At 43.0% G+C, this 144,179-nt stretch overlaps 2 protein-coding genes across 6 annotated transcripts; one reads left to right on the top strand and one right to left on the bottom strand.

The window, feature by feature from the left end:
* Positions 1-8,023: 8,023 nt before the first annotated feature.
* Positions 8,024-13,171, bottom strand: SLITRK2 (SLIT and NTRK like family member 2). Its single transcript, XM_056537598.1, has 2 exons — positions 12,954-13,171; positions 8,024-12,716 (listed from the first exon to the last, which is right to left on the bottom strand). Exon 2 carries the CDS (start codon positions 12,671-12,673, stop codon positions 10,130-10,132), a length of 2,544 nt encoding a protein of 847 aa, XP_056393573.1. The 5' UTR covers positions 12,674-12,716; positions 12,954-13,171; the 3' UTR covers positions 8,024-10,129.
* Positions 13,172-13,327: 156 nt separating this feature from the next.
* On the top strand, positions 13,328-115,054 carry LOC130290249 (uncharacterized). Of its 5 annotated transcripts, none has more exons than XR_008847540.1 (3): positions 13,328-13,448; positions 98,002-98,156; positions 114,347-115,054. XR_008847540.1 is itself a non-coding variant. In XM_056537601.1 (3 exons), the coding sequence occupies exons 1-3, from the start codon at positions 77,926-77,928 to the stop codon at positions 114,422-114,424; spliced, it is 666 nt and encodes a 221-aa protein (XP_056393576.1). In that variant the 3' UTR covers positions 114,425-115,054. The 5 variants fall into 5 exon arrangements, 3 of the variants coding, with proteins under 3 accessions (XP_056393577.1, XP_056393576.1, XP_056393574.1); XR_008847541.1 differs by lacking the exon at positions 13,328-13,448 and adding an exon at positions 36,930-37,194; XM_056537601.1 differs by lacking the exon at positions 13,328-13,448 and adding an exon at positions 77,926-78,358.
* The last annotated feature ends 29,125 nt before the right edge of the window (positions 115,055-144,179 follow it).

The following is a 144,179-nucleotide window of genomic DNA, read 5'->3' on the forward strand; positions in this document are numbered from 1 at the left end:
GGAGGGGGAGGGAACGGGGTAGCACTGAGGTCATGGCCCTAACTTATTGTTTTAAACACAGAGTGCCTCCAGATTTTTCACTACTACAACTCCCAGCATGCCTTGACAGCCAGTAGATGTCAGGGCAAGCTGGGAGTTGTAGTGATGAAACAGCTTGAGGCACCCTGTATAGATGGGCGGAATTCGGCCCCCCCAGCAGGCACCAGTGACGTTGCGCCTGCTGGGGAAGTCTGCCTGGTAAGTGAGCACACTACCAGGCAGACAAAAAGGCATTTTTAATATAGTAAAATAAAATTTAAAGGCAGGGAGAGAGTTAGGGATAGATAGATGGGCAATAGGCAGGGACAGAAAAAAAAGATGTGGGAGCTACTCTTTAAACCATAATCAACAAACAGTGCTACAGACAGTCCAGATCTGTGAAACATGTCAATGGCTAAAAGAACTGACAAATCAGAATGGTTCCATGATAACTTGTCATTTATTCATGTAAATCTCTTCTCATTCTACAGTCCTTCTCAATACTGTGTGCATATAGAGCTGTCCTAGGCCGTCCTACTTAGTCTTATGTGTGCCTATAGAGCTGTCATAGGCAGTCCAACTCTGTCCTATGTGTGCATATAGACCTGTCCTATGCAGTCCTACTCAGTCCTATGTGTGCATATAGAGCTGTCCTATGCAGTCCTACTCAGTCATATGTGTGCATATAGAGCTGTCCTATTCAGTCCTACTCAGTCTTATGTGTGCATATAGATCTGTCCTAGGCAGTCCTACTCAGTCTTATGTGTGCATATAGATCTGTCCTAGGCAGTCCTACTCAGTCTTAAGTGTGCATATAGATCTGTTTTCGGCAGTCCTACTCAGTCTTATATGTGCATATAGAGCTGTCCTAGGCAGTCCAACTCAGTCCTATTTGTGCCTATAGAGCTGTCCTAGGCAGTCCTGACTCAGTCCTATGTGTGTATATATAGCTGTCCTAGGCAGTCCAACTCAGCCCTATGTGTGAATATAGAGCTGTCCTAGGCAATCCTACTCAGTCCTATGTGTGCATATAGAGCTGTCATATGCAGTCCTACTCAGTCTTATGTGTGCATATAGAGCTGTCCTAGGCAGTCCTACTTAGTCCCATGTGTGCATATAGAGCTGTCCTAGGCAGTCCTATGTGTGCATATATAGCTGTCCTAGGCAGTACTGACTCAGTCCTATGTGTGCATATAGAGCTGTCCTGGGCAGTCCTACTCAGTCCTATGTGTGCAAATAGAGCTGTCCTGGGCAGTCCTACTCAGTCCTATGTGTGCAAATAGAGCTGTCCTAGGCAGTCCTACTCAGTCTTATGCATGCATTTAGAGATGTCACTCTCTGAATAAAATCACTCACATAACTGCTTTGCCCCAAAGATAGAGATTTAAATGAATAAATGAAGGAATCCTGACACTTTTTGCACCAAAAGCTATATTTTTATCTGTTCAGTTCCTCCTTTTCTATAACATGATGTCTGCAGATTGGACTGCATTTTAAGATTGACAGGTCCCCTTTAAGAACAACCTTATAAAACAGAAAATGTAGATAATCTGACAAAATACCAAGGATATAAAACAATGCAGGTCCTTGACAATGACTTATGTAAAGATTACTTAGCAACCAAGATTCAAGTGTTTCCGTGAAACTGGTCGCATGGATATTAGTACAAGAAAATAAAATAAAAGGAAGAGTTATTTAATAACTAATAATAATGAACATGTAAATGCAACATTACAGTAAGATGTACTAAAGGGGTTTAAGGATATAAATTGAGATGAGCGAATTTTTGAAAAATTTGATTTGGCAGATTCGCCGAATTTTCCAAAAATAAGTTGTTTCGGTCCAAATTTATTTGCAGCGAATATCTATTAAAAATGGCTATTTCTGGCCTACAGAGAGCCTCAATAGGGGTGTAGAACACTATAGCTTGCCGTGACACGCACAGGGTGTGTGCTGGGTTAGTGAAATAATACTGTTATTCAGTATGACATGCAGATTCTTTTGGAAATGTCCTTCATGCCATGAGAATGTAGTGACAAGAGTTACCTTCCATTCTGGACTTCTTACCTGGCTTTTATGTATAGCAATTATTTATTTAAATTATATTAAATATTATTTAAACATTTCCAAGTCATTTTTCATAAATTATAAAACATTTTCAAACAAAGTCTGCAAACTACAAGGCTCTTATAACAGCGATCAGCTAAGTGCTAAACATTGTTACATGATGTGCATTACAGACAGAGCTGTAGCTAGCTCTTTTTGCTCCTGAGGCGAGAACAGAAAATAACAGTGATCAGCTTAGTGCTAAACATTGTTACATGACGTGCATTACAGACAGAGCTGTAGCTAGCTCTTTTTGCTCATGTGGCGAGAACAGAAAATAAGTGATCAGCTAAGTGCTAAACAATGTTACATGATGTCCATTACAGAAAGAGCTGTAGCTAGTTCTTTTTGCTCATGAGGCGTGAACAGTAAATAATATCTATCAGCTAAGTGCTAAACATTGTTACATGATGTGCACTACAGACAGAGCTGTAGCTAGCTCTTTTTTCTCCTGAGGCGAGAACAGAAAATTGTGCCCCCCTCCCCCAAATTTTGGCTTGGGGGGCCCCTTGGGAAAAAATCTTAGCAGGATACCCTTACCAAATAATCAGAGTAATTCTCTTTTTTTTTTCTTCCCCATCTGGCACAGGACATCATGGAACCTGCAACACAAACTTATTAATATTAGGCTCTGCACTTTTCAAGCATTATCCTCCCCTTTTCCCTACAAATGAATCCAGCCTTCCCACAATGCACAAGGGGGGAGATTTATCAAAACCTGTGCAGAGGAAAAATTGCCCGATTGCCCATAGCAATCAGATCGCTTCTTTCATTTTTATCATGGCCTTTGCAAAATGAATTAAGAAATCTGATTGGTTGCTATGGGCAACTGGGCAACTGGGCAATTTTTCCTTTGCACAGGTTTGATAAATCTTCACCAATGTTTCCAGCCTCACTCAAATGCTTCCACCCCCCCCCCCTCCACAAGCACACAAAATGCCTTCTGCATTACCCCACACAGTGACAGAGGGGTGTACATGGGTGACAGGGGTGTACATGGGGTGTACAGGGGTGACAGAGGGGTTTAGAGGGGTGACAGAAGGTTGTACGGGATAAGAGAGGGGTGTCCAGGGGTTACAGAGAGGTTACGAGCCGTGACAGAGAGGTGTAGAAGAGTGAAATAAGGTTGGGGGTGCACTACCTGAAGCTGAGTAGGCCTCTGTCAGCACTGCCCCTACTCCTTCCCTCCATCCACATCATTCTGCTGCAGGACCAGGGAGAATACAAAGTCCAGAGCTGCTCCACAGGAGAGGGAGAATACACTAGGATTGGAGTTGCACCATCACTCATCCCGGCACTGCACACAGACTTCCTCCTGCCCGGCCTGCATGCCTGTGACTCACAGGTGCACAGGCCTGGGCAAAAAAAATCAAAAAATATTAGCGTCATATTTCCCCACCAGAGTGTCCTGCCTCAGTGTAATGTGTGCTGGACCCCCCTTGCACCCCCTTGCAACAGCGCACCTGAGGCGATTGCTTCACTCGTCTCATCAGAGCTACAACTCTGATTACAGAACATACAAGTGCAAAAAACACAAACTTCAAAAAGCACTAAAACCTGTGCTATCAAAAAAGAGGTGGTATTATATGTAACAAGGTCATCAAGGTTGGGTTTAAAAGGGGGGGGGCAGTTTTTCATAGTATCTAGGCCCTTAAGACTGATGTACTACACCCAAAATTGCACTTTCTCTCTCAATCTCACTCCCTTCCCTATCAGTGCTTCTAGGAAGGATTTTGGCTTGAGGTGAATCGCTGCTGTTCTGTTCAACACACTGTCCAACACACTGCTCTCTGTCCCTCTCTGTAATAGAACGCTGATGTGACTAGGAGGTGAATCGCTGCTGGGAAAAAAAATTCTGTGCAACACACAGCGCTGCCTGCCCCTCTCTATCTCTCTGCAATAATAGGCTGAAGTGACTGGATGCAAGATGGCTGCCGATTATGTAGGGCTGTGACATCACAGGGGTGGCTGTTTTCTGATAGGCTGCATGCTGTATGTGATTCAGGGTCATCCCGCCTACCCATTTTCCCGCCTTCCCAGGATTCCTTTGCCCCATGTCCTCACATATGGATCCGCCATTTTAGATGCCCTGAAGCCTGGACCGCACTAAATGAAGTTTAATGAAGTGATTTGTGCAAACGAATCACGGTGATATTCCAGTTGGTTGCAAATCATTTTTTTTCTGAAATTCGTAATGAATTCGTCAGATTCGATTCGCTCATCTGTAGTTATAAAGCATGAAGGTTATACTTCGTATAAATAAAAAAAATAAAAAAATAAAATCATTTCCTAGTACACTTTATTATATCTATGCCTCAAAGGAAATAAAATGGTTTAGGTCATGTAGCCTGTTAGCTTTCATAGCTCCAATACCCATTATGTAACTGTAATATAGGGGAATACTAATGGGGAGATTGATGAAGCTGTTTTACAGTAAGATTCTCTTTGTTGTCCACAACAACCAATCAAAGCTTAGCTTTCGTTTCTCATGATAAAATGAAAGTTAAGCTGTGATTGGTTGCTATTGGTAACTATGTAAATCTTAGTACAAGACAGCTTGATACCTAGAAAGGAGCTCTTATTAGTGATCCTTAGGTCAATTGTAGATAGTGGTAATACGGCCACATACTTGCACCTACATGGCTGCAGCAACAACTGGACTCTGCATAATTTAACTTAAAGGAATACTCCCCTGTCCCAGCGTTCGGAACATTTTGTTCCAAACACCGGGGCAGTGATGTACCCCTTTAAATCACCATGGGATTCTTTTGTAAACTAAGGGTGGAGATCTGGATGTTATGTGCGTAATATGGACACTTAAAGGGAACCTGTCACTTAGATATACTGTAGATGTTGCTATGCAATAATATGTGGATATCAGCAGTCCCATATATTATTATTAGTTTTTAATAACTGTCCTTTGCAATATGCTAATTAGCCGCAGTAGAAGCACAGGCTGATGACAGCGCTTGTGGATATCGATCCATGCTGTCAATCACATCTCTTTAGGTGTGAACTGAATAGGTGCGAATACAGTTATGGACTAGTTCTAAATGGTTGCCAATGACATCCAAATGACTTTTGCAGCCAATTTACATATAGTGCTGGACAATTTATACAAGGGACACTGACATTCACAATGGTAAGAAAAATTTAATTAAGGTCTATTACATCTTGATGATTTTTATGTAGCATAAATCTACAGTAAGTGACAGGTTACCCTGAAAGGGTTATTCCAACCAGAAGCGAAGCATTTATCACTTACCCACTTATTGTTTTTGGCAGAAATGCCCCTGTAAAGAAGCCTGTAGTCTCTAGATACATTTTTTATTTTTATTTTTTAGTTTCCACGTACAACCTAGGACTAGATTAAAGGATTTGTCTTACTAAGAAGAATCCTTTTAAATCAAAGTGTTTCCATTGGACATCTAATGTTCAAAGCTTTGATATCAGAAACCTTGGTCAATTCGAGACACTGCTTCTGGCTATGTGTTTTCAGCAGTGGGTCAATGAGAATCTGAGAGTCAAATAAGTGATTTTGTTTTTTAGAAAAAAATTATAATAATATTAGATCCCAATTTTTCAAATAAATAACCAACCATATAATTCATACAGTGAGATGGACCTCCACTTTAACTTATAGAAAGGGGATCTCAAGTGGTGTCCACTTCTCATATGACATATATTTACCTTAATGGGTTATCCAGGAATAGAAAAACAGAGCTAATCAAAAACAGCACAACACCTTCCCTCAGGTTGTGTGTGGTATTACAACTTGGCTCCATTCACTTCTATGGAATTGAGGTGCAATATCACACACAACCCAAGGACGGGCATGGTGCTGTTTTTGGAAAAAAAAAATCTGCTCTATTTTTATAATTCTGGATAACCCCTTTAATAGGGAAACATGAAAACATTTTTTGTCAGACAAATTTAAGAAGAATAAAAAATACCTTCTTTGCAATATGTGTATTGTATGCATTTTAATTAGCAATACATGATGCTTAATTCTGCATTATACAGTATAAAGGAAGTGGCCTAGGGCCAATGTTCTTTTTCAACAGACTCAGAATAGTCAAACAGACCCATCGACTTCATCACTATATTTTCTAGGATATGCAGCTAAGTAGCAGATTTCTACAGCTATTTAAATAGGACCACTGTATTGCTAGAGCCCAAAATAGAAGGGAAATTTTATGTGCATCAAAGATATAATTCTTAAAGGGATACTGCTGTTTTATACTGTACTTATGAAAACATAAAACAAAACAGATACATGATCATCTGCATCAGTGGTCTACAAATTGTGAACCTCCAGATGTTTTAAAAGTACAAATCCCAGCATGCCTGGATAGCCTTCAATATGGTAGCCCATGTTAAAATCTGTCAGGACATGCTGGGAATGAAAGTTTTGCAACATCTGGAGGGTAACTGTTTGGAGGCCACTGATCCACATACTGTAATAGAAATGAGATCAATACTAATAGATAAAACAAACAATAAAAAGCAAACAATACATGATAAACAAACAAACAAATTGTTTATTACACCAGATAGGGTGTTAAATACTATTTAAAGGGGTTCTCCGGTGCTTAGACATTTTATGCCCTATCCAAAGGATAGTGGATAAGATGCCTGATCGCGGGAGTCCCGCCGCTGGGGACCCCCGGGATCATGCACGCGGCACCCCGTTTGTAATCAGTCCCCGGAGCGTGTTCGCTCCGGGTCTGATTACCGACGACCACAAAGCCGGCGGCGTGTGATGTCACACCTCCGCCCCCGTGTGATGTCACGCTCCGCCCCTCAATGCAATCCTATGGGAGGGGGCATGACAGCTATTACGCCCCCTCCCATAGGCTTGCATTGAGGGGCGGAGCGTGACGTCAACACGCTGCCGGCCCGGCCTTGTGGTCGTCGGTAATCAGACCCGGAGCGAACACGCTCCGGGGACTGATTACAAACGGGGTGCCGCGTGCAAGATCCCGGGGGTCCCCAGCGGCGGGACTCCTGCGATGAGGCCTCTCATCCCCTATCCTTTGGATAGGGGATAAGATGTCTAAGCACCGGAGAACCCCTTTAACTATTTACTATTTTAACTACCAAATATGAATAAACTCCATTGACTGCTAGGTATGGCATTACGTACGGTCTTATTGTCCTACAGCAGTATTCTACTCTGAGTGCCCGGACCTACTGAAGGTTGTAGATTTACAAAAGCTGAAATGGAACAGGTTAGAGAACACTGGGCTAAGGGATTGTGGACATATAATGGCTTCACCACATGCAGTAGACATGTCATGTAATGCCCTAAAGTATCTATATTATGCTGCATGGTCCATACGTAGCATCAGAGGCAAAGCTTGTAGCTTTGAAGCCCCAATGCAGAATCTGCAACAAGGCTCCATATGTCAATTATTGTACTGCTCTCTTACAGGACAGATATGCTTTGGGGCCCCCTTAGGCCCTAGGGCCCTGGTGCGACTGTTACCTCTTCTACCTCTATAGCTACACCCCTGCATGGCATGGTTATGTGGTCTTGTTGTATTATTTTACTCTCCCATTCCTCCCCCATTAACTGAATACAAGTAAAAATACTTAAAGGTGTTCTCCACTGCCCTGTCTTCTGGAGCTCCGCTCACAGCATCCGGAAGCTTATTACTCCGGACGCTGTGTGCAGGCTTCCGTGTTCGAGGCCGCCCCCTCGTGACGTCACGCCTGCCCCCTCGTGACATCACGCCGTCCCCCTTGTGACGTCACACCCGCCCGCGTGACATCACGAGGGAGTGGCCTCGAACACGGAAGCCCGCACACAGCGTCCGGAGTAATAGACTACCGGCCGCTACGAGCGGAGCTCCAGAAGACAGGGCAGTGGAGAACCCCTTTAATGAAAATTTTGGCATATGATTTTAAGTGCAAATACTAAAACCAGAAACTTGTTAGACACTGTCCACACACTGTTTGCATCCTGTCGAAAGATGTTTTTTTTGTATTAAAAATTTGAAAAAAAGGCATCAAAGGATACCTACCCTGTTACAACCTATTGCCATTGACTTCTTTTTTATTTTATTTTTACAAAATAAAACAGGATCTATTTATCTATTTGGACCCTGTTTTAATGGTAAACCAACATCCCCCCCCCCAAAAAAAAAAGAAAAGGCCCTTTCTACTAAAGTATGATGTGAACCCAGTCTCATGTACTCACTGCTCAGTCCCGGAAAGATAAGCTAATAACAACCTGACATGTGAATATCCCACCACCATTCTCCTTTGACCATACATATAGTCTGGTATGACATATTTTAAATAAGCTCTTCAAATCTGACATATGAAAGTGTATAGCAATGCAAGGACATCTGAATGCTGCATTATATTATATAATCTACCTCCATGACTGTTTTAAGCATTCCCAATGTGCTTTAAATAACAATTTCTATAGAAACAGACTGCAGGCTTGGTGAGTGAGATGTATGTTGAGGAGGGCACAGATCTTTCCTACACTGCTCTTAGGGCTTCCTGTGATTAGAATGAGACAGCAATTAAACACAGCAAAATGCACATTTACAGAATAATTTAGAATATGTTAGAATTTTGAGAAATTCCTAAAACAGTCAGCAGTGTCCACTTCAATCTCGGCATGATAATAACGGATTATTATGTGCAGTAACCTATTTATGAAAAGGAAACAGTGTGCTTCTTTCAGAGTCCATCAATTGCTTTAGTAAAGATTTGAAAAGCTTGGCCTACTTTATATGCAGATCACCATCCCAGTTGCATAAGGATTTACAATAGACAAAAACAAAACTGTTTTTGTTTTAAATAATGGGTGTTTGTTTAATTCCCACAATTATGCCTGCATAGGAAATGTTTACTGACTAGTTAAGATGTAGATATCGCTCTTTGATCATTTTAATTGTGCAATCAATTGCCTAAAATATACATGAACTGCAATTAATGCTATAGCATCTCCAGATTGCTATATAAAGCATTCCCACCTACAACACAGTCTAGAAAATTCAAAAAATAAAAAATAAAATAAAAAAATGCCACCGCCAGTCAAACACTTGTTGTATAAGTTGTATATTATAAAAAAAAAAAAGCCATCCAAGCAGAAATACACAAATATTATTTCATATCATTTAACTCTTGTTTAATTAGGAAAATAGTCTTAAAACAATTAATAAGCATTATCAGTAGAGCTGGAGAAAGTAAGCAAGAACTATATATATATATATATATATATATATATATATATATATATATATATATATATTCCCTTTCAAGGAAGCATTTCTAAATTTCTAGATCTCTACACTTGAAATGTACATCTTGAAGAAAATCCTAACAAGGGAGAGATGTCAAATCTAAGTAAACCCTTTTTTAAATGACTTTTCAGTGTCCAAGAAATTATGGACATTTTTTTTTTCACCTTTTTATCAATGTCATGTAAAATACAAAAAGAGATTGTTCTTAATCTTTTATGGGATATACAATATATATTCTTTTCTGAAATACTGCACATTAAAATATATTCATGGTATAAAAGCTAAAAGCAACATTTAGGTTACTTAAAGTGCAAAGGCACTTTAACTCAAAAAAGTGACGCCCAGTGGCTGCAGTAGGTAATTGATTTGTAACAGAAACAGGTTATTTACATAAGGAAAAAGGAGTTCAGTTCAGCTTCAGAGAGCTTCTAGCTATTGTTTAGGACATTAGATCGAAGATCCGCTCTCGTATTAAACATAAACAGAGAAAAGAAAAAGTCAAAGTGATAAAAAAAACAATCAAACAAACATTAATTTAAAGGAAAGTGTTTCTAGAAGTATAATGTAGAAATAATTTAAAGAAAAAGAAAAAAAAGGATACATTGTCCCCAAAGCCAATGGTTATACAATGTATCTGTACCTGTGTAGCTTAAAAAAGGCATACCGTGTATGCACAATTGCTTCTGACATTCCATATAAACAACAAGCACGAAGCAATGTTTCTCTTTCTTCAGAAATGTTGCCTACAGCTGACTTATTGCAGTTTGCTTTTCCAAAACCTCAAGGTAATCTGGCTCAGATTGCATTTTTCCTTGAAGGAGAAGATGCTCCTGTTTAGTTTGTTCTGCAAAGTATTTTCTGGGGGTGCCATATAAAACAGTTTTATTTATCCTGTCCTGGTTCTGGCGCCTTGATTCATATGCAGGCATGAGCTGCCTTTTAGGCAAGGTGCAAAAGTTATAATGAACCACCCCTCCACTGGGCAATTCCTTAACCCTCTCTGAAATATTCTGGTACAAAAGTTCTGGCTCTGCTGTAGCAGAGGACTTTTCCAGCAGTTCAGTTGTGCTTATTGTGTATGCAGATGGGTCCTCTTTTTTGTGGTCCAGTTTGCTGTAACTAAACTCCTGTAGGTTTCTGTAGTATGCAACAGGGTCTCCTTCTTTTTGCATGTAAATTGGATTCTGGCACATTTGTCCCACAGGTGGCGGGATGTAATTGTACACATGGGCCTCAGTTTTATCATTGGAATTAGTGTTGTATGACCCATATTGCAGTTGAAAAGAATTGATATCTAGATTGTTTGCACTGCTGCTTGGAACACTCTGTACCCCTTTTCGTCTTTTTAACACAAAGACAAACAGGCCGGCCCCAAAGCATACGGAGAGAATAAAAACCACTAGTAATCCCAAAATGAGCACTGACAGAGGAACCTCAGTGTGCAGTTCTGGATAAGGACTCGGTGATATACCCGAAGGATGTGGGGTGTAGGTTTTGTGATTGAAAGATAACACAGTTGCATCAGCCAAATGTGGGTTCTCTGGGCATATTGCCTCTTTAGACACAATCCTCAGATGCTCTCCGGCATGTTTAAGTGGTGACTCACATGTAACTTCCTGAACAACCACAGTGGAGCTTGACTGCTCAATCCAGTTTTTCAGACCTAAAATATCACATGTGCAATCCCAAGGGTTTTCCTGGAGATCTATCTGTATGAAGGCAGTGAGCTGATCAAGAACTCCCTTTACAGGCAGATATGAGAAATGGTTGTTCCTCAGATTTAATCTAGTGAGGGCAGTACCACCAAACACATTATCAGGCAATGATCTCAGTAAATTGTTGTTCAGAAATAAGAGCTGTAAGTTGCTCAGAGCATCAAATGTACGTGGAAAAATGTCCTTTATTACATTGTACTCTAAGTAAAGATATTGCAAACTGTACAAGCCTTCAAACATGGATGAATATAATATTTCAAGGTAATTGCCATTAAGATAAAGTCTGCGCAAGCTTGTAAGGTTAGAAAAGGCACCTTCTTGTATGACTGCTATTCGGTTATTCCCTAAGTGTAACAAATCCAGTGAATAAAATTCTAGAAGATCAGTCTTATAAACAATTTGTAGATAGTTACCTGTCAGATACATCTTTCTTGGGTTGCTGGGCTTAGGTTGAAGATCTGAAATGTTGCTGATTTTCCTCTCTTGACAATTGACAGTTAAGCCACTATCAGAGGTCTGAGACGTGCAAAGACAACTTTCTGGACAGCTTTGAGGAACTGGAGATTTGGTCTGATATACCATGATAGGCCCAAAAATCTGCCTATCTTTGGATACTGTGACTCTAGGAGTGGGTCTGTTCCGGGTTTTGGGGGGTCGACTGGCCTTAGGTGCTCTGGTTGGGCTCACTGCAGGGTTAAAGGTTGGAGGCATTCGTTGTATGCGAGTATCTGGTAATGCTGGATGTGCAGGTCTCTGATTTGTATCACTTGCACTTTTCCTAGGACACAAATCTTGCCTTGTAAGCTGTGTAACATCTTTTCCATGCAGTCTAAAAGGAGTCTCGCAAACAATCTCTCCCACAAATACAGTGATGGTATCTAGCCATGCTTTAAGAGGAATCAAATCACAGGTACAATTCCAAGGGTTCTCCTCCAGTTGAATCTCCATGATGCCTCCAATGTGCTCAAGGACACCAGCAAAGGGCAACATTTTGAGCCTATTGCCCCTCAGATCCAAATGAGTTAAAAGTACAAAGCGAAAGACGTTGTTTGGGAGCGATAACAGGAGATTGTCATTTAGAATCAAGACTTTTAATTTATTCAGTTTGCTGAAAGCACCAGCTTCAATAACACTGATGAAATTGTAATCTGCTTGCAGATATTCAAGACTCTCGAGGCCCTGGAAAGTTTCCTCTCTTAACACTTCTAATTTATTATTATTGAGATGTAATCTTTTCAGTGTCTTAAGCCCATTAAAAGCACCAGTTCTGATTTCCTGAAGCTCATTGTTGCCCAAATGTAGAGTCACTGCATTCGAGTAATTGACAAACTCATTTGGGTATAGCCGGCTCAGTAAGTTGCCATTAAAGAAAAGCTGATAGATTCTTGACTGGGGAGGCAGCAGCAAACTGACGCTGGTGAACCCTTTATTTTCACAATTGATATTTAGTACATTCTCCTTCTCCTCACACAGACAGCGGATCTTGCATATATCTTTGGCAGTTTTTCGACTCTCTGTCTTTAAGATTGCAGTCACTGACATAACACTCAGCAACAAAATGCTGTTCAGCATCTTTATATTCCACAGATCCAAGATCTGGTCCCTATTGTAAAACCTTTAAAGAAGACAAGAAAGAAAAAGAAAGAAAAAAAAAAACAAAAGATTTGTATCACACACTCAAGGCAAAGAACAAATGTCAAAGTGCATGAAAGACTATCCAAATGCCTGCTTCTAGAGCTGCCTAATGAACTGGAAGCCCCCACTTTCTCTGTTCCCACACCGATCCTACAGCTTCCCAGTGATTCCCAGTATATTCTCTGAAAACGTGGAGAAATATTAACTGTGTACTCACACATCAGGAAAGCATGAGGCTTTTCTTCCTTGTAAGTCCGATGCGGGTTTGCATATCAAAGCATGCAGTTCCAGCTCAGCTCATTTGTCCCTATCCATGATCTCTTGGGAAATGTGGGGAGAAGTTATCTGAGTGGGAGTCTGCCGTGACTGGGAGTAGTTGCTGCCGTGGCCGCCTTCCCTTCTCTGCTTCCTATGAGTGGGTTTCTGTAGAGGCTTCTGCTCTGCAGGCTCACTCGGACCGAGAGAGGATGACGTCACGCTCTGGAAATTTGTTGCTGGGGGAGCACTGCAAACACGTTGTGCCTGTCTATTGTGTTCGCTTGTAAAGCTCAAATGTGATCTGTCCCTTTCATTATAGGAAAGGGAGTGTAAAACTCATTGTGATCCTTGGATGCTGTCTGTCTGAGAAGGAAGAGTATCCTCTCAACCCCCTCCCATCTTCTTAAATACTCCTGATCATCAGTTTAGGCTGCACTATATAGAGGACAATGCTGTAAGTTTATTTTTCTTCATATACTGCTTCTCCACAGATGGATACAAATGGTTACTGTCTAAGCGTGTCACCTGTTCTGGCATGCCTGGTGTGTAGAGCGGTGCAGCATATGCATTGGGAATCTTTGATATGAGGACTGATCTGCATGTCTGTATTAATTATTGTGCATGTTTGACCTACTGAAACTAATGGACATAAAAGCTGATTGTATTTAACTGCTTGTATATTGACTGCTCAACGCTGACGCCGACTGAAATGTTTGCTGTATGATGGGCTGTCAGATATAGAACTGTTTTTAGCTTAAATAAAAAAAAAAACAATAATGTTATCCTAATTTGTATAAGTGTCTATTTATCTGTGGTAACAAATGAGTTAAAATATCTCTGAATTCCCAGACCCAAATGCAAGGATCTGGGTGTCCAAGTGACCTTTGGCAACCAGTAATGAGAAGGGGCAGGGAAGAAGTCAAGAATTGATGGACAGCTTTTCATCCTCAAACATGATTTTGCCCTCTAATGGGACCACTGGGAGGAACCGAGAGATAGGTCCCATAGTCTAGATGTAATTATGTGTAGACGTAGAACATCATCATCTGTGTGTTGGACTGTAGAGTATTTGGATCATTATTACAGCAATTACTCTCTGTGGTGTCAGTGATGCTTATATTAACAGATATGTGGCTAGAAGCTCATTAACTCCAGTTAGTGTAGACTCATAAAACCTTCCCTTGTTGTAAGCCTATTGTGTATTAACACACAGTAACCCTTCGCATCCTAACACTTTGTCGATTGTCAGTGCAGAAAAATCCCAGTAACCCTCTATTTTCTACGGAGTGGATGCAGAGAGCTATTTAGCTTGCAGGAGATTCACTGACCTTGCAGGAATGTAGAAGAGCTCAGTCTAAATATCTAAGACATGATTATTGCGATTGACTACATAGGGAGAAAATGGGTTAGCCAAGGTTAACTTTGTAATAAAAAAAAGTATTCTGACTTACAGTAAGTGCAGGCCAATGTAACAGCATGAAAGAAGAGTGAAACTCTAAACATGGAGAATTTGAGGATATTTCTAAGGTTATCCTAGTGGGTATGAAAGAAAGCATTATTTATAAAGAGAGGCGAAGAATGCAGGTTTTCTTGATGTTGGCGCCAATGCACAAACCCTTGCTGCATTAATGTAGCCCTGCCTGGCTTAACTCTCTAAACTGCTTTCACACAAAGTAGTGATCAGTGAAGTGATTGTTTCCTGGCCGGATGGACTGTGGGTGGTAGAGAGAAATACAGGATGACATTTACAGGGTTGTTTGGCATCACAGATAAAGAATGCAAAAATGTACTCTCTATATATTTCTAGGGGATATTCATTTATCAGCTACGCAAGGACAAGCGTGGCCATTTGTGCATTACATCCTGATATATGTAATTACTGTAAATATCAGATTCGTTTAATTATAGTTTTGCATTAGGCTCAAAATTCTAATGAGATCTCACTGCAAAGTGTTCTTAGTCGTAGCAGATTTGTACCACTTGCCTTTCTTCTCAGCTTTTAACTGAAGCACATTCTGTACCAGGCTTTCAGTAACAGATAGGACAGGAGGGGGAGTTGCAAATGTTATCCCTACCAGAATTAGACCTGCTTTGGCCACCCACCTGCTAGTTCTATTTGGGCGTGCAAGCCAACCAGATTTATTTATTTCAGCCATTTATCTAAAACAGTCATTCAGTTTGCCTTTCGGAGATATACCTGTACATAACAAAGTTTTATTTTATATTGAGCAGCAGCAGGATTGAGGCAGACTTGTGTGATACAGACCACAGCCCACATATTGATAATGTGAGTCCCTGTCAGAGAATGCTGCTATTGAATCACAGGAAGCTGCACCACCAAGCTTCAGCTGCTTGTACGAAAGAACATCTTAGAGTGTCTCTTCTCTAGAATATCTCTGTTCTCTTAGAAGGAAACTAGCCTTTTTTTAAACAAATATGTTGTTTATTGATGCCTATCGCTAGTCTGACCATTTCAGCATATAGGCTACCAACCTATGACCTTATTCTAATAAACTTTATAGGTTACTCATTTAGTGGTCTTCTTTAAGAAACAAAGAATAATAACATGTAAGACTACGGTATGTCCAGCAATCATACGTTCCAACCGGCAAAATAAAGGAAATTTTCACTTTTTTTTTAGTGGTCAGACCAGAAAAGATACATTTTATGTGCAGTATTATTCTGAATAATTAGAGTCTGCAGAATCTGTCAATCACTACAGTCCCAGATATGTTTAACCATCATTTCTATAATAGGGCACTCACACATTTTTGGTTTGTACAAGTCAATGTTAATAAAGTGTTTTCAAAATGCTTCCATTTAACAATGGCTTCAAGTAAGGCTATGTTTACACTTGTCTTGAGAGTATCCTTCAGATGTTTAGTCATCCTTTTCAATATTTTTGACAGCAAGAATAGCGTGGCATGCATACAAGGGTTACATAAACCTAAATATTCCATTTCTCCTCAATTGCTATCCTTATCTTGATTCCTGGTGTATTAGGATATTCCAAACACAACACATTGCTATCAACAGTTAAACAAGTTTTAAAGGGGTACTCCGGCACTAAGACATCTTATCGGGATAAGATGCCTGGTCGTGGGGGTCCCGCAGCTGGGGACTCCTGTGATCTTGCACGCAGCACCCCGTTAGAATCAGTCACTGGAGCACGTTCGGGACTGTTTCTAGTGGGGTGCTGCGTGCAAGATCATGGGGGTCCCCAGTGGCAGGACCCCACAATCAGGCATTCTTATCCCCTATACTTTGGATAGGGGATAAGATGTCTTAGCGCCGGAGTACCCCTTTAAAGTATAAAAAACTTATACCCTATCTGCATTGCCTGATCGCAGGAGGGGGGGGGGGGAGGGTGTGTCTGACCATGATCTCCCATATGGCGTCCTGCTCTCCTCATGAATGTAGGCATGTGAACCACCACACAAAGCTGTGGCCATCATGCACCACCCCCCCCCCATGTATCTCTATGGGAGAGATGGAGATACAGCATCTAGGAATCTCCAGCTTTCCTATAGAGATGCATGGAGGGGGTGTGTCAGCCACAGCTTCACACCTCATTATCACACCTCATCTATGCACAGAGCTGGGGCACTGGGCGGGAGATCAACACTTCCTTCGGATAGGGAATAAGCTTTATTTTGCTGGACTTCTCCTTTAACACCTTAACGACACAGGGCGTACATGTACATACAGGTACACACTTGTCACGGTTTGGGTGGAAGATGAGCTGAGCGTACTTCAGACCTGATGAGTACCAGCTGCAATCAGTAGCTGGTACTCACTGCTAATGTCAGACATTGATGTGATCACCAATGTCTGACATTATGTTGGTTATTAACATAATGTTCCCCCCTTCCAGTTACATAGGGGAGGCTGATTTTAGGACCTCCACAGTTCAATGGCAGGGTCCCAATCACCTGCCTCCGTGCCATCCTGATGGCTTATTACTTCTTCAGGCTCGGAACTCGTGTCAAATGACGGACATCACCAATCGCAGTGATCAAAGTTGATTGCCGCGTCTAAAGTGCAAGTAAAAGTATCCCGGCAGCTCAGTTGGTCTATTCAGTGCTGTTGCGGTCAAATCGCAGATTTCCTACCTGTCTCCTCTCTGTTCGATTGTCGATAAGCAGGCTGTAGCAGCAGAGCGCCAATAACACTGATCAATGTTATGCTATGGCATAACATTGAACAGTGTATGCAATCAGAATATTGCATGTAATAGTCCCCTATGGGTACTAAAAATGGTGTAAAAAAAAAAAAGTTAATAAATGTGATTGAACCCCTTCCCTAATAAAAGTTTGAATCACCCCCTTTTCCCATAAAAAAATATATTTGTAAACAAAAATAAACACAAACATATGTAGTGCCACGTGCGTAAATATCCAAACTATAAAAATATAATTCAATTAAACCACACGGTCAATGATGTACATGTAAAAAAATTCTAAAGTCCAAAATTGCGTCACTTTGCATACCCCCAAAAAATGTATAAAAAGTGATCAAAAAGTCCAATAAAAAAGTGGTACTGATAAAAACTTCAGACCACAGCGCAAAAAATGAGCCCTCATATAGCCCTGTAGACGAAAGGCGTCAGAATAGGACAAATTGAAAAATTAAAAATTTTAAACATTTTTGTACAAAATGTGATAATTTTTTAAAGCAATTAAAACAAAATCAAACCTAAATAAGTTGGGTATCATTTTAATCATATGGACCCACAGAATAAATATAAGGGGTAATTTTTACCAAAAAGTGCACTGTGTAGAATCAGAAGCCCCCAAAAGTTACAAAATGGCACCTTGAAAAAATTTGCCTCACAAATATTTTTTTCTGGTTTCACGGTAGACTATGTGGTGAAATTATTGACAGTATTACAAAGTAAAATTGGTGGCACAAAAAACAAGCCCCATATGGGTCTGTAGGTGAAAAATTTAAAGTGTTATGATGAGAGAAGGAAAAAACGAAAGTGCAAATAAGAAATGGCTCTGTCCTCAAAGGGTTAAAGGGATACTCTGGTGAAAACCTTTTTTCTTTTAAATCAACTGGTGCCAGAAAGTTAAACAGATTTGTAAATTACTTCTATTAAAAAAATCTTAATCCTTCCTGTACTTATTAGCTGTTGAATAATACAGAGGAAATTCTTTTCTTTTTGGAGTTCTCTCTGATGACATCTCGAGCAGAGTGCTCTTTGCTGACGTAATTATAATAATAATAATAATAAGTCTTTGTTTATTGTTGTCCTTAGTAGGATTTGAACCCAAGGCCCCAGCACTGGAAGGCAGCACTGCTAACCACTGAGCCACGATGTTGACCTTAGCATACATCTGCTATGCACGGTTGTTAAAATGGACAGAGAAGTCAGCAGAGAGCACTGTGCTCGTGATGTCATCAGTGTTCCAAAAATAAAGGAATTTCCTCTGTAGCATTCAGCAGCTAATAAGTACTGGAAGGATTAATATTTTTTAATAGAAGTAATTTACAAATATGTTTAACTTTCTGGCACCAGTTGATTTAAAAGAAAAAAGGTTTTCAATGGAGTACCCCTTTAAATCCCCATCATTTCCCAATTTTTAAAATAAAATTATGAAAAAAAAAAAAGCATTAAAAAGAAAATGTCTGAACTATTAACATATATTATTAATGAAACCATACGGTGAGTGGTGTAAATGTAAAAAAAAAGTCCAAAATTCCTAATGTCTCTTTATATACCAGAAAAAGTTAATAAAAAGCTATCAAAAAGTCCAATCTAAAAAAAAGTAGCAATGAAAACGGATAATGGGGCACAAAAAAATGCTCTCAAATAGCCTAAAGTATGAAAAATGAAAGTTTAACCCCTTAAGGACCAGGCCATTTTACACCTTAGGACCAGAGCGTTTTTTGAACATCTGACCACTGTCACTTTAAACATTAATAACTTTGGAATGCTTTTACCTATCATTCTTATTCCGAGATTGTTTTTTCGTGACATATTCTACTTTATGTTATTGGTAAAATTTTGTCGATACTTGCATCGTTTCTTAGTGAAAAATTCAAAAATTTGATGAAAAAATTTAAAATTTAGCATTTTTCTAACTTTGAAGCTCTCCGCTTGTAAGGAAAATGGATATTCCAAATCATTTTTTTTCACATATACAATATGTCCACTTTATGTTTGCATCATAAAATGTACGTGTTTTTACTTTTGGAAGACACCAGAGGGCTTCAAAGTTCAGCAGCAATTTTCCAATTTTTCACAAAATTTCCAAAATCACAATTTTTCAGGGACCAGTTCAGGTTTGAAGTGGATTTGAAGGGTCTTCATCTTAGAAATATCCCACAAATGACCCCATTATAAAAACTGCAGCCCCCAAAGTATTCAAAATGACATTCAATCAGCATTTTAACCCTTTAAGTGTTTCACAGGAATAGCAGCAAAGTGAAGGAGAAAATTCACAATCTTCATTTTTTACACTCGCATGTTCTTGAAGACCCAATTTTTGAATTTTTACAAGGGGTAAAAGGAGAAAATGTATACTTATATTTGTAGTCCAATGTGTCTCCAGTAAGCACATACCTCATATGTCTATGTAAAGTGTTCGGCGGGCGCAGTAGAGGGCTCAGAAGCGAAGGAGCGACAAGGGGATTTTGGAGAGTACGTTTTTCTGAAATGGTTTTTGGGGGGCATGTTGCATTTAGGAAGCCCCTATGGTGCCAGAACAGGAAAAAAAAACACATGGCATATCATTTTGGAAACTAGACCCCTTGAGGTACGTAACAAGGAATAAAGTGAGCCTTAATACCCCACAGGTGTTTCACGACTTTTGCATATGTAAAAAAATTTAAAAAAATTTCACTAAAATGTGTGTTTCCCCCCAAATTTCACATTTATGCAAGGGTTAATAGCAGAAAATACCCCCCAAAATTTGTAACCCCATCTCTTCTGAGTATGGAGGTACCCCATAAGTTGACCTGAAGTGCACTATGGGCGAACTACAATACTCAGAAGAGAAGGAGTCATATTTGGCTTTTTGAGAGCAAATTTTGCTCGGGGGCATGTCACATTTAGGAAGCCCCTATGGTGCCAGGACAGCAAAACATACCCACATGGCATACCATTTTGGAAACTAGACCCCTTGAGGAACATAACAAGGAATAAAGTGAGCCTTAATACCCCACAGGGGTTTCACGACTTTTGCATACATAAAAAAAAAAAATGTCACTAAAATGTGTGTTTTCCCCCCCAAATTTCACATTTTTGCAAGGGTTAATAGCAGAAAATACCCCCCAAAATGTGTAACCTCATCTCTTCTGGGTATGGAGGTACCCCATAAGTTGACCTGAAGCGCACTACGGGCGAACTACAATGCTCAGAAGAGAAGGAGTCATATTTGGCTTTTTGAGAGCAAATTTTGCTCGGGGGGCATGTCGCATTTAGGAAGCCCCTATGGTGCCAGGACAGCAAAATAACCCCCACATGGCATACCATTTTGGAAACTAGACCCCTTGAGGAATGTAACAAGAGGTACAGTGAGCATTTACCCCCCACTGGTGTCTGTCAGATCTTTGGAACAGTGGGCTGTACAACATTTTTTATTTGCACAGCCCACTGTTCCAAAGATCTGTCAGACACCAGTGGGGTGTAAATTCTCACTGCACCCCTCATTACATTCCGTGAGGGGTGTAGTTTCTGAAATGGGGTCACATGTGTTTTTGTTTGTTTGTTTTTTTGCGTTTGTCAAAACCGCTGTAACAATCAGCCACCCCTGTGCAAATCACCTCAAATGTACATGGTGCACTCTCCCTTCTGGGCCTTGTTGTGCGCCCCCAGAGCACTTTGCGCCCACATATGGGGTATCTCCGTAGTCGGGAGAAATTGCATTACAAATTTTGGGGGGCTTTTTTCCCTTTTACCTCTTGTCTAAATGAAAAGTATAGGGCAACACCAGCATGTTAGTGTAAAAAAAAATTGCTGGGGTAGACCCCAACTTCACCTTTTCATAAGGAGTGAAAGGAGAAAAAGCCCCCCAAAATTTGTTAGGCAATTTCTCCCGAGTACGGCGATACCCCATATGTGACCCTAAACTGTTGCCTTGAAATACGACAGAGCTCCGAAGTGAGAGCGCCATGTGCATTTGAGGCCTGAATTAGGGATTTGCATAGGGGTATTCTACGCCAGTGATTCCCAAACCGGGTGCCTCCAGCTGTTGCAAAACTCCCAGCATGCCTGGACAGTCAACGGCTGTCCGGCAATACTGGGAGTTGTTGTTTTGCAACAGCTGGAGGCTCCATTTTGAAAACAGTGGCGTACCAGACGTTTTTCATTTTTATTGGGGAGGGGAGGGGGGCTGTGTAGGGGTATGTGTATATGTAGTGTTTTTTACTTTTTATTTTATTTTGTGTTAGTGTAGTGTAGTGTAGTGTAGTGTTTTTAGGGTACAGTCACACGGGCGGGGGATTACAGCGAGTGTCCCGCTGCGAGTTTGACCTGCCGCGCAAAATTTGCTGCATTGCAAACTTGCAGCCTGATACTCACTGTAAGTCCCTGCCCATGTAAATGTATCCTGTACATTCACATGGGGGGGAACCTCCAGCTGTTGCAAAACTACAACTCCCAGCATGCACAGTCTATCAGTGCATGCTTGTAGTTATAGTTTTGCAACAGCTGGAGGCACACGGGTAGGGAAACACTGAGTTAGGAAACAGACAATGTTTCCCAACCAGTGTGCCTCCTGTTGTTGCAAAACTACAACTCCCAGCATTCTCAGGCATGCTGGAAGTAGTAGTTCGGCAACATCTTTAGAGTAAGATTTTGCCGAACTACAACTCCCAGCATGCTTGGAGTTGTAGTTTTGCAACATCTGGAGGACTACAGTTTGCAGACCACTAACACAGTGGTTCCCAATCTGTGACCTTCCAGATGTTGAAAAACTACAACTCCCAGTATACCAAAACTGTCCAGGCATGCTGGGAGTTGTAGTTCTGCAACATCTGAAGGGCCAGATGTTACAGAACTACAACCCCCAGCATGCCTGGACAGTAAGGGCATGCTGAGGATGTGTAGTTTTGCAACATCTGGAAGGGCACAGTGGTCTCCAAACTGTGGACCTCCAGATGTTGCAAAACTACAACTCCCAGCATGCCCAGACACCAAGGGCTGTCTGGGCATGCTGGGAGTTGTAGTATACAGGATCCCAATACAGCAATGCATGTCGCTTTACGGCGACGTGCATTGCTGTAAAGGGCCCGAAAATCCACTCACCTGTCGCCGCCGCCGCCGCCGTCTTCATCACCGGGATCCGGGTCTTCAGGGACAAGGTAAGTACCGGGGTCGGGCCCCAGCACTCCCCCGTCGCCCGCTGTGTCCTCCGGTCTTCCTCCCGTCCTCTCCGGACTTCCAGGGGCCGGGCAGGGCCGGAGGAAGTAACCGCCCCCCCCCCCTGCGATTGGGCGGTTAACTAACCAAAGAACGCAGGGGATCGGAGGAGTTGGCAGGCTTGCCACCTCGCTCCTATACTTTAGCATGGTCCTGGCTGTCTGTGACAGCCTGGATCATGCAAAATTACCGGGCGGTCGCGTCCCAGAGACCCGATCAGCCCGGTATCGCCGCAGCTCGCAAGGGCGATTTCCCTTGCGATTTGCGGCGATCGCCGACATGGGGGGCCTACATGGCCCCCCTCGGCGTTTGCCCTGGATGCCTGCTGAAGCATTTCAGCAGGTATCGGGTACCGATCTCTGCCCGGCGAGCGGCAGGGACCGGAAAATGCCATGATGTCCTGGGACGTCATTGGTCCTTAAGGCACAGGGTGCCATGACGTCCCAGGACGTCATTGGTCCTTAAGAGGTTAAGGGGTATTGCCGAAATTTTTTTTTTTTTTTAGATCAACTGGCTCCAGAAAGTTAAACATATTTGTAAATTACTTCTATTAAAAAATCTTAATCCTTTCAATAATTATCAGCTACTGAAGTTGAGTTGTTCTTATCTGTCTGGAAACAGTGCTCTCTGCTGACATCTCTGCTTGTCTCAGGAACTGCAGAATAGAACAGAACAGAGCAGAATAGGTTTGCTATGGGAATTTGCTTCTACTCTGGACAGCTCCCGAGACACGTGTCATCAGAGAGCACTTAGACAGAAAAGAACAACTCAACTTCAGCAGCTCATAAGTACTGAAAGGATTATGATTTTTTAATAGAAGTAATTTACAAATCTGTTTAACTTGCTGGAGCCATTTGATATATATATATATATATATATATATATATATATATATATATATATATATATATATATATATATATGTTTTTTTTCCTGGATAACCCCTTTAATTATGGTCAGAAGATGACAATTTTAAGCATACTCATTTTCTTCCAAAAAGTTTTTAAAGTAACATTAAGGCTATGTTCACACAATGGAATTCTCGTACGGAATTTAACCCCTTAATGACTCCGTACGGGATCATTAACATTTTCTTTTAATAGTTCGGACATTTTGGCACACGGCGATACCAAATATGTCTATTAAATTTATTTTTTACGCTTTTTGGGGGTAAAATAGGAAAAAACTGACGTTTTACTTTTTTATTGGGGGAGGGGATTTTTTACTTTTTTTTTACTTTTACTTTTACATTTTTTTACTTTTTTTTTTTACACGTAAATAGTCCCCATAGGGGACTATTCATAGCAATACCATGATTGCTAATACTGATCTGTTCTATGTATAGGACATAGAACAGATCAGTGTTATTGGCGATCTTCTGCTCTGGTCTGCTCGATCTCAGACCAGAGCAGGAGACGTCGGGAGCCGGAAGGAGGAAGGTGAGGGGACCTCCGTGCAGCGTTCTGAATGATCGGATCCCTGCAGCAGCGCTGCGGGCGATCCGATCATTCAATGAAATCGCGCACTGCCGCAGATGCCGGGATCTGTATTGATCCAGGCACCTGAGGGGTTAATGGCGGACGCCCGCGAGATCGCGGGCGTCGGCCATTGCCGGCGGGTCCCTGTCTGCGATCAGCAGCCGGGATCAGCCGCGCATGACACGGGCATCGCTCCGATGCCCGCGGTTATGCTTAGGACGTAAATGTACGTCCTGGTGCGTTAAGTACCACCGCACCAGGACGTACATTTACGTCCTGCGTCCTTAAGGGGTTAAGGTACTCACCCCTGGGGAAAACACCTATAATGCAGTGTGTTCCTAAACAGGGAGCCTCCAGGTGTCGCACATAGTGCACAGCACAGCCAGGGGTAACAGTAATGCAGAGATGTATACACATTGCTGTTTTACTGTATATTCTTGCCGGGCATGAGATGTACAACATATATCTCTTGCTCAGCATCAGCTGTGCTCAGGGCTGTATAGCTCTGGGCACAACTTAATCCCAATCTCTGCAGGGACAATATTCTGAACTGCCCTATGCTGCAGAGGAAAGTAGTGAAGCTATGCATTACTACTTTTCCTGTGAAAAAAAAAACAACAAACAAGTAAACTTAGCCATAACAACACCACTTTTGGCTCTAGACTAGCACTAGACTCTAGTTCCAAAATTTATTCATCATTGATAATGATAAAGGTGTCTTCCTAACATGAAACCTTGGCAAAAATCATAATATAACTCTTTACTGTGATATTACTTCTGATGACGCTGCAGTTTTTTTTTCTGTGCATACATAATAGTACACTGATACTGGGAACATTGCATTCTTGAATTTTATCCTCAGCCTTATATCCCAATGGGGAATAAACTAATAACACTGCATAGGCAAGGATAATGGAGATGGGCAGTAATTACATGTTAAGAATTGCTGCATAGAGCGGACTTCCATAATACCTGTCATACTGATGTTTGTGAGAATATCCAGACAAAGACATATATATATATATATATATATATATATATATATATATATATATATATATATATATATATATATATATCTCATTTACATACTATAGTTAATAAGAAATTTTTATCTTAATTTTTATATTCATTTTGGCTACTGTCTAAAAAACATGTATGATTTCGGCCTAAGGCCATGTGTACACATAATTTTTGGTTCTGTCTTTTTAGCCGCAAAAATAGACAGCTATGCTTTTTTCTCAAATAATGGTGTTTAAAAAACATAGTACCGTAAGTCATTTTTTCATGGTGAAAAATTAATTAGCTGTCTTGTAACCATAAATTGGCCTAATAACAGCAGTTTTTTTGGCACAAAAGATGGTCGAAGAAAAGAAGTGGAAACATATCCTTAGGCTACTGTTACTTTTTCAATAATAATAATAATAATAATAATAATCCAGAGAAGTTTTAGATGCAGACATTTTAGGTAAGGCCAGAAAAATTCAGCATGGTGGTGCTTCCTTGATAGTTCCCATACTTCATTTTTCTTGAAACACTGTAAGGGTCATGATTTTTGGATTTTTCTGCACTAGTTTCACACCCTATTGCGCAGTTGGTGCAGCTGGCCGGCATGTATGATGACATGTGCCCCACTACATACATGCCAGCCTATATTAGTGTACTGAAAAGGAAAGGTGCTACATAGAAGGTGTAAAAGAAGATGACAGTTAGAGATGAGTGAAGCTGACAAACCCGAATTCGTTATGAATTTTATAAAATATTCGATTTGCAACAAATTTGAATATCAAATTGCTTCATTAAACTCCATTTACTGTGGTCCAGGCTCCAGGGCATCTAAAATAGCGGATCCACATGTCAGTACATGGGGAAAGGAACGCTGGGAAGGCAGGAAGGGAAGTAGGCGGGATGACCCTGAATCACGTGCAGGATGCAGCCTGTCAGCAGCCAGTCACCCCTGTAATGTCACAGCCCTATATATTCGGCAGACATTTTGTGGCTCGTCATATCATTCATTACACTGCATAGAGATAGGACGGACAGCCTGTGTGTGTTACAGCAGAAAAGCTTGTTCCAACAGCATTTCACTTAGTCACAACAGCGTTCTGGTGGACAGAGAGCAGTGTTTTTTTCACTGAAAAGGATTTTTACTGCATCCATAAACCTCCCAGTCACTTTCTTCAGCATTGTATTACAGAGAGGGGCAGATAGCTGTGTGTTGCCTCATACATTTCAACAAGCTGCCTCAACTTCATAAACCTTAGCAGAGGAGGCAGGAATACTTTTTCAGCGCAATTCTGTGTCTTTGTTCCACAAAAAATCATCTGCTGGTTACACTAGTCTGTAGATGGTATAATACACAGCAGTCCATTCCTAAAAGTCTTTGACAAAGTGAAATTTTGTGTTTAGTACACAGCTTGTTTGTGCTGCAGCTCTGTTGTGTTCTGCTGGTGTTGTGCAAAAATACTTTTCTTTTTTAACCTCTTAAGGACGCAGGGCGTATGCATACGCCCTGCATCATGTGTCATTAAGGACGCAGGGCATATCCATATGCCCATGCCAGCAGGCACCCCATGCAAACACCGGGGGGGTTCCTGAGACCCCCCATTTCGGCGACCGCCACAAATCGCATGTCAATTCAGACCTGCGATTTGCGGCTCTTCCGGGTCAATCAGGTCTCTGGTGACCCGGTGACCTGGAAAAAAAGGGTAAATGGGGCTGTCCGAGACAGCCCCATTCACCCTTACCCAGCAGGAGTGCCGCCTCACGATCACGTGATTGATTGGTCAGAACGGGCGGGGGTCTCCTACCTTCCCCTGGTCCGGTGGGGGTCCCCTCAGGATCGGTGGTGGCGGTCCTGGCGGCAGGAGCGGTGGCAGCAGTGGCGATGGTCCCGGCGGTGCAGGCGGCAGGAAACAGCAGGAGGTGAGGCCTGTTCAGGAGGTGAGACCTCCTGCTGTTGCTTAACAACAGCTTGCAGCATGCACAGCCAAAGGGCATGCTGGGAGTAGTAGTTTTGCAACAGCAGGAGTTCCAACTACAACTCCCAGCATGCCCATTGGTAGTCTGTGCATGCTGGGGTTGTAGTTATGCAACAACTGGAGGCACATTTTTTCTATGAAAAAGTGTACATCCAGCTGTTGCATAACTACAACACCCAACATGCACAGACTACCAAAGGGCATGCTGTAAGTTGTAGCAGTGTGCCTCCAGCTGTTGCAAACCTACAACTCTCAGCATGCCCATCAACTGTCAATGCATGCTGATTGTTGCAGTTTTGCAACAGCTGGAGACACATTGGTTGTGAAACCTTGTTTGTTACCTAACTCAGTGTTTTGCAACCAGTGTGCCTCCAGCTGTTACAAAACTACAACTCCCAGCATGCACTGAGAGACTGTACATGCTGGGAGTTCTAGTTTTGCAACAGCTGGGAGGCACACTGGTTGCGAAACACTGAGTTAAGTAACAATTTCTGTGTTTCGCAACCAATGTGCCTCCTGCTGTTGCATAACTACAACTCCCAGCATGTATGGTCTGTCAGTGCATGCTGAGAGTTGTAGTTTTGCAACAGCTGGAGGTTTGCTCTCTCCCCCCATGTGAATGTACAGGGTACATTCACACGGGTGGGTTTACAGCAAGTTATCTGTTGCACGTTTGAGATGCGGCAAATTTTCCACCGCAGCTCAATCTCCCTGCGAGAAACTCATTGTAAACCACTTCCCATGTGAATGTACCCTAAAAACACTACACTACACCTACACCAAATAAAAAGTAAAACACTACATACAGTCCCTACACAGCCCCCCCCCCCAATGAAAAAAAAAAAAAAACGTTGTGTACAGCACTGTTTGCAAAATGGAGCCTCCAGCTGTTGAAAAACAACAACTCCCAGTATTGATGGACAGCCACTAACTGTCCAGGCATGCTGGGTGTTTTGCAACAGCTGGAAACACCCTGTTTGGGAAACACTGCCGTAGGGTATTTTTGTGGTGGATTTAAATCCCCAATTAAGGCCTCAAATGTGCATGGCGCTCTCTCACTTCAGAGCCCTGTCGTATTTCAAGGAAACAGTTTAGGGCCACATATGGGGTATCTCCGTACTAGGGAGAAATTGCATTACAAATGTTGGGGGGCTTTTTCTCCTTTTACCCCTTATGAAAAGGTAAAGTGTGGGTCTACGCCAGCATGTTAGTGTAAAAAATAAATAATTTTTCACTAAATTGCTGGTGTTGCCCCATGCTTTTAATTTTCACAAGCGGTAAAAGGAAAAAAAGAGCCACAAAATTTGTAACGCAATTTCTCCTGAGTACAGAAAAGTGCTCTGCGGGCGCAGGACATTGCTCCGGAGTGAGAGTGTGCCATGTACATTTGAGGTCTAAATTTGTGATTTGCACAGGGGTGGCTGATTTTAAAGCGGTTCTGACATAAACACAAAACAATAAATACCCAGATGTGACCCCATTTTGGAAACTACACTCCTCAAGGAATGTAACAAGGGGTATAGTGAGCCTTAACACCCCACACCTGTTTGACAAATTTTCGTTAAAGTTGGATGCGAAAAGGAAAAAAACATTTTTTTCACTAAAATGCTGGTTACCCTACATTTTTCATTTTCACAAGGGAGAATAGGAAAAAAGCCCCTAAAATTTGTAGCTCAATTTCTTATGAGTAAGAGCATACCCCATACGTGGGTGTAAAGTGCTCTGCGGGTGCACTAAAATGCTCAGAAGGGAAGGAGCGGCATTGAGCTTTTAGCAAGAGAATGTGTCTGAAATTGGAGGTCATATGTGTTTACAAGGCCCCCATAGTGCCAGAACAGTGCCCCCCCCCCACATTTGACCTCATTTTGGAAACTACACCCCTCATGGAATGTAATAAGGGGTACAATGAGCATTTACGCCCCACAGGTGTTAGACAGATTTTTGGAACAGGTGCCTGTGCTGCACTTCCATTGAACACAAAAGTAACAGCTTCAAAATCACACACGGGGGAATACTATAATATCAAATCCAATAAGTCTTGTCAATCATCATATATCATCTATCTAAAAAACTGTAAATGTGGCAAACGATATGTCAGACGAAGAACTCAGCAACTACATCAACGTTTAAACCAACATTGGAGCAACATTAAGAGAGGGTTCTTGAATCATGGCCTATCCCGACATATTTCACAATCTCACGAAAGGAGAAGAGAATAATATCTCCATCCTGCCAATCGAGCACATTCCACCTTCAGTTCCCAATAGATTTGAGGTCTTGGTCAGAAAAGAAATGTATTGGATTTACACCTTGCATTCATTGCAATCATATGGTTTACTTGTTGGGGACGGAGAGCGTATGGATACGCCCTTGCGTCCCGTCACTTAAGGACAGAGGTCGTACCTTTACGCCCTCTGCATTTCCGGTCACCGCAGCTTGCCGGGCGGTGATCAGAACAGGATGCCTGCTGAAATCATTCAGCAGGCAACCCGTGACATCGCCCAGGGGGGTCATGAGACCACCCCATATCGGCGATTGCTGCAAATCGCCGGTCAATTCAGACTGGCGATTTTCAGCGATTCCGATCCCCGCTGCTCACTGGGCGGTGATCAGAATGGAATGCCTGCTGAAATCATTCAGCAGGCATCCCGGCACATCGCCTAGGGAGGTCCTGAGAACCCCCCCCCCCATATCGGCGATCACTGCAAATTGTCGGTCAATACAGACCGTCAATTTGCAGCATTTCCGGGCATTCAGGGTCTCCATAGACCCGGTGACCCGGATGTAAAGGGTCACGTGTGGCATAGCACACGTGACATAGCTCACTTCAGAGTTAGCTGTGAGAGGAATCAGTGATGATCCTCCCACAGCCCTCTGATTGGATGGTCTGTACGACCGTCCAATCAAATGTTTTGGCGGAAGGGAAGCACCCTCCCCTTGCCCTCCAGATGCCCAAGATGCCCTAGTTGTTGTTGTAGAGCAGAGACTATAAGGTGATTTTGTTAATCCCTCCCCCATAATGTGCCATAGGAGCCCCCCTGTAGCCCCCTGTCCCCTTGTCCTGTGAGGCATAGGGATGTTAGGCAGGGACAGCTTCTTATAAGCAAATAAAAGTAAAAAAAAGAATTGGTGAAATCCCCCCCCCCCATACTGTACCCGAGGAGCCCCCCTGTAGCCCCCTGTCCCCTTGTCCTGTAAGGGATAGTGTTGTTAGGCAGGGACAGCTTCCTATAAGTAAAAAAAAAAAAAAAGTAAAAAATAAATAAAAAATTCCTCCGACTGCGGGCATTTTTTTTTCTTTGCATGCCCCAGTCCTTACAGAAGAGCTGCAGCTTACCCCCATATATTTTATCTGGGGTGTAAGCTTTTTTTCCCCCTTATTCGCTAACTTTGGCCGGACCCTCTTCCCTATAAAGAGTGTCCGGCCACCCCACTGCATTTTTTGGGGGTTAATAAGAGTTTTTTTTTTAGCACCTTTTTGGGGGATTTGCGGTCCGTGCCACCAGTAGCAGGGCCGTGCTGTGTGGACGGACCGTACCCCTGTGTCCGCCTGCCCTGACCGCTGACAGTAATATATAACTGATCAGAATTTTTTTTAAGGGTTCAGGCAGTAGTGTTGCTCGCGAATATTCGCGATGCAAATTTAATTCGCGAATATCGCATATTCGCGAATTCGTATCGCTATATTCGCGAATATAGCACTATATATTCGTAATTACGAATATTCGTTTTTTTTTTTTTTTATTGTTTTTTCCACAGTAAACATCACAGTGATCACCCCTGTCTGCTTCCAGCTTGTGTGGTGTAAAGAAGGCTGTAATACTACTGTGTGAGACTGGCGTGCAAATTTTTGCATATGCGGAAACTTGCATATGCTAATTTTCGCATATGCAAATTTTCACGTATGCAAATTTTGGTTTATGAAAATTTTTTCATACGCAAATTTTCGCATATGCGAAAATAAAACGTCAATATTACGAATATGCAAATTTAGCGAATATATGACGAATATTCGTCCATATATTCACGAAATATCGCAAATTCGAATATGGCCTATGCCGCTCAACACTATCAGGCAGGTGCTTTTTTATTCCCTCCCTCTCCCCCCCCCTTTTGGTGTCTTCTGCGCCCCCTGCCGCCACTGAGCCCACATCAGTGGCGCGCACAACTGATTAGGTATACGCTCTTTGTCGCAGGGTTTTTTGCGTTAGAAGCACACCCTTTTTTTTCTTTTCCTTTTTTTTTTTCTCTGTTAGGTTTGATATAAAGTAGAACCCCCCCCCTCACACATATACACAAAGTAAAACACTCACACACACACATATACACTCCCCCCTTCCCATAAGTGTTAGGCAATGGCTCGCAGGGTGTTTTCAGCGGAGGAGGCATATGTCTAACTTGCCTCTGACTCTGAAAGTGCCAGTGAGGGCGAGGAAGACCCCACTTTCCTGGTCTCTTCCTCGCTCTCCTCATCATCTAGTGATGATGAGCCCCCAAGGCAGGGGAGACGCTGCCGTGCGAGACCACAACCCCCCATGCAACTTACCCTGTGCCCCATACTAGTACTAGCGATCCTATCGCCACTACTAGTATGGCGGCCCACCAAGCAAGTCCTCCGGTACCCTCTACCGGTGAACCTGTCTGGACTACCCCAGAGAACTTTGAGCCTGTGATTCCTGGGTTTGTTGGCAACCCAGGAATGCAAATTTTAGTCATTATTTCAGTGACAACTTTGTCAACATGATGGTGAAACAGACGAACCTGTATGCCCAACAGTTTGTCGCCACTCAACCGGGCTCGATTTTGGCTAAGCCCAATGGCTGGTCCCCAGTCGATGCAGCCGAAATGAAGACCTTATAATATACCTTAGAATATACGAGGGTCGAGATTCCCGTATTGAAGCCCCAGAATGTCCCCCCATTCTGGGTGTCAGCAGGAAGATTGTGTGGGACCTTTTGCACCCACTACTAGATAAGGGTTACCACCTTTACGTGGACAACTTTTATACTAGTATCCCTCTGTTCAAATCCCTCGCCGCCAGATATATGTCCGCTTGTGGGACCGTGCGGACGAATCAGAGAGGCCTTCCGACCTATCCCCTCCAGGCACCAATCCCCAGGGGTGAGTCCTGTGCCTTTTCCCATGAAAGCCTGTTGCTGGTCAGGTATAAGGACAAGAGGGATGTCCTTATGCTCACCACAATTCATGGGAACGGCAGCACCCCTGTCCCTGTGCGAGGTACCGTGGCACCGGTCCTCAAGCCTGATTGTATTCAAGACTACAATCAGTATATGGGGGAGTTGATTTTTCTGATCAAGTCCCCAAGCCATATAATGCCATGCGCAAAACCCGGGCATGGTACAAAAAGGTTGCAATCTACATGGTCCAGGTTGCCATGTACAATGCATTTGTACTATACCGGAGCGCTGGCAGCACAGGGAGATTTCTCAAGTTCCAGGAGGTGCTCATAAAAGCCCTGATCTTTGGCGGTCAGGGGGGAGCGGCCCCAAGCACTTCCGGAACTGGAGGTGTCAGGATCGTCCCCGGCCAACACTTTCCAGGTGAGATTCCCCACATTGGAAAGAAGCGGCGATCCCAGAAAAAAATGCAGAGTGTGTCGCTGGAGGGGTATTCAGAAGGACACCACCACTCAGTGCGACACTTGCCCCGATCATCCGGGCCTCTGCATAAAAAATTGCTTCAGGGAGTATCACACTTCCATGTAGCACAAAATTTTTAAATCATCTTTCCCCATTTTAATTCCTCATGATTTGACCAAAATGTACCAGTCCAGAGCACATTGTCCACCAAATTTTAACCCCCCCCCCCCCAAAAAAAAAAAAAAAACTAAACCCAATAACATAATACCCTATATAAGACCTCTGGTGGTATTGGGTCATGTATCAGAGTCATTTGCATCAGGGGTTTTCAGGTTACACAGCGCTCTCTCTACACCTGAGCAGGCTGGGCATTTGGAGTAACAGAATAGGGATGGCCACACACATCACATTTCCAGAATGATGAATCAGAGTATAGGGTTTGGGGCGGGCATAATTTTTACTTTTGACTATACTCTGGGGCATCATTCTGGGTACCCAATTTGCAATTATTATGAAAATTGCAATTTTCATTTTTCAAAAAATTACCCTTCATCCATTCCTGGAAAATAAATCTAGGAAACGCCCGCCCATTCAAAATGGTGTCACATGTGGCTGTGTTTTTTTTTTTTTTTCTTTATATTCCTCTGAATGTATGTAACCATCAAGCCTCAAATGCGCAGTGCTCTCTCCTCCCCTGAGTGGTGTGCGCATTTTCTGTTTCAATAATTTTTATTGAGCAAAAATGTTTGTCAATTTTCATAAATAAAAGGAAAATCATGAACAAATGCACATCATCAATGTCACAGGAAAAATGTTAGCATTCATGATACAAAGATATTGGCATTGAAAACATATGAGAAATGTATCTCTGACTCAGGTGTGACATTGACATTAAAAGAAACACAAACTTGTAAGGAAAAGGAGCATACAAACAATATTAGTAATGCAGTGCAGAGCCTGTCATCCTATGGATTGCAATACAGTTGAACATAAAGAAACAAAGACATTGTCCACTGATCTTCCTAAGGCAAACGCTCTAGTTCTGTCGAACGTATGTAGAGTAGGTATGTTCGTTTTACGGCTATGAACTACAGTGACTAGCTTGTGCTCGGACTAGGTCAGTAAAATGAGAGTATGGGAGGTGCTGTGTATAAGAGACAGACTTAGGTGCCAACTTTAGCGCATATTAAGAGTAGAGTACGAGGAGAAAAGCCAATACGCCCAATGCGTTTTCGGTGTGTGCATTTTCACCCAAAAAAAACATTCCCATAATGATGAAGCAGAGCATAGGGTTTGTGGCGGGCACACATTTTACTTTTGCCTATGCACTGGGTCATCATACTCCATACACAGATAGTATATCAGTTGGAAAATAGGAATTATCATTTTTCCAAAAATACATTTCATCCATACCTGGAAAATGAATTTAAGAAACACCCAACCATTCCAAATGTCCACTTTACCCCTATAAAGATTAATCAGGGGTTGTACTTTCTGTAATGGTGTTACATGTGGGTATTCCTTTCTTTTATTTTCCTCTGAACGTATGTAACCGTCAGCTACTGATATGCCATAGGCCTCAAATGTGAACACAGCTCTATGAGTCTTGAGCCATGTTATGTGCCTGCACAGCATGTTACGTCCACATATGGAGTATTTTTTTACACAGGAGAAATTGGGTTAAACATTTTGGGGGATTTTTCTCTGATTAACCCTTGTAAATTAGCAACTTTTTTGGTAACAACAGCATTTTTGTGAAAAAAGAACACACCTTTTGGTTTTACAGCCCACTGATCCAAAAACCTATGACGAGTAAATACTCACAGTACCCCTTGTTACGTTCCTTGAGGGGTGTCATTTCAAAATTCAGATCACTTGCCAGGTTTTTTCTTTTTTCTTTTAGGTCAGAACCTCTGCCATTGCAGGGCCCCCTTAGGCCTCAAAGGTGCTCGGTGCTCTCTCACTCATTAGCCCAGTTGTGAACCCGCACAGCACGTTACATCTACATATGTGGCATTTCCTTACTTGGAACAAATTGGGCTCCAAACATTGGGTGGCATTTTCTCCTATAATCCAATTTAAAAATGAAAATTTTTGTGTAACAGCAGAAATTCACTGTTAAAAATCTGATTTTTTAATATTACGGCCCACTGTTCAAAAAACCTGTGAGTTGTAAATACTCACTGTACCCCTTGCTACGTTCCTTGAGGGGTGTACTTTCCAAAAAGATGGCACAGTTGGGGGGGAGATCCTCTGTTCTGCCACCATGGGGGCTTTGAAAATGCACATGGCCCCCAACTACAATTCCAGCCAAAACAGCGCTCCTTCTCTTCTGAGACCTGTAGTGCACTAGCCGAGCAATTTACGTCCACATATGAGATATTTACTTATTCATGAGAAATTGGGCTACAATTTTTTTTTTTTGGGGGGGGGGGGGGGTTGTTTAATTACACCTTCTTTAAATGAAAAATGTGGGGTAACACGAGAATTTTAGTGTTAAAAATAAAATTTTTCACTTTTACAACTGTTCAATAAACCTGTGAGGTATAAGTTCTTACTGTAAGGCTTATTGTGTTCCTTTAGGGGTGTAGTTTCCAAAATGGTGTCACATGTGGGGGGTTTCCGCTGTTCTGGCACCATGGGGGCTTCCTAAATGCAACATGCCCCCCAAAAACCATTTCAGCAAAATTCTTTTTCAAAAAGCCAAATTTTGCTCCTTGCCTTCTGAGCATTGTAGTGCGCCAGTAGAGCACTTAACGTCCACATATGGGGTGTTTTCTTAATCGGGAGAAATTGGGCTTTACATTTTGGGGTCCATTTTCTCCTATTATCCCTTATGAAAAAGAAAAAATTAGGGTAACACCATCATTTTAGTGTTAAAAATCAAATTTTCCATTTTCACATCCAACTTCAATGCAAAGTCGTCAAACACACGTGAGGTGTTAAGGCTCACTATACCCCTTGTTACGTTCCTTGAGGGATGAAGTTTCCAAAATAGTATGCCATGTGTTTTTTTTTTTTTTTTTTTGCTGTTCTGACACCATTGGGGCTTCCTAAATGCAACATGCCCCCAAAAAATCATTTCAGCAAAATTCTCTTTCAAAAGGCCAAATTTAGCTCCTTGTCTTCTGAGCATTGTAGTGCGTCAGCAGAGCTCTAAACATCCACATATGAGGTATTGCCATACTCGAGAGAAATTGGGCTACACATTTTAGGAGTCTTTTTCTCCTGTTACCCCTTGTAAATTGTCTAAAAAAGGGGCTACAAGAACATGTCAGTGTAAAAAAAATTGATTTAGATTTTTTTCCTCCACTTTGCTGCTATTCCTGTGAAATACCTAAAGGGTTAACAAAGTTTCTGAATGTCATTTTGAATACTTTGAGGGGTACACTTTTCATAATGGGGTCTATAATGTTTTTTTTTTTGTTTTGTTTTTTTACAGAAAGGCCCCTCAAATCCACTTCAAACTTAACTGGTCCCTGAAAAAATCATTTTTAGAATTTTTCATGAAAATTTTTAAAATTGCTGCTTTATTTTGAAGCCCTCTAATGTCTTCAAAAAGTAAAAACATGTCAACTTTCTGATTCCAACACAAAGTAGACATATTGTATATGTGAATCAAGATATAATTTATTTGGAATGTCTATTTTCCTTACAAGAAAAGAGTTTTGAAGTAGAAAAATAAAAATTTTTCTAAATTTTCATGAAATTTTTAAATTTTTCGACAAGAAATGATGCAAGTAACGCCGAAAATTTACCACTAACATAAAGTAGAATATGTCACGAAAAAACTATCCCAGAGTCAGAATGAAAAGTAAAAGCATCCCAGAGTTATTAATTCTTAAATTGACAGTGGTCAGAATTGCAAAAAATACTCCTATCCTTAGGGTCAAAATGGGCTCCATCCCCAAGGGATTAAATGAAATCACGGAATTAGTTTTTTCTCACTTTATGCGTTAAAATTCTAATACTATGCTGCTTTTTCTTTTTTTGCCCTTTTAAGCCCCCTGACTATTCACTAATTATAAAAAATATAAAATTAATCCAGTCCATCAGAATATTTTTTAGCTGAATATAATCAACTGTCAAGAAGCCCTTGACCGGGACCCGGACCAGCTGTGTGTCGCTGGTTTTCTATTTTCTTTTCCATGCTGCTCCCAAAACATTTAACGGGGACCTGGGATTTGCCTCTCTGCTGGTGCAGCCGGCTGTCTCCCATGTCTGTCTGTGCCGGAGTGCAGACTGGTTCCGTGCATTCATGGATAATCCACATGCACCAGATTTGCTGCTCACTCAGATAACAATACAGTGTTTGCAATATAGTCAAATTATCATTGTGACCATTCTATTCCGGTTTCCTCAATGTATTTTTAATATACTGAGCACTATGAATGTCAAAGTGTTATGTTGTCCTTTTTATTATTATACATTTTTGTATGTGTATGTTTTTATAAAGAAGCAACTGTTATTGTGTTAATAGGTAAACTCATTAATTTGTTTGCGGGCTTTTTTCATATAAATATGACACGTTGATAGCTGTATCAATCAGAGGACCTGAGGAAGAGGGGGTCCCACCCCTTGAAACATGTAGTCCACAGCACTTTGAATGAATTTTAATTTTTATTGAATAATTTCCACTGTCCGACTTGAATTTCTTCTGACCGCCCTGAGGACTTCAGAGATGGGCACGATCCAGGCAGCACCCGGGCTACCCACCCAGAGATTGGGGATTCAAGCTTCAGTAGGTGTTATGCTCTGAGCATAACACCACCAGGTTAGCACAATCATATTGTTGCTAGTGGTAACCCCTTGACTGTCGAAATAACGGCACATGATTGCGCTTTTGTCAGTTTTTTTCTTCTTGTTTTCGCATATGTCTTTTTTTCTTAGGGATTGTGAAGCCCTGGTGTCTACTCATGCTGCTGCCAACTCCAGGCTGTGCCATTCGGACACTATATGGTCTCCTCATGCTTCAGCAAACTCCAGGCTGTGTCATTCAGCCAATATATGGTTTACTGATGCTGCTGGGCCTGGGTCTGAGCCTAAACATTTTTTTATGGTAGCACTAGCTACCCTAAATCTTCAATTTAAATTTCAAAATTAATCGTTATTTCTTAGGGATTGTGAAGCCCTGGTGTCTACTCATGCTGCTGCCAACTCCAGGCTGTGCCATTCAGACACTATATGGTCTCCTCATGCTTCAGCCAACTCCAGGCTGTGTCATTCAGGCAATATATGGTTTACTGTTGTTGCTGGGCCTGGGTCTGGGAATATGAAATTTTGTTATGGTAGCACTAGCTACCCAAAATGTTCAGTTTAAATTTCAGAATTCATTTTTTAATCTTAGGGATTGTAAATTTCTAGTGTCTACTCATGCTGCTGCCAACTCCAGGCTGTGCCATTCAGACACTATATGGTCTCCTCATCCTGCAAACACCTCCACACTGTGTCATTCAGCCACTATGTGGTCTCCTCATGCTGCCAACACCTCCACGATGTGTCATTCAGCCACTATATGGTCTCCTCATGCTGCCAACACCTCCACGCTGTGTCATTCAGGCACTATATGTCTCCTCATGCTTCAGCCTCATCCAAGCTGTGTCATTCAGCCACTATATGGTCTCCTCATGCTGCCAACACCTCCATGCTGTGTCAATCAGCCACTATATGGTCTCCTATTACTGATGCCACCGGCAGTGATTCTAAAAGCGATGCCTGTAATCTGCATGTCATACTGAATAACAGTATTATTTCACTACCCCAGCACACTCCATATGCGTGTTAGAACACAACAACGTTTTCTACACCCCTATTGAAGCTCTCGGTAGGCTAGAAATAGCCATTTTTAATATAGATTTGCCACGAATAGATTTGGATCAAACCAAAATTTTTCGAAAAATTTGGCAAATCGTCCAGATCCAATTTTTCTAAAGTTTGCTCATCTATAGTGTTTAGTAATTCTAACGCAGCAGGGAGATGAGGGTGGTATACAATGGTTCGATGTAGGTCTCAGATGTTGACTTCGCTTCCCCAATCAGTGATTGGCTGCAAAGATCTCAAGATATGCCATTGAGCTCTCTAATACTTCAGAATAACTGCACCCAGCAGGGGATGAAGGTGGGTGTTAATAAAACAGGCAAGACCAGTGCTTCACTGGAGTCTGCAGGCCTCAAACAGAGCAGTCATTCACCCTGACCAAATCCAGTATTTAATGGTTCAAACTGATCCTCTCAGCAAATTGTAAGCAGAGCTGGTATTTTTGTAGAGATTTATGCCAGCTTGGCAGAGAATAAATTTGTTTAAATGCTCTCTTGAGCAGGAGATCCAGCGATAAGCTTATGCTTTGTTCAGCAGCAAGCTCCAATCCCCCAACAAATTAAAGTTAACATGTGTACAGGGTATACGCATAGCCACACACACACATATATATATATATATATATATATATATATATATATATGTGTGTGTGTGTGTGTGGCAAAGTCAAAACATGAAAAAGTTGTCAGTCACATTTAGGGTCTATTCACACGTACAGTATCCTGTGCATATTTGATGCCACATATTTGAATCTGCAGATTTAATGCTGCAGAGCTCAATTTAAATCTGCAGGCTAAAATGTGCAGCTTCAAATAAACAGCATTAAATATGCGCAGGATACTGTATGTGTGAATACACCTCTAAAGTGACAATTTACAAAGTATACAGTTCCTGCAAAGAAAAACATTTCCATAAAAAGAATATTATGATTTGTGGAGTAGGTTGGAAGAGGTTGAAAATCCCTTAAAATGAGAATGACAATCGCATTATGGCTGATGTAGTTATTTTACAGCAGACAGATGTTACATTGTAGTAAAATGTATTTGGAAAAAGAAACAATCTCACCCAAACAATGATGTTGAAAAACATGTGTACCTTATTATTCCACAATGATTTTCATTTTATCTTCTCTGTGGACTTAAAATAAAAAGTATGCAAAACCTGGGACTCTGGTTATGTGATAAAAATGTATATTCATTCTAGGGACTGGAAAAAAAAAAAAACTATGGTAAATCTATGTTTATTCACTTTGCCAATTATCTTTTTTCACACTGTTAGAATATTGCACTTTTATTTTGCTGCTGCCAGTTTATGTAAGACATTTCTATGCTCAATGGATATGGGTACATGGTATAAGTGCCTAATATTTTAGAGATACAGTAATGTTAAGATCCTCCTCCCTGGTTCTGCTAAACTGAACTATGGTGCTGTAAACAAAACTACACGAGGGATGGGGTGTTGAGTATTGAGTATTACATTTGGAATAGATAAAGCTCAATATGAGTACAATACACTCATGTGCTTCATCCTATCTGTATACAATTGCTTTCATCGGTAGTGCTGACTCTGCAGGTCCTCATACAGATTTATGTTTCCCTTTTGTACCTCATAATTTTCCCAGATCTTAATAGAATTACTAAAAATAATTAGAATTAGAAAATTCACGTAATTTTACTTATCTTTGGAAACTGTGTCTTTATGTACTTCTGAGGCATTATCTATTTGTCTGCAGTTGGTGAAGATGGATAAAGGAGGATTAAAGAGATATTTGTCCAAAAACTGTGTGTTTAGCATATGTATTACATATATAGCACAATATTTTTATTCCCAGACCCAGGCCCAGCAACATCAGTAAACCATATATTGCCTGAATGACACAGCCTGGAGTTGGCTGAAGCATGAGGAGACCATATTAAAGCACTTGTGCTGGAGTGTTAGTGGAAATAATATAGAACTTGGTTCTAAAGCACTCCAGTGGAAAGCATTTTTTTCTGGTGCCAGAAAGTTAAACAGATTTAGTAAATTACTTCTATTAAATAATCCCAATCCTTCCAGGCGTTACTCTCCTACTTGCAGCGCTCCGGTCAGCGAGTCTAAATGGGAGCGCTGCTCTGTGTCCCTCGGCAGGGATGCGATCCCCGTGGCGGGACGTGCCCGTCCGTGGGTCGCATCCCGTGTTACTTACCGGCCCCGTCCTTCTGCTCAGTCCCGCCGCGCCGGGTCTCTCAGATTTAAAGGGCCAGTGTACCATTAATTGGTGCCTGGCCCAATTAGTTCTAAGCACTCCCCACTCCATAAAAACCCACTTCCCCTTCCTGTCCCTTGTTGCCTTGTGCCCTGAGAAAGCGTTTCTGTGTGTTCCATTGCCTGTGTATCCAGACCCTTGCCGTTGCCCCTGACTACGAACCGTTGCTGCCTGCCCAGACCTTCTGCTACATCCGACCTTCCTTTTGCCTTGTCCTTGTGTACCGCGCCTGTCTCAGCAGTCAGTGAGGTTGAGTCGCTATCGGGTGGAACGACCTGGGGGTTACCTGCCGCTGCAAGTCCATCTCGTTTTGCGGCGGACTCTGGTGAAAACCAGTAACCCCTTAGATTCCGTTCCCCTGGTACGGCCCACGCCATCACCTCACCGACACAGAGGATCCACCACCCGTGTCCTCCCCGCATACCAGTCCGGATCCTGACAGTAGATCCGGCCATGGATCCCGATGAGGTCCCGCTGCCCAGTGTCGCTAACCTAACCTCCATGGTCACCCAGCAATCACAGCAGATCGCGCAACAAGGACAACAGCTGACTCAGTTGACCGCTATCCTGCAACAGCTTCTGCCGCAACAACAGCAACCATCTCCTCCGCCAGCTCCTGCATCTCCTCTGCAGCGAGTGGCTGCTCCCAGTCTCTGCCTGTCTCTTCCAGACAAGTTTGATGGGGACTCTAAACTGTGCCGTGGATTCCTGTCCCAGTGTTCCCTACACCTGGAGATGATGTCAGACCAATTTCCTACAGAACGGTCCAAGGTGGCGTTCGTGGTCAGTCTCCTGTCTGGAAAAACCTTGTCATGGGCCACACCGCTCTGGGACCGCAACAATCCTGCCACTGCTACAATCCAGTCCTTCTTCTCAGAAGTACGTAGTGTCTTTGAGGAGCCAGCCCGGGCTTCCTCAGCCGAGACTGCTTTGCTGAATCTTGTCCAAGGGAGTTCTTCAGTGGGCGAATACGCCATCCAGTTCCGCACCCTTGCCTCTGAGCTATCCTGGAATAATGAGGCCCTCTGCGTGACTTTCAAGAAAGGCTTATCCAGTCACATCAAAGATGTCCTTGCCGCACGAGAAATTCCTGCTAACCTGTCTGAACTCATCCATTTGGCCACCCGCATCGACATGCATTTCACGGAAAGACGCCAGGAGCTTCGTCAGGAAAAGGATCTTGTTCAAACCAGGCGGTTTTCCTCCCAGGCTCCTCTCTTCCAACGTCCTTTGCAATCTGTTCCTGTGCCTCCTGCCGAGGAGGCCATGCAAGTGGATCGGTCTCGCCTGACCCAACAAGAGAGGACTCACCTTAGGAATGAAAACCTGTGTCTATACTGTGCCAGCACCGAAAATTTTCTAAAAGATTGTCCTATTCGTCCTCCGCGTCTGAGAAACGCACCCACTCACCTAGTTAACGTAGAAGAGTCGTTGCTAGGAGGGAATTCTACCTCTTCACGATTGACTTTACCTGTGCGGATTACTATACCCGCTAATGCTACCTCCTTCTCCGTTGTGGCCTTCTTGGATTCGGGTTCAGCAGGAAGTTTCATTGAAGCCTCCCTAGTCAACAGATCCAACATACCAGTTACCCGTCTTGTCAAACCTCACTTCATTTCATCCGTCAATGGAGAGAGACTGGTCTGCACCGTGCGTTACCGCACTCAACCGCTACTCATGAGTGTTGAAGTTCACCATCATGAACATATTGAATTTTTTGTGCTACCCAACTGCACTTCTGAAATTCTTCTGGGTTCACCCTGGCTCCAACGTCATTCGCCTAGCCTCGACTGGGTCACCGGGGACATTAAGAGCTGGGGATCTTTTTGCCACAAGCGATGTCTCCACCCAGTTTCTTCCTGCCAAGTCTCCATGGCTACTCCATTGCCAGGTCTTCCTAAGGCCTATCAGGACTTTTTGGACGTCTTTTGTAAAAAGCAAGCAGAGGTCTTACCTCCACATATACCCTATGACTGCCCTATCGACCTGCTCCCTGGTACCACACCGCCCCGTGGTAGGATTTACCCACTTTCTGCCCCGGAATCACAACCTATGTCTGAGTACACACAAGAAAACCTCAAAAGAGGTTTTATTTGGAAATCTTCTTCTCCAGCTGGAGCTGGATTTTTCTTTGTCGCTAAAAAAGATGGATCTCTCTGCCCTTGTATTGATTACCGCGGTCTCAATAAACTTACTGTAAAAAATTGCTATCCTCTGCCTCTCATCTCCGAACTCTTCGACCAACTGCGAGGCGCCAAGATTTTCTCCAAACTTGATCTAAGGGGCGCATATAACCTCATCCGTATTCGAGCAGGCGACAAATGGAAAACCGCCTTCAATACCAGAGATGGTAACTTTGAATACCTAGTCATGTCCTTTGGTCTATGCAACGCCCCAGCAGTTTTTCAGGACTTTGTTGATGAGATTTTTTGAGACATGCTGTACTCCGGTATGGTAGTCTACCTTGACGACATCCTCATTTTTTCCTCCAACCTAGAGGAACATCGCATTCATGTTCATCAAGTGCTCCAGCGACTACGCCAAAGTCAACTTTACGCTAAAATTGAGAAGTGTCTATTCGAACGCAGCAGTCTTCTCTTCATGGGATACATTGTGTCCGGACAAGGTCTTCAAATTGACCCTCATAAACTTTCTGCGGTAATGGATTGGCCTCGTCCCACTGGCCTGCAAGCAATCCAAAGATTTCTCGGATTTGCTAATTATTATCGTTAATTCATCTCCCACTTCTCCACCATCGTTGCTCCTATTGTAGCACTGACTAAGAAAAATGCTAATCTGAAATCCTGGCCGCCACAGGCGGAGGAAGCCTTTAACCACCTCAAAGCCACCTTCTCCTCTGCTCCAGTCTTGTCCAGACCAGATCCTCAGAAGCCCTTCTTCCTCAAGGTTGACGCCTCCTCTGTTGGAGCCGGAGCTGTTCTCCTTAAAAAACCTGCTAAAGGAAAAAATGTCACTTGTGGATTTTACTCCAAAACTTTTTCTCCTCCAGAAAAAAACTATTCCATTGGAGACCGTGAACTATTGGCGATTAAGTTGGCCCTTGAGGAGTGGAGACATCTTCTGGAAGGATCCCTTCACCCCATCACCAGCTATACAGATCACAAAAATCTGTCTTATCTCCAATCTGCCCAGCAGCTAAATCCTCGCCAGGCTAGGTGGTCGCTGTTTTTTGCCCGTTTCAACTTTCAAATCCATTTTCGTCCTGCTGACAAGAATGTCAGAGCTGATGCTCTATCTCGTACCACCGATGCCTCTGAAGCCGAGACCCTTCCTCAGCACATCATCCCCCCTGAGTGTCTGATCTCTTCTGCTCCTGCTTCTCTGGTGCCTACCCCTCCAGGAAAGACTTATGTTCCTCCCCGTCTTCACCTCCGGATCCTCAAATGGGGCCATTCTTCCCTTCTGGCTGGTCACGCTGGAATCAAAAAGACTTTACAGTTGATTGCCAGACACTATTGGTGGTCCTCCTTGGAGAAGGATGTGACCAATTTCGTACGAGCCTGTACAGTATGTGCACGTGACAAGACCCGTCGTCAGAAGCCTTCAGGTCTTCTCCATCCGCTGCCGGTGCCTGAACAGCCTTGGTCCCACATAGCCATGGACTTCATCACTGATCTTCCTGTATCCCATGGCAACACTGTCATTTGGGTGGTTGTTGATCGTTTTTCCAAAATGACTCACTTTATTCCGCTTCCAGGCCTTCCTTCTGCGCCACAGTTGGCAACGCGATTTTTTCTGCAGATTTTTCGTCTTCACGGGCTTCCCACGCATATCGTCTCGGATAGAGGCGTTCAATCTGTGTCTAAATATTGGAGAGCTCTCTGTAATCAATTAAGGATCAAATTAAATTTCTTGTCCTCCTACCACCCACAGTCCAATGGTCAAGTGGAGAGAGTGAACCAGATCCTTGGTGACTACCTGTGACATTTTGTCTCCTCCCACCAAGATGATTGGGTCGACCTGTTACCCTGGGCTGAATTCTCGTACAATTTCAAAAACTCTGAGTCATCCGCCAAGTCTCTGTTTTTTGTGGTGTACGGCCGTCACCTGCTTCCCCCCCTCCCCATTCCCACTTCATCGGGAGTTCCTGCTGTAGATTAATTGACTCAAAAGTCGCTCTCTCTGGCCTCTCATCGAATGAAGAGACATGCGGATAAGAAGAGAAGAACTCCTCCTGTCTTTGCCCCTGATGACAAAGTGTGGCTCTCTTCCAAATATATTCGGTTTCGTGTCCCTAGCTACAAGCTGGGTCCACGTTACCTCGGGCCATTTAGAGTCAAAAGTCAAATCAACTCTGTCTAATACAAGCTCCATCTTCCTCCTTCTCTTTGTATTCCTAACTCCTTTCATGTATCCCTTCTCAAACCTCTCACTCTTAACCGCTTTTCCCCCAAGGTCACTGTTCCTGCTCCTGTCACTGGGTCCTCTGACGTCTTCTCGGTAAAAGAAATCCTAGCCTCCAAGGTCCTCAGAGGTAAAAAAAAAATTCTTGTATACTGGGAGAATTGTGGCCCCGAAGAGAGGTCTTGGGAGCCCGAGGACAATTTCCTCGACAAGGAGCTCCTCCATAGGTTCCTGGGCTCCAAAAAGAGGGGGAGACCAAAGGGGGGGGGTACTGTAACGCCGAGTGCTCCGGGCCCCGCTTCCTCTCCGGAGCGCTCGCGGCGTTACTCTCCTACTTGCAGCGCTCCGGTCAGCGAGTCTGACCGGGAGCACTGCTCTGTGTCCCTCAGTGGGGATGCGATCCCCGTGGCGGGACGTGCCCGCCCGCGGGTGGCATCCCGTGTCACGGCCCCGTCCTTCTGCTCAGTCCCGGCACTCGCTGCCCCGCTCCTTAGGGCGCGCGCGCGCCGGGTCTCTCAGATTTAAAGGGCCAGTGCACCATTAATTGGTGCCTGGCCCAATTAGTTCTAAGCACTCCCCACTCCATAAAAACCCACTTCCCCTTTCTGTCCCTGCCGGATATTGTTGCCTTGTGCCCTGAGAAAGCGTTTCTGTGTGTTCCATTGCCTGTGTATCCAGACGCTTGCCGTTGCCCCTGACTACGAACCGTTGCTGCCTGCCCAGACCTTCTGCTACGTCCGACCTTGCTCTTGCCTTGTCCTTGTGTACCGCGCCTGTCTCAGCAGTCAGTGAGTCTCTATCGGGTGGAACGACCTGAGGGTTACCTGCCGCTGCAAGTCCATCCCGCTTTGTGGCGGGCTCTGGTGAAAACCAGTAACCCCTTAGATTCCGTTCCCCTGGTACGGCCCACGCCATCACCTCACTGACACAGAGGATCCACCACCCGTGTCCTCCCCGCATACCAGTACGGATCCTGACACAGTAATTATCAGTTGCTGTATACTACAGAGTAAGTTATTTTTTATATTATTTTCTGTCTGACTACAGGGCTCTCTGCTGACACCTCTGTCCATGTCAGGAACTGTCTGGAGCAGGAGAGGTTTGCTAAGGGGATTTGCTCCTTCTCTGAACAGTACCTTACATGGACGAAGGTGTCAGCAGAGAGCAATGTGGTCAGACAGAAAAGAAATTCTAAAAGAAAAGAACTTCCTCTGTAGTATACAGCAGCTGGTAAGTACTGGAAGGATTCGGATTTTTAAATAGAAGTAATTAACAAATCTTTCTAACTTTCTGACACCAGTTGATTTGAAAAAAAAATAATAATAATAATAATTCCATCAGAGTACCCCTTTAAGGATGCAGGGCCTCATGTAAACTGAGCGTGCTTTATACCAAGTAAATTCCTGACAACTCTGATCAGTCCAATGTCTGGCATGAACCTTTTAAACGTCACAATCAAATTTCTAAATTTAGCTTGCCAGTAGCTCAAGGTTGCTGGACCACCTCAGTGAAATTGTCTCTTACCTTCCTCCATCCCGTCTGATTTTTTTTCTGGTTTCACTGTAGATTTTGTGGTAAAATGGTCCCCAAATCCAAAAGTCCTCTGGACTCTCCCATGTCTTGGGGTGTGCTAAATGTGTGCCTAATGTCAAATGCCAAGTGCCTTCTCTTCTGTTCCCTATACAAAGAAGAAAATGCCCTGGCAGTAGATACCTTATTAACCCCATGGGATTTTAGCCTGACTTACATTTTTCCCCAAACACCATGTTCCAGAGGGTGCTGTACAAAACCCAGCAAGACTGGACACCAAAATTGCACTAACTCATTTTGGCCCTGCCGAGTTTGTTATGTCATTTGTTTCAGTAAGCAAATGTCAGTATAAGACTGTTCACTTCAGGCAGAATCTGGGGTCTCAGGACAGCCAGTTTGCCATAACCTGCAGAGCCTTAGGCTGACAACCTGCAGGTTGTTAGCTCACTTTTAGAGTCAAGGCTCCCTTTTGCAGTCTGAGCCAGGTAAATACCAAGTCCCATTACTCTAAAGATGCATTGAGCAGCTCTATCGGCTTCATTTCGGGATTATTACTTTTTTAACCTTGTGGTGAAGAGGCTCATTAAAGAGGTCATATCATAAGCTATGACCCAAGGTTCCTGGTCTAGTGATACCAGGGTCACACCAATAGTTTCTAGGATATCTTCTTTCAGGAAGGAATTCATCTACTTTCTATGGCTGTGCACAATTAGAGAAAGAAAGCCGGCAATACTTCTATAGCTTGGTGGACGAGAGAAACTTAGCTAGCTAATACCTACATTCTAGTCAACCTGTACCTCAGGGTCTCATGGCTTATTTTTCATGTCCATTTCGAATTCTGTGCTTGAGAGTTCAGCCTTTTCATTAGATCATTTGAAAGATTTATGAAACCTTGTGTAGAGTGAAAGTGGTGTGGTTGGCCATAGCGTACTCTGAGGAGGTAAATGTACAATCAAAGAGAACACTAAGATAACACATCCTAGATCTGAATGAATGTTCTAAACGTATGAAATACTTTCGTCTTTACAAAGTTGAATTTGCTGACAACAAAATCACACAAAAATTATCAATGGAAATCAAATTTATCAACCCATGGATGTCTGGATATTGAGTCACACTCAAAATCAAAACGAGGCTCAGTAGTGTGTATGGCCTTCACGTGCCCGTATGACCTCACTGGGTATGCTCCTGATCAATGCCTGGGCATGCTCCTGATGAGGTAGCGGATGGTATCCTGAGGGATGTCCTCCCAGACCTGGACTAAAGCATCCGCCAACTACTGGACAGCCTGTGGTGCAATGTGGCATCGGTGAATGGAGTGGGACATAGTGTCCCAGATGTGCTCAATCGGATTCAGGTCTGGGGAACGGGTGGGCCAGTCCATAGCATCAATGTATTCCTCTTACAGGAACTGTTGACACACTCCAGCCACATGAGGTCTAGCATTGTCTTGCATTAGGAGGAACCCAGGGCCAACCGCACAAGCATATGGTCTCACAAGGGTTCTGAGGATCTCATCTCGGTACCTAATTGCTGTCAGGCTACTTCTGGCAAGCACATGGAGGGCTGTGCAGCCCCCCAAAGAAATGCCACCCCACACCATTACTGAGACACCGCCAAACCAGTCATGCTGGATGATATTGTAGGCAGCAGAACATTCTCCATGGTGTTTCCAGACTCTGTCACATCTGTCACATGTAATCAGTGGGAACCTGCTTTCATCTGTGAAGAGCACAGGGAGCCAGTGGCGAATTTGCCAATCCTGGTGTTCTCTGGCAAATGCCAAACGTCCTGCACAGTGTTGGGCTGTAAGCACAACCCCCACCTGTGGACGTTGGGCCCTCATACCACCCTCATGGAGTCTGTTTCTGACCGTTTAAGTGGACACATGCGCATTTGTGGCCTGCTGGAGGTCATTTTGCATGGCTCCGGCTGTGCTCCTCCTGCTCCTCCTTGCACAAAGGCAGAGGTAGCTGTCCTGCTGCTGGGTTGTTGCCCTCCTACGGCCTCCTCCACGTTTCCTGATGTACTGGCCTGTCTCCTGGTAGCGCCTCCATGCTCTGGACACTACACTTACAGACACAGCAAACCTTCTTGCCATCTTGCATTGATGTGCCATCCTGGATCAGCTGCACTACCTGAGCAACTTGTGTGGGTTGTAGACTTTGTCTCATGCTACCACTAGAGTGAAAGAGTGAGCTACCCCTAGAGTGAGTGGACAGTGTTATTTCACAGAATTGTGATTGACTTTGAGTTACATTGTGGTGTTTAAGTGTTTGCTTTATTTTTTTTGAGCAGTGTACGTCCTGAGAGATGGCCAGACAATGAAGCGAGCACAAGCTTATAGCAGTTGGGGACCCACTGCTAATGGCGGACATTAGCGATCATGCTGATGTTCTCCATTAACCTTTCAGATGAATACTGGTGAATTCTTCAGATGAATGGCATCTAAACCATTAGGGAGGATTACAGAGACTCATCGGACCACTACATTGTGATTGTGGAAAGCCAATGAGTCAAGATGGTGTCTGGAGTCCTAGTTACCAGCTATTTTTTGTTGTTGTTGCCGCTGTATATTTTATGTTAAAACAAAAGGTGTTATTACAAAGTACAATTGGTTGCACAGAAAACAAGGCATCACATTTCTCTGTAAATGAAAAAGCAAAAGAGTGATGGCTCTCAAAAGATGAAGAGAAAAAAAAATGGAAATTGTGTCCTCAATGCCAAAATGGGCTGTGTCCTTAACCCCTTAAAGGGGTACTACCATGGAAAACTTTTTTTTTTTTTAAATCAACTGGTGCCAGAAAGTTAAACAGATTTGTAAATTACTTCTAATAAAAAATCTTCATTTTTCCAGTACTTATTAGCTGCTGAATTCTACAGAGGAAATGGTTTTCTTTTTGGAACACAGAGCTCTCTGCTGACATCATGACCACAGTGCTCTCTGCTGACATCTCTGTCCATTTTAGGAACTGTCCATAGCAAACATATGCTGCTCTGGACAGTTCCTAAAATGGACAGAGATGTCAGCAGAGAGCACTGTGGTCATGATGTCAGCAGAGAGCTATGTGTTCCAAAAAGAAAACCATTTCCTCTGTAGTATTCAGCAGCTAATAAGTACTAGAAAGATTAAGATTTTTTATTAGAAGTAATTTACAAATCTGTTTAACTTTCTGGCACCAGTTGATTTAAAAAAAGTTTTCCACGGAAGTACCCCTTTAAGGATACAGCCCATTTTTCCCTTGAGGACACAACCAATTATCATTTTTGCATTTTTCATTCTTCCTTTAAAGATGCATAATTCTTTTATTTTTCCATTCACAGAGCCATATGAGCGCTTGTTTTTTGCAAGACCAATTGTATTTCGGAATGACACCTTTAATCCCATCATAAAATATATGAAAAAACAAAAGATTGCATTCACTCTTCTGTGTTCATAGGAATTTAGCGATCCAGGTTATACATGTATGCCCAGGTGCATTAAGTCCCAGGCGACAAGGGCATAACTATGGTTTTAAGAAGTTACATACAATATTTGACATTAGGGAGAGCAGACAAGGCTGAAATTATGTATTATGTTATTACTGCAACCCAGTGAATCCTTTAAACAAACAGAATATGGCAATGGTATTAAATATCTTATAACTTTTGGGGTAAAATGAAGTTAGAGCTTGTCCAACAAATAATATTTCTGTTGATGAAAAAATTTAAATGTTATGGATCTGAGAAGTTGAAGAGGAAAAAATTAAACAAAGATGTCAATTTCCCAAAACCAGTGTTGAGCAGCATAGGCCATATTCGAATTCGCGAATATTCGCGAATATATAGACGAATATTCGTCATATATTCGCGAATATTCGCATATTCGTAATATCCTCGTTTTATTTTCGCATATGCGAAAATTAGCATATGCGAGAGTTAGCATAAATAAAAATTAACATAAACGAAAATTTGCGTATGCGAAAATTTGCATATGCAAATTTTCGCATATGCGAATATTCGCGCGCCAGTCTCACACAGTAGTATTAGAGCCTTCTTTACACCACACAAGCTGGAAGCAGAGAGGGGTGATCACTGTGATGTGTACTGTGAAAAAAAACATTAAAAAAAAAACGAATATTCGTAATTACGAACATATAGTGCTATATTTGCGAATATTCGCAAATTCGCGAATATGCGATATTCGCAAATAAAATTCGCTTTGCGAATATTCGCGAGCAACACTACCCAAAACCAGAAGGGGTGTTAAAAACTATTGTTTTGAATCATATCTGTAAAATGTGTAATTGCAATGAAGTGAATAAGGCGGTGACGATCCTCTTAGTGTGGTGACTCCATAACTTCTGGCATGGGTTATACAGGAAAGTAAATTCTAGAACTGAAACTACAATATAGACAATCATTAATACAGTATGTATTCACTGTTGTTGGATATGATTCACAGGATAGCTTTATCGTATGATATAGACTATAATATGTTCCATCATCAATGTTCTTCATAGTATAAATGTCTCACTGTGGATTCTCATTTTTATACAGTATATAGGCACCATATAGAATTCCTTAATTTTAAATACCAATCCTGGGACCAGTTGTTTTGTTATCCTTCAGTAATTTTGTACTTCAATACTGCTTGTTAGGACACCTCTCAGTGCCAATCTGTGTCCTACTTTAAGGGGTATTCCAGGAAAAAAATATATATATATCAACTGGCTCCAGAAAGTTAAACAGATTTGTAAATTACTTCTATTAAAAAAATCTTAATCCTTTCAGTACTTGTGAGCTTCTGAAGTTAAGGTTGTTCTTTTCTGTCTAAATCCTCTCTGATGACACCTGTCTTGGGAAACGCCCAGTTTAGAAGAGGTTTGCTATGGGGATTTGCTTCTAAACTGGGCGTTTCCCGAGACAGGTGTCATTAGAGAGGATTTAGACAGAAAAGAACAACCTTAACTTCAGAAGCTCATAAGTACTGAAAGGATTCATTTTTTTTTTTAACAGAAGTAATTTACAAATCTGTTTAACTTTCTGGAGCCAGTTGATATATATATAAAAAAAAAAAGTTTTTTCCTGTAATACCCCTTTAAAACCTTCTATAAAGGCTGCAATGTTAATATACAGTAGTTATGTGGCATTATATTATCTCCTTACAAAGAAAGGAAGCATTCTCCAGAGGGAATATTTGAATTGGAGCCATGCAGTAAAATATTCTGGTGTCTCTCACCTGTAGTCGCAATGTAAATTTATTACTCAGAGTTATAAAATATTTAGCATTATATGTATGTGCAGCCAGTATAATCATCTGTATAGTGCTAGTATTCTATGCTGTTCCCTTGAGATGAATGCACATAATGTACTGACAAGGTTATGACACTCTTTTATACCACTATTCATATACCATGTAGGGATGTCGTTTTAGGAAAATATATAAAATTGTAATTATTTCTAAGAACACATTATTTTACAAATACCTGCTACATTCCCCTGTAACTTAAATGCTCCCCCTAACCTTTTCCCCCAATTAATTCAAATTCTGGATCCTGGAGGTTGTTCCATAGTATAAATCTAGAGTTTTCTCACACTACTAGATCTACATTCTTCATATAAATGAAATATTTTGAAAACAATAAATAAATAAATACCGTATTTTTCGCCGTATAAGATGCACTTTTTCTTCCCCAAAACTGGGGGGGAAAAGTCGGTGCGTGTTATACGGCGAATACACCCCTATCGCGGCGGTCCCTGCGGCCATCAACGGCTGGGACTCGCGGCTAATACAGGACATCACCGATCGCGGTGAAGCCCTGTATTAAGCCTTCAGACGTGGCGATCAAAGCTGACCGCCGCATCTGAAGGGAAAGTGACACTAACCCGGCTGTGCAGCCAGGCTGTTTGGGACCGCCGCAATTTCACCGCGGTGGTCCCGAACAGCCCGACTGAATAGCCAGGTTAGTGCTTGCAGGACACCGGGAGGGACCTTACCTGCCTCCTCGGTGTCTTCTCCGTTCAGGGATCCCCTGTATGGCCGGCGCTCTCCTTCCTCATCATCACGTCGTCGGGTACGTGCGTCGCCGTGCGTAACGACGTGATGATGGCGACGGAGAGCGACGATACCCGGCCGGCAGCAGAGACGTTCCGGAGCGACGGGGACACAGCGACAGCGATGGAGCGACATCCAGGGCAGCAGTGACAGGTCCGGAGCGGCGGGGACACGTGAGTATTACCTCCTATGCAGTGGTCTTCAATCTGCGGACCTCCAGATGTTACAAAACTACAACTACCAGCATGCCCGGACAGCCAACGGCTGTCCGGGCATGCTGGGAGTTTTAGTTTTGCAACATCTGGAGGTCCGCAGGTTGAAGACCACTATTGGGTTCTAAATCTTTAATTTTTTTGATTTTGCACCTAAAAATAGGGTGCGTCTTATACGCCGGTGCATCCTATAGGGCGAAAAATACGGTAAGTAACTAAATCATTTCAAGATGCCTTGTGTTAACACATGGGAATATTATGTTGTTTCTACCGGTGGCTGCTGGTATGTAAAATCCATAAAAAGAACACTACAGAACTATTCTTCTCTACAATTAATGACACAATGTATACACTATACCACACAATGATGTACCCAGATGAATTAACCCCTTAAGGACACAGCCCGTTTTGGCCTTAAAGGGGTACTCCACAGGAACACATTTTTTTTATAAAGATTTGTGAATTATTTCAATTAAAAAATCTGAATCCTTTCTGTACTCATCAGCTGCTTTATACTACACGGGGAGGTCTTTTCATTTTTAATTTCCTTTCTGTCTGACCACAGTGCTCTCTGCTGACACCTCTGTCCATGTCAGGAACTGTCCAGAGTAGAAGCAAAACTCCATAGAAAACCTATCCTGCTCTGGACAGTTCCTGACATGGACAGAGGTGTCAGCAGAGAGCACTGTGGTCAGGCAGAAAGGAAATTCAAAAATGAATAAACTTCCTCTGTAGTATACAGCAGCTGATAAGTGCTGAAAATATTAAGATCTTTAAACAGAAGTAATTTACAAATCTGTTTAATTTTCTGGCATCACTTGATTAAAAAAAAAAAATAATAATCCAGTGGAGTACCCCTTTAAGGATGCAGCCAATTTTATTTTTGCATTTTCTTTTTTTCCTCCTCACCTTCTAAAAATCATAACTCTTATATATTTCCATCCACAGACACATAGACTAGTATGAGGGCTTGTTTTTTGCATGACCAGTTGTTCTTTGTAATGACATAACTTATTTTACCATAAAATGTATGGCAAAATTTAAAAAATATTATTTGCATGGGGAAATTGAAAAGAAAACCGTAATTTAGCATATTTTGGGAAGGTTTTTTTCTTCCCACGCTGTACAATTTATGGTACAAATTACAATTTTTTTTTTCTGTGGGTCAATATGATTAAAATGATACCCATGATTACATACTTTTCTATTATTGTACCACTTTAAAATAATCTCAACCTTTTTAACCAAATCAGTGCATTTAAAATTTCTCTATTTAACAACCTACAATTCTTTCATTTTATTTTTTTTTAATATTATGTGACAAAAAAGCAGCAATTTTTGGCTTTTTTTCTTTCATTAACATTATATTTTGATATGTGTATTCATTTTTTATTAATTTTTTACACTTTCTGGGGGTAAAATGGTGAAAAAGGGATGATTTACATTTTTATTGGGGGAGGGGATTTTTCAAATTTTTGTACTTAAAAAAAAAAATGTTTTTCCTTTTTTGTTTACACTTTATATGTCCCCATAGAGGACTATTAATAGCAATCCTTTGATTGCTAATACTGTTCAGTGCTATGCATAGATCATAGCACTGATCAGTATTATCGGTGATCTTCCGCTCTGGTTTGTTCAATCTCAGACCAGAGTAGAAGACCCATGGTGACGGACAGAGGCAGGTGAAAAGACCTCCTTAAGCCATTATGTATGATCGAATCCCTGTGGCAGCGCTGCGGGCGATCCGCTAATCCATTTTACTGACCACACTACCGCAGATGCCATGATCTGTATTGATCAAGTCATCTGAGGGGTTAATGGCAGACATCAGCACAATCGCAGATACCTGCCATTACTGGCGGGTCCCTGACTGCTGATAGCCGCACATGACACGAGTACCACTGCGGTGCTCACAGTCATGTACAGGACTCTGTTCAGTGTACATAGTCTTGGATAAAAACATTCACATGATAAACTCAGTGGGTTTCTGCAACTAAAGTTTGACTTTATATAAAAAGTACACATTTACTAAGGGAGATATTTATCAAAACCTGTCCAGAGGAAAAGTTACTGAGTTGCCCATAGCAACCAATCAGATCGCTTCTTTCATTTTTTTTAAAGGCCTCTGAAAAATGAAAGAAGCAATCCGATTGGTTGCTATGGGCCACTCAGTAATTTTTCCTCTGGACAAGTTTTGATAAATCTCCCCCTTAGTTTTTTATTTGTGTTGTTAAACTGGTCAAATGATATGTCGACATGTAGCAAATCAAACACGTGCAAAACTGATGGATTTTTATTTACCAAACATAGCCTAAAGGTGACAATATTTAACATTTGTAAGCATAGGGGAGATTTATCAAAACCTGTCCAGAAGAAAAGTTGCTGTTCGTTCTTTTATTTTTTAAAAGGCCTGTGAAAAATGAAAGAAGTGATCTGATTGGTTGCTATGGGCAACTCAGCAACTTTACCTCTGGACAGGTTTTGATAAATCTCCCCTATACTGTTTGCTTGCGGGACTCAAATGTGTGGCCACTTGGACCTCTATAAACCAGTATATGCTCAGAATTTTTGTTTGGTCCATTGAAATAAATGTATTTGGCAGGGGCATACTGAAATAAACAGTCATCTTATTTACTCAGTTTTCAAATACAGTGAGGATCAAAAGTTTGGGCCCCCCAGGTAAAAATTTGCATTAATGTGCATAAGGCTAAGTTTCCACTTGGTTTTTTGTCTGGCAGTTTTTGGAAAACTGCCACTGCACTTTTTGAGCCAAAGTCAGAAGTGGATCCATAAGGGAGGAGAAGTTTAAGTCCTTTCTTTACATGTCCTATTCATTTTGAATACACTTCTGGCTTTGGCTCAAAAACTGCAGTGGCAGTTTTCCAAAAACTGCCAGAAAAAAAACCAAGTGGAAACTAAGCCTAAAGAAGACAAGGAAAGATGGAAAAATCTCCAAAAGGCATCAAATTACAGATTAGACATTCTTATAATATGTCAACAAATGTTAGATTTTATGTTCATCATTTACACTTTCAAAATAACAGAAAATAAAAAAATGGCGTCTGCAAAAGTTTGGGCACCCTGCAGAGTTAATATCTTGTACTGCCCCCTTTGGCAAGTATCACAGCTTGTAAGCACTTTTTGTAGCCAGCCAAGAGTCTTTCAATTCTTGTTTGAGGTATCTTTGCCCATTCTTCCTTAAAAAAGTCTTCCAGTTCTTTGAGATTTCTGGGCTGTCTGTCACGCACTGCTCTTTTAAGGTCTATCCATAGATTTTCAATTATGTTGAGGTCAGGAGATTGTGAAGGCCAAGGCAAAACCTTCAGTTTATGCCTCACAATGTAATCCCCTGTGGATTTCGAGGTGTGTTTAGGATCATTATCCATTTGTAGAAGCCATCCTCTCTTTAACGTCAGCTTTTTCACAGATGGCAAGTTAGCATCCAAAATTTGCTGAAATTTTATTGAATCCGTTTTTCCTTCTACTCGTGACATGTTCCCTGTGCCACTGGCTGCAAAACACCCCCAGGCTTAACATTTGGACAGAGGTTCTTTTCATTAAATTCTGTTCCCCTTCTTCTCCAAACGTACCTTTGCTCATTCCGGCCAAAAAGTTCAATTTTAACCTCGTCGGTCCACAGAACTTGTTTGCAAAATGCATCAGGCTTGTCTATATGTTAATTTGCAAAGTTCAAAAGGCTGATTTTTGTGGTGAGGACGTAGAAGAGGTTTTCTTCTGATGACTCTTCCATAAAGACCATATTTGTACAAGTATCTCTTTATAGTGGAATAGTGTACCACAACTCCAGTGTCTGCCAGATCTTTCTGGAGGGATTGTGCAGTCAAACGTGGGTTTTGAATAGTTTTTCTCACAATCCTGCAAGCTGTTCTGTCTGATATTTTTATTGGTCTTCCAGATCTTGCTTTAACTTCCACTGCTCCTGATGACTGCCATTTCTTAATTACATTACGAACAGATGATATTGACATCTGAAAACGTTTTACTATCTTCTTATAGCCTTTTCCAGCTTTGTGAGCGTCAACTATTTTCAGTTTCAGATTTCTAGACAACTGCTTAGAAGAACCCATGGTGCTGATTGTTGGGGCAAGGTCAGATGAGTCTGGGAATTTAAAACTTTTGAGATTGACATCACCTGGTCTTCCCAGATGATGATTGAGAACAATCCATGACACTGGCAGGTCTCAGCTTTGCAAAGGGGACAGTGCATGCTATAAATTCTGCACGGTGCCCAAACTTTTGCGGACACCATTTATTTGTTTTCTGTTATTTTGAAAGTGTAAATGATGGAAATAAAATATAACTTTTGTCGACATATTATAAGAATGTCCAATCTGTAATTTGATGCCTTTTGGAGATTTTTCCATCTTTCCTTGGCTTCTTTATGCACATTAATAAAAATTTTTACTTGGGGTTCCCAACATTTTGAACCCCACTGTACATAATGCAAGTGTAGAGCATGTTTTAGATGTAAACAGTAGCTTTAGATAATAAAAATCATAGTGTCAGACAGACAGTGCCTAGACAGTAATTGAGCTCCACTTTATAACCACTACAGTAACACATAAAGACTCAGACCATGATAGCACTCCACATAATGCCCCAGAAAGAAAAAAATGTTTCATATAGTGCCCAGAAAATAATCATTCCCCTATGTAGTTCCCTATTTAGATTGTGCCCATACTGTAAACTGTGTCCAAGCATGATGGGGGCTGTAGGCAGCAGGGAAATGTGATATATAATGTACAACACATTTCCCCAACCTGTGGTTAACCAGCTGTTGCAAAACTTTAACTCCCATAATGCCTAGGGAGCCTCAGGCATGACAGGAGTAATTTTTTGAAAATGTATTAATTTTTATTTTTTTATTTTTTTGACAGGAAGAAGATCCAGATTATTTCAGATCAAAAACAAATACTAGGAAAGAAGATTTTTTTCTACTCAATGAAATTATTAATAAGGAGTCTTGAGATTTTATTTCAATACTTTTTTTTTATACCTTGTGTCCGTAAAGGAATTGTATGCAAAATAATTGTAACTCTGTTCCCTTTCTAAGTGCTGCTCATCTATTTTTCTTCTGGAGCTTATTCATTTATATCTATTGTAAGCTGAGATTCACAGATATCCGCAACTGTGAATGATGAGAGTTGCTAATTCCTCTAAGTGTGAACTGTTGCTATACTATATTAGAGGAGTAGTGCTGATTTGAGTGGAATGTCTTTTGAAGTTACTGTTTAAAAAGAAGTATGAGAAAACACACAAGGTTTGATTTTTGTATTGAAAGAACACCCAATTCCCCTTTTACAAAAAGAAGAAAAAAAAATGTATATACATATACACAAACACACATACGAAAGCAGCACAGCCCAAAGCGTAGAAAATGTTTTGAGTGCCAGCAGGAAAATGCAGTCCTTCTAAATGCCAAAAAAGAGGTTTTGCAGCTGTCCGGTATGAAAATCTAGTTTTATTCACCCATGGTTAAGATAAAACATTTCTCCTACCGAGTATGCAATAAAGTGCCAGTGTCTCAAATTTATATCATGTCCAATTACAGCAATGAGGATGTCAAGTAGACAAGTGATAAAATTCACATATAAAAGAATAAATAAGTGTACAGAATTCATAGAGTGTTGTAAATACATAACACGATAATTCAGAAGTGTACAATATTTTATACATTGTGCAAAGATTCATTATCTCATAGCGACATTATAATTATCCCCAAGTGTACAAACATGTGTAATTAAAAGCAATTATAATAAGAGGAGGGCCACTTCACACCGAAATATCCTGATCCACCATAACAGTGTTCTTCACCGCTAGTATCATACAGAACTACATAGTAAAAATTCCATCTAATCAATAGATAATATCACAGCAGCCCTGCCAGCGCATGTGCAGTACCATCCCTTGCCATGTGAACTGAGAGCAAGAAATCATTACCCTATCACGTCATAGGTGCATGCACTGCACAGATTCGTGATCGTACCATAGCTATGTTGCTTAAGGGCAGGAATACAGACCTGGAAATGTATCACAAAGTTTGAATTGAAAATGTAGATATATACTAGGGATGAGCAAATCGAATCTGACAAATCCAAATTCATTATGAATTTCAGTAAAAGTTTGCTTTGGGATTCAATCGCTTTAGGGCATCTAAGATGGCAGCTCCACATGTCAGGACATGGGAAGACAGGTAGGCAGGATGACCCTGAATCACATGCAGCAGCCAGCCACCCCTGTGATGTCACAGCTCTATATAATCGTCAGCCATGATGCAACCAGTCACATCAGTGTTCTATTGCAGAGAAAGAGAGCTGGGGACAGAGAGCAGTGTGTGTTGCACAAAAAAGCATTTTTACAGCAGTGATTCCCCTTAAGCCCAAAACCAGCCTAGAAGCACTAATCGGGAAGGGAGAGAGATTGAGAGAGAAAGCACAATTTTGGGTGTAGTACACAGCGACTGTTTGCTGCAGCCCTGGTGTGTACAACAACTGAAAAGCTAATAGTAGCCAGCCATTTAGGGTGAGCAGAGCACTAAAAGTCACAATCACCTGCTATTAATGCCTAATACAGGTTGCGTAGTGGAGCGTATTGTTCTGAATTAAGTGTAAACTGTGCATACATACAGTAGGTGGTGTACGACTTTGTTCCTGTTAAAGTCTTAAGGGCCTAGCTACTGTGAAAGGCAAAAAGTACACACCTGCTGGTGTTGTAGACAAATACTGTTTTAAGTGTAGTGGAGCGTATTGTTCTCCCCTCATAAGTGCATCTACATGGTGTACCATTTTGTTCCTTTTAAAATCTTAACCTTAAGGACAGAGCATTTGTATGTTTATGCACTTATGTTTTTTCTTCCTTACATTTTAAAAATCATAACCCTTTCAATTGTGCACCTAAAAATCCATATGATGGCTTAATTTTTACGCCACCAATTCTACTTTGTAATGACATCAGTCATTTTACCCAAAAATCTACAGTGAAACGGAAAAAAAATAATTGTGCGACAAAATGGAAGAAAAAACACAATTTTGTAACTTTTGGGGGCTTCCGTTTCTACGCAGTACATTTTTCGGTAAAAATGACACCTTATCTTTATTCTGTAGGTACATATGGTTAAAATGATACCCTACATATATAGGTTTGATTTTGTATTACTTCTGAAAAATATTATAACTACAAATTGACCTCTTCTGACCCTATAATTTTTTTATTTTTCCACGTACGGTGCGGTATGAGGACTAATTTTTTTGCGCTGTGATCCGAAGGTTTTAGCAGTACCATTTTTGTTTTGATTGGACTTTTTGATCGCTTTTTATTCATTTTTTATGGTATAAAAAGTGACCAAAAATACGTTACTTTGGACTTTGGCCATTGACCGTGCGGTTTAATTAACAATATATTTTTGTAGTTCGGACATTTACACACGCGGCGATACCTCATATGTTTATTTTTATTTACACAGTTTTTTTGTGGGAAAAGGGGGGTGATTCAAACTTTTATTAGGGAAAGGGTTAAATGATCTTTATTAACTTTTTCTTTTTACTTTTTTTTTGCAGTGTTATAGCTCCCATAGGGGGCTATAACACTGCACACACTGATCTTTTACGCTGTTCACTGCAAAGCCATAGCTTTGCATTGATCAGTGTTATCGGCGGTTGATTGCTCAAGCCTGGATTTCAGGCTTGGAGCAATCAATTGCCGTTTGGACGCGCAGGAGGCAGGTAAGCCACCCTCCTGCGGCGTCCTAGCTGATCGGGACATCACGATTTTATCGCGATGGTCCCCATCAGCCCCACTGAGTAGCAGGGATGCTTTTACTTTCACTTTTAGTTGCGGCGATCAACTTTGCCTGATCGGCGATGTCCGGCATTGGCGTGGGTCCCGGTTGCTTATAGCAACCGGGACCCACTGGGTATGACGTGCGCTCACCTCGTAAGCGAGCATTACAACTGGGGATGTTCATAAATGTCCAAAAGGGGTTAAAGGCCTAGTTGCTGTGAAGGCCAGCCAAAAATACACACCTGCTGGTGTGGCAGACAAATACTGTTTTAAGTGTAGTGGAGCGTATTGTACTCAAGTGCATACCACATACATAAATCTATGTGGTGTACCATTTTGTTCTGGTTAAAGTTTTATGGGCCTAGTTACTGTAAAAGTCCAGCCAAAAGGACACACCTGCTGGTGTTGTACACAAAGACTGTTTAAATTGTAGTGGAGCGTATTGTACTCCACTCATAAGTGCATACCCCATATGTACATCTACGTGGTGTACCATTTTGTTCTGGTTAAAGTTTTAAGGGCCTAGTTACGGTGGGTTCCTCATACACAACCCTCAGTTTGCATGGCCTGGGAGCAGTCCCTATCCTCCAATTGCCTCTTTTTTATGCTGTTTCCTCCCCCATAGAAGTATCCTATGCTGTGGGTTCAGCTCCACTTTTTAGTCAGGACGATCTACTAGAGGACAGTCAGCAGCTACTGCCCAGCCAAGAAGTGGAGGAGGCTTCCTTCGCTAGGCAGGCAAGTAGTGCTGAGGAGAGTGGTGTGGAAGGTTCAGGCTCCTGAAGCACACACTGTTGAGGAACCTGAGGAGGACATCAGTGATGTGCAGACAGAACTCGATGATAATGAAGCCGATTGCACTTAGGAGCCGGGTGCCAAAGGGGTTTCATCATCATCCGGAGGAGAGGGTGGCAGGTTGCCCATGAGGCAGCAGTTGAGCCAACAAGGTGGTGGCATGGTTTGGAGTCAGCATAGTGGCAGCAGTGGGAACTCTGGAGCTAAATGTGCCCAGGGTAGACCACCTGCTTTGCGGCAGCCTACCTGGAGGTAGTGGAACGGGTCCCTGGAGTCGGCGGCAATAACAGTCAGTGCGGACTGTTGGGGGGAAAATCAGTTGTTCTGCTGTGTGGCAGTTTTTCATCAAGTATCCGGAGGATGTTAACATGGCCACATTGTTAATCTTTTCAATTGTGAGGCCCTTTGGTCTTGTCAGGCTACCGCCACCTCCAGGCTTTGTCATTCTGTCACCATATGGTCTCCTCTTGCTGCTGCCACCTCCAGGCTTGGTCATTCTTCCACATTTTGGTCTCCATATGCTGGTGCCACCTCCAGGCTATGTCATTGTGTCACCATGTGGTCTCATCATGCTGCTGGCACATTACATAAAAATGTTTTAAGTTACTCTATTTAAAATCTTCAATTTAAATTTTAAATTATATTTTTAATCTTTTCAATTGTGAGGCCCTATGGTCTTTTCTGGCGGCTGCCACCTCCAGGCTTGGTCATTCAGCCACTATATTGTCTACTTATACTTTCGCCACCTCCAGGCTGTGTCATTCAGCCATTATATGGTCTCCTCTTGCTGCTGCCAACTCCACGCTGTGTCATTCAGCCATTATATGGTCTACTCATGCTTCCGCCACCTCCATGCTGTGTCATTCAGCCAAAATATGGTCTCCTCTTGCTGACGCCAACTCCAGGCTGTGTCATTCAGCCACTATATGGTCTCCTCTTGCTGCCGCCTACTACAGGCTGTGTCATTCTGCCAGATTATGGTCTCCTCATGTTGCCACCTCCAGGCTGTGTCACTGTGCCACCATGTGGTCTCCTCATTCTGCTGGCACATTAAATAAAACTTTTTAGGCTCATCTTTTGAAATCTTCAATTTAATTGTTAAAAAATATCTTTAATCTTTTCAATTGTGAGGCCCTATGGTCTTGTCAGGCTTTTGCCACCTCCTGGCGGGGTTATTCAGCCACTATATGGTCTCCTCATGCTGCCGCCACCTCCACGCTGTGTCTATCAGGCACTATATGGTCTCCTCATGCTGCCGCCACCTTCACTCTGTGTCATTCAGCCACTATATGGTCTCCTCATACTGATGCCACCTCCAGGCTATGTGATTCAAATAGCGATGCCTCTAATCTGCATGCCATACTGAATAACAATATTATTTCATTAACACAGCACACATCCTATGTGTGTTTCGGCAAGGCAAAGTGTTCTACACCCCTATTGAGGCTCTCTGTAGGCCAGAAATAGCGAATCGGCCGAATTGAATTTAAAAAAAAATTTGCTCATCTCTAATGTATACACACAAATTACAATGATGCATCATTATCAAAACATTATATGAATTTAATATTCCTATAATGCTTTGATAATGATGCATCATATATATATATTACAGTTGCCGATAGGAAAGAAGGAAAGAAAAATAAATAAAATAAAAGCCAACCATACTTACCTCTCAAGTATATGAAGACTTATAGGTAGGCAGACAATGTAGAAGACCAGCATGAAATGTTAGCAGAAAGCTTGGATATATGAGGAGAGGTATAAGCAGTAGAGAGGGAAGCGCTCATGCCGCTGTACAGAACACTGGTGAGACCTCACTTGGAGTATTGTGCGCAGTACAGGAGGCTGTATCTCCAGAAGGATATAGATACTCTAGAGAGAGTCAGAGAAGAGCTACTAAACTAGCACATGGAATGCAGGATAAAACTTACCAGGAAATGGAAAAGAACCTTAACACTTATAGCTTGGAAAAAAGAAGAGACAGAGGGGATACGATTGAGACTTTTGAATACATAATGGGAATCAACACGGTAAAGGAGGAGAGCATATTTATAAGAAGAAAAACTACCACAAGAGGACATCATTTTAAATTAGAGGGGCAAAGGTTTAAAAGTAATATCGGGAAGTAATACTTTACTGAGAGAGTAGTGGATGCATGGAATAGCCTTTCTGCAGAAGTGGTTGCTGCAAATACAGTGAAGGAGTTTAAACATGCATGGGATAAGCATAAGGCTGTAGTTCATATATGATAGGGCCAGGGACTAATGATAGGACTCAGATTATTGGACAGACTAGATGGGCCAAATGGTTCTTATCTGCCGACGCATTCTATGTTTCTATTTCTTTTGCCCACAGAAACAGAAAGTTTTTAACACACAGCCAGAGGAGCTTTCTGCTCTTGGGTGGGAAACACTGTACCTGTTAGCAATTGGCAGTAAGCCAATGCTGTGAATAGCAGCCTTGGCTTGTTGTGTTTTGCTGAGGAAAGATTCTGTGGGTCAGGCACAGTGGACTTAGCCCAGGGAACCCATTAAAAGGAACCTAATCTAAAGGTAACATCATATTTTGACAGAACATGTTCTGTCTGAACCAAACTATTTTTTAAGGTTCGAGAAGAGCTGCTGAACTAAATGTTCATGCCTCTCTACTGGTGAAAAATGTGTCTGCTTTTTTTGTCTATGTGTGGACACCCCGTAATTGGTAAACTAAAGCCTATGGAGTCTTCTAATTGCCTATTGTGATACTGTGCTGAATTGGTTTAAAGGAAAACTGTCAGCCTGTTCACCCACACCATGAATATGTAAATTGAGCCGGCGAAGTCCCGCCTTCTGCACAGGATTCACTGAATTGAGCAGAGGATCTTCTGGGAGACATATGTCAGGACATACTTGACATAGTTAAGTAATTGACCCCTCATTGGACTCCTGTTCACCCACACTATAACCCAGTTTATTGGGTTTAGTGTGAGTAAACAGGCTGACAGTTTTCTTTTAATTAGAATTTAAAATCCTTTAAGTTAGTGTGTGAGGACTCTTTTATATGAGCTAACCAGCTGAAAATAATCTCAGTTATCAGCACTTGTTTTCTAAACCTTTACAAGGCTCGTTCAATAAAGCAGCCTCCTTTAATTTCATCATTACGGACCACACATCCCCTGCTTACACAAAGTGATGTGTGGCCAATAATAATGATTTTATCGGCTATGCAAAAGATGGGATCAGCCGACAAACATTTGTTTGTTTAAATGCTAATCACTGATTTTATGCAGCATGATTATCAGGAACTCTCCTTCCCCCAATAATCAACCTTTAAAACATACACTTTTTCTTGCTGCCATCTCTATTCATATGATGGGAAGTTGACACAGAAAAATTCCAGGTGGACATTCAATGGGCAGCAGGAATGTTAGGGTTGCTCAAAAAAGCATTTCAGAGCAGATTCTGCTGAATAAATAAACATGTTTATTCTCTCTGTGGAGTCTGTAATTTGAATTTGCAAAAGGTTTTTTTTACCCTTGTGGAAATTCTCTTGTGTGCAAGGTGCAGCAGAATCTCATTTAAAACAATGGGATGTTGCTGCACTGGAATTTCTGAGCAGAATTCCTGCCATAGTAGCTAAATGGTAGGAAATTATTAATGAAGACTAATTAGAATGTATTTTATTTTGCATTCAGGAAATAATTAAACAAAAAAAAACATCAGTGCTAAGGTGTTACTAGCCTCTTTTTGTCAATGTCAGCACATCTGTATTTGCCATTTAAGGAGGTCACAAAAACCACATGTATATGTAATACTGTATTGTCAATACAAATCTTTTGGATTTGTTAGCCAAGCCCCACTGACATTATGTTTCCTTTGTATTTTTGCAAACTGGTTTTAATATAATTCTACTGTATGTACTATATGTGGAGATTAATGGTATCCTCTTTTGGTGATCATCCCTAGACACTAGTTTTGTCCTTTCTATTTGTCTCGCCTTGTCCTGTTGTTCCCTGACAAGTTTCCTGGGGTATCCTCTGGATATGAACTTCCTATCCACATCCAGAAGTCTTTTCTCCAGGTGTTCAGGATCGTCCACAATCCTTTCCCCCCTCACAAACTTACTATATGGCAAGGAACGGACCATCCTTTTAGGATGTAAACTGTTATAATGTAACAGACTATTTCTGTCCGTATCCTTCACATATAAATCAGTTTTGAGTCGATCCCCTGAAACATAGACCCAGGTATCCAAAAATGGTATGCCCTCCTTTGAATGTACCATGGTAAATTTAATGTCCTGGTCGATACATTAAGAAAATTAAGGAATTCATCCAACTGTACATCCTCCCCACACCAGATGGCAAAAATGTCATCTATATATCGCCACCACTTCAGCACAGCACATGGCTGAAGTGGTGGGATATATAGACTGACACTTCCTCCAATTTGGCCATGACCATACACACATATATATATATATATATATATATATATATATATATATTCAAGCATGTGTAGTTTTAGGCCCCCAGGTGCTGCCTATGTTGTGACTTAGGCTCTTTATTTTCTGCATTTTATTTATATACTAGCTGAGTACCCAACGTTGCCCGTTTTTTTCTTCCTAATTCTTGTTTGGGAGGAAAAGCAACAAAGGAGGATGCTTTTGACCTCATATCCCATCCTCATATATTGCCCTCATGTCCTGTCCTCATATCCCATCCTCATACCCCATCCTCTTACCCTGTCCTCATATCCCGTCCTCTTACCCTGTCCTCATATCCCATCCTCATATATTGTCCTTATATCCATTCTCATATCCATTCTCATATCCTGACCTCATATCCCGACCTCATATCCTGTCCTCATATCCCTTCCCCATATCCCATCCTCATATCCTGACTTCATCTCCAATCCCCATATCCCGTCCTCATATCCTGACCCTAATCCCGTCCTCATATGCAATCCTCATATCCCGTCCTCAGGTGGGGCTGAGTCGTGATGAAGATATATTCTGACTGGGAGAGCATGGTAAGTAAGATGTGCACCATGTCTGTCTTCTACCTGAATTCGTGATGAAGATATTGTAAGCTAAAAATAAAAGGGGGCATAGCTTTGTGGGAGTGGGTGTGATTAGCAAGCAAGACCAATACACAAAAAGGGTAGAAAATTAAAGGGTTGTGGCTTAATAGGTGGGCGTGTCTTTTGTGAAATGGGAGTGGGCATGAAGGGAGTGGTTTCCAGCCGGAATGATCCATTCATCAGGAGATGCAGAGCGGAGCTTGCGGAGTTTGGTACCAGAAGTCCCATATACTTAAAAACCCTATTCTTCACATAAAGGGATAGGTTTGGGTTAATTTAATTATCATATATTTTTAGTTGACATATAAGTAACATGTGACCAAGTATTATAGAAATATCTCCAGCTGTTTGGAAGTTATGCAGTAACATATATTTTTCATAGACTTGTATGGGACTTTAAAGAAAAACCCAGACCCTCACAAATTGGGGTTGGTAAGGGTTAATTAACCTATCAAATGTTTGCAATTGACATATTAGTAACATGTGTGCCAAGTTTCATGTTAATATCTTTAGCCATTTGGAAGTGATGCTGGAACATACACTCATACATACATACATACATACATACATACACACATACACACATTGGCCCTGAAAAAAAATTGTTAAATAAATCTACATATCTAAAACTTAATAGTGGAGATTTATCAATCAGCCTGAAACCCTAATTGTCAGTTTTTTTTCCCATAGTAACAAATCAAAGCTCAACTTTCACTTTACAAAAGCTTGTTAAGATTTAAAAGTTGAGCTGTGATTGGTTGATGTGGGAAAAAACAGACAATTGGGGTTTCAGACTGATTGATAAATCTCCACTATTGAGTTTCCAATATGTAGATTTATTTTACACATTTTTTCCTCATAAACTCATAAGCAGAAGACCTTTGGGGGTCATTTCAACATTACATTTATTTCTCAATTGCTGTTTACCCCTATAACTATAGCTGAAATCAGGGCTCAAGCCCTGAAGGAATGCATGGGAACTAAGTTACTGCACTTTTTCTACAGCAAGAACACTGTACACATTAGCAGGAGTCCTGCAGCGCCAGATCTTTAGTGGAAGAGTTCCCACACTTTTTTTTCCCCAGGACTTGACCCCAGGCTGAAATATTATGTCCAGTAGCTAAAATGTGATTTGTTCCAAGATCAGTAGGACTGCACAAGTAACCTAAACTGTATACAGGGTTCTTCTCAATGCCTAAGCTAATGTTTATTTATTTTTTTTTTTTTTACAAGGAAAGCACTAAAGGGTTTGATCCTATCATTCACAGCACTGTCTTCTAAACATTGTGTAGTCACCCCACAAACTCCTCACTGCAAAACAACAAACCAGAAAATCTGTGGAAATGTATCATCAGAAAATGACCAACTCTTTTTATAATTTAGTTTTTTTCATCCTTTTTTTTTTTTACTGAATACTGAAATCTTACACTTTTCACACTGACAAATCACTTTTTACAATAAGCTGTCACTTCCTGTTCTGTAGAGACAATTTTTTAATAGTTATTTAATTCATCATCACCGACAAAATTACAAAGAAAGGCAACACTTTTATTTGGCAATTACATTGACAATATATGTTGGAAAAAGCTCATCTCTCCCCACCAACTCAATGATTGACAGCTCTTTCTGTACACAAACTCCTACCAGAAAAATCTGTCAATCTCTGTATGTGGGCGGTAGAAGTAGGACTTTTCTCTGGGTCATGGCAGTATTTAATCATCCTCTTTACATGAAAATCCTGAATTATATATATATATATATATATATATATATATATATATATATATATATGATATTAGCTTTTTCTTCTTTATCCTTCCATATGAATCCAGAAGTGGAGTGCATGCCAAACTGCCTCTCAATTCAAACAAAAGAGTCGGGGTGCCATTCTGCACAGAAGGAGGATATGGGGGAAGATTGAAGCAGTCAGAAGCCTTGTAATCTTTCGCTCATCCCCTATCCTGTGGGTTAGGTATAAGCTAATTTAAGTTATAATATCCCCTTAAGAGTTTAGCTCCTGTCTGGCCCCCCAATAGTGGGGTGATTTTGGGTTGTCATCAAAGTGTGGTGGCGGGTATACTGCTGGATCCTGGGTTAGGCACAGAGGCAATAAAGACTCCAACACCAAGTTAGGGACAACGGTATCTTTACTGAGGGTAGACCGTTGGTAAAGTCTATACAGTTCAGCCAGGGCCCAAGGAGGTGACCATTGATGCAGAGACCTTAAGGGCTTGCTTGTAGTAGGACTGGACAATTGAATGCAGACCACGCTGACTTGACATATGACAGGGATTGACTTGACTTGACTTATAAAGCTGTGACTTTAACTTATTTGAATTGATGGTGGCTGCAGGACTTGACTTTGAGGCCTCCAACATTCTGGACACTGTAAGGAACCATCCTCAGGGATAGTTCTGGGATCGTCCTGGTCACTGCCATGGGACACGTTTCCTTGCAATAAGTCGGCTAACAACAGTTCAGGTTAGAAGTCTGGCACCTCACTAGCTTTATTTACAAAGGTTGCAAGCAAAAACAATCATAACACAGGAACAAAATAAAATCCTAGACTGTCTGGTCACTGACTACAACTGTCAGCATGCCCTGTCTACTAAATGGTGAGCTACCGTCATCAGTAAAACATGTGCCACCTGCAACCTGTTTACTCGCAGTTCACACGGTCACTTGGGCATCTCACAGCTCTAGCTGTGTGCTTCCCCCAACAGGGCCCATGTCCCCCCCTTAGAGCAGCTTGCTGATTCCTAGGGAGAGCCCAAATCACACTGAATCTCTTTCTTTTGAAGACCTCCCCTCTCCGCTGCCTGATTACTTAGGACCCAGATGAATGATTCTCCAGAGTGAGTCAAGGAGGGCTTCACCTCAATCTTAGCTTCAGAGGACTTCTTACAGGGCTTCACTTCAATCTTAGCTTCAGAGGACTTCTTACAGGGCTTCACCTCAATCTTAGCTTCAGAGGACTTCTCTACTTTCAGAGAAAGCATTCCTTTATCCAGTAGCTTTTGCCCCAGAAGCCTTTCTTGAGCCAATTCCACGATAGCTTGGTCTCTGCTCTCTTTTAGGACTTTCATGTCCTGTTCCATCTTTACATATTCTTGCTGGTTACTCTAAAGCATAGTGGACTTCATCCTCTCACTATCCAGCAATTCTGTCAAGTCCCTGATAGTATTTTCCGAAGATAGCAATTGTTTTCTCAACTGCTCATTGTCCGCCAGCAGAGCCTCTTGCTCGTAGAGTTGCGTTCCTAGCAAAACCAAGGCTGCGTGGGACCTACTGCACATTTTGTTCTGCGCTTCCAGGCTCTGCACTTTATGAGCCTTCAGCACATTCTCTCGCTTCAGTTCTTCTATGGCTACCTGCCTAGCCTTGTTGTCAGTCTGTAGAGCGTGATATGCACTATGCAGAAGACTCCCTTCTTCCGCCAGACTCTCCACTTCATTCCTCTGGCAGGTCACCAGACTCTGGGAGTGGGACAGTTCATTCTGAAGAGCTCTAATCTCACTTTTGTGGTGCACCGTGACTTTTTCCAGTTAAAGATTCGCTTCCTGCTCACTCTGGAAGTCTGCCAGCACTTTGTCCCTCTCCTCTGTCAAACACTGTACCTCTTCTTCTTTTTCCGTCAACCAATTTCAGGGTTTATTCCAGAACCTGGATTTGCTCCAGTTTCTTCCCAAGGCCAGCCCTTCGTTTCCGAGATTTTTACTGACAGCCGTCTCTTGTCCTCTGTCTCCATCTCTTTTACTTAGGACTCCGTCTGTAACTGTAAATGCAACATCCAGCTCCACTGGTACTCTCTCCTGTAGTTTTGGCTTTTCCATAGCCATCTCCGTAACTTGACTTGCGGACTGCTCTTCAGCTCCCCTAGTGGTCATATACCTAAGGTCTGCTGGCACTTGCCATCCTCAGCCTCCACTGAGTTACTTTCCCCTGCTGTTTGGTGCAAGTCAAGTGTTGTGAGACTATCAGGTGTTCCTGCTCTAGTCACCTGACATTCTTCCCTTGTACTCCAAGGAGGGATCTATTGCAACCTTGTGTCCTATAGTACCACAGGGAGTAGAAATACATACATTAATTGTTTTATGACCCCAAATACCGGCTTGCATAGACATTATAGCGGGGTCTGACTTTCTGCAGCTGGTTTTTACTAGACTTATCACACATCTAAGGTCAAACAAAACCATCACCTTTTTACCATCTATTGCCAGCTCACACAGGTTTTCTTTTGTCCTGCAGGAGGTGGGAATGGGACTCTTTACATCTGAACACATCATCATACGTTTTAAAAAGAAAACATTATTATCCTGCATAGGTTCACAATTTACAGCACCATTCACACAGTCCAGCAAAGAGACCCCAGTCTTTACTAATTCCGTAACCTTTGGGTGCTAATTTTCTGGTACACTCTCGGCATCCCATAATTGTCAAAAATACAGAAAGTGACAATCTTGAGAGAAGGAGGAGTTACAGCACCTTTCTATATACAACTCAGGTATTGCTTCCCAGTAGCTGGGGACACCCATATGCTATAAAGCCTGTGCCTGTTCAGTAAACCAGTGCTACAACGTATAATAGTCACTTAAGGTAGCGTCTTTAATAGAAAGAAAAGCACGGAGCACTGACCGGTATGCTGCATCAGGTTTCTTTATTCATGTACATCATGGATCCATGTGAGAGAGCGGACTCTGGGCAGAACTTTGGGCTATAGACCGTGTCACGCGCTTGCCCTTCTTCAGGCCCTACCTCAGCACGTCCGTGGGTGTGCTTTTAAAACATCAACCTGGTGGTCATGGAAACCAACCTGGCTGGGAGGAGGGACAGGTGAGAGGGGAATACAGGGTCACGGTGGGGGAGGAGACAAAGTGAATAGTGACAAGATACATTAGGAATCTTAAAAGCAAGCTTACTATAGTGAGTCCATACAAGATGCATACATATACTCATGTATAACATTATATATCTGTTAGATAAACATGCTCATTTCATCATGGTCATTGAGACCTAAGGGACCAATAGCGTTTATGCGCAGGATTCAGTGCGATTCCTTCACTAATAGACTTTTGTGTCTATAATTTCTCTCTGGTGAAGGTTCTATACGTTCTATGGCTGAGAACTTCCTAGCTCTTGGACCATTGTGGACACTAATCATGTGGGTTATAAACCTCTGTGACCCATGGCCAGTTTTCAATGACCATATATGTTCCCGTACTCTGTGAAACAACGGGCGAATGGTTTGTCCCATTAATGGTTAATTTGAACTGTCTTACCGTGCTCCGGTCGGGACTTCACACACGGAATTACCTCATGCATGATCCGAGACACAGTCTGATAACATTCCAAGTCCACCCACAGTGGGATTCCGCCCACCAACAGCTCACGAGTCCTCGGCTTCATCCTGGCGACCACCGACTGTGGCCCTCATCGGTTACACCCGGCAACTGCCTGCCGACGTTGTTCCGTTTCCAAAACCGCGATCCATTGCCACTTGCAACGTTCCTCCACAGACTCATTCCTGTGCTTGTATTCCTCTGCTGAGCTCAGACTTGCAAATTTGCAGGGGGTTGCTCCTAGCAATGGCTCAACTCCAACTCGACCAGTTGGTTGTCCTTGGCAATGTGATGCCCGCATCCACCACCAAATGTAAGGAACCGTCCTCGGGGATAGCTCTGGGATCATCCTGGTCACTGCCACGGGACACATTTCCTTGCAATAACTCGGCCAACAACAGTTCAGGTTAGAAGTCTGGCACCTCGCCAGCTTTATTTACACTGGTGGCAGGAAAAAACAAGCATAACACAGGAACAAAATAAAATCCTAGACCATCTGATCACTGACTACAACTCTCAACATGCCCTGTCTACTAACTGGTGAGCTACCCTCATCCAGTAAAACATGTGCCACTTGCAACCTGTTTACTCACAGTTCACACCATCACTTGGGCTACTCACAGCTCCGGCTGTGTGCTTCCCCCAACAGGGCCCGTGTCTCCCCTTTACAGTGGCTTACTGTTTCCTAGAGAGAGCTCAGATCACACTGAATCTCTTCCTTTTGAAGACCTCCCCTCTCTGCTGCCTGATTACTTAGGCCACAGGTGAAGGATTCTCCAGAGTGAGTCAAGGAAATGCCCCCTTTCTTTGCCACTTTATCACAACACACACACTAGGCACGGCTGCACTGGACCGCAGCAGGAAGCAAGTACTCTAAGCTCCAAGAGAAAGAAGCTAGCTCCACCCAGGGATTATATGGGGGAGACTAGAAGGGAGCCCAAAGGTCACTCTTGGGATCACCTGGTCACTGATACCTCCTGGGTAACAATCACATGACATTACTCCTAAAGATACAACACATTTTATTATACAATACACTGCAGAACATATGTACAGGGGGGAAACAGGTGCAAGGAGCCCTGGGGACTCTGAAAAAGGCTGCCTGACAGTGCAGCAAAGGTACGGGGTAACATCTCCTGGACTGGGCCACCACAAAAGCAAGGGGCCTTCTCAAGGGATTGCAGACGACTAAAATTTTACTGTCATACACTCCATGCGATAGTAAAAATAAAATAGGAGATCTCAAAAACGAAAGGGGGTTAAAAATATAAAGAGTAAAGAAAGGTTTTAAAAAGATGTAAAAAAAATGAAATAAAAATTTACAAGAAACAAAATCATTTTACTATTTTACTATAAGAAAAAAAAAGTAATATAATTGGTATGCCCATGTGCAAAAATATCTGAACTATTAAAACATACAATAGTTTTTTCTGTATGGTGAATAAGTACCCCCCAAAAAAGACAGATTTGTAATTTTATTTAGCAAAATAAAAATAATAACGTGAACATTACTACACAATAGACTATGGAATAGAATGAAGCAAAACCCCTTCAAAATATCATCACTTTAGTATTTTTCTATCTATTTCCCCAATTATTTTGTTTGTTTCAAAATACATTATATAAACATTACATAAGGTTTTCAGGTTTTATACATATCTAATTATTTCCATGTAGAATGTGTGTGTTCAGTTAACTGTAAATAATCATTTCAGGTTTGTCCGCACACCACACCAGATTTGTTGTAGAAATTTTTGTGACTAAAAATCTACTAACTGCGAGCCAAATTCAGATGGATAGTCGTGGGAATTTTCTGCAGCAAATCTACCGCCAGTGAAGCTACCCTTTTACTTTTCATTGCATAATCAATGCATAATGGGATCCGTAAATGATCTTGGCAACCAAATGAGACAATATCTACTACTTAATAAAGGTAGGCAAAATATAAAATGAATCATAATAACAAGCACTGGATATGGATGGCTTAGGAATCCATCTCTTGTAGTGGGCTTTAGAACTGAGTGAATGTTGAACATAATGTATTCTGGGAACAAGGAGCTTTATGAGCAATTATTTAACTTGTTTTAAGCAAATGTGAAATTGTTTGCTCACGGTTTCTTTTTTGGAAGATTTGAACAGATTGTACTAATAACCTCACACAGTGTGATGTGAGCTATGCAATGAGATTAGCACTTAGCCATCCCCAGCAGGGAAAAAAGGCAGGAGAAGAAGCAGGGTTATGGCCTCTGACATAATTGTAGAAAGAATGTAATTGAATTACTGTGTAATCAACAGAGAAAAAATGTCTAATCAGTATAAAGCTATAAAAAACATTAACATGTATCAACTAGAAAGCTATCATCTGTATCTACCCAGATGAGCTGGAATAGAATGGGCAAACCACAGTTATATTAATCATATGAAAGTTTTTTATTTATTTTTTCAATAGTTTTTATTTGGATTTGCAAACAAACAAGCAAAGCCCAACAGCACCGCCATGAAGAGAAGGATCATTCTTCACAGTTTACATGCATCTTATAGAAAATGCATGCATAAAGTCATATCATAAGCTAATGCAAAAGCAATTTGTAAATGTCAAAGAGACAGTGTGAGAAGTAAAGGGGGGAGGTGCATTGAGCTGCCATATTATGAGAAATAAACATCATACTTTGCATATGACAGAACTTTTCAGTTCTGATGTTTAAGACAGGTTTATAGTGAAGAAAGCCGTGTAAGGATGAAGCTGCAAGACCAATACCAAGATACTTAATAGGGGAGTTACTCCATTGGAAAGCATAGCTGTTTTAAAAATGTGTACTCTTATATTGATTTTTATGGCATAGCCTCAGGATATCCAACTATGTCTGACAGATGGAAACATCATAGCTAAAAGCATTACACAGTTTATGCAACTCCCATTAACTTCTATGGGAGTTACTACACATTAGTGATGTCGCGAACATAAAATTTTCGGTTTGCGAACCGCGAACATCTGCAAAAGTTTGCGAACCGGCGAACCGGGCGAACCACCATTGACTTCAATGGGCAGGCAAATTTTAAAACCCACAGGGACTCTTTCTGGCCACAAAAGTGATTTAAAAGTTGTTTCAAGGGGACTAACACCTGGACTGTGGCGTGCCGGAGTAAGATCCATGGCAAAACTCCCATGGAAAATTACATAGTTGATGCAGAGTCTGGTTTTAATCCATAAAGGGCATAAATCACCTATTATTCCTAAATGGTTTAATAACGTGCTTTAGCCATCACATAGTTAGATTTCCCCCTTAGACAGCACATAGATTCCCCCATATTAGGCAGCACATAGTTAGATTCCCCCTTTAGTCGGCACATAAGATTCCCCCATATTAGGCAGCACATAGTTAGAGGCCCCCTTGAGGCAGCACATAGTGGGATTTGAACACAAGACCCCAGTGCTGCAAGGCAGCAGTGCTAACCTCTGAGCCACCATGCTACCCTTAGCATACATCTAATATCCACGGTTGCAAAAATGGACAGAGATGTCAGCAGAGAGTGCCTGAAAAATTAGGCATGTACACAGGCCTGAAAAATTTGGTATTGTTGCAGTCGCTTCTGTAGCAGCGGCCATAAATATTGCAGCACCATAACAATTGCAGCAGCAGAGGCCAGAAAAGTTAGGCATGTACACATGGATGAAAAATTGGGCATTGTCGCAGCCACATCTGTAGCAGCAGCCAGAAAAATTGCAGCACCAGAAAAAGTGCAGTAGCAGAGGCCAGAAAAAATAGGCATGAACACCTGGCTGGAAAATTTGGTATTGTTGCAGCAGTAGCAGCAGCCATAAAAATTGCAGCACCATAACAAGTGCAGCAGCAGAGTCCAGAAAAATTAGACATGTACACATGGATGAAAAATTGGGTATTGTCACAGCCGCAGCTGTAGCAGCAGCCAGAAAAAATTCTGTTTGTTTTGCCAGGCAGATAGTGCCCTAAAACATTGCGGCTTGAACCCTATTGAATCCATCCCTCATTCATCTTAAGAAAGGTGAGGTAATCCAGACTTTTTTGACCAAGGCGACTCCTTTTCTCAGTGACAATACCTCCTGCTGCACTGAAGGTCCTTTCTGACAGGGACAGGCCAGAAGCGGGACAGGCCAGAAGTTCGAGCGCAAATTGGGATAGCTCAGGCAACAGGTCAAGCCGGCACACCCAGTAGTCAAGGGGTTCATCGCTCCTCAGAGTGTCGATATCTGCTGTTAAGGCCTGGTAGTCTGCTACCTGTCGGTCAAGTCGTTCTCTGATGGTGGACCCCGAAGGGCTGTGGCGATGCGTAGGACTTAAAAAGCTCTGCATCAACAGCATATCTGTACAGCTTCCTGTCCTTGCCGGCGTGTTCGTATGAGGAGGAGGAGGATTACTTTCACATCTTCCCCTGTTAGATCCCTGTTGTGCTGTGACATGACCCTTATACGCTGTGTAAAGCATACTTCTTAATTTATTTTGGACCTGCTGAATCCTTTCCGCCTTGCTGTAATGCGGTAACATGTCAGGCACTTTATGTTTATACCGGGGGTCTAGTAGCGTGGACACCCAGTACAGGTCATTCTCCTTCATCCTTTTTATACGAGGGTCCTTCAACAGGCAAGACAGTATGAAAGACCCCATTTGCACAAGGACGGATGCCGAGCTACTCATGTCCCATTCCTCGTCCTCAGTGATGTCAGTGAAGGTATAATCTTCTTCACCCCAGCCACGTACAACACCACGGGAACCAGATAGGTGACAAGGAGCACCCTGGGATGCCTGCTGTGGTTGGTCTTCCTCCTCCTCTTCAAAGCCACATTCCTCCTCTGACTCCTCTTCCTCACAATCCTCTTCCAGCATTGCCACAGGTCCAGCAAGCGATGCTGATAAGGCTGTTTCTGGTGGTGATGGTGTCCACAACTCTTGCTCTTCACGCTAATCTACTGCCTGATCCAGCACACTTTGCAGGGCACGCTCCAGGAAGAAAACAAACGGTATGATGTCGCTGATGGTGCCTTTGGTGCGACTGACCAGGTTTGTCACCTCCTCAAACGGACACATGAGCCTTCAGGCATTGCGCATGAGCCTCCAGTAACGTGGCAAAAAAATTCCCAGCTCCGCAGATGATGTCCTAGCACGCCGGTCATACAAATATTCATTGATGGCTTTTTCTTGTTGGAGCAGGCGGTCGAACATTAGGAGTGTTGAATTCCAACGTGTCGGGCTGTCACAAATCAAGCGCCTCACTGGCATGTTTTTTCGCAGCTTGATATCGGACATGTGCGCCATAGCCGTGTAGGAACGCCTGAAATGGCCACACACCTTCCTGGACTGCTTCAGGACATCCTTTAAGCCTGGGTACTTGAGCACAAAGCATTGTACAATCAGATTACACACATGTGCCATGCACGGCACATGTTTCAACTTGCCCAACCTCAATGCCGCCAACAAATTTGATCCGTTGTCACAAACCACCTTGCCGATCTCCAGTTGGTGCGGAGTCAGCTACTGGTCCACCTGTGCGTTCAGGGCCGACAGGAGCGCTGGTGCGGTGTGACTCTCCACTTTGAGGCAAGTCAACCCCAAGATGGCATGACACTGCCGTATCCGGGATGTGGAATAGCACCTGGGGAGCTGGGGTGGGTGCCGGTGATGTGGAGCAAGATGTAGCAGTGGAAGAGGACTCGGCCGAGGATGTTATGGAAGAGGATGGAGTAGGAGGAGTAGGAGGTGGCAGCAGGCCTGCCTGCAAGTCGTGGCGGTGTCACCAACTCCTCTGCAGAGCCACGCATTCCATGCTTGGCAGCCATCACCAGGTTTACCCAATGAGCAGTGTAGGTGATATACCTGCCCTGACCATGCTTTGCAGACCAGGTATCAGTGGTCAGATGGACCCTTGCCCCTACACTGTGTGCCAGACATGCCATAATTTCCTTTTCGTCCGGGTACCCTCCACTGCGGTGTCCCAATGGCTACAAATTTTTTAAAGGCATCTTGTATGATAAAAGCTGGTGGGCTAGCAGTTCTGACAAGCCAGCTGTCAGACGCCGGGCTAGGGGGTGACTTTGAGACATTGTCTTCTTGCGCTCAAACATCTCCTTGACAGACACCTGACTGTGGGCAGATGAGCAGGAACTGCACAAGGCGAGAGACGGAGAGGTGAATGATTGAGAGTGGGCAAGGAGGGTAGCAGTGGTTGACCTGGCTGAAGATGCTGGACCAGGAGGAGAATGGCGGCTTTGACTTTGTGTGCTGCTTGTACTGACGTGTTGATCCCATAGGCATTTGTGATGTGACATCATGTGCCTTCGCAAAGCAGTTGTGCCTAGGTGGGTGTTGGACTTCCCACGACTCAGTTTCTTCTGGTACAGGTTGCAAATGGCCTCGCTATTATCAGAGGCAGACACACAAAAAAAATGCTACACTGCTGAGCTCTGCGATGACGGCATTCTGGTGGTGGCAACAGCATGCGTTGATTGGCTTCCCATCTGGCTGACCCCGGGTGCCGATGCATGCTGTCTGACTGTGCCACTAGCTCCTTGCGACAAACTCCCCCTGCTTCCAACTCGTCTCTTCCTCCTCTCTGTCTCCCCATCTGACTTTTCCCCCTCTTTTTCTCTTCTAGCGGGCACCCACGTGGCATCCACAGACACATCGTCATCACCAACACCTATACCGCTATCTGACACCTCAAGAAAGGAAGCAGCAGCGGGTACAACATCATCATCACTCCGTACGTCCATGTGTGTAATGCTGCCTGACTGAGACATATCCCTGTTAACTGCATCCTCTGACAATAATGGTTGTGCATCACTCATGTCTTCAAACTGATGTGTAAATAACTCCTCTGACAGATCAAATAAAGCTGCTGTGGTGCTAGTGTTGGTGGTGGCGGCAGGCGGGCAAGTGGTAGCATGAGAGGTGCCCGAAGCTAAGCTAGAGGAGGAGAAGGACGGTGCGTCAAGGTTCCGAGCAGAAGCTTTAGTAGTAGATTGGGTGTCTTGTGATAGCCAGTCAACTAAGTCCTCAGAACTTTGGGGGTTTAGGGTACGTGGCCTCTGAACACTGGCCATTATAGGGCCAAAGGGAATCCAAGCACCAGGATGGCCCATGCGGGGTGGCCTTCCTCTGCCTGTAATCTTTTGGTTAAATTTGCACAAGTGTCACACCTAATGTGATTTGCACTAGGGTGACACAATTTGCCCTGCCGGCAGGAAAGATGGCAACTGTGACGTGAACTAACAGTGACGACTGATTTTATTTAACAGCCAAAAAAGGTTTTTTTTTTTTTTGCACAACTGTCACACCTAATGTGATTTGCACTAGGGTGACACAATTTGCCCTGCAGGCAGGAAAAATGGCAACTGTGATGTGAACTAACAGTGACAACTGATTTTATTTAACAGCCAAAAAAGGTATTTTTTTTTTATTTGCATAACTATCACACCTAATGTGATTTGTACTAGGGTGACACAATTTGCCCTGCAGGCAGGAAAAATGGCAACTGTGACGTGAACTAACAGTGAAAACTGATTTTATTTAACAGCCAAAAAAGTTTTTTATTTTTTTATTTGCACAACTGTCACACCTAATGTGATTTGCACTAGGGCGACACAATTTGCCCTGCAGGCAGGAAAGATGGCAAGTGTGACGTGAACTAACAGTGACGACTGATTTTATTTAACAGCTAAAAAAGGTATTTTTTTTAATTTGCACAACTGTCACACCTAATGTGATTTAAACTAGGGTGACACAATTTTCCCTGCAGGCAGGAAAAATGGCAACTGTGACGTGAACTAACAGTGATGGCTGATTTTATTTAACAGACAAAAAAAGTATTTTTTTTTAATTTGCACAACTGTCACACCTAATGTGATTGTGATTTGCACTAGTGTGACAATGAGCAAAAAAACTTGCCAGCGGAGTTCCCCTTTTATGTAGTGGTCCCCAACTAGGGTGCCTCCAGCTGTTGCAAAACACACGGACTGATATATTTCAGCCCTTTGAATACTGTAGTAGTTAGTTGCCTTAAAGAAAAAAAGCTTGCCAGCGGAGTTCCCCTTTTAAGCAGTGGTCCCCAACCAGGGTGCCTACAGCTGTTGCAAAACACACGGACTGATATCTTTCAGCCATTTGAATACTGTAGTAGTTAGTTGCTTGAAGGAACTTAAGTTTGATTCTGGAGTACCCCTTTTAACCAGCGGTTCCCTCCCAACCAGGGTGCCTCCAGCTGTTGCAAGACCTACGGACTGATATCTTTCAGCCCTTTGAATACTGTAGTAGATAGATGCTTGAAGGAACTTAAGTTTGATTCTGGAGTACCCCTTTTAACCAGCGGTACCCACCCAACCAGGGCTGATATCTTTCAGCCCTAAAAAGGGCTCTTTTGGGTGCTGTCCTTAAAGCAGATGTTACACTAGTGCTTTAGGAGTAAACTGGACCCTGAATACACCCCCTAGCAGCAACCTAGCTATCGCTTTCCCTATACAGCAGGAGCAGCTTCTCTGACCCTCCACTTCCTAAGCCTGCAGCATGCTGAATGAGGCTAAAATGGCGTCCGTGCAAGAGGTAGGAGGGTCTGGAAGGGAGGGACTGCTGCTGATTGGCTGTAATATGTCTGCTGACTCTGCCTCACAGGGTCAAAGTTTACTGCAATGTTCAAGTATAGGGGGCGGATCGAACTTCACATATGTTCGCCCGGCGGTGCGAACGCGAACATGCAAAATTCGCCGGGAACTGTTCACCGGTGAACAATTTGCGACATCTCTACTACACATAAGTTTTAAAAAAAAGCATTTATATATGTTTTCAACCCCTCTGGCCATTACAAGCAGGTTGTTGAGGGCTGTGAGGGTCCTTGTTCTCATGATCCTGTGTAGAGATGAGCGAACTTACAGTAAATTCGATTCGTCACGAACTTCTCGGCTCGGCAGTTGATGACTTTTCCTGCATAAATTAGTTCAGCTTTCAGGTGCTCCGGTGGGCTGGAAAAGGTGGATAGAGTCCTAGGAGACTTTTTCCTAGGAATGTATCCACCTTTTCCAGCCCACCGGAGCACCTGAAGGCTGAACTAATTTACACAGGATAAGTTATCAACTGCCGAGAAGTTTTTGACGAATCGAATTTACTGTACGTTCGCTCATCTCTAATCCTGTGGATAGGCCACCAATTTTTAGACGGGAATACCCTTATAAGGGGTTGTGATAATGGAGCAGGGACAACAAATTTGTCAAAAAGTTTCAAATCATCTTGAGAAAATAAGTTTTCAAAATAGGTGTCAAACATTTCAGGATTCTGATACTTTCTATTGGAGAACCAATACTAGTGCACTAGCCCCATTGCTGATCTAAGAAAGACAACCAGGTGAGTAAGTGTTGACATGCATTGCTATTAGGTGGAAGGTTTGATAAATCTTTGAAATCCAAATGCATCAAAAAGCAAACTTATGTAACCCTATGAACAAAGCTGAGAAGGTGGTTAGGATTGGTGGGTAGAGTGAATAAGGCTACATGTAACTGAGGTATGTTGTGAGTATGTATTAAGGCATGATCATCAGGGTCCAGCTAGGTGGGCATAGCAGTGCACCAAAGGTCTAGAAGCACCCTCAGTACACCAAAGGTCTAGGAGCACCCTCAGTGCACCAAAGGTCTAGGAGCACCCTCAGTGCACCAAAGGTCTAGGAAACACCCTCAGTGCACCAACAATGCACTATAGAGGAAAAAGGATAATACCCATGCGATCAGCAGTGTTGAGCGTGAATATTCAAATTGCTAATTTTTACCACGAATATTGGCACTTCGCAATTTTGCGAATATTTAGAATATAGTGATATATTCATGAAGACGAATATTCATATTTTATTTTAATGCAAATTTGTGCGGATATTTATGCGAATATCGACACATCGCGATTTCACGAATATTTAGTATATAGTGAGATATATTCGTAATGACGAATATTCGTGTTTCATTTTTATGCAAATTTATGTGAATATTGGCACTTCACGATTTCGCGAATATTTAGAACACAGTGATATATATTCGTAATGATATTATTTTCGTAAACATGAATATTTTTTTATGCAAATTTATGCGAATATTTATGCAAATATTTATGGGAATGTCAGCACTTCCATACTGGACACTGATCTCTCCCTTCTTTAAGGTGAAAGATATAAATACTCATGTGCTCTATGCGAATTTCATTACAAATTTTTGCATGAAAAAAACAGCGAATATGTGAATTTTGCAAGCATAGGACGAATATTTGTCTATATATTCACAAAATATCTCGAATTCGAATATGGCCCCTGCCGCTCATCACTAGTGATCAGTGTCACATGGACTACCAGCCAGTACCAGCAGGTTATTGTGAGTGATCCTGCTATTAGTTTTACATTAAGAGATGTGGTGGTCACCCTTTTGAACATATTTGTAAGATATTGATAGGTTATGTGCTTATATTTTTATTAGGTATATGAAAAGGCCTCAAGCCCAGGTATTCAGTAAAATCCAAAGACTTAAATGGGCACTGTCATGAAAATCAAAAAATTGATATGTTGTAGTACTACAACATATCTGTAATATACTTTAATTTAAAAAAGTGATTTTAAACCAGTTTAAAATCACTTTTAAGTTCGGCCACTAGGGGTCGCCCTCCTAGTGGCCGAATGCCATGGCAGTGATGTCACTACAGAATTTCGACTCATTTAAGCCTGGCAACGAGTCGAAATTCAGTCACTGCGGTGCTGGAAGTGCTTTGAAGGAAGTGGATGCGCGCAGGCTCCCGGGGACAAGGTAAAGTACAGTATGTACTCGAGTATAAGCTGACCCGAATATAAGCCAAGGCCCCTAATTTCACCCCAAAAACCCAGGAAAAGTTATTGACTCGAGTATAAGCCTAGGGTGGGAAATACATAATCCCCCCTGTCATCATCCAGACCCCCGTCATTAACACCCTCATCATCATCACCCTGTCATCATCCCCCCTTCATTATCATCACCTGTCATCATCCCCCTTCATCATTACCCTGTTATCATTCACCCTTCATCATCATTACCCTGTCCTCATCCCCCCTTCATCATCCCCCCTTCCTCATTACCCTGTCATCATCCCCCTTCATCATTATTCTGTCATCATCCCCCCTTCATCATTACCCTGTCATCATCCCCCCTTCATCATTACCCTGTCATCATCCCCCCCTTCATCATTACCCTGTCATCATCCCACACCACCCCCTTCATCATCACCGCTTGTCAATGTCTGATTTAACAGTGGTCCGCAGGTTGAAGACCACTGCTCGGGCCTTCGTCATCATCCAGCCCCCCATTTCCCCTTTAGTTTTGTACTCACCTCCACTCGGCAGGACGTTCGGGTGAACTGGTCCGGGCCATCTGTGCTGCAGGACCGTCCGGTGGGGAGGGATAGTCGTTCCGGGCTGTCCTTCTTCACCAGGGGGGGGGGGGGGGGGCTCTTCTCCGCGCTTCGCGCCCGGCCCCGGGGTGATGACGTTGCCTTGACGACGACGCACAGGGACGCAATGTCCCTGTGCGTCGTCATCAAGGCAACGTCATTATTCTGGGCCCGAAGCGTGGAAAAGAGGCCCCCCTGGTGAAGATGGACAGCCCGGAATGACTACCCCTCCCACCGGACGGTCCTGCAGCGCAGATGGCCCGGACCAACTCACCCGAACGTCCCGCCGAGCGGAGGTGAGTACAAAACTAAAGGGGGGATGGGGGGCTGGATGATGACAAAGGCCCGGGCAGTGGTCTTCAACCTGCGGACCTCCAGATGTTTCAAAACTACAACTCCCAGCTTGCCCGGACAGCCGATGGGGTTGCGTGTTCACCTATACAATATGCCTCCAGTTTCCCCACTACAACTACCAGCATGCACTGACAGCCAATAGATGTCAGGGCAAGCTGGGAGTTGTAGTGGGGAAACAGCTGGAGGGACACTGAATAGGTGAACTAAGGGGGGTGGGGAGGGAGAGTGGGTTGAGCGGAGCTGTCGGGCCGGGGGGGTTGCGGGCTGTGCGGCGGGGAGGGGGTACTCTGAATGGGTGAAGTAAGGGGGAGTGAGTTGAGCGGCGTGCTGGGGCCGGGGGGGGGGTTACGTGCTGCGTGGCGGTGAGTGGTATGTGCTGCCATCACAGATCAGGTGTTCACCTATACAGGGTGCCTCCAGTTGTTTCCCCACTACAACTCCCAGCATACCCTGACAGCCAATAGATGTCAGGACAAGCTGGGAGTTGCAGTGGGGAAACAGCTCGAGGCGCCCTGTATAGGTGAACTACAGGCGGAAGTGTCGGCCCCAGCAGGCATCAGTGACATGGTGCCTGCTGGGGAAGTCTGTCTGGTAGTGAGCACACTACCAGGCAGACAAAAAGACATTTTTAATATGTAAAAAAAAAAGAAAGACAGGGAGGGGGTTAGGGATAGATGGGTAATAGGCAGGGACAGAAAAAAGTGATGGTGGGAGCTATCCTTTAATAGTCTTTAAGGTTTAATCCAAAGAGAAATCTTTAGTATGGAACTTGAGGTGAGTGTGATAAAGGGGAATGAAAAGGATCCTTTGAACTTTTTGATATGTGCTGAGAGGTAGAAGGATCCTAACCTTGGTTATAAAGAGAATGATAATATTGTACATAAGTTTTAACAATGATTTGAAGAAGGGTTATATTGTAATTTAAAGCAATTTTTTCTTTCACTACATATCTTTTAGACTGTTTGGTTAATAAGGGGCCTGCAAAGTGTTCTGCAAATAAACCAGTAGTGAATGAAAATTGTTCCTCAACTCATCTAACCATCTTGCTTTTTCAGTGGACATTACTTGTTTCTTGGCTTGTTTAGAATAATATTCCTTAATAGAATGGTAGATGTATGGGAAATTGTAGATGTAAGGCAAATTTTGAATAATGGAATTTGGATCTAGAAAATAAGGAGTGCAATAGTTGTGTGTCCTTCCTGTTTGATGTTCAGGGCACACCCAAAAAGTTCTACTGTATGAATATTATATTATGTCTGTTTTCACCCACCATGTATTTGTAACATAATAAAAAAACAAAACAAAGAAAGTAACACCAAAGAAAGACAGAAGCGGAGCGCTCACCGTAAAAATTGCAGACAGTTCACTGGGAATCTAATGCTCCCTGGATCATGTCGATCCAGGCAGGGAGGCGGCAGATGGAGACATCATCCCGCATACTCCACGACTTTTTACCTCTTCCCAGGTTACGTGGTGCAAGTGGAAAAAATCATAGAAACACAGGTGAGTGTTAACCATTTCCGTGCCAATACAAAAAAGAAATAAAAAAACAATAAAACAATAGAGTAGAGGCTTAACTTGTTAAATAGGATGATATGCTAGCACCAATGCACCAAATAATAATAATGCACCAAACTCGTTTTTTATCATTCAAACCTGCTGGTCCTGTTGCATTCAGCCTTAGGATCCATCTGGATTCCTTCTGCAGCCACAGCTGATGTTTATCTTTCCCTTTACTTGGATATTCCACCCTTTCAATATCTCTGAATTTCAGACCTGTTGTTTCACCTCCCTGGTGAGAAATCATATGATTTATGAATTGTTGCGATCCTTTTTTTGTTTTGACTGATCTGATGTGTTCCGAACCTAACAGTTCCCTAATACGCTGAACTAATGGATGTTTAGTTTTTCCTATGTAATACAACTTGCATGGATTTTTACATCCCTTAATCCATTTCTCCAATATATTAAACGGATCTTGAGATATGTAGACAATATTCTGGTGATCTGGTCCGGGACTCCGTTCCAGGAGTTCTTCTCATATCTCAATGATATTAACCCCTTCAGGACCCATGACGTTCATGTACTTCATGGGACCCCGGTACTTAAAGACCCATGACGTACATGTACGTCATGGTATATTCCGCTCCCTGCCGCAGCGCCTGGCAGAGATCGGAATGGCATGACTGCTGAAATAGTTCAGCAGGCATGCCATGCAAACGCCAAAGGGGGTCCCGGGACCCCCACATGTCGGCGATCGCAGCAGAGCGCCTGCGAATTCACGCGAGCGATCTGCTGCGATTCCGGTCATTCGGGTCACTTGCGACCCGATGACCCTGGAAAACGAAGGTGATCAGCAGTGTACGATTCCCCGCCAATCACCTTCGGTTGCTGGGAGCGGTGACAATACTGTCACGGCCCCAGCAACTCTGCTATTGGCTGGCGATCGTCCGGCCAATAGCAGCGCAGCAGAGGAGGGGTTACCGGGCCCCTCACGCAGCTCTGCTCGCTCGCTCAGTTCAGTCAGCGGGCAGAGGTGCCAGAAGAGGACCGGGACCCCCCCTCTGTGCTCCGGAGCCCCCTCATCCACGGCGATTGACCCCCTAGTGCAGGGACAGTGTTCTTTCAGGGACAGGTAGGTGTTAAATAAAAGTGAAAGTATAAAATAAAAGTGAAAGTATATATATATAAAAAAAAAAATCCCCCCCAACCTGACCCCCTAATAGGCCCCTAGGGTCCTGTGATCAGTGTCACCAAGGATTAGGGGTTCTGGGCGCTGCGTGCGCCACCCCTTTTTTTTTGGCCGCAGCATTTCCCCCCCCATTATAACGGTGTGTGAGGGATAATCACACACCGTTATATAAAGTAGTACACCAAGCACCACACTACATACTCCCCCCCCCCCATCACCGCCCCTCCCCCCGCCACCGTAGAAAAAAGGCGATGGCTCGCCGGGAATTTTTGGCAGCGGAGGCTTACGCTTTTTTAGCCTCCGACTCCGAATCTGCCAGTGAGGACGAGGAAGATCCTACTTTTTTGTGTTCTTCCTCGTCCTCCTCATCATCTAGTGATGATGAGTCCCCTGTATGGTGGCGGAGACCCCCCATGAAAGTGACCCAGTGGCCGACACTAGTACGAGTGGCAATGCCGCTCGTAATAGGAGTCCAGTCCCCGGGAAAAGGGCACCAGAGCCCCCTTCCGATGACCCTGTCTGGAGCCCCCCAGAGGGTTATCAGCCACGGATTCCTGAGTTTGTTGGCGACTCAGGAATCCGGATTGACCATGCTGGCTTCACTGATCTAGACTTTTTAAAGTTTTTTTTCAGTGACAGCCAGGTCAATCCCATGGTGGAGCAAACAAACTTGTATGCCCAGCAGTTCATTGCCCACCACCCTGATTTGTTTTTGGCCAGGTCCAATGAATGGCACGCCATTGGTGCAGCGGAAATGAGGACATTTTGGGGCCTCTCGCTGCATATGGGCCTGGTCAAAAAACCAAGTGCTCGTCATTACTGGAGCGGGGACCTTCCTCTATTAGACCCCGCTTTACAGTATGGCGATGACACGGAAGCGGTTCAAGGCCATTTGGAAATGCCTGTATTATGCAGATAATGCGGCATGTCCACCCCGAGGTGAACCCACCTATGACTGGCTTTACAAAGTGAGGCTGGTCATCGATCACTTTGGGGCCAAATTTTTGGAGGCCTAAGTACCGCTCAGGGACATCTCGGTAGATGAGTCTCTCATCAGTTTTAAAGGGAACTCGTCATTAAGTTTTACCATATATAACGGGTGGCAACACATAATAGAGGTTAATATCATGTGTCCTACCATGTTTGGATGTCTGCTGGCACGTCTGTAAATGTGGCAAAAACAACTTTAATAACTGTCACATGCAGTATGCAAATGAGACTTAAGTAGTCACCAAGCATGCTCAAGTAGTCACCAGGCATGCGGCCTGCTTAAGAAGTCACGGCTCCCCACACTGTACACACCCTCATTCAGGCTCTAATCACTCCTATTTAGACATCATTGACAGCCTACCTCTGAGAAATGACATCAGACCCTGAGTGAGCTGCTCAATCATACCTAGATAGGTGTTAGTTGAGCCTGATTAGGCATGATTACTGCTCGGGTAGCCATGACTACTTAAGCAGCCGCACGCTCGACTGAGCCTCATTTACATACAGCATGTGACCTTTTATAAAAGTTGTTTACTTCATATTTATAGATGTACCAGCTGACATCCAGACATGGCAGAACACGTGATATTAACCTCTATTATGTGTTGCCACTAATTAAATAGGGTAAAACTAGTGATTGGTTCCCTTTAAGGGGAGACTCATCTTCCGCCAGTATATTCCCTCGAAGCAGGCGCGGTATGGCGTGAAACTCTACAAACTCTGTAAGAGTACCTCCGGGTGCACTTGCAAGTTTAGAATATATGAGGGACGAGATTCTCGTATTGAACCCCCACAATGTCCCCCCACTCTGGGTGTTAGCGGGAAACTCGTTAGGGACCTTATGCACCCATTGCTGGATAAGGGTTTCCAAGGGTTTCCGCCAGATCCACGTCCACTTGTGGGACCGTGCGGAAGAACCAGAGAGGCCTCCCTCTAAATTTGGTCCAGACGCCTATCCCTAAGGGTGAGTCCCGTGCCCTGACCCATGATAACCTGTTGTTGGTGAAGTATAAGGATAAGAGGGATGTCCTTATACTCACCCCTATTCATGGGAATGGCAGCACCCCTGTCTCTGTGCGAGGTACCGTGGGACCGGTCCTCAAGCCCGATTGTATTCTGGACTACAATCGGTATATGGGGGGAGTTGATCTCTCAGATCAAGTCCTCAAGCCATATAACGCCATGAGGAAAACACGGGCATGGTACAAAAAAGTTGCGGTCTACTTGGTACAGGTTGCCATGTACAACGCTTTTGTACTATCCCAGTACGCTGGCAACACAGGGACATTCCTCCAGTACCAAGAAGAAGTCCTAAGGTTCCTGATCTTTGCTGACCGGGAAAGATCAGGCCGGACTTCCCAAGGGTCTGGAGTTTTAGGCACCAGGATCGTCCCTGGCCATTACTTTCCAGGTGAGGTCCCCCACACTGGAAGGACGGGACGATTCCAGAAAAGATGCAGATTGTGTCACAGGAAGGGGATACGGAAGGACACCACCGCTCAGTGTGACACTTGCCCAGAAAATCCGGTCCTCTGCATAAAAACTACTTCAGGGAGTATCACACTTCCATGGAGCACTAAATGTTCCCTTTTCATTTGAATTTTCAATAATTTGACCAATGTACCAGAGTATATTCAAAATGTTAACCCCTATTAACCACTAAATTGCCCCAAAAAACCTGGAAAAAAAAACAGATAAGACCTCTGGGGGTGTTTTTTCAGAAATGGGTCATAGGTCACTGAGTCACTATCATCGGGGACTTTTTATGCTGCCTCAAATGCGCAGCGCTCTCTCTCCACCTGAGCGGGTGCGCATTTGGGGCAACAGGTTAGGGACGGCCACACACATCACATTCCCAGAATGATGATTCAGAGCATAGGGCTATTAACCCTTGTAAAAATGTAAAATTTGGGGGAAAACCAATATTTTACTGAAATGTTTTTTTTTACATATGCAAAAGTCGTGAAACCCCTGTGGGCTATTAAGGCTCACTTTATTTCTTGTTACGTTCCCCGAGGGGTCTAGTTTCCAAAATGGTATGCCATGTGTTTTTTTTTTTTTGCTGTCCTGGCACCATAGGGGCTTCCATAATGGGACATGCCCCCCCAATTTTGCAAAGTTGGCAAATTTGACTACTTCTTTTCTGAGCATTGTAGCGCTCCTGCAGTGCATTTGACATCCACTTATGGGGTAATTCCATACTCAGAAGAGATAGATTACACATTTTGGGGGGTATTTTTTGCTATTAACCCGTGCAAAAATGTGAAATTTGGGGGGAAACACACATTTTAGTGAAAAAAAATATATATTTTTTTACTTATGCAAAAGTCGTGAAACCCCTGTGGGGTATTAAGGCTCACTTTATTCCTTGTTACGTTCCTCAAGGGGTCTAGTTTACAAATATGACTCCTTCTCTTCTGAGCAATTGTAGTTCACCTGTAGTGCACTTCAGGTCAACTTATGGGGTACCTCCATACTCAGAAGAGTTGGGGTTACAAATTTTGGGGGGAATTTTCTGCCATTAACCCTTGCAAATATGTGAAATTTGGGGGGGAACACACCTTTTTAACGATTTTTTTTTTTTTTTTACAGATGCAAAAGTCGTGAAACACCTGTGGGGTATTAAAGCTCACTTAATTCCTTTTTACGTTCCTCAAGAGGTCTAGGTTCCAAAATGGTATGCCATGTGGTTTTTATTTTGCTGTTCTGGCACCATAGGGGCTTCCTAAATGCAACATGCCCCCCAAAAACCATTTCAGAAAAACAACTCTCCAAAATCCCCCTGTCGCTCCTTCCCTTCTGAGTCCTCTACTGCGCCCGACAAACAATTAACATAGACATATGAGGTATGTGCTTACTCGAGAGAAATTGGGCTACAAATATAAGTATAAATTTTCTCCTTTTACCCCTTGTAAAAATTCCAAAAATTGGGTCTACAAGAACATGCGAGTGTAAAAAATGAAGATTGTGAATTTTCTCCTTCGCTTTGCTGCTATTCCTGTGAAACACCTAAAGGGTTAAAATGCTAACTGAATGTAATTTTGAATACATTGGGGGGTGCAGTTTTGATAATGGGGTCATTTATGGTGTATTTCTAATATGAAGACCCTTCAAATCCGCTTCAAACCTGAACTGGTCCCTGAAAAATAGTGAGTTTGAAAAATTGGAAAATTGCTGCTGGACTTTGAAGCCCTCTGGTGTCTTCCAAAAGTAAAAACATGTCAATTTTATGATGCAAACATAAAGTAGACATATTGTATATGTGAATATAAAAAATATTTGGAATATTCATTTCCTTACAAGCAGAGAGCTTCAAAGTTAGAAAAATGCAAAATTTTCTAATTTGCATAAAATGTTGGGATTTTTCACCAAGAAAGGATGCAAGTTACCACAAAATTTTACCACTATGTTAAAGTAGAATATGTCATGATAAAACAATCTCGGAATCAGAATGATAAGTAAAAGCATCCCAAAGTTATTAATGTTTAAAGTGACAATGTCAGATATTCAAAAAAATGGCCGGGTCCTAAGGTGTAAAATAGCTGGGTCCTTAAGGGGTTAATGATATGAAAATGTTGTTCACTGCAGTGTTTGGGGGTAATTCCCTTGAATTTTTGGATGTACAGATTAATATTCGGATTAACATCAGATCGGTCAAAACGAAAAAAGGATCGCAACGATTCATAAATCATATGATTTCTCACCATGGAGGTGAAACAAGAGGTCTGAAATTCAGAGCTATTGAAAGGGTGGAATATCCAAGTAGAGGGAAGGATAAACATCAGTTGTTGCTGTAGAAGGAATCCAGATGGATCCTAAGGCTGAATGCAACAGGACCGGCAGATTTGAATGATAAAAACGAGTTTGGTGCATTATTATAATCTGCTAGCATATCATCCTATTTCACAAGTTAAGCCGCTACTCTATTATTTTATTGCTTTTTTATTTCTTTTTTGTATTGGCACAGAAATGGTTAACACGCAACTGTGTTTCCTTGATTTTTTCCACTTGCACCACGTAACCTGGGAAGAGGTAAAAAGTTGTGGAGCATGCAGGATGATGTTTTAACAGCGGCCTGACAAAGCGCCTAGGGGCGTAATACGGTCCGTGGCCATGACTTCTGAGCTCCCCCATCTGCCGCCTCCCTGCCTGGATCTACATGATCCATGAAGCCTTAGATTCCCGGTGAATTGTCTGCAATTTTTACGGTGAGCACTCCGCTTCTGTCTTTCTTTGGTGTTACATATATACTACTCTCGTCTTTGGAGTGTAGTGCCACCTTCTATTGCCATTTGAATACACCTGTATCCGTTTTTAGGCTGTCAAGTCTGTATGCTGAGCAAGGATTTACGTGTGGTGCCGTTTTTTTGTCTTCTTTGGAGTTTAATAATAAAAAAAAATGCTTCCAAGCAGAGACACTGAGCCAACTAATGAAAGTCCACTGAGGCCCGTTGGCCCCCCAGTGGGTTGCCATTAGAAGCCCTAGCAACCATGTTGTATCCCCTGACACTTTTCCAGTGGCTCCCCTCCAAGGAAAGACTCCCTATCCTCTGTCCAACTCTATTGCAATCATTAGTACTATGGCACAGTCTTAGAGCTTGCTTCACTCTGCAATCTGTCCATACTCAGGCAGCCCCGATCTTCCATAATCCAAAGTTCCCTCCCGGCATGGTCCCCTCGGGGAGGGGCAGGTTATGTTTTAAGTCCCTTGACCATTTTTGATCATTCTATAATCTTACGGACTCAGTGCTGTACCAGTTCCACCAAATTTCTCACTTTTTAGCTAGCTTTTAAAAAATATAATGTACTAAAGTCCCCTTAGAAATTGCATCAAGATCCTATGCAAACATCAGAATAATACATCAAGAAAGAAGCATACAAATATCAATTAATTAAGTATACAAAAATATTTAGTATATTTACTATTTTTGTATACTTAAAGCGTACCTGTCAAAGTGGGAAAAAAAAAAAAGATAAAAAGTTATATGTTACTCAGGACCCAATCCTGATCATGTGCATATAATTGTTATGTGTCTTGGACCTATATATCCAGAGATATAAGCATTTATCTGCTGGTGAGTTACTTTTTCATTGTGCTGGCTGGAGGGGGCGTGTCAGTCTGTCTCCCTCACAGGAGCAAGCCTGTGCAGTCAGCCAATCAGTACTCTCTACTCTGTAACCCTTTCCTCTCTGGTTTTATGCTGTGTCATGTGTCAGAGGAAGATACTTGGAGCTTGCCTGCAGTAATCAGAAGACATTATGGTGAATTCATAACAGGATAAAATGTATAAATATTAGAATAGATCTTTATAAAATTAGTGCAAGGATTTTTTAGATAAAAGTACAGCATTTTTATGAATACATGTTCTATCTGTTTTATCTTCTGCTAGTAAAGCTGGATGCTAATCAGCATAGCTGTCATTATGTGTGTCATTCATCTTTCACAGACTCCTGAATGTCTGATCAACTTATTTGTCATTCAGGAGTCAGAGAAAGCTTTGACTATTTCAGCATGCTGGGGGTTGTAGTTTAGTAACAACTGAAGCTGCAGTGTTTGTAAATAACTGTGTTAGAGCAGTGTTGCCTCCAGCTGTTGTAAAACTACAGCTCCCAGCATGTCCACACATGCTTTTTCTGTAGTTTTGCATACACAATAGAAATCTCCTATACTGGATACCGGTATGCTTTATGGCTGGTATCCAGTATGCTGTAAAATCTAGACTAGTCTGTCTGGCTAAAAGACAGGCGACCCCTAGTGGCGGCTATTTCGAGCTTGAATTTCAGGAGAAAATGCAAAAAAAAATTTAACAGGTGTATATTGTGAAATGTCATATTATAATGAGTCCTGCAATATATGAAAAGTTTTTAACAATGACAGTGCCTCTTTAATATCAGTTGGCTCTTTGTCTTTGGTACTTGACTATTCTATACCTGCGGGAACCACTAGTACATACTTATTGATTGGTATTTTCTCAAACGCACTTAGTGCATTATCTGGACTATCTTTATGTGGTTCCTTTCTCCCTACATTTTTCTTATACAGTTATACCGTACTAATAAATTACATTGAGCCTACACCAGACCTCCCTTTCTTGCCTCTGTGGTTCGGTTCTCTGTTTACATATTTATTATATATTTTAAATGATTTTAGATGTATGTAATTTTTGCATTTATGTATTAATAAAATTAGATATTTTGGTACATTTCATCTTTATATGCTTATTTCTTTGTGTATTAGCTTTAAAAAAAAGAATATTGATGTGACTTGCCGCACTCGCTTTGAGACACTTTGAATTAACTTATCAGAGATCAGAGGCTTTATTTCTATTATCTATGAGACAAATTTCCATATATGTCGGCTTGGGAGAAAGACCTGGGCTGATCCTTTAACTTTAGGGAGTGGGGTAGTTACCACTAGCCACTTAGGGATCCAGGACGTACAGGTACGTCCTGGCTCCCTGGTACTTAAGGACCCAGGGCGTGCCTGTATGCCCATGGGAATTCCGGTCCCCGCCGCTCACCAGGTGGGGACCGGACCAAGATGCCTGCGGAAATCATTCAACAGGCACCCCCTGCAAACCCCTGGGGGGGTCCTGAGACCCCCCATGTCATCGATCAACGCAAATCGCCTGTCAATTCAGACCGCAATCTGCAGTGATTCCGGGTCATGGGCTCCGGCTACCCAGAAAATAAGGGGGATCGGGGATTTCCAGGACACCCCTAATTCCCCTGAAGGGAAAGGAGTGAGGTGGCAGGGGTGCTATCCCTCCTATCCCTGCTATTGATCAGTCAGAAGTGACCAACCGATTGGGGAGGGGGGATTAAAGTTTGGTTCCCCTGCTCTGCCCACCCACAGTAGTCCGGGCAGAACGTGGGAACTGTCCTGTGACTGGCAGTCACTTACCGGCGGCGATGAGGTGCTGCTCCCTGGTGCGGCGATCCTACTGACTACAGAAGCCGGTGAGTTGTTGTCTAGCAACATCTGGAGGGCTACAGTTTGGAGACCACTATGCAGTGGTCTCTAAACTGAAGCCCTCCAGATGTTGCAAAACTAAAACTCCCAGCATGCTCAGACAGCTGTTTGCTGTTTGGGCATACTGGGACTTGTAGTTTTGCAATATTTGGAGGGCTACCGTTTGGAGATCACTGTGCAATGGTATCTAAACTGTGGTCCTCTAGATCATGCAAAACTAAAAAATCCCAGCATGCCCACACAACAGTTTTCTGTCTGGGTATGCTGGGATTTGTAGTTTTGCAACATCTGGAGGGCCACAGTTTGGAGATCACTGTGCGGTGGTTTCTAAACTGTGGCCCTTTAAATCTTGCAAAACTACAACTTCCAGCATGCACGAACAGCAAACGGCTGTTTCGCCATGCAGGGAGTTGTAGTTACGTACCTCCAGCTGTTGCATAACTACATCTCCCAGCATACCCTTCAGCGATTAATAAATGCTGGGAGTTGTAGTTTTGCAACAGCTGGAGGCACACTGGTTAGAAAATACTGAGTTAGGTAACATAACCTAACTGAAGGTTTTCCAACCAGTATGCCTCCAGCTGTTGCAAAAGTACAACTCCCAGCATGCATGGTCTGTCAGTGCATGCTAGGAGTTTTAGTTTTGCAACAGGGTATATTCACACGGGGGAGGGGGGGGGGCTACAGTAAGTTTCCTGCAAATTTTCTGCCGCAGCTCAAACTCCTAGCGGTAAACTCACTGTACTCCCTGCCCGTGTAAATGTACCCTAAAAACACTACACTACACTAATACATAATAAAGGGTAAAACACTACATAAGGACATTACACTGTCCCCCCCAATAAAAATGAAAAATGTATCGTACTCCAGTGATTCAAAAACGGAGCCTTCAGCTGTTACAAAACAACAACTCCCAGCATTTACGGACAACCACTGACTGTCCAGGCATGCTGGGAGTTTAGCAACAGCTAGAGGCACCCTGTTTGGGAATCACTAGCGTATAATACCCCCATGTCCACCCCTATGCAATCCCTAATTTAGTCCTTGAATGTGCACGATGCTCTCTCACTTCGGAGTCCTGTCGTATTTCAAGGAAACAGTTTAGTGCCACATATGGGGAATCTCCGTACTCTGGAGCAATTGTGTTACAATTGGGTGGCTTTTTATCCTTTTACCCCTTATGAAAAGGAAAAGTTGGGGTCTACACCAGCCTCTTAGTGTGAAAAAAAAAATTACACTAACATGCTGGTGTTGCCCCATACTTTTTATTTTTACAAGAGGTAAATAGAAAAAAAGACCCACAAAATTTGTAAAGCAATTTCTCCTGAGTACCCCATATGTGGGCATAAAATGCTCTGCAGACTCACAACATGGCTCAGGAGTGAGAGTGCATTATGTACATTTGAGGCCTAAATTTGTGACTTGCACAGGGGTGGCTGATTTTACAGCAGTTCTGACATAAACATAAATACCCACGTGTGACCCCATTTTGGAAAAAACACCCCTCATGGAACGTAACAAGGGTATAGTGAGCCTTAACACCCCACAGGTGTTTGATGAATTTTCATTGAAGTTGGATGGGAAAATGAAAAAATAATTTTTTACTAAAATGCTGGTGTTACCCTAAATTTTTACATTTTCACAAAGGAAAATGTGAAAAAGAGCCCACCACAGTTTGTAATCCCATTTCTTCTGAGTTAGAACACACCCCATATGTGGATGTAAAGTGCTCTGCTGGCGAACTACAATGCTCAGAAGAGAAGGAGCGCCATTGGGCTTTTGGAGATAAAATGTGTCCGGAATTGAAGGCCATGTGTGTTTACACAGCCCCCATAGTGCCAGAACAATGTAGTTTCCAAAATGTGGTCACATGTGTGGGGACACATGTGACCACATTTTGGAAACTACATCCCTCACGTAATGTAATAAGGGGTATCGTAAGTATTTACGCCCCAGAGGTGTCTGACAGATTTTTGGAACAGTGGCCCATGAAAATGAAAAATTTTATTTTTCATTTGCACAGCCCACTGTTCCAAAGATCTGTCAAACACCAGTGGGGTGTAAATGCTCACTGCACCCACTATTAAATTCTGTGAGGTGTGTAGTTTCCAAAATGGGGTCACATGTGGGGGGTCCACTGTTCTGGCACCACGGGGGGCTTTGTAAATGCACATGGCCCCCGACTTCTATACCAACCAAATTCTCTCTCCAAAAGCTCAATGGCGCTCCTCCTCTTCTGAGCATTGTAGTGCGCCAGCAGAGCACTTGACGTCCACACATGGGGCATTTCCATACTCAGAAGAAATGGGGTTACAAATTTTGGGGGGCATTTTTTCCTGTTACCCCTTGTAAAAATGTAACATTTGGGGAAAAACTGCATTCTAGTGCATTTTTTTTTTCATTTACACATCCGGCTTTAACAAAAAGTCATCAAACACCTGGTGGCTGTTAAGGCTCACCATACCCCTTGTTATGTTCCTTGAGGGGTGTATTTTCCAAAATAGTGTGCCATGTGTTTTTTTTTTTTTTCTTTTCTGTTCTGGCTTCCTAAATGCGACATGCCCCCAAAAACCATTTCACCAAAATTTGCTTTCAAAAAGCTAAATGTGACTCCTTCTCTTCTGAGCATTGTAATTTGCCCACAGAGCATTTTACGTCCAAACATGGGGTACTTCCATACTCCGAAGAAATAGGGTTACAACTTTTGGGAGGCATTTTCTCCAATTACCCTTTGTAAAAATGGTAAATTTGGGGGGGGGGGGAACTGCAGTTTAGTGAATTTTGTTTTTTCATTTACATATCCAACTTTAATGAAAATTTGTCAAACACCTGTGGGGTGTTAAATATCACTGTACCCCTTGTGAAGTGCCTTGAGGGGTGTAGTTTCCAAAATAGTATGCCATGTGTTTTTTATTTATTTATTTATTTATTTTGCTGTCATGGCACCATAGGGGCTCCCTAAATGCAACATGTCCCCCAAAAACCATTTCAGAAAAATGTACTCTCCAAAATCCTATTGTCGCTCCTTCCCTTCTGAGCCCTCTAGTGCACCCAAAGAGCACTTTACATCCATATATTAGGTATTTCCTTACTCGAGAGAAATTGGATTACAAATTTTCGGGGGATTTTTCTCCTTACCCCTTGTAAAAATTCAAAAACTGGGTCTACAAGAACATGTGAGTGTAAAAAATTAAGATTTTGAATTTTCTCCTTCACTTTGCTGCTATTCCTATGAAACAACTAAAGGATCAACAAACTTTCTGAATGTCATTTTGAATACTTTGAGGGGTGCAGTTTCTATAATGGGGTCATTAATGGGGTATTTCTAAAATTAAGGCCCTTCAAATCCACTTCAAAACTCCACTGATCCCTGAAAACTTCAGATTTTGAAAATTTCGTGAAAAATTTGAAAATTGCTGCTGAACTTTGAAGCCCTCTGATGACTTCCAGAAGTAAAAACATGTCAACTAGATGCCAACATAAAGTAGACATTTTGTATATGTGAATATAGAATTTATTTGGAATGTAACATTTCCAAATTTTTCATGAAATTTTTGAATTTTTCACCAAGAAATGATGCACGTATCGACAAAAATTTACAACTATGTTAAAGTAGAATATGTCACTACAAAACAATCTCGGAATCAAATTCACAAGTAAAAGCATCCTATTAAGGCTTAAAGTGACAGTGTTCAGATGTGCAAAAAATGCTTGGGTCCTTAAGGTGAAAATGGGCTGGCTCCTTTAGAGGTAAATGTAACCTTACAGGAAGGTGGAAGGTGTTACAGAGATGGTACTCTGTTCCCATGAGGATTGCCAAGATGTTTCCCTCAGCCTCTCCTCTGGGTTTCCGTAAATGCCAGCTGAAGGGCACTATGTTTAATCTGGTGGGAATGCCCACAAAGTAAGGCGTTTTTGGATTTTTACATATCACTTGATTTTTTTTCTGTTACAGAAGTTAATCTCCGGAAGAACTTGAAAAAGGCTCAACTAAATGCCCCATTACCTGAGAACCCAATGGGGAAGCTGAAACATATCTACCTCATCTTTCTAGATGCCAAAATTGCCAGAGCTACGAGTTGGAAGGCTCAGTCTATTCCTTTCTATCTGGTAAGATCAAAAATAAACTGGATTATGACCAATGATAAATTGACGAGAATCCTCCTGGACTCCCAAAATGCTTTTGACATCACCTGGCTGCCATGGATGGAGTATTTAAGCACTCTTTCCCTTAGTCTTTCTCTTAACCTGATATAAATTTCTTATAACTGAAGTACTCTCTCCTCCCCCTTTTTTTTTTGTTTTCTCCCCGTCCCTTGTTTGTTGGTCTTGTTCAATTTTCCTCGTCTGCCTGTATTTTTTTTTTCCTCCTGGGGTCCCGGAGTTTCTATGTTTAAGACATTTTACTTCGCTTATCAGCTTTATTGGACCTTTCAGGCATATTTTAACTGCATTACACCTAAAGATATTCTTATCCTATGCTATCTTCTATGGTACAATGTCTGAACCAGGAGTGGTCTTTTTGTTGTTTTTAGGAAGGTTGTTCAAGAACTCTGACTTCCTAGCAATTGCTACCTCTTTTTCTGTTCTTGCATTTTGACTATATTTTGCTTACCATATTACTGTCCATGTTGTGTATTCTGATGTTTATAGAAAACTTCAATAAAACTCTTTGAAAGGAAAAAAATGCGTAAAAAAAGTTTTTAAAATTGCAATGGAGAACATTAGAAATTCATGTCATATTACAAGCCAAAAAATAATGCAAAAAAAAAAAATGATTATATAAGAGGTCCTATTTTGTCCAGAAGTATTTTAACAAGACAAGCATGTAGCGTAATAGGGGAGATTTATTAAAACTTGTGCAGAGCAAGAGTGGTGAGGTTGCCCACAGCAACCAATCAGAATGCTTCTTTCATTTTTAAATGTGAAAAATAAAATCAATCAACTGCCCCACTCTTCCTCTATACAGGCTTTGCTAAATCTCCTTCAATATCTTTATATCCAGTATATTAAGTATGTGCACATTAATAATTGTCACAATACCTACAAACCCTGCACAGCCTATAGGCTGTACCTATATTTTAAGTTGCACGTCATTGTGTTGCCATTGCGGCATGCTGCAGCGCCGCTAATATATTGCTCATCAGACAGGGGTTTCCCTACTGGTCATTTTGGATTGTTTATAGCAACACTCTGACACTTATTTTTAACACATTTTGTGGGATTGTTTTATAAAATACTAATAAAAGTTACATTTTAGGGGGATTATAAAAAGAGGGGAGTTAGTGACTCCTGGGCTTCGGCCCCGGAGTTTGTAGGTATTGTGTCTTAGGACCCCTCATTCCCCATTTGGGGTGTTTTTGAGTTTGTGCATTGATAATTGTGTCATATAATGGTGAAGTAAGATTAGGAGTCAGATTAATTACCCATCATACAATAAGTGGTTATGGAAAATGAATCAGAAAAGACAGTGTTATCCCTATTTTCCTCTAGATAATTCCTATAATTGTCAACCCCAACAACACCTAAAAACCAGATGTGAGAAAATTGTTACTGATCACTCATTGGCTTTATCTTAACCCCTTAAGGACCGGAGGTTTTTCCGTTTTTGCATTTTCGTTTTTTGCTCCTTGCATTTAAAAAATCATAAATCTTTCAAATTTACACCTAAAAATCCATATGATGGCTTATTTTTTGCGCCACCAATTCTACTTTGTAATGACGTCAGTCATTTTGCCCAAAAATCTATGGTGAAGCGGGAAAAAAAATCATTGTGCGACAAAATTGAAAAAAAAGCTGTTTTGTAACTTTTGGGGGCTTCCGTTTCTACGTAGTACATTTTTCGGTAAAAATGACACCTGATATGTATTCTGTAGGTCCATACGATTAAAATGATACCCTACTTATATAGGTTTGATTTTGTCGGACTTCTGGAAAAAATCATAACTACATGCAGGAAAATTAATATGTTTAAAATTGTCATCTTCTGACCCCTATAACTTTTTTATTTTTCCGTGTATGGGGCAATTTGAGGGCTCATTTTTTGCGCCGTGATCTGAAGTTTTTAACAGTACCATTTTTACATTGATAGGACTTATTGATCACTTTTTATTCATTTTTAAATGATATAAAAAGTGACCAAAAATGCACTATTTTGGACTTTGGAATTTTTTTGCGCGCACGCCATTGACCGAGCGGTTTAATTAATTATATATTTTTATAATTCGGACATTTCCGCACGCGGTGATACCACATATGTTTATTTTTATTTTTATTTACACTGTGTTTTTTTTTTATTGGAAAAGGGGGGTGATTCAAACTTTTAATAGGGGAGGAGTTAAATGATCTTTATTCACTTTTTTTTTCCACTTTTTTTTTGCAGTGTTATAGGTCCCATAGGGACCTATAACACTGCACACACTGATCTTCTATGTTGATCACTGGTTTCTCATAAGAAACCAGTGATCAACGATTCTGCCGCATGACTGCTCATGCCTGGATCTCAGGCACTGAGCAGTCATTCGGCGATCGGACAGCGAGGAGGCAGGAAGGGGCCCTCCCGCTGTCCTGTCAGCTGTTCGGGATGCCGCGATTAGCCGCGGCTATCCCGAACAGCTCGACTGAGCTAGTCGGGAACTTTCACTTTCACTTTTAGCCGCGCGGCTCAGCTCTGAGCGCGCGGCTAAGGGGTTAATAGCGCGCGGCGCCGCGATCGGCGCTGCGCGCTATTAGAGGCGGGTCCCGGCTTCACTCTGACGCCGGGCCCACCATGATATAACGCGGGGTTACTGTGTAACCCCGCGTTATATCAGAAGAGCAGGACCAAGGACGTACCGGTACGTCCTTGGTCCTTAAGGGGTTAATTATTATGAGGGCTTTGTCAATGCCTTTAAGAAATGTTATTCTTTAACCTCTTAAGGACCCATGACGTATGCATACGTCATGTCTTTTCCTGGTCTCCGCAGCTCACCCGGCGGAGATCGGAAGCGGATCCCTGCTGAAATCCTTCAGCAGGGATCCAGGGCAAACGCCAAGGGGGGCCATGTAGGCTCCCCATGTCGGCGATCGCCAAAAATCGCAAGGGAAATTGCCCTTGCGATCTGCGGCGATACCAGGCTGATCGGGTCTCTAGGACCCGACCGCCCGGTAATTTTGCATGATCCCGGCTGTCACAGACAGCCAGGACCATGCTAAAGTATAGGAGCGAGGTGGCAAGCCTGCCACCTCCTCCGATCCCCTGTGATCCGTCGGTTAGATAACCGACCAATCGCAGTGGGGGGGTTACTTCCTCCCGCCCTGCCCGGCCCCTGGAAGTCCGGAGAGGACGGGAGGAAGAACGGAGGACGCGGCGGGGGACGGGGGAGTGCTGGGGCCCGGCCCCGGTACTTACCTTGTCCCTGAAGACCCAGAACCCGGGAAGGAAGATGGCGGCGGCGGCGACAGGTGAGTGGATCTTCAGCTGCGGTCGGGCCCTTTACAGCAATGCACGTCGCCGTAAAGCAACATGCATTGCTGTAATGGGACCCTGTACACTACAACTCCCAGCATGCCCAGACAGCCCTTGGCATCTGGGCATGCTGGGAGTTGCAGTTTTGCAACATCTGGAGGTCCGCAGTTTTGGGACCACTGTGCCCTTCCAGATGTTGCAAAACTACACATCCTCAGCATGCCCTTACTGTCCAGGCATGCTGGGAGTTGTAGTTCTGTAACATCTGGCCCTTCAGATGTTGCAGAACTACAACTCCCAGCATGCCTGGACAGTTTTGGCATACTGGGAGTTGTAGTTTTGCAACATCTGGAAGGGCACAGATTGGGAACCACTGTATTAGTGGTCTGCAAACTGTAGGCCTCCAGATGTTGCAAACTACAACTCCAACCATGCTGGGAGTTGTAGTTCGGCAACATCTGGCTCTAAAGATGTTGCCGAACTACTACTTCCAGCATGCCTGAGAATGTTTGGGAGTTGTGGTTTTGCAACAACAGGAGGCACATTGGTTGGGAAACATTGCCTGTTTCCTAACTCAGTGTTTCCCAACCCGTGTGCCTCCAGCTGTTGCAAAACTATAACTACCAGCATGCACTGATAGACTGTGCATGCTGGGAGTTGTAGTTTTGCAACAGCTGGAGGTCCCCCCCCCCCTGTGAATGTACAGGGTTTATTCACATGGGCAGGGGCTTACAGTGAGTATCAGGCTGCAAGTTTGCGATGCAGCAAATTTTGCACGGCAGCTCAAACTCGCAGCGGGAAAATCGCTGTAACCCCCCCTGCCCGTGTGACTGTACCCTAAAAACACTACACTACACTAACACAAAATAAAATAAAAAGTAAAAAACACTACACATACATATACCCCTACACAGCCCCCCTCCCCAATAAAAATGAAAAACGTCTGGTACGCCACTGTTTTCAAAATGGAGCCTGCAGCTGTTGCAAAACAACAACTCCCAGTATTGCCGGACAGCCGTCGACTGTCCAAGCATGCTGGGAGTTTTGCAACAGCTGGAGGCACCCTGTTTGGGAATCACTGGCGTAGAATACACCTATGTCCACCCCTATGCAAATCCCTAATTCAGCCCTCAAATGCGCATGGCGCTCTCACTTTGGAGCCCTGTCGTATTTCAAGGCAACAGTTTAGGGCCACATATGGGGTATCGCCGTACTGGGGAGAAATTGCCTTACAAATTTTGGGGGGCTTTTTCTCCTTTCACCCCTTATGAAAAGGTGAAGTTGGGGTCTACACCAGCATGTTAGTGTAAAAAAAATAAATTTTTTATACTAACATGCTGGTGTTGCCCTATACTTTTCATTTTGACAAGAGGTAAAAGGGAAAAAAGCCCCCAAAATTTGTAATGCAATTCCTCCCGACTACGGAGATACTCCATATGTGGGCACAAAGTTCTCTGGGGGCGCACAACAAGGCCCAGAAGGGAGAGTGCACCATGTACATTTGAGGTGATTTGCACAGGGGTGGCTGATTGTTACAGCGGTTTTGACAAACGCAAAAAAAAAAAAACACATGTGACCCCATTTGGGAAACTACACCCCTCACGGAATGTAATGAGGGGTGCAGTGAGAATTTACACCCCACTGGTGTCTGACAGATCTTTGGAACAGTGGGCTGCACAAATTAAAAATTGTGTACAGCCCACTGTTCCAAAGATCTGACAGACACCAGTGGGGGGTAAATGCTCACTGTACCCCTTGTTACGTTCCACAAGGGTTCTAGTTTCCAAAATGGTATGCCATGTGGGGTTATTTTGTTGTTCTGGCACCATATAGGCTTCCTAAATGCGACATGCCCCCCGAGCAAAATTTGCTCTCAAAAAGCCAAATATGACTCCTTCTCTTCTGAGCATTGTAGTTCGCCCGTAGTGCGCTTCAGGTCAACTTATGGGGTACCTCCATACTCAGAAGAGATGGGGTTACAAATTTTAGGGGGTATTTTCTGCTATTAACCCTTGCAAAAATGTGAAATTTGGGGGGGGGGGGGGAAACACACAATTTATTGAACATTTTTTTTTTTTACGTATGCAAAAGTCGTGAAGCCCCTGTGGGGTATTAAGGCTCACTTTATTCCTTGTTACGTTCCTGAAGGGGTCTAGTTTGCAAAATGGTATGGCATGTGGGTATTTTTTGCTGTCCTGGCACCATAGGGGCTTCCTAAATGTGACATGCCCCCGAGCAAAATTTGCTCTCAAAAAGCCAAATATGACTCCTTCTCTTCTGAGCATTGTAGTTCGCCCGTAGTGCACTTCAGGTCAACTTATGGGGTACCTCCATACTCAGAAGAGATGGGGTTACAAATTTTGGGGGGTATTTTCTGCTATTAATCCTTGCAAAAATGTGAAATTTGGGGGAAACACACATTTTATTGAATTTTTTTTTTATTTTTTTACATATGCAAAAGTCGTGAAACCCCTGTGGGGTATTAAGGCTCACTTTATTCCTTGTTACGTTCCTCAAGGGGTATAGTTTCCAAAATGGTATGCCATGTGGTTTTTTTTTTCCTGTTCTGGCACCATAGGGGCTTCCTAAATGCAACATGCCCCCCAAAAACCATTTCAGAAAAACGTACGCTCCAAAATCCCCTTGTCGCTCCTTCCCTTCTGAGCCCTCTACTGTGCCCGCCGAACACTTTACATAGACATATGAGGTATGTGCTTACTCGAGAGCAATTGGGCTACAAATATAAGTATACATTTTCTCCTTTTACCCCTCGTAAAAATAAAAAAATTGAGTCTACAAGAACACGCGAGTGTAAAAAATGAAGATTGTGAATTTTCTCCTTCATTTTGCTGCTATTCCTGTGAAACACCTAAAGGGTTAAAATGCTGACTGAATGTCATTTTGAATACTTTGGGGGTGCAGTTTTTATAATGGGGTCATTTGTGGGGTATTTCTAAGATGAAGACCCTTCAAATCCACTTCAAACCTGAACTGGTCCCTGAAAAATTGTGATTTTGGAAATTTTGTGAAAAATTGGAAAATTGCTGCTGAACTTTGAAGCCCTCTGGTGTCTTCCAAAAGTAAAAACTCGTCAATTTTATATTGCAAATATAAAGTAGACATATTGTATATGTGAATAAAAAAATAATATTTGGAATATCCATTTTCCTTACGAGCAGAGAGCTTCAAAGTTAGAAAAATGCTAAATTTTCAAATTTTTCATCAAATTTGGGGATTTTTCACCAAGAAAGGATGCAAGTTACCAAAAAATGTTACCACTAAGTTAAAGTAGAATATTTCACGAAAAAACGATCTCGGAATCAGAATGATAACTAAAAGCATCCCAGAGTTATTAATGTTTAAAGTGACAGTGGTCAGATGTGCAAAAAATGGCCGGGTCCTAAGGTGTAAAATGGCTGGGTCCTTAAGGGGTTAAGTGGAAATTTAAGATCACAGGTTTCCTTACAAATACAAAATCTACCTTATGAATCATAACTGACATGAAAGTTCACATTCATTGTTTTATTTATTACAAAACCCTTTCTTTTTTGGTCATTTACTCTCCCACTCAAGGCTGAATCTTTAGCTTCACACAACCTACAGTTCCTCCTAAGGCTGAAATCCACAGTCAAACCATCTCAGCTAAGGCAAGGTTCAAATCTGCATTGGAGCTCCATTCAGAAAGCTCCATTCTCAGTATCCGTTGAAATAGTGGCTCAGGAGCAGAGAGAAAAATGCTACAAGTAGTCATTTATTCTCATTTGAAATACCCTGCTGATAAATAGAGACCAGAAGGAATCTAGACAGACCCCAATAAAGTCAATGGGACTCATTGGTGTCTATTGTGTAACGGACCATCTGGCTGAGTTTTTTCCGTCAGAAACAAGGAAATACAATGGCCCATTTACTTCAATGGGACTTTACTTGGGGATTCTCTCTCAAAGATTGACATGTCAATTCTTCTGGCGGAATTCAGATCAGCATCATAAATTTATGGGCTGAAATTACTATGTGTGAACATGTTGCGGAGATCCCTTAGAAATCAATAAGAGTCTAATACCAAGCAGAATCTAAGAATTTGAAATGGAAGATGCTTTAAATTCAGCTTGAATTCTGCTTTGAATTATGTGCCACGTGTCAGTGTCACAAAACCTAGCAAGCACTTCTGATATGATGCATTGAAAAGTTTTAATGGGAGAAGAGGGGAAGAATCACAAGATCCAAAAACATTATTCATAGCGTATGCAAAAGTAGGATAGAAAGGGATGATAAAAAATAACCTCTATATTTGTATCACGGGTTCCATGTTTTTATAAAGTTATGTCTATGTAACGTTGGCAACCACCAACATGCAGTATGTACTGCTGTTAACCTCAAATGTTCAGTACTCTTGGCTCTCTCTCCTCATTACAGGTTCCTCCTCTGTACTGTTGCAGGCAGCATCAGTTTCTAGCGCACCCCATAGGAGCCATGCACATGCACCAACTGTCTCTTAAATGGTTTGTGCATGTCCCTGATTCCTGCTCTCCTCCAATCCCTGCCAGGCACCACTTATATAACCCTGCTCCACCTCCATCAACACTCCAGACAACAATATTTTAAACACAGGAACCTTTATTTCATTTTCTTTAACCCCTTCCCGACCTATGACATACCTGTACGTCATGGGTGGCAAGGTGTTCCCGACCCATGACATACAGGTACGTCATGGACATTACTGCCGCTACTCGCGGCATCCCGCAGCGCCCGGAAAGATGGTGGCTATCACTGATAGCCAGCCATCTTACCATGCGACCACGGGGGGTTTCATCCCCCACCCCCCCCAGCGATCGCTGCTATCAGCTGGTCAAATCTGACTAGCTAATAGCAGCGTTTCGCTATAAAAATACTTAGCAGCGCGGTGTGTAAGTCCCGATCACGGGGATCGGGACACACACCGCTCTGCTAAGTGTCCCTGTCCCGTCCCCCGGCGTCACTTACCCGTCGGAGCGGTGTCCCGAGCGGTCCCGGCGTCCTCCGTGCGGTCCCGGCGTCCTCCATGCGGTCCTGGCTGCGCTGCGTCCCGGAGGTGAGTTTCCGGCAGCAGTGCGGCATCTTCATTGGCAGCAGTGAGATCGCCGTAAAGCGATCTCACTGCTGCCTCTGAGAGTTTCAAAACTGCAACTCCCAGCATGCCCAGACAGCCTTTGGCTTTCTGGGCATGCTGGGAGTTGTAGTTTTGCAACATCTGGAGGTCCACAGTTTGGAGACCACTGTATAATGGTCTCCAATCTGTGCTCTTCCAGATGTTGCAAAACTACAAATCTCAGCATGCTCAGTCTGTCCAGGCATGCTGGGAGTTGTAGTTCTCTAACATCTGGAAGAGCACAGATTGGAGACCATTATACAGTGGTCTCCAAACTGTGGACCTCCAGATGTTGCAAAACTACAACTCCCAGCATGCCCAGACTGCCCAGGCATGCTGGAAGTTGTAGTTCAGCAACATCTGATCCTTCAGATATTGCCGAACTACAACTTCCAGCATGCCTTGGCAGTCTGGGCATGCTGGGAGTTGTAGTTTTGCAACATCTGGAGGCACACTAGTTGGGAAACATTGTCCGTTTCCTACCTCAGTGCCTCCAGCTGTTGCAATTGTTGCAAAACTATAACTCCCAGCATGCACTGACAGACCATGCATGCTGGGAGTTGTAGTTTTGCAACAGCTGGAGGCACACTGGTTTGGAAACACTAAGTTTGGTTGCAAAACACTTGAAAGTTTATTACTTAACTTAGTGTTTCCAAACCAGTGTTCCTCCAGCTGTTGCAAAACTACAACTCCCAGCATGCACGGACAGCCAAAGGGCATGCTCGGAGTTTGCAACAGCTGGATGTTTGCCCCCTCCCCCCAATGTGAATGTACAGGGTACACTCACATGGGCGGAGGTTTACAGTGAGTGCTGCAAGTTTGAGATGGCGCAAATTTTGCGCTGCAGCTCAAACTTCCAGCGGCAAACTTGCTGTGAACCTCTGCCCATGTGACTGTACCCTAAAAACACTACACTACACTGACACTAACCTAAAATAAAAAGTAAAAAACACTACATATACACATACCCCTACACAGCCCCCCTCCCCCCAAAAAATGAAAAACGTCTGGTACGCTACTGTTTCCAAAACGGAGCCTCCAGCTGTTGCAAAATAATAACTCCCAATATTGCCGGACAGCCATTGACTGTCCAGGCATGCTGGGAGTTTTGTAACAGCTGGAGGCACCCTGTTTGAGAATCACTGGCGTAGAATACCCCTATGTCCACCCCTATGCAAATCCCTAATTCAGGCCTCAAATGCGCATGGCGCTCTCACTTTGGAGCCCTGTCGTATTTCAGGGCAACAGTTTTGGGACACATATGGGGTATCGCCGTACTCGGGAGAAATTGCCTTACAAATTTTGGGGGGCTTTTTCTTCTTTAACCCCTTATGAAAAGGTGAAGTTGGGGTCTACACCAGCATGTTAGTGTAAAAAAATAAATTTTTTACACTGACATGCTGGTGTTGCCCTATACTTTTCATTTTCACAAGAGGTAAAAGGGAAAAAAGACCCTCTAAATTTGTAACGCAATTTCTCCTGAGTATGGAGATACCCCATATGTGGGCGCAAAGTGCTCTGGGGGCGCACAACAAGGCCCAGAAGGGAGAGTGCACCATGTACATTTGAGGCGATTTGCACAGGGGTGGCTGATTGTTACAGCAGTTCTGACAAACGCAAAACAATAAATATCCATATGTGACCCCATTTTGGAAACTACACCCCTCACGGAATGTAATAAGGGGTGCAGTGAGCATTTACACCCCACTGGTGTATGACAGATTTTTGGAACAGTGGTCTGTGAAAATGAAAAATAAAATTTTTGATTTGCACAGTCCACCGTTTCAAATATCTGTCAAACGCCAGTGGGGTGTAAATGCTCACTGCACCCCTTATTACATTCCATGAGGGGTATAGTTTCCAAAATGGGGTCACATGTGGGGGGGTCCACTGTTCTGGCACCATAGGGGCTTCCTAAATGGGACATGCCCCCCAAAAACCCTTTCAGAAAAACTCACTCTCCAAAATCCCATTGTCGCTCCTTCCCTTCTGAGCCCTCTACTGCGCCCACCGAACATTTTACATACGCATATGAGGTATTTCCTTACTCGAGAGAAATTGGGTTACAAATTTTAGGGTGATTTCTCTCCTTTTACCCCTTGTAAAAATTAAAAAATTGGGTCTACAAGAAAATGCGAGTGTAAAAAATGAAGATTTAGAATTTTCTCCTTCACTTTGCTGCTATTCCTGTGAAACACCTAAAGGGTTAAAACACTTACTGAATGTCATTTTGAATACTTTGGGGGGTGCAGTTTTTATAATGGGGTCATTTATGGGGTATTTCTAATATGAAGATCCTTAAAATCCACTTCCAACCTGAACTGGGCCCTGAAAAATTAAGATTTTGAAAATCTTGAGAAAAATTGGAAAATTGCTGCGGAACTTTGAAGCCCTCTGATGTCTTCCAAAAGTAAAAACTTGTCAATTTTTTAATGCAAACACAAAGTAGACATATTGTATATGTGAATCAATATGTAATTTATTTGGAATATCCATTTTCCTTTCAAGCAGAGACTTTCAAAGTTAGAAAAATGCTAAATTTTCAAAATTTTCATGAAATTTTTAGATTTTTTACCAAGAAAGGATACAAATATCAGTGAAATTTTACCGATAAAATAAAGTAGAATATGTCACGAAAAAACAATCTCGGAATCAGAATGATAAGTAAAAGCATTCCAAAGTTATTAATGTTTAAAGTGACAGTGGTCAGATTTTCAAAAAATGCCCAGGTCATGAAGGTGAAAATGGGCTGGGTCATGAAGGGGTTAAAAGCATCAGTAGATACAAATGTTAAAACCAGACCGACGCATTTTGGCAAAAGGAGCCTTATTCAAGGTCTACTACCAAATTAAAAACATAGAAGAATAAATACAGCTGTGATATCAAGCCCTCCCCTTGCATGCACATTACTTGCTGACCAGCAATTGTAGTTTCCTACAGCAAAGGAGTCTGACATGTGTACAGCAAAGGTGTGTACATGTGTTCCTGTTTTCAGATTTGTTCCCTTTGTCTTAATTTTGATTCTGCCTGGTCCTCCTGTACCTAACCCCCCTTATGTGTGTGAACTGGACAGTCAACCATGTCTGTGTATTCTGAGTTAGTTAACACCCTCGGAAAAGCTGGAAGGGATGGCGAGCTGTATGCTTTCTTGCTTGCACACTGACAGGCATCTTGTGCGCTTCGAGGAAAGAGTCCAGGATAGCCACACTCTTTGACCCTCAGTACAAAAACCAGAACTCTGGAACTGCAACACTCCACTCACTCTGCCAGCACTACCCCTGCAAGAGGCAGGATCTGCAGCATCGTCATGTTTGACTACATCTAGTTTTCCAACCTGACATGATTTATCAAGGGATTTACACCACGACCTTAAAAAGCAGGTTGATGCATACCTAAACTGTGCTTTCTCTGACAGACACCATGAGCCCAGATCTTATGGACTTCTTGGTCACCAAATAAGACTACTGGACACATTTTTAATAAGTTTGCCATGGGTGTTCTGTCTTGTTCCCCCACCAGTGGCACATTAAAGAGCGTGTTCACCATGGTGGGTGGTGTCATCACCCTTAAGCAAACAAGACTGTCTGCCAGCAATGTAGAAAAATGTATATTTGGCAAAATAAATCAGGTATTGATCAATTTAAAGTGAGGAATTTAAAACTTATGTGCCAAATTGCCACTGATTAGATAGTACTACCACCATCCCTGTTGTCCATTGGCTACAACTTCCACCAGTCAACCATTGCCTGCTCTCCTGTCTGCTGGCTACTTCAACTCCCACCAGTCCACTACTGCCTGCTGCCCTGTCTGCTGGCTACTACAACTACTATTTGTTGACCACTACTGCCTGCTGTTCTGTCCGCTGGCTACTACAACTACTATTTGTCAATCACTGCCTGCTGTCTGCTGGCTACTACAACTCCTACCAGTCCATCATTGCCTGCTGTCCTGTCTGATGGCTCCTACAACTCCCACCAGTCCACCACTTCCTGCTATCTGCTGAATGATATAACTCCAGCCAGTCCACCACTGCCTGCTGTCCTGTCCACTGGCTACCACATCTTCCACCAGTCCACCACTTTCTGCTGTTCTCTGGCTCCTACGCCTCTAACCAGTCCACTGTAGCCTGCTGTCTTCTGGCTACTGCAACTCCCACCAGTCCACCACTGCCTGATGTCCATTAGCTACTTTCTTTTTACAAACAGGGTAAAAAACTATTTAAAATGCTCGAACCTGAGTAATTTCCCATTAAATATGAATGGGTAAAAATACTACCTTAAAGGGGTACTCCTGCAGAAAACATTTTTTTTTTAAATACAATGGTGCCAGAAAGTTAAACTGATTTGTAAATTACGTCTGTTTAAAAATCCTTCTTGTACTTAGCTGCTGTATGCTGCAGAGGAAGTTCTTTTCTTTTTGAATTTATTTTCTGTCTGACCACAGTGCTCTCTGCTGACACCTCTGTCCGTGTTGGGAACTGTCCGGTGAAGGAGAGGTTTGCAATGGGGATTTGCTCCTGCTCTGGACAGTTCCTGACATGGACAGAGGTGTCAGCAGAGAGTACTGTGGTCAGGCAGAAAATACATTCAAAAAGAAAAGAACTTCCTCTGGAGCATATAGCAGCTGATAAATAAAGGAAAGATTAATATTTTTAAATAGAAGCAATTTACTAATCTGTTTAACTTTCTGGCACCAGCTGAATTCAAAAACATTGTTTTTCACCGGAGTACCCCTTTAATCTCTTTCTCACAGATCAATGAAAGGGGGAGTAGTATCTTGGCACAGGACTATTTATATATGCAGGAAATGGTTTTCATAGGGTATAATTGTCTACTAAGTAGCATAGAAAAAGGAGGAAAGTGGTCTAGGAGGGGCTTTGCATCTTCCACTTTTTAAAAGCGAGGAATATATATAGAGTGACCTATGAAAGTGGAATGTCCAGGTTGTCAGTCATAGTAAATGGACATTCTTGTTTTTTTGAACAAAGAAGATACCAGGGAATAGGATTGTCTTAATCCTCTCAGGATACTTTCAGGCAGGGTAATGTGTGCTCTTTCCAGGATGTCCACAGTTTGTAGGAGAAGAGAGGAACATGCATTTTCCTATTGTTTAGTCATAAACCAGCTTCATGTAAAAAAAATGCCTGCTGTCCACAGGGTAATAAACAAGATAGTGACCTGACCAGAATAAGAGTGAGTTTCTTCTTAATGTGAAACCATGTGCTGTGTGCGGGGACCTCATCCCAGTCTAAGGGAAGGCCTATGCCCCCATTCTGTTCAGATTTTCTCAAAAGTTGTAGAGTATTTTTTCCCCCCCAACCAGATAGCATTAGGAGTGCCTGTAGTTGGTATGTAAAGCATGGTATAACAATGATCTGACAACATTTTCACTGTCAAACCATAATAGTATGATCTATTCTATGCATGAATATTTATATGTCATGAAAGAGGTGTAAGTAATTTAACGCAAACTCTTTCAGGTCACTGCCCAGATTCATATATATAGTTTTGTGGGGAAAGATTTAGTAAGAATTGAGCTGTAATGCTGAGATTTTATTAATGCAATAGGCAGTGTTGACTAGTGATTGACAGTCCACCTTGTGTGATTTTTAGCTGTCAGTGAGTAAGTAGGACCATTGGGGGAAATTTATCAAAGCTGTCTATGTCCCGCATCAATATAGACCAAACTACAGAGGGTTAGGCCGGTCTTTTGTGCGCCTAATTTATCAAAAGGCACATGGCTCTTGATAAATTCTGTGCACAGAGTTCGGGATCTTTGCTTTAGACTGTATTTAAACCTGCTCCAGTATGGTCTGACATTTCGGCGTATTTTCAGCCGATGCGACTTGTCGCTGAAAAGTTGCTTTTGATAAATTCAGCACCAATGCATTTTTCTGTCTATAATAGCCTAGAATACATCATGTTCTAAAAATTCTCTAAAGCAAAAGTCGCAGAAAAGTCGCACATATTTATACTGCGACTTTCTGTGCGGCAAATTTAGACAGGAAAAACCAGTCTAAATCCTTTGATTAATATACCCCATTGTATCTTAACCTCAATGCACATTGCCTTATTCAATAACGCTGACCTATCTTTTGGATTTGTTGTGGTGGAGTATACCTGTCTACTATTGCAGTAGTTCTCATTAGACCTGCTTTTGCTCTCAGTATACATTTGCAATAATAACCACTGCTGAATTTGGTTTTAGAGCAGCATATTGTCATCTCCATTTACTTTCCATAGCGTTTCTATAATGCCTAGAGTGTCTATACAGAAGCACAATCCAATAAGTTTAGTTACTTCAGGTAAGGTGGTGAGTTTTTACTGATCCATAAAACAAGAAAGCGAGCCCCCCACCCCCTCCGTCTCTTTTTTTCTCTGTGAAAGGAAAATACAAAGAAAGGACTTTTAATTGTCTAGATCCATTTCTAGCTTTGGCAAAAAAAACGATATCAGAAATTCATGTGGTGTTTCTCCAAAATTCTGTGTGCTTGAAACTACACTTAGGGCAGGAACGCATGTTACAGATATGATACAAAAAAATTGCCAGAGGCAGAAGTGAATCCAACTGGAAGTAAAAAATATAAAGAAAGGTGTTCTACTTACCCCTGTGTCCAGTAACACAAATGTGTTAAAGGGGTACTCCGCCCATAGACATCTATCCTTTGGGTAGGGGATAAGATGTCTGATCTCTGCTGCGGCACCCCCAGACATCCGATACACGGAGCGAACTTCGCTCTGTGCCAGATGACTGGCGATGCAGGGTGGAAGCTCGTGACATCACGTTCACGCCCCGCTTGTGACATCCCGGCCATGCCCCCTCAATGCAAGTCTATGGAAGGGGGCGTGACAAGCCTCCGGCGCTGCATCCGATGCTCTAAACGAATGTCGGGTGCAATAGGGAGATTTAGGGAGTCCCCAGTGGCAGGACCCCTGTGATCAGACATCTTATCCAAAGGATAGGGGATAACCCTTTAAGGTTAAGATCAGAGGATTCATGATGGTCCCACTCACTCACTGCACAATCATAGTAGGGTAGTAGGGGGACTGTCATTCACTGGACATGACTGCAGTATATCTGCAATGTGCATTCATACCCTTATGGAAGGATGCTTCCAAAATGTATTGTTGTTAGCAATGCATGAGATTTTCTCCAACATAAACAGCTACACAGGACACACTAAAGCAACAAAGCCCTATGGACTCTATATACTTCCATACAGTCTCCTGTTCACAGCCCTGCCACATGCTCCAGACCTCCATGTCCATTATCCGGCATAGGTGAACTCAGCCTAAATCTCGACGCAACTGATGCCACAACTGATGACAACTTGTCATCAGTTGTATGGCATGTGGCATCCATTGTTTTGGGCAACGGACAGGGGAACACAGCAAGCTGCGTTCCCCTGTCCGGTGCCCTACGGCATGTCCAACCATCCGGCGTCAAAATTGAGATGCTGGATGATCGTGAACTGTCCCATTCAAATGAATGGGATCAGTTCTAGCATCAGTTTCCCTCCGGTGCACGCTGGAGGGAAACTTTGCCGGACGACTGATATATGTGAACCCAGCCTTAATGTCCAATGCACGTGCTACAGTAACAACTCCATTTAGGCGTATGAACCCGATCTTCAATCACAGAAATTTCTGCAGCAAATATGTTGCATGTGAATTTACCGTTCTTGAAAATGTCATTATATACTTAACTTCTCCTTCATTTTCTTTTCAGAATTTGGTCCAGAAAATCTTCAATGTCAAAACAATCAAACACAATACAAGGAAGCAACTGTCTAGAGATTACAATTAAAGCAGTTTAAAATGACAGTAACTATTTACTGTGGTTGTACTCCGTGTATACTGTTGACAAGTGAAGAAAAATCCTTAGTTGTGTTGACTAAATGTGTTTAATGAGCGACAAACTAAGAAATTGTTTCCCATGCAATGGAAGTTTTGCTGCCAGAGAGTGCACAATGTGCTATTATTATGATGGGTTGAAAGGTCATTGCCCCTTCGTACTCTGTGCTGCATCTCATGGCACATAGCTGTGAAAGACTTTGGCATATGATGTAATTAGTTCTCTCAATTATTCGGATATTTATTAGCTGGCTAACCACATAGAAGTACAAAATGAAGATTTCTCAAAGGATGACATCTACCAAGTTTACAATGCTGTGGTCGGAATTTCAGAATAATGTGGTTAAAATCGGGTAAACTAGAGAGGTCATGATATTGTAAACAAATGTAATGCCCTTTAAGCATTTTTTCTTTGATTCATTGTTTTCTTTTGTTATTACATGGTTTTATTTGAACAACATTTTAAAGTACTGAAGGATCCAGTTCTTGCTTTGTTAAATCAACTGGTGCCAGAAAGTTAAACAAATTTGTAAATTACTTCTATTAAAAAAATCTTAATCCTTCCAGCTCTTATTAGCTGCTGAATACTACAGAGGAAATTATTTTCTTTTTGAAACACAATGCTTTCTGCTGACATCACAAGCACAGTGCTCTCTGCTGACATTTATGTCCATTTTGGGAACTGTCCAGAGCAGCATATGTTTGCTATGGGGATTTTCTCCTGCTCTGGACAGTTCTTAAAATGGACAGAGATGTCAGCAGAGAGCACTGTGCTCGTGATTCAGCAGGGAGCTCTGTGTTCCAGAAAGAAAATAATTTCCTCTGTAGTATTCAGCAGCTAATAAGTACTGGAAGGATTAACCCCTTAAGGACTGAGCGATTTCACGTTTTTCGTTTTTCCCCCCTTGCCTTTAAAAAATCATAACCCTTTCAATTTTGCACCTAAAAATCTGTATTATGGCTTATTTTTTGCGCCACCAATTCTACTTTACAGTGACATTAGTCATTTTACCAAAAAATCCACAGCGAAATGGAAAAGAAATTCATTGTGCGACAAACTTGAAGAAAAAATGCCATTTTGTAAATTTTGGGGGCTTCCGTTCCTATGTAGTAAATTTTTCGGTAAAAATGACACCTAACCTTTATTCTGTAGGTCCATACGGTTAAAATGATACCCTACTTGTATAGGTTTGATTTTGTATTACTTCAGAAAAAATCATAAATGCATGCAGGAAAATTTATATGTTTAAAATTGTCATTTTCTGACCCCTATAACTTTTTTTATATTTCTGTGTTCAGGGCGCTATGAGGGCTAATTTTTTGCGTCGTGATCTGAAGGTTTTAGCGGTACCATTTTTGTTCTGATCAGACTTTTTGATTACTTTTTATTCACTTTTTTGTGGTATAAAAAGTGATCAAAAATGCGCTATTTTGGACTTTGGAATTTTTTTGCGCGTACGCCATTGAACGTGCGGTTTTAAAAGCAGTATATTTTTATAATTTGGACATTTCTGCACGCGGTGATACCACATATGTTTATTTTTATTTACACTTTTATTTTGTTACTAGGAAATGCCGGGTGATTTAAACTTTTAATTCAGAAGGGAATACCTGAAAGGGTTAACTTTTTTTTTAACACTTTTTTTTGCGAGCTCATAGCTCCTATAGGGACCTATGAGCTTGCAATGGCTGATTGCATACACAGATTGTTGCCTTGCCATTGAATGGCAACAAGCTGTGTAATCGACGGTTGATTGCTCCAGCCTGTAACTCAGGCATGGAGCAATCAATCAGAGCCGGGACGCCGACGGAAGAAGGCCCCGATCAGCCTGACTGAGCAGCCGGGAAGCTATTACTTTCACTTTTGATGCGGCGCTCAGCTTTGAGCGCCGCATCGGAAGGGTTAATAGCGCGTGGCTGAACGATCGCGGCAGTGCTCTATTAGCCGTGGGTCCCGGCTGTGAATAGGCTCCGGGACCACCCCGCTATCACTCGGGGTCCCACCGGGACCCCGCATTATAGACAGGGAACGGACTTAGGACGTACTCATACGTCCTAAGTCCTTAAGGAGTTAAGATTTTTTAATAGAAGTAATTTACAAATCTGTTTAACTTAAAAAAAAAAAATAAAGTTTTCCACCGGAGTACCCCTTTAAACCTGCCTCAGAAATTGCAGTGGCTTTTTCCGAAAAGTGCTGCTTGGTACAGAACATTAAGGTTGGTGTCATACAAAGCTTTTTTTTTTTTTTTAGAATAGTTTTTGATGCATATGTTTTTGCATTACTTGTGCAATTTAATTTTATTTCATTTAAATATTTAAAATATTCATAAATATGAGAATATAAAGAAAGGCAGTAACAAAAGTACAACTTAGGTCTTAGAAGGTAAGGAGAATAAAAATGTGAGTCAAAAATCTATTCCCTGCAATAAAGAAGGGCATTTTTTATCTATTTTACAATATAGTAACTTAAATTTACTTTTATGGTATAAAATATGCCAAAATCTAACACATTGCATTGTGTTTTGTTTTTTAAGCCAAAATCCATCTACCCAATGGATGTACTGCTTGCTTTGTGTGTAAAACTGCCTTGAGGGTATGTTTACATGTGCACATTTTGCTGCATATTTTCTACTGATGATTTTCCTACCCATTGACTTCAATAGGTAGCAAAATCAGCTGCAGAACATTTGCAGCAAAATCTGTAGCAAAATCAACATGTGTGAATGTACCCTTAGGCTGTTTTTTTTTTACTGTAGTTTTTTGAGCCAAAGCCAGTAGTGGAAACGGCAGGAAACAAAAGCAGAAGTTCTTACATTTATATTTCTTGTTTCTCGTTAATTTTGGCTCAAAAACTACAGTGGAGGTTTTCCAAAAAACTGCCAAGTGGAAACCCAGTCTTGGTTAGCAGGACAGAATGGATGCTGCAGTCTGCAGAGTATCACCTTCCGGTATCATCAGAACACAATTTATCAAAGAGACAAAGAGTATAGGGGAACAGCAGAAAGATGTTTAATCCATTTATTGATCTGAAGTGTAATGCATATCAGGAATAGTATATGATATATTGTACATAATGTATAATGCAAAAGAGGTTCACTTCAGCTGCAGATGCACATTTTTTTTTAAAAAAAGGTAACTGCTAATAGTTTTGAAGATATACAATACACTGCATCAAATTGGTCTGCATGGCTGTTGAAGAAAACCTATTCTTAAGATGAACAAAGGCTTCAAAAAGTTTGCTAAAGACAAGCAGACTAAGGTCATGGGTTATTGGAACCATGTCCTGTGGTCCATTGAGACCAAGAAAAACTTATTGGGTTCAGCTGTGTGCTGCGGTAACCAGGTGAGGAGTACAAAGACAAGTGTGTCTTGTCTAGAGTCAAGCATGGTGGTGGGAGTGTCATGGTCTGGGTCTGCATGAGTGCTGCTGGCACTGGGAGCTACAGTTCATTGAGGGAAACATGAATACCAACATGTACTGTGAAATACTGAAGCAAAACATGAACCGCTCCTTTCAGAGACCGTGCTGCAGAGCAGTATTCCAACATGATAATGACCCCCCGAGTCAGACCTGTGAGTGGATGGACCATGTCGCTGATTGGCATCGGCCAACTGACTACATAGGATCTCTCTGTAGTAGGTCAGTTTGTCCTCCATCTCAGTGGGTGTAAACAAGGAGCCCATTCTGTGACAGTAGCGAGGATCCAATAAGGTGGAGAGCCAGAAGTCATCCCGCTGATGAATTTTGACAATTCGGGGGTAACTACGTAAGCAACTGAGAATGCATCGTTCCATTTCCGCCAGTGACTCGGAAGGACTCCCTGCCTCCATCTCCACTGCATACTACCACGGTGTGTCTGGGTCCCCTGTCTCGCCTTCCTCATAACCCTCTAGCTCCTCTGGCCTCTCCGGCTCCTCCTCCTCTCCTGTCCGATGACTAGAAACACCGCCCATCTCATCCAACCTAAACTGTGCTCCACTCTGCCCCTCATCCTCCTTCTCCAATTCAGCCCCCACAGGGCTCATGTAGCCATGAGATGTAGACACAACGTCTCCATTACCGTGACCAGCCATCATTTCAATCATTTGTTGTAGGCAATGTAGGAGTGGAATTACGTCGTTCACCCCGTAATCAAGGCGACTTACAAATAATGTGGCTTCCTCAAAGGGCCTCAGCAAATGGCAGGTGTCACGTATGAGCTGCCACTGGTTCACATTGAAGTAACACAGGGGAGTACCCCTATCTGCTTGGATCATCAAGAAACCGGTGATGGCTTTTCTTTGTTCGTATAGTATGGAGGGTGGAATTCCAACATGTGGCAATGTCACAAATAAGACTATGTTGTGGGATACCGTTCTGACACTGCAGCTCAAGGAGGGTGTGCTTTGCGGTATACGAGTGGCTGAAGTGCATGCACAGTTTCCTTCCCATTGTTTGGATGTCTAGCAAATGGGGTGAAGACTTTAGGAAGTGCTTGACAACCAGGTTGAACAAGTGTGCCATGCAGGGCGCATGTTTCACACTTCCTTTTCGCAGCGCGGACACAGCGTTCTTCCTGTTGTCGGTCACCGTGGTTCCCATTTCTAGATTTTGTGGAGCAAGCCATACTCGGATTTCTTGACGAATGAATTTTACACACATGGTACAATGAAGGCCCACTGAGATTTGTAAGTGCAGTGGAGGCCGAAGACACGGTGGAGGATAAGGAGGCGGAGTTGCACACTGTCACAGGACCAACTGCTTGAGAGCGAGAGCATGGAGGAGGAAGCGATGTGACCTGTCCAAGTTGCTGTTGTGGCTGTTCAGGAACCACATTTACCCAGAGGGCCGTAAAAGACATGTATTGTCCCTGCCCGTAGTTACAGATCCACACGTCGGCGCTGTCGTGCACTTTTGAACACACCGACAGGCTCAAGGACTGGCCCACCTTCTCTTGTACAAAATTATTAAGGGCTGGTACTGCCTTCTTCGCAAAGAAATGACGGCTTGGGACTCTCCACCTCGGCTTGGCACAAGCCATCAATTCTCTGAAAGGTGCAGAATCCACCACTTGAAAAGGGAGGGACTGCAGCACCAGCAACTCAGACAGGAGCACATTCAACTTCTGCACCGTTGGATGAGTGGGCGCATATTGGTTTTTCTTGGACATGGCTTCGCCGATGGATTGTTGGCAGAATGGCTGATTAAAGTGGGAGAAGCAGGGACATCTGGAGCTACAGAAGGAGGGTTTGACACACAGCTCGCTTCGGCTCAGGTGGTGGAGCCGTGGCTGGCTGAAGGAGGGAGCGGCTGGCCACTGGGAGATGCAGCAGGCTGGACCACTACATCGGAGCCACGGTTCTCCCAGGCTGCTTTATGGTGGCGAAGCATGCGTTGACGCAGGGCCGTGGTGCCGACATTGGGACCCTTTGGGACCCTGGACCCTGGATGCCTGACGAAGAACTGCCACACCGCCGAGTAGCTGATTTTCCCACCTACAGTCCGCACTAATTGACTGCAACTGGCACCGTCTCCAGGAACCCCTGTTCCACCACCTCCCGGAAAGGTAGGCTGCCGAGAAGCAGGTGGTTTCGCCCCGGGCACGTTTGGCTCCAGAATTTCCACTTCTGCCACAATTCTGACTGCCAACAATGCAACCACCTTTTTGGGTCAGCTGCTGCCTCAAGGGCAACCTGCTACTCTCTTCTCCTGATGATGATGAAGCCCCTTCTGCACCCGGCTCCCAATTGCGATCGGCTTCATCATCATCAACAACTGTGTGCATGTGACTGATGTCCTCCTCAGGTTCCCCAACAGTGTCTGCTTCAGGACCCTGAACCCTGGCAACACTGCCTCCCACGTCACTCTCATCATCACTACTTGGCCGCCTAGCGGAGCAAGTGGCGCATGTCTCCTCCCCTTCTTGGCTGGGCAGTAGCTGCTTCCTCTCCTCTATTAGATTGTCCTCAGTGAATAGTGGAGCTGAACCCACAGCATAAGATACTTCTTTAGGGGGGGAGGAACAACATAGGACAGAGACAATGGGAGGACAGGGACTGCTCCCGGGCCATGCCAACTGAGGGTTGTGTCTGAGGAACCCACCGACTGTTGACTGGGGGTGTCAGATGTCACTTGTGATGAAGTGGATGAGCGTGTTAACCAAACGACGACGGCAGATGGGTTGCTGGTGGAGACACGACCGCTGGCTGATAACGGGAGCTCAAGCCTCTTGCTGCGACTCCTGTTGCCACTCGCCCCAAGTCTTCTGCCAACCCTGCCTGATGAATTTAGGCCTGTGCCACTCCTCTGTGCACATCCTGGCACTTATCTGCCTGACATACTTAGTGCGTATATGAGGGTATTACAATACGCTTCACTACTCTTTAAACAGTATTTGTCTAGAACAGTAGCAGGTGATTACTTTTGGCTGTCCTTTCACAGTATGTAGGCCCTTGACAGATTAACAGGTACAAAATGGTACACTACCACAAATGTACGTATGTGATATGCACTTATGAGGGCAGAAAAATGCGCTACAATGAGCCTAAAAAAAACTGTATTCTTTAAAAACACAAGGCGGTGAGTAATTTTGCTTGGAATTTTACAGTATGTAGGCCCTTGACAGATTAACAGGTACAAAATGGTACACTGATTAGATGTACGTATGCGGTATGCACTGATGAGGGCAGAAAAATGTGCTGCAGTATGCCTAAAAACTCAGTTATTTTTGTAAAACACCAGCCGGTGAGTATTATTGTTTGGACTTTCACAGTATGTAGGCCCTTGACAGATTAACAGGTACAAAATGTTACACTAATTAGATGTACGTATGTGGTATGCACGTGTGAGGGCAAAAAAATGTGCAACAATGTGCAAAAAAAACTCAGTATTTTTGTAAAACAATAGCCGGTGAGTACTGTTGCTTGGACTTTCACAGTATGTAGGTCCTTGGCAGATTAACATGTACAAAATGGTACACTAATTAGATGTACTTATGCAGTATGCACTGATGAGGGTAGAAAAATGCGCAACAATACGCCAAAAAAACTCTATTTTTATAAAACACCAGCAGGTGAGTACTGTTGCTTGGACTTTCACAGTATGTAGGTCCTTGGCAGATTAACAGGTACAAAATGGTACACTTATTAGATGTACGTATGTGGTATGCACGTGTGAGGGCAAAAAAATGTGCAACAATGTGCAAAAAAAAAAACTCTGTATTTTTGTAAAACAACAGCCGGTGAGTACTATTGTTTGGAATTTCACAGTATGTAGGCCCTTGACAGATTAACAGGTACAAAATGGTACACTAATTAAATGTACGGATGCAGTATGGACCGATGAGGGTAGAAAAATGCGCAACGATACGCCAAAAAAACTCTATTTTCATAAAACACCAGCAGGTGAGTACTGTTGCTTGGACTTTCACAGTATGAAGGTCCTTGGCAGATTAACAGGTACAAAATGGTACACTAATTAGATGTACGTATGTGGTATGCACATATGAGGGCAAAAAAAATGTGCAATAATAAGCAAAAAAAACTCTGTATTTTTGTAAAACAACAGCCGGTGATTACTTTTGCCAGGACTTTCCCTGTATCTAGACTAGTGATGTCACGAACATAAAATTTTCGGTTCGCGAACGGCGAACGCGAACTTCCGCAAATGTTCGCGAACCGGGCGAACCGCCATTGACTTCAATGGGCAGGCGAATTTTAAAACCCTACAGGGACTCTTTCTGGCCACAATAGTGATTTAAAAGTTGTTTCAAGGGGACTAATACCTGGACTGTGGCGTGCTGGTGTGGGATCCATGACAAAACTCCCATGGAAAATTACATAGTTGATGCAGAGTCTGGTTTTAATCCATAAAGGGCATAAATCACCTATTATTCCTAAATTCTTTGGAATAACGTGCTTTAGCCCCCTTTAGGCAGCACATAGAGCCCCCCTTTAGGCATCACATAGTTAGATACCCCTTTAGGCAGCACATAGAGCCCCCCTTTAGGCAGCACATAGTTAGATCCCCCCTTTAGGCAGCACATAGATTCCCCCATATTAGGCAGCACATAGTTAGAGCACCCCCCCCCCCCACTTTAGGCAGCACATAGGTAGAGCCTCCCTTTAAGCAGCACATAGAGCCCCTTTAGGCAACACATAATTAGATCCCCCTTTAGGCATCACATAGTTAGATCCCCCCTTTAGGCAGCACATAGATTCCCCCATGTTAGGCACCACATAGTTAGAGCCCCCCTTTAGGCAGCACATAGAGCCCCCCTTTAGGCAGCACATAGATTCCCCCATATTAGGCAGCACATAGTTAGAGCCTCCCTTTAGGCCGCACATAGATTCCCCAATATTAGGCAGCACATAGTTAGAGCCTCCCTTTAGGCAGCACATGGAGCCCCCTTTAGGCAGCACATATTTAGATCCCCCCTTTAGGCAGCACATAGATTTCCCCATCCATATTAGGCAGCACATAGTTAGAGCCCTGCTTTAGGCAGCACTGGTTTTATTTATTTATTTTTATTTGAACAACTGTCACACCAAATGTGATTTGCACTAGTGTGACAATGAGCAAAAAAGGTTGCCAGTGGAGTTCCCCTTTTAAGCAGAGGTCCCCAACCAGGGTGCCTCCAGCAGTTGCAAGACACACAGACTGAACTTATCGCCCTTTTAATATTGTAGTTAGTTGCTTGAAGGAAATTAAGTTTTACACTGGAGTACCCCTTTTAACCAGCGGTCCCCTCCCAACCAGGGTGCCTACAGCTGTTGCAAGACACACAAACTGAACTAATAGCCCTTTTAATACTGTAGTTAGTTGCTTGAAGGAACTTAAGTTTTACACTGGAGTATCCCTTTTAACCAGCGGTTCCCTCCCAACCAGGGTGCCTCCAGCTGTTGCAAGACACACAGACTGATATTTGGGCCCTGCAAAGTGCATTTTTGGGTGCTGTCCTTAAAGCAAATGTTAGACTAGTGCTTTAGGAGTAAAGTCATCCCTGAATACACCACCTAGCAGCAACCTAGCTATCGCTTTCCCTATTACAGCAGGAGCAGCTTCTCTGTCCCTCCACTTTCTAAGCCTGCAGCATGCCGAATGAAGGTAAAAATGGTGTCCGTGCAGGAGGTAGGAGGGTCTGGAAGGGAGGGACTGCTGCTGATTGGATATAATGTGTCTGCTGACTCTGACTCAAAGGGTCAAAGTTTACCGCAATGTTAAAGTATAGGGGGCGAATCGAACTTCACATATGTTCGCCAGGCGATGCGAACACAAACATGCTAAGTTCGTCGGGAACTGTTCGCCGGCGAACAATTCGCGACATCTCTAATCTAGACTTGTTAGAGATACAAAATAGTAGACTGCTTTGATGTAGGTATGTGGTATGCACGTATGAGGGCAGACAAATGCACTACAGTCCGCTGAAAAAAAACATATTTTTGCACAGCAGCAGGATACAACAGTGCAGCACCACCAAAAAAAAAAAAAAAAACAGGGATTAAACCCTAAATGTTAAGAATGGTGTACATTGGTTTTTATACCATCTACACACAATTATAAGCAGCAGATAATTTCTGGTGGGAAAAAAAACACAGAATGGTGATAAGGTGGTTCATAAAGTTCAGGCAGCTTGTTGATATGTATGAGGCAACTAAAAGCTATCTGCCCCTCTCTGATGAAATGCTCAATAACAATAATAGGAGGTTTATGGTGTAAAATCCTTCTCAGTGAGAAGAACAAGCAAAACACTGCACTTCTGTCTGTCCACAATGCTGATGTGACTAGCAGTTTCCAGTGGTACGCTGTGGTATAAGCAATTCACACACAGACACGCAGTCCGTCCTCTCTCTTTGAGTGCATGGATGAAATGAACATCCGCAAGATGGCTGCCGATTATATAGGACTGTGACATCACAGGGGTCAATGAATGCTGATAGGCTGCATCTCGCAGGTGATTCAGTGTCATCCCGCCTACCTCCCTCTCCGCCGTACTTTCCCACCCTCCCATAATCCCCTGCCTCATGTACTCACATGTGGATCTGCCATTTTAGGTCTCCTTTAGCCGGGAATGCTGTAAAATGGAATTTAATTAAACGAATTGCGTGATGGAATTGTGTCGGTATTCGCATTCGTTGCACATCAAATATTTCATGAAATTCGACAAGAATTTGCGTTTGTCAGCTTTGATGCGCTCATCTCTAGTCTAGATACTGTGAAAGTCCAGGCAAAAGTACTCACCGGCTAGTGTTTTTACTCAGATACTTTTTTAAGTGTACTGTAGCAAATTTTTCTGCCCTCATAAGTTCATACCACATACATTTACATTTTATAGTAGTGTACTATTTTGTACCTGGTAATCTGTCAAGGGCCTAGATACTGTGAAAGGACAGTTATAAGTACACACTGGCTGCTGTTGTAGACAAATACTGTTTTAAGCGTAGTAAAGTGTATTGTACTCCCCTCATATACGCACTAAGTATGTCAGGCAGAGAAGTGTCAGGACGTGAACAGAGGAGTTGCACAGGCCTAAATTCATCAGGTAGAGGTCACAGCAGACTGGGGGCGAGTGGCAGCAGGAGTCGCAGCAAGAAGCTTAAGCTCCCGATATCAGCTAGCAGTCGTGTCTCGACCAGCAACCCTTCTGCTGTCATCGACTGTTGAACACAGTAATCCACTTAATCACAAGTGACATCTGATAAAAGCAGTCAACAGTAGTGTTGCTCGTGAATATTCGCGAATATAGCACTATATATTCGTAATTACGAATATTCGTTTTTTTTTTGTTTTTTTTTTCATAGTACACATCACAGTGATCACCCCTCTCTGCTTCCAGCTTGTGTGGTGTAAATAAGGCTCTAATACTACTGTGTGAGACCGGTGCGCGAATTTTCGCATATGCGAAAATTTGCATATGCAAATTTCCGTTTATGCTAATTTTGGTATACGCAAATTTTTCACATATGCGAAAATAAAACGAGAATATTATGAATATGCGAATATTCGCGAATATATGACGAATATTCGTCCATATATTCGCGAATATTCGCAAATTCGAATATGGCCTATGCCGCTCAACACTAGTCAACAGTTGGTGGGTTCCTCAGACACAATCCTCAGTTGGCATGGCCCGGGAGCAGTCCCTGTCCTCCCATTGCCTCTGTCCCATGCTGCTCCCTCCCCTAAAGTAGTATCTTATGCTGTGGGTTCAGCTCCACTATTCAGTGCAGATGATCTAATAGAGGTCAGTCAGCAACTACTGCCCAACCAAGAAGTAGAGGAGACATTTGCCGCTTCCCCCGCTAGGCAGGCAAGTAGTAATGAGGAGAGTGACGTGGGAGGCAGTGTTGCCAGGGTTCAGGGTCCTGAAGCAGACACTGTTGAGGAACCTGAGGAGGACATCAGTGACGTGCAGAGACTTGTTGATGATGATGAAGCCGATCGCAATTGGGAGCTGGGTGCAGAAGGGGCTTCATCATCATCAGGAGAAGAGAGTTGAAGTTTTCCCGTGAGGCAGCAGCTGAGCCAGCAAGGTGGTAGCATGTTTGGCAGTCAGCCTATTGGCAGAAGTGGAAATTCTGGAGCCAAACTTGCCCGGGGAAGACCACCTTCTTCGCAGCAGCCTACCTTTCCTGCAGGTAGTGGAACAGGGTTTTCTGGAGACGGCGGCAGTAGCAGTCAATTAGTGCGGACTGTTGGTGGGAAAACCAGCTACCCGGTGGTGTGGCAGCATTTCATCAAGCATCCGGAGGAGGTTGACATAGCCAAATGCAAGATATGTCGACAGAATGTGAAGCATGGCCAGGGTCCCAATGTTGGCACCACGGCCCTGCATCAACATATGCTTCACCACCATAAAGTGGCTCCGATGCAGTGGTCCAGCCTGCTGCATCACCCAGTGGCTCGCTGCTCCCTCTTTCAGCCAGCCAAGGCTCCACCACCTCAGTTGAAGGGAGCTGTGTGTCACACCCTCCTTCTGTTGCTCCAGATGCTCCTGCTCCTCCTACTTTTAGTCAGACATTCCACCAACAATCCATCGGCGTAGTCATGTCCAAGAGACAACAGTATGCACCAACTCATCCAATGTGCTCCTGTCCAAGTTGCTGGTGCTGCAGTCCCTCCCTTTTCAAGTGGCAGACTCTGCACCTTTCAGAGAACTGATGGCTTGTGACGAGCCGAGGTGGAGAGTGCCAAGCCGTCATTTCTTTGCGAAGAAGGCAGTACCAGCCCTGCACAGTTTTGTGGGCCAGTCCTTGAGCCTGTCGGTGTGTACCAAAGTTCACAGCAGTGCCGACGTCTGGAGCTGTAACTATGGTCAGGGACAACACATGTCCTTTACGGCTCACTGGGTGAATGTGGTTCCTGCAGAGCCACAACACCAACTTAGAAAACTTCTGCTGTAAAAAAAAGTCGGCATTTATACATTAAATCTAATTGTTATTCCTTCAGTTCTACCACCACGAGAGAAAGTTTCCCTATTATGTTCCATCTTAGCTGTGATTCTGAATATGTCATATACTTGATTCAATGTCAATGTGGACAACAGAATATAGGCCAGACTATGCAAAAATGTTGGAATCGAGTGAACAAGCACCGATTTAATATTAAAACCAAATACATGCTACACGGACTTTCCAGACATGTTGCTATAGCCCATCCGGAAGTGTCTGCTAACCAATATTCAGTCATACCTATTGATTTTGTTCCCCCTAAAAGGTCCAATAGATTTGAAAATCTAAAACAACTGGAGGTTTATTGGATATATAAGGTTAATACATTACAACCGTTCGGGCTTAATGAAATTTCAGAGACCATAATTGTCTGAATAACGTCATTTATTTCTCTATCAATGTAATTAATCCTTGTCTACCTGCTTATGTCCCCTCACCATTTTTGCAGTATTACCAATGTAGATCAGTTCAGTACGCATATATATTTACAGTATATCCCTTATCTATGGATAAGTGTGCATGTCTATAATTTTCCCTATACATCTTCATATATGTAGTACACCTTGCCACTTCTGCCCCTCTATTTTCCCTCCTCCCCCTTCCTTTCCCCCCTCCCCTTTAATTTCCCCCCCTCTCACCATTCTGATGTTCCAACATGTAGGTTTTAATCATAGCTCCCTATGCACTCCCTTCAACAGCCACACTGCTATTACTATACACATTGGCCCTCATTTACATAGACTGGAGTATCGGTTAGTTTTTTTTTTTCAGTGTACTTTTTTTTCCTTGTGATTTACTAATCTGTCGCATGTGTCGTTTTTTTTTTTTTTTGTCGCAAGATATTAAATTCTGTCGTACGGGAATAAAAAGTGTCGCACTGGAAAAATAAAAATTAAACCAAATAAATAACGTAAAGTTACTCTGCACAAGGATGTAACTTTACATTCATGATTGTTAATGGGTTAAAAACCCAAAAGTTAAAAAATATATATATATATTTAAAAAAAAAAAGTATATATATATATATATATATATATATATATATATATACATATATTAAAAAAAATATATTACATAATTTAATCATAAAAGCGTTGAGGGGTTAAAAATGCTTTTAAGGTATAAAACAAGTAATTTAATCATGAACCACAATGGTCAGCTGTCCCTTCCTCAAAAACACTCAATTTTTCCATTTTCACTCGACCCCTGGGCTGTCGGTTTTTCAGAGTTGAGAAATCACACTTTTTTCAGAGTGATTTCACAATTACTCCGAGTGATTTTTCCATTTTGTCAGGTTATCGCCCATTTTTGAGTAAACCACGCCCATTTTGTAGGTTAAATTAAACTCTCCGAGTGTTTTTGAAAATGTAGGTTGTGCGCCTAAATTTTGGGCGCAGATTTGGTTGCACGCGGGATGCAACCAAACTTTGGGCGCAATAACCGAGAAAAAACGTTGGTTCTCCTTTAGTAAATGAGGGCCATTGTGTAAAAACCAATGGTTACTATCATGAACATTATGTAATGATGCATTTCAGGCTGTCCTATTGCGCTCTGTCAAAACGAGTGCATACTAATAGTATTATAAACTTCATTAGTATTACCGTATAATTTTAGCGTTCTATCAATATATACAGTAGAACCCCCCTTAAATCTATAATTACTATAAGTGTCAAACACTTAATTTGCCCTTTTTTCCAACTATACTTTATTGTTCACGCTGTCACATCACCCACTGATTTACAGTACGGACCTTCAGCGCTTATACTCTATAACAATTTAAAGCAAGGACCTATAGTGTGTACCACCAGCATTATAGTACCATCATATAAACGCTCTTACCATCAGCTATTGCAGCTTGATAACCTGGACCCCGTATGTGGGCATCGCTATTTAACCCCTTAAGGACTAGGCATGTATGAATACGTCCCTGCGCCCTGGGTCTTAAGGACCAGGCACGTGCTCATACGTCCTGGTGAATTTCGCATCCCGCCGCGCGCCGGGCGGGTTGCGAAACCGGACACCTGCTGGAATCATTCAGCAGGCGTCCGAGACAAACGCTGAGGGGGGTCCCGGGATCCCCACATGTCGGTGATCGCAGCAGATCGTCCGCGAAATCGTGCAGGCGATCTGTGGCGATTCCGGTCATTCGGGTGACCCGATGATCCGGAACTAGATGGTGATCGGCGGTGTACGATATGCCACAAATCACCTGCCGTTGCTGGGGAAAGGTGACAATACTGTCACCTCCCCAGCAACGCTACTTTTGGCTGGCGATTGTCTGACCAATAGCAGCACGGCAGAGGAGGGGTTAATGGTCCCTTCCCGCTGCTGCACCCGCTCTCTGTGTGCAGCAAAGAGGAGAAGACCGTGGATCCCCCCTCGGAGCTCCGGAGCCCCCTCACCAGCCTTAGAATAGGGACAGCGGATTGCAGGGACAGGTAGGAGTTAATAAAGTTAAAAAAGTTTTAAAAAAAAGTTTTAAAAAAGTTAAAAAAAAGTCCCCCCCAACCCCCTAATAGGTCCCCAAGGGTCCTATTAGGGTCTGATCCCTGACCCCGGGTCCTATTAGGGGTTCAGGGTGCTGCATGCGCCACCCCTTTTTTGGGGGGGCCTCAGTTTTTTTTTCTATTACTGTTGTACACTTTTTACAAGCACCAAGCACCCCACACTACACTACAAAAAAAAACAATCTCGGAATCAGAATGATAACTAAAAGCATTCCAGAGTTATTAATGTTTAAAGTGACAGTGGTCAGATGTTCCAAAAACGCTCTGGTCCTAAGGTGTAAAATGGCCTGGTCCTTAAGGGGTTAATATAGCCCTATAATACGGCTCCACAGTGCATGCGCTGCTGGTCATCTACTGCACTAACTGTCATTGTGTGCGCTGTCCATCACACATAGCTATGTAACACAAAGCATCACTCACCAGCAATACATTGGTTGTCGGAGCTCTCTTCCCAGCCCCGCCTCCCCTTCTAAGCTTCGCTACCACTATATAGAGCTCTCAAACAGAGCGCAGCTAAGAATAAAGATCATTTAGTTCTGTAACCAGTGTTTTCTGCTCTAATGACCTGTAAGGAGACTAATTGAACCAGATACTTACAAATAATAATAAATTAAAAATTATTTTATCCCGGTCTGTGAGCTCCAGTGCTCACAGGATCAGTTTACACCGGAACTCCTTGATCCGTACGCCGTTTGCCCAAAAACATGTGTTTCTATACATACTCATTCTCCTACTTATAATGGGGCAGATTTATCAAAACCTGTGCAGAGGAAAAGTTGTCCAGTTGCCCATAGCAACCAATCAGATCGCTTCTTTCATTTTTCACAGGCCTTCATGAAAATGAAAGAAGCAAGCTGATTGGTTGCTATGGGCAACTGGGCAAGTTTTCCTCTGCACAGGTTTTGATAAATCTCCCCCAATATTTTTAAAATCCATTGATAATACTTTTAATCCTTATTAATAAGGATATCATTACGGTGACTAATTATGTGTTATTTTTTACCATTGTTTTATAAAAAGTGTGTCTTTTTTGCTCTGAGTAGCTATGTTACTTACCTAACTATGCTCTGTGAATACCCTAATTTCTAAAATGATGTAACTGCTGTGCATGATGAATCCCTGTGGGGATATAATTTCTGTGCTTCACTGTCCCTGTATCAGCACTTTTTTCCTGACAAAGGGCCCATTCCGGGCCAGAAACGCGTACATGTGTGCCTTGAATAAATACGTTATTTTAACCCATTTGTTCTCACTTTGTTGGACTTACTCCCGGACGCGGTACAACGCTTTTGAAAAGTTTCAGTTTTTCCTTTTTTGCTTATTCACTACTGGGCCAGGAGACCACTGTGATCGGAGGGAACTGAGCGGCAGGACCCCACCATTTACCCCCATACGCTTGCAGATGTTGTGCTCTTAGCGCAAAGCCACAGGGTGAGTGTTTATACCCTAAAATATCACACCTGTGCTTGACATAGTTCACTAGGGGCGCTTTTGTGTCTCTCTTTTTTGTCTCTTTTGTGTGTACAACACCAACTTGGACAGGTCACACCGCTTCCACCTCCATGCTCCCAGGCCATTGGTCCTGTGACAGTGTGCGATTCCGCCTCCTCCTCCTCCAACGTGTTTTCAGCTTGCACTGTCCAGACAAGTCTCAGTGGGCCTTCAGCATACCATGTGTGCAGGGCACGGTGGTGTCAAGCTGTTCTTCACTTGGTTTGTCTTGGCAAACGGAGTCACACAGGGGAGGAACTGCTAAAAGACATTAGTAAAGAAATCAGAGCATGGCTTACTCCACGAAAACTGGAAATGTGAACCATGGTGACTGACAACGGGAAGAACATCTTGCATGCGCTGCGGATGGGAAGGCTAAGCCATGTGCCCTGCATGGCATACGTGTTCAATCTGGTTGTGAAGCAGTACTTGAAGTGTTTCCCCATTTTCAAGACATCCTAACAATGGGAAGGAAACTTTGCATGCACTTCAGCCACTCGAACACAGCAAAGCACAACCTCCTTGAGCTGCAGCATCAGAATGGTATCCCCCAACATAGTCTGATTTGTGACGTTGCCACACATTGGAATTCCACCCTCCATATGTTAGACCGACTGTACGAAGAGTGTAAAGCCATCACCAATTTCTTGATGATCCATGCGGATAGCGGTACTCCCCTGTGTAACTTCAAAGTGAACCATTGGCAGCTCATACGTGACACCTGCCGTTTGCTCAGGTCCTTTGAGGAAGCCACATAATAAGACAGAATTACGGGATGAACGACGTCATTCCCCTGCTTCATTTCTTACCACATGTGTTGGAAACTATGGCTGGTCAGGGCACTGGAGACATGGCGCCTACATCTCACAGCCACATGAACTCTGTGGAGCTGAACTGGAGGAGGAGGAGGGGGAGGGGCACAGAGGAGCACAGGTTAGGTTTCGCCAAATGGGTGTTTTTTCTAGTAATCTGACAGGAGAGGAGGAGCAGGAGCAGACCAGAGGAGATAGATGGTTATGAGGAAGGTGAGACAGAGGACCCAGACACACCGTGGCAGTATGCAGTGGAGATGGATGCAGGGAGTCCCTCCGAGTCACTTGCACAAATGGCACGATGCATGCTCACATGCTTACGTAGTGACAGCTAAATTGTCACCATTCGGCAGAGGGATGACTTCTGGATCTCCACCTTATTGGACCCTCGCTACCGCCACAAAATAGGGGCCTTTTTTTTACACCCACTGAGAGGGAGGACAAAGTGACCTACTACAGAAGCATCCTATGTATTCAGTTGGCCAATGCCTATCGGCGCCGTTGTCCATCCTCTCGCAGGTCTAAATCGGGGTGCCCCCTGCGCTCACCTACCACTGACATGGCTGCTGGGGAGAGGTGGGGTGGCAGGAGCAGTACCAGCTCCATCAGCCACAGCCTGAGTCTACAGTGGCTGATGAGTAGCTTTCTACACTCAAATAATTAAGCAACTCATCAGCAGCAGGTACACCTGAAGCAGGACCTAAACAAGCAGGTGGTGGCATAACTTGACATGCCCATGCCAACACCCTTGGAAGATCCGCTGGACCTCTGGGCAGCCAAACTTGATTTATGGCCACAACTAGCGGAGTTTGCCCAGGAAAAGCTGTCCTGCTCGGCCAGTAGTGTGTCATCAGAGTGGGTGTTTAGTGCGGCAGGGGCCATAGTCACCTCAAGGAGAACCCATCTGTCCACGAAAAATGTGGAGAGACTGACCTTTGTGAAGATCAATTAGTAAATTGACCAAGGTGCCACACCAACACTTCACAAATATGGATAGTGCCAAACAAATTTAAGGCGCTGCTCCCCAGTTACAAACATTCCTCCGCATCAGACCTTTTTTTACCCACCTTCGTCACCGGGTACTGGTATTGCCACCCACCACACCACTCTGTCACCGGGTCACTTTCAGGACTCCTGATGCTGCTGCTGCCACCTCCAGGCTGTCTCATTCAGCCATTATATGTTCTCTTCTCATGCTTCAGCCAACTCCAGGCTGTGCCATTCAGCTACTATATAGTCTTCTCATGCTTCAGCCACCTCCAGGCAGTGCCATTAAGCCACTATATGGCCTCTTCATGCTGCCACAAATTGCAGGCTGTGCCATTCAGCCACTATATGGTCTCCTCATGCTTCAGCCCCCTCCAGGCTGTGCTATTCAGACACTATATGGTCTCCTCATGCTTCAGCCACCTAAAGCTGTTCCATTCAGCCACTATATGGTCTCCTCATGCTTCAGCCAACTCCAGGCTGTGCCATTCAGCCACTATATTGTCTCCATATGCTTCAGCCACCTCCAGCCTGGGGTAATCAGCTACTATATGGTCTCTTCATGCTACCACAAACTCCAGGCTGTGCCATACAGCCACTATATAGTCTCCTCATGCTTCAGCCAACTCCAGGCTGTGCCATTCAGCCACTATATGGTCTCCATATGCTTCGGCCACCTCCAGGCTGGGCCAATCAGCTACTATATGGTCTCTTCATGCTGCCACAAACTCCAGGCAGTCATTCAGCCACTTTATGGTCTCCTCATACTGATGCCATCTCCAGGCTTTGTCATTGTGCTGCCATATGACATGTGACTCCTAGTTATATTTGGTCATTTGTACCCACACACCGGGTCCCGGGAAACTGAAACTTGTGAGTTAAAATTTCAATTTCAAAATCCTCAATTTCAATTTCAAAATCTTAAATTTCAATGGTCTCCTCATGCTTCTGCCACCTCCAGGCTGTGTCATTCAGCCAATATATGGTTTACTGATGCTGCTGGGCCTGGGCCTAGCTACCATAAATCTTCAATTTAAATTTAAAAATGCATCTTTTAATCTTACGGGTTGTCTACTCATGCTGCTGCCTGTTCCAGGCTGTGTCATTCAGCAACTATATGGTCTCCTCATGCTGCCAACACCTCCATGCTGTGTCATTCAGCCACTATATGGTCTCCTCATGCTGCCAACACTTCCACGCTGTGTCATTCAGCCACTATATGGTCTCCTCATGCTGCCAACCCCTCCACTCTTTGTCATTCAGCCACAATATGGTCTCCTCATGTTTCAGCCACATCCAAGCTGTGTCATTCAGCCACTATATGGTCTCCTCATGCTGCCAACACCTCCACACTGTGTCATTCAGCCACTATATGGTCTCCTCATGCTGCCAACACCTCCACGCTGTGTCATTCAGCCACTATATGGTCTCCTCATGCTGCCAACCCCTCCACTCTGTGTCATTCAGCCACTATATGGTCTCCTCATGCTGCCAACACCTCCACACTGTGTCATTCAGCCACTATATGGTCTCCTCATGCTGCCAACACCTCCACGCTGTGTCATTCAGCCACTATATGGTCTCCTCATGCTGCCAACCCCTCCACTCTGTGTCATTCAGTCACTATATGGTCTCCTTATGCTTTAGCCACATCCAAGTTGTGTCATTCAGCCACTATATGGTCTCCTCATGCTGACAAAACCTCCATGCTGTGTCATTCAGCCACTATATGGTCTCCTAATGCTTCAGCCACATCCAAGCTGTGTCATTCAGTCACTATATGGTCTCATCATGCTGCCAACAACTTCATGCCGTGTCATTCAGCCACTATATGGTCTCCTCATGCTTCAGCCAACTCCAGGCTGTGTCACTCAGCCACCATATGGTCTCCTCATAGTGATGCCCCCTCCAGGCTCTGTCATTGTGCTGCTCTGCGGCAGTGATTCTAAAATTGATGCCTGTTATATGCATTTCATACTGAATAACAGTATTATTTCATTACCCCATCACACTCCATTTGCATGTTAGAACAAAGCAAAGTGTTCTATACCCCTATTGAGGCTCTATGTAGGCCAGAAATAGCCGTGTTTAATATACATTTGCCGCAAATAAATTCAAATCAAACCAATTTTTTTAGGAAAATTTGGCGAATCAGCCAAATCAAATTTTTCCAAAGTTTGATCATCTCTAATACTTGTAGAACAATTGTGTGGGTGTATATTTTACTTTTTATAGAGCAATACGCCCCTATATGGCTGCAACAGGAACTTGCGGAACACTCAATATATGTGTGTATATCCCTGCTTTTATACTTAGGCCACTAAACGCTTGAAACAAAAAACACGTACAACAGCGGAGTGCGTATCTATTTCACTTTTTGTAGAGTAATACGCCCCAATGCGGTTGCACCAGAAATAAGCATAACAATCTAGTGCGTAAGTCTAGTATTGCTTTTACACTTACTTACACTTAGCTTTAACCAGAAAAAAACATAGAACTGCTGAGTGCATATATATTTCACTTTTTTTAGAGTAATACAGCCCAGTACGGTTGCACCCGAAATAAATCGTAACAATCTAGTCCGTAAGTCTTTTAGTGCTTTTACACTTACTCCTCCCTATTAGCTTTAACCAGGAGAATTTTTAACGGCTGAGTGTGTATATGTTTAACTTCTTTTAGATTAATGCGCCCCAGTGCAGAAATAAGTGTAACAATCTAGTCCGTAAGTCTTTTAGTGCTTTGACACTTACTGCTCCCTATTAGCTTTAACCAGAAAAAAACGCAGTACTGCTGAGTGTGTATTTATTTTACTTTTTTTTTAGAGTAATACGCCCCAGTACGGTTGCACCAGAAATAAGCCTAACAATCTAGTGTGTAAGTCTATTAGTGCTTTTATACTTACTGCCCCCTATTAGCTTTAACCAGAAAAACATAGAACTGCTGAGTGTGTGTATATTTCACTTTTTTTTAGAGCAATACGCCCCAGTACGGTTGCGCCAGAAATAAGCGTAACAATCTAGTGCAGAAGTCTTTTAGTGCTTTTACACTTACTGCCCCCTCTCAGGACGTACTAGAACGTACTGGCACCCTGGGCTTTAAGGACTCAGGACGTACTAGTATGTCCTGGTGTTTCTCCGGTCTCTGCCGCGCCCCGGGCAGAGATCGGAAGTAGATGCCTGCTGAAATCCTTCAGCAGGCATCCAGGGCAAACGCCGAGGGGGGCCATGTAGGCCCCCCATGTCGGCGATCGCCGCAAATCGCAAGGGAAATCGCCCTTGCGATCTGCGGCAATACCGGGCTGATCGGGTCTCTGGGACCCGACCGCCCGGTAATTTTGCATGATCCCGGCTGTCACAGACAGCCAGGACCATGCTGGAGTATAGGAGCGAGGTGGCAAGCCTGCCACCTCCTCCGATCCCCTGCGATCCGTTGGTTAGTTAACCGACCAATCGCAGGGGGGGGGGGTTACTTCCTACCGTCCTGCCCGGCCCCTTGAAGTCTGGAGAGGACGGGAGGAAGACCGGAGGATGCGGCGGGGGACGGGGGAGTGCTGGGGCCCGGCCCCGGTACTTACCTCGTCCCTGAAGACCCGGATCCTGGCGAGGAAGATGGCGGCGGCGGCGACAGGTGAGTAGATCTTCAGCCGCGGTCGGGCCCTTTACAGCAATGCACGTCGCCGTAAAGCGACATGCATTGCTGTAATGGGACCCTGTAAACTACAACTCCCAGCATGCCCAGACAGCCCTTTGCGTCTGGGCATGCTGGGAGTTGCAGTTTTGCAACATCTGCAGGTCCACAGTTTGGAGACCACTGTGCCCTTCCAGATGTTGCAAAACTACACATCCTCAGCATGCCCTTACTGTCCAGGCATGCTGGGAGTTGTAGTTCTGTAACATCTGGCCCTTCAGATGTTGCAGAACTACAACTCCCAGCATGCCTGGACAGTTTTGGCATACTGGGGGTTGTAGTTTTGCAACATCTGGAGGGCTGCAGCTTGGACACCACTACACAGTGGTCCCCAAACTGTTCTCCTCCAGCTGTTACGTAACCACTACTCCCAATATGCCCTTCGGCTGCCTGGGCATGCTGGGAGTTGTGGTTTTGCAACAACTGGAGACACACTGGTTGGGAAACATTGTCTGTTTCCTAACTCAGTGTTTCCCAACCCGTGTGCCTCCAGCTGTTGCAAAACTATAACTGCCAGCATGCACTGATAGACTGTGCATGCTGGGAGTTGTAGTTTTGCACCAGCTGGAGATCCCCCCTCCCTGTGAATGTACAGGGTACATTCACATGGGCAGGGGGCTTACAGTGAGTATAAGGCTGCAAGTTTGCGATGCAGCAAATTTTGCGCGGCAGCTCAAACTCGTAGCGGGAAACTCGCTGTAATCCACCGCCCATGTGACTGTACCCTAAAAACACTACACTACACTAACAAAAAATAAAATAAAAAGTAAAAAACACTACATATACACATACCCCTACACAGCCCCCCTCCCCAATAAAAATTAAAAACGTCTGGTACGCCACTGTTTCCAAAATGGAGCCTCCAGCTGTTGCAAAACAACAACTCCCAGTATTGCCGGACAGCCGTTGACTGTCCAAGCATGCTGGGAGTTTTGCAACAGCTGGAGGCACCCTGTTTGGGAATCGCTGGCGTAGAATACCCCTATGTCCACCCCTATGCAAATCCCTAATTCAGGCCTCAAATGCGCATGGCGCTCTCACTTCGGAGCCCTGTCGTATTTCAAGGCAACAGTTTAGGGTCACATATGGGGTATCGCCGTACGCGGGAGAAATTGCCAAACACTTATGAAAAGGGGAAGTTGGGGTCTACACCAGCATGTTGGTGTAAAAAAAAAAAAAAATTTACACTAACATGCTGGTGTTGCCCTATACTTTTCATTTTGACAAGAGGTAAAGGGGAAAAAAGCCCCCCAAAATTTGTAATGCAACTTCTCCCGACTACGGAGATACCCCATATGTGGGCGCAAAGTGCTCTGGGGGCGCACAACAAGGCCCAGAAGGGAGAGTGCAACATGTACATTTGAGGTGATTTGCACAGGGGTGGCTGATTGTTACAGCGATTTTGACAAATGCAAAAAAACAAAACCCCACATGTGACCCCATTTCGGAAACTACACTCCTCACGGAATGTAATGAGGGGTGCAGTGAGAATTTACCCCCCACTGGTGTCTGACAGATCTTTGGAACAATGGGCTGTGCAAATAAAAAAATTTGTACAGCCCACTGTTCCAAAGATCTGACAGACACCAGTGGGGGGTAAATGCTCGCTGTACCCCTTGTTACGTTCCTCAAGGGGTCTAGTTTCCAAAATGGTATGCCATGTGTTTTTTTTTTGCTGTTCTGGCACCATAGGGGCTTCCTAAATGCGACATGCCCCCCCGAGCAAAATTTGCTCTCAAAAAGCCAAATATGACTCCTTCTCTTCTGAGCATTGTAGTTCGCCCGTAGTGCACTTCAGGTCAACTTATGGGGTACCTCCATACTCAGAAGAGATGGGGTTACAAATTTTGGGGGGTATTTTCTGCTATTAACCCTTGCAAAAATGTGAAATTTGGGGGGGAAACACATTTTAGTGAAATTATTATTATTTTTTTTTTTTAACATATGCAAAAGTCGTGAAACACCTGTGGGGTACTAAGGCTCACTTAATTCCTTGTTACGTTCCTCAAGGGGTCTAGTTTCCAAAATGGTATGGCATGTGGGGGGTTTTAGCTGTTCTGGCACCATAGGGGCTTCCTAAATGCAACATGCCCCCCAAAAACCATTTCAGAAAAACGTACTCTCCAAAATCCCCTTGTCGCTCCTTCCCTTCTGAGCCCTCTACTGCGCCCGCCGAACAATTAACATAGACATATGCGGTATGTGCTTACTCGAGAGAAATTGGGCTACAAACACAAGTAAAAATTTTCTCCTTTTACCCCTTGCAAACATTCAAAAATTGGGTCTACAAGAACATGCGAGTGTAAAAAATGAAGATTTTGAATTTTCTCCTTCACTTTGCTGTTATTCCTGTGAAACACCTAAAGGGTTAACACACTTACTGAATGTCATTTTGTATACTTTGGGGGGTGCAGTTTTTATAATGGGGTCATTTGTGGGGTATTTCTAATATGAAGACCCTTCAAATCCACTTCAAACCTGAACTGGTCCCTGAAAAATAGTGAGTTTGAAAATTTTGTGAAAAATTTGAAAATTGCTGCTGAACTTTGAAGGCCTCTGATGTCTTCCAAATGTAAAAACATGTCAATTTTATGATGCAAACATAAAGTAGACATATTGTATATGTGAATAAAATAAAATAAATATTTGGAATATCCATTTTCCTTACATGCAGAAAGCTTCAAAGTTAGAAAAATGCTAAATTTTCAAATTTTTCGTCAAATTTTGGGATTTTTCACCAAGAAAGGATGCAAGTTACCATAAAATTTTACCACTATGTTAAAGTAGAATATGTCACGAAAAAACATTCTCGGATTCAGTATGATAACTAAAAGCATCCCAGAGTTATTAATGTTTAAAGTGACAGTGGTCAGATGTTCAAAAAATGGCCGGGTCCTAAGGTGTAAAATGGCTGGGTCCTTAAGGGGTTAAATAGAAAAAAAGTAGAACAATTTTTCACTTTTTTACAGTAATACACCCCAGTACGGTTGCAACAGAAAAAAAGCATACTCTCTCTCTCTCTCTCTCTCTCTCTGAACAGTCCCTGCCTGCACTATGGTTGCTTGCAGTCTTTGAATGAGGATTGCTGCCAGTTATGTACTCAATTGGCAGACTGTAAAATGACTTCTAAACTCTCCCTGCCTACCTGCCTGCAGTGATGCTGGCTTGAGGTGAGGTCAATGGATTTCCCCTGTGCAAATCTGTATTGTCAGCAGAAACGCTGATTAGTGACCACACAGTGTCTGCTCTCTGTCTAGCCAGAAAGAATGTGGGCTTGAAGTGAATGGATTTGCCACTGTAAAGATTTGTAATGCCAGTAACGGTGATTAGTGTGCGCACACTGTCTCTGCTCTCTCAGAAAAATGCACGTCTTCGACAATGGCTGCCGAATATATAGGGCTTTGATATCACAGGGCTCGCCCCTTGTGATATCACTATTATGCTCTAATATGTGGATATACGTTAATCTAATTTGGAATACTGAATTAATGCATTTTATTTATTCAGATGGTTACTGTATCATTATGCATAGAAATACATTTAAAAAAGGATCAAGATATTCTACAGCATGTCTACACTCTTCACAGAGCTACAAGCATTGGTGAAAGAATAATAAAAACAAAAAGTGCTGCTGTTTTACCCGTTCTGTAATGATAGGTACAGAGAGACACAACTAATGCTGGGCAGGACAGTTGATGACACAGCCATGTGACGCTCCAGCAAATTTCACGCATAAGCCCTTTAATAAGGAACAGGTCTAGCACAGGATCATTTCACATTCCCTTTCCTTTCGGGTCATTTGTGTATTTAGAGCACATCATCTGTGTCTCTGCACTAAAGATGTCGCAAATTGTTTGCTGTGCGAACATATTCGATGTTCGATCCGCCCCCTATTCGTCATCATTGCAGTAAACTTTTACGCTGTGTGTCACAGTCAGCAGACACATTACAGCCAATCAGCAGCAGACCCTCCCTTCCAGATCCTCCCACCTCTCTCATGGACTCCATTTTAGCTTCAGTCTGAAGCTGCATGGTCGAGAGAAGAGGGATAGTGAACCTGCTCCTCATTTAATAGGAAAAGTGATAGCTAGGTCGTTTATTCAGGGTCCACTACACTCCTGAAGCACTAATCAGATCTCTGCTGTAAGGACATCATCCAAAAAGCCCTTTTTAGGGCTCAAACATCAGTCTGCATTTTTTTTGTTTTCCCCCTGTGTACTCTAATAGCATTTGCCTGCCTTGCAGCGTGATTGGCAGGCTCACAGGGTATACTGTGCCCACATACACAGTGGCACCACTCATATCTGCTGTCACAATAGCTTGCAATATAGCATTAGCATAGCAGTCAGTTTCTTTCACACGTGTGTTTTGCAGCTGGAGGCACCCTGGTTGGGAATCACTGGTTAAAAGGGGTACTCCGGTGGAAAACTTTTTTTCTTTCAAGCAACTACAGTATTCAGTGTGCACAAAAGTCCTGAAGGACTCATCTGATCTCTGCTGTAAGGACAGCACCCAAAAAAGCCCTTTTTAGGGCTCAAACATAGAAACATAGAATGTGTCGGCAGATAAGAACCTTTTGGCCCATCTAGTCTGCCCAATAATCTGAATACTATGAATAGTCCCCGACCCTATCTTATATGAAGGATAGCCTTATGCTTATCTCATGCATGTTTAAACTCATTCACTGTATTTGCAGCGACCAATTCTGGAGGAAGGCTATTCCATGCATCCACTACTCTCTCAGTAAAATAATACTTCCTGATATTACTTTTAAATATTTGCCCCTCTAATTTAAAACTATGTCCTCTTGTGGTAGTTTTTCTTCTTTTAAATATGCTCTCCTCCTTTACTGTGTTGATTCCCTTTATGTATTTAAAAGTCTCCATCATATCCCCTCTGTCTCTTCTTTCTTCCAAGCTATACATGTTAAGATCCTTTAATCTTTCCTGGTAAGTTTTATCCTGCAATCCATGTACTAGTTTAGTAGCTCTTCTCTGAACTCTCTCTAGAGTATCTATATCCTTCTGGAGATACGGCCTCCAGTACTGCGCACAATACTCCAAGTGAGGTCTCACCATTGTTCTGTACAGCGGCATGAACACTTGTCTCTTTCTACTGCTTGTACCTCTCCCTATACATCTAAGCATTCTGCTAGCGTTTCCTGCTGCTCTATCACATTGTCTTCCTACCTTTAAGTCTTCTGAAATAATTACTCCTAAATCCCTCTCCTCAGATACTAAGGTCAGGGCAGTAACATCAGTCTGCATTTTCTTTTCTTCCCAAAAACACTTTTTTGACTGTGAAATTATAACAGTCAGTTTCCATCACACAAGTGCGTTTCAGGACCTGCAAGGGCACAGTGTTACACCAGTGCTACTCATATATGATGTAACAGTAGTGTAAATTTGAAAAAAATTAAAATAAAACTTTTTTGGCTGTGAAATAAAATCATTCAGTTTACAAAACACTTGGGAGTTTTTGGGCCTGCAGGGCTCAGTGACACACTAGTGCAAGTCATATTTGGTGTAACAGTAGTGTAAATTTGAAAAAAAAAAATTTACTTTTTGGGCTGTGAAATAAAATCAGTCAGTTCACTTCACACTTGGGAGTTTTTGGGCCTGCAGGGCTCTGCGTCACACTAGTGCAAGCCATATTTGGTGTAACAGTAGGGTAAATTTGAAAAAAAAAAAAAAACTTTTTTGGCTGTGAAATAAAATCAGTCAGTTTGCAAGACACTTGGGAGTTTTTGGGCCTGCAGGGCTCAGTGTCACACTAGTGCAAGTCATATTTGTTGTAACAGTAGTGTAAATTTGAAAAAAAAGAAATTTTAGACTGTGAAATAAAATTAGTCAGTTTACAAAACACTTGGGAGTTTTTGGGCCTGCAGGGCTCAGTGTCACACTAATGCAAGTCATATGTGGTGCAACAGTAGTGTAAATTTGAAAAAAAAAACGAAACCTTTTTTTGGCTGTGAAATAAAATCAGTCAGTTCACTTCACACTTGGGAGTTTTTGGGCCTGTAGGGCTCTGTGTCACACTAGTGCAAGTCATATTTCATGTAACAGTAATGTACATTTAACAAAAAAAAATATAAATGTTGACTGTAATAGATTGAATAGCAGTTAGTTGTCTGCAAGCGTGTGTGTCAGGCCTACAGCGTCTACTCTGCCAACTTCTGCCAGTGCACAGTGCCACTCATATCTGTTGTCACAGTAGCATGCATGCATAGTACCACTAATTGAAAAAAAAAATGACAGGCAGAGGCAGGCCACCCCGCAGGGGCCATCGTGGTCGTGGAGATGTGATTCCCTTTGGCCCTAGAATAATGGCCAGTGTTCAGAGGCCACGTACCCTGAACTCGCAAAGTTCTGAGGATATAGTTGACTGGCTAACACAGGACACCCAATATTCCACAGCTTTCGCTCGGAACCTTGACGCGCCATCCTCCTCCTCTAGCTTAGCTTCGGGCACCTCTCAAGTTACCACTCGCCCGCCTGCCGCCACCACCAACACTAGCACCACAGCCGCTTTACTTGATCCGTCAGAGGAGTTATTTACACATCAGTTTGAAGAAATGAGTGATGCGCAACCATTATTGCCAGGGGATGTATATAACAGGGATATGTCCCAGTCAGGCAGCATTACACACATGGATGTACGGTGTGATGATGATGATGTTGTACCCACTGCTGCTTCCTTTCTTGAGTTGTAAGATACAAGTGAAGCAGTTGTTGATGACGATGCGTCCGTGGATGTCACGTGGGTGCCCGTTAGAAGAGAAGAAGAATAGGGTGAAAGTTCAGATGGGGAGACAGAGAGGAGGAGGACATGAGTAGGAAGCAGGGGTAGGTCGTCGCAAGGAGCTAGGGGCACAGTCAGACAGCGTGCATCGGCACCCGGGGTCAGCCAGACAGCACGCCAATCAACGCATGCTGTTGCCACCACCAGAATTCCGTCATTGCAGAGCTCAGCAATTTGACATTTTTTTGTGTGTCTGCCTCTGAAAACAGCGATGCCATTTGCAACCTGTGCCAATAGAAACTGAGTTGTGGGAAGTCCAACACCCACCTAGGTACAACTGCTTTGCGAAGGCATATGATCTCACATCACAAACGCCTGTGGGATCAACACATGAGTATAAGCAGCACACAAACTCAAAGCCGCCATCCTCCTCCTGGTCCAGCCTCTTTAGCCACGTAAACCATTTCTGTTCTCCTTGCCCCCTCTCAACCATCCACCTCTCCTTCTCTCGCCTTGAGCAGTTCCTGCTCGTCTGCCCACAGTCAGGTATCTTTCAGATATCCAGCGGCGAAACAACATGCCAGTGAGGCGCTTGATTTGCGACAGCTCGAGACGTTGGAATTCAACACTCCTAATGTTTGATCGTCTGCTCCAACAAGAAAAAGCCTTTAACGAGTATTTGTATGACCGGGGTGCTAGGACAGCCTCTCCGGAGCTGGGAATTTTTTTGCCACGTTACTGGACGCTCATGCGCAATGCCGATAAGCTCATGCGTCCTTTTGAGGAGGTGACAAACCTAGTCAGTCGCACCGAAGGCACCATCAGCGACATCATACTGTTTGTTTTCTTAATGGAGCATGCCCTACGAAGAGTGCTAGATCAGGCCGTAGATGAGCAGGAAGAGGAAGAGTTGTGGTCACCATCACCACCAGAAACAGCCTTATCAGCATCGCTTGCTGGACCTTCGGCAACGCTGGAAGAGGATTGCGAGGAAGAGGAGTCAGAGGAGGAATGTGGCTTTGAGGAGGAGGAAGAAGACCAGGCATCCCAGGGT

Source organism: Hyla sarda, chromosome 9 (genome assembly GCF_029499605.1).
Source record: "Hyla sarda isolate aHylSar1 chromosome 9, aHylSar1.hap1, whole genome shotgun sequence".
Classification (NCBI taxonomy): Eukaryota; Metazoa; Chordata; class Amphibia; order Anura; family Hylidae; genus Hyla; species Hyla sarda.

What these genes read in the sequence shown, in the direction of transcription:
- SLITRK2 (XM_056537598.1), bottom strand. Translation starts at nt 12,673, where the DNA reads ATGCTGAACAGCATTTTGTTGCTGAGTGTTATGTCAGTGACTGCAATC.
- LOC130290249 (XM_056537599.1), top strand. Translation starts at nt 77,926, where the DNA reads ATGTGCCTTCGCAAAGCAGTTGTGCCTAGGTGGGTGTTGGACTTCCCA. An exon ending in TACAACATCATCATCACTCC is followed by an intron (nt 78,359 to 98,001) that starts GTACGTCCATGT and finishes TTTCTGTTACAG; the next exon opens with AAGTTAATCTCCGGAAGAAC.